General features: G+C 41.4%; 3 protein-coding genes across 10 annotated transcripts; 1 reads left to right on the forward strand and 2 right to left on the reverse strand.

The window, feature by feature from the left end:
* Positions 1-10,913: 10,913 nt before the first annotated feature.
* On the reverse strand, positions 10,914-20,781 carry PRPH2 (peripherin 2). Its single transcript, XM_030945899.1, has 3 exons — positions 19,585-20,781; positions 16,469-16,715; positions 10,914-11,150 (listed from the first exon to the last, which is right to left on the reverse strand). Exons 1-3 carry the CDS (start codon positions 20,163-20,165, stop codon positions 10,914-10,916), a joined length of 1,065 nt encoding a protein of 354 aa, XP_030801759.1. The 5' UTR covers positions 20,166-20,781.
* A 5,840-nt stretch (positions 20,782-26,621) lies between these two features.
* Positions 26,622-29,212, reverse strand: TBCC (tubulin folding cofactor C). Its single transcript, XM_030945324.1, has one exon. It carries the CDS (start codon positions 29,194-29,196, stop codon positions 28,189-28,191), a length of 1,008 nt encoding a protein of 335 aa, XP_030801184.1. The 5' UTR covers positions 29,197-29,212; the 3' UTR covers positions 26,622-28,188.
* A 116-nt stretch (positions 29,213-29,328) lies between these two features.
* On the forward strand, positions 29,329-74,558 carry BICRAL (BRD4 interacting chromatin remodeling complex associated protein like). Of its 8 annotated transcripts, none has more exons than XM_030944902.1 (13): positions 29,361-29,374; positions 46,648-46,743; positions 54,216-54,264; positions 57,098-57,146; positions 57,236-57,304; positions 61,330-63,033; positions 64,820-64,919; positions 66,171-66,268; positions 68,112-68,173; positions 68,283-68,428; positions 68,581-68,675; positions 69,878-69,980; positions 70,782-74,558. In XM_030944902.1, exons 3-13 carry the CDS (start codon positions 54,221-54,223, stop codon positions 71,579-71,581), a joined length of 3,270 nt encoding a protein of 1,089 aa, XP_030800762.1. In that variant the 5' UTR covers positions 29,361-29,374; positions 46,648-46,743; positions 54,216-54,220; the 3' UTR covers positions 71,582-74,558. The 8 variants fall into 8 exon arrangements, with proteins under 8 accessions (XP_030800766.1, XP_030800762.1, XP_030800767.1 ...); XM_030944900.1 differs by lacking the exon at positions 29,361-29,374 and adding an exon at positions 39,117-39,176; XM_030944903.1 differs by lacking the exon at positions 29,361-29,374 and adding an exon at positions 39,729-40,365.
* The last annotated feature ends 69,621 nt before the right edge of the window (positions 74,559-144,179 follow it).

Genomic DNA, 144,179 nt, shown 5'->3' on the forward strand with positions numbered 1-144,179 from the left:
GTCATTCTTTACTCAAGACTTCTGTTTTCTGATTTGTTTTGCATGTGTTTATATTAATGTAGAAATATTTATATATAACATTGTTTCAGTATCAGGGAAATAATATCTGTAATAAATTGGCTATAACGTTAATATTTATGGATTATGTGTACAATCTGGAATATATTATGTGTGTGGGGGAAGGAAAAAAAACCAACAAAAAGTCCCAGATACAAAACTGTCATAACAAAATACAAAACAAAGCTGAAGGCATAAAGTATGAGCTTTTCATGTCAACGTTCAATAAGTACTTTCTAAATGTTGTTTCTAGAATTTTGCTGAGCTTGTTCCTTCAAGTGTGCCCCTTGTTAATCACAAGCTGACAGAAATACCTGGATGTGCAACATCTGCAATTCCCTGGCTATAAGTGTAAGATGATTATATTATTAGTGTCACTTGCTTCAGTCAGCTAAACCTTTCTTGACCTCTACCAAAAAGTCTAATCATCTTTTTAAGGGATTGTAAGTTACATTTTATAAAGGACGCACATCAGTAATGTTACTTACTCTGTTCATACTAGAAGGTAACACTTTTTGCTCCCCCCAGTCTGCAACAGGAGGCTCACTTTTACTCTGCTGAAAGTCTATAACCAAGATAACAAACCCCTGATGCTTTCTGACTGGTGCCAAGAGCCAGTGCTGCCACAGCTCTCCAACCACTTCATGTGCTGTTACAGGGAATTTGGCTGAGATGAAGTGCTCATGGGTTCTCAAGACTATTTCCATTTTCAGCTCTGCTCTGGTTCTCTGCAGCTTCCTCCCATGTCCCTCAAATCAGTCTTCAGTGCTGATCACTAAGCAAATAAATTTCATGCCTTCCCACTTTATTAGCACTGGGAACAACCTGGACTTGAAGGGCTCAGTGTGTTCCTGCACTATACATTTCCCTCCTTTTCCTGGGACAGTGGACACGGGGTGAGCAGCTGCACAGACCCTTTTCTGTCCTTTCTCATTCAGTGTGAACCCTGGCCAGCTGTCTAGCTTGAGCCCTGGCTTCTCATGTTAAGTGTATTTTATTTTATGTTAAATGACAGTGTTCTGTTCAGAAGTTCTGTCATGAAAATTTTCTCTGTGGCCTGAATTTGTAGAGAAGAAACTGGATGCTCAACCCAACTTCAGCATTAAATCCCAGCTGTTTTCCTTTCTGGAAGGTTAAATTGTACAAGGGGAGTTGCACCTCAAATCTCTTCACAATAGTGTCGTGTCATGATCAACTGAGTTTTCAATCAGCCTCCCTTCTGCCCTGGACTCTCCTCTGCTCCTTTCTAGGAATTGCCTCTAGCAGGAAGTGGTGACCCTCTATTTCCAGTCTGCTGTTGGGAATATTGATTATAGAAGTCAAATATGACAGTGTTAAACAGTTTGGGCTTGAATATCAGCCCCTGTGGAATTCTGCTTGTAACTGGTTTGCTTCCAACTATTCAGTGCCACCCTCTGAGCCTGAAAATCCAGCCAAGATTCTGTCCACCTTGCAGTCTGTCTAGTTTACATTTCCCAGATTGGTTATGAGGATGTCAGAAATCATATTGAAAGTTCTTCTAAAGTAAGACATTTGCTGTGCAGAGAAAGTGTTTTACAGCAGCAGAATATATAAAAATAGGCACCTCTGGTAATAGCAAGAGATACTGGGCTCATCTTTGTGGGGTTCTGTGGGTCTTGGGACCTGAGTATTTTTGTATTGGAATCAGCTTAGCTTTTGTTGAATCAGTCCTGCATGGCAGTGGGAATGGAATAGTGCTTTTCATATCTTAACTGGCATTATAGGAACTTCCATAGGCAGACATCTCCTTCTCTGCCATTAGCTGCTCAGTTCCTCAACTCTGTATGGTGCTGATTGCCCCAGAGTTCTGGATTCTGCATGGAGAAGGTCACAGACATCATGGGAACAACACTGGATTCAGTTGTTATCCAGGCTTGCCTTTTGCAGAACTGCTTCCAGGTGCTGAAGGAGTGGTGCAAGCCAGGGAGCCTGCCAGCCACCCCTGTACATGCACAGCTAACACGTTGCAGTTTGGCTCTTCTTTGGGTAGCTGCTTCAAGCTGTGTGGAATGGCTTCCATGTCTCCTCAGGGACAGGCACACAAAGGTTGCTTAGCAGCCATGGGAAGTCTTACAGGCGAGTTGTCCTTAGGGAAATGTCTCTCTTACCATGAAATCTTGGTTTGGTTTTTTTTTCCTCTTGGGATTTGAATGTGGAGGAATTAGAGTTGGTGTTTCTTTTTGGGCTGTGCTCATGCAAATGCGGGAATGATCTCTCAGGAAGAACTTAGTACATAAGTATTGTTGGAACAAAAGCTGTCCATCTGTTAGTGACTGATGGAAGCCACATGGATGCATGGATAGCACACTTTCATCTCCAGTTGCTGATAAGCTCAAGTTATGAGTGAGCTTTACCCTGAGGGAGTGTCTTTTGTTGGTTTGGAGAACTGGCAGTGACTGATGGAAGGGCATCACTGTAAGCCTGGGATAACTGTAAAAAACTACTTGCCTGTTTGCCTGCTGGGACTGCAGGGAGAGCACACACCACAGGCAGCTCTGGAGCTTGGAGGCATGGCCAGGAGGAGCTGGAGCCTCCCTGCCTCTCCTTGCTGCCAGCCAACAGTGCCCATGGAGTCTGGGTATTGAGCTGTTGTGAAAGTTTGAGCTGTTGGGTCAGGGACAGGGAAGAACTTGGGGATACCAGTTTTGGCTGAGGCTCTCCATCTGTCAGTGCTTTCCCTCAGACCAGGTTCTGGAAATTCATCCGCTGGAAAACTCTCAGAGGCTTGACTGAAAGTCCCACAGGGCTGTGCTTTTCAGACAGTTGAGCAGCTATTTCCAGTAAGGGGAAGAAGGGCTTTAATTTTCTATTTTATTCCAAAGCTAAGGGTGAGGAGAGAGAGTGATTCTTAGTTCTGTTCTGGGAGAATCAGCTCTCTAATGGCTAATTCAGGTGTGACTTTTATGCAACAGCATTGAGCTAGTTTTGTTCATAATACTGTTTGTCACCTTATACTGGTCAACGTGTGTTAGTTAAATGTGTTACAGGCTGATAGAGGAATATAAGCTGCAGTAAAATAGTTCAGGTTTTCACAAAGCAGAGCCCTGTGATTACCACACGTTGGGCATGCCTTGTACCCCTCTGCTCGTGTCGGGAGTGTTTTGATGCTGCTCAGTGCCCCTTGTCACCAGCTGGCCCTGAGAAGTAGCTGAGTATTTATGATGTATTTATTTATGAAAGCTCAGTATGAAAACATCCTCTCACTTCAGCTTGAGACACTATGGAAGGGCTTGGTGATTTCTCTTGTTGATGTTCACTGTAGCCACCTCCACACACCACCCACACCAAGGGGTGTTTGTGTCCAAGCAGTCTGCCAGGTCTAGGTGCTACAGAGGACAGGAGGGATGGCTTTTGGAAATGTCTTCTATATTCTTTGGGATTCAGCAGGACCTGTGGGGCTGTGTTTTGCCTCAGTATCCTGCTTCACCTGTCCTAAATCTCAAGTAGGGCTGCCTGTTGTCTTTTCCTGTTTGGGGTGCCTTGGCTGGTACATAATAATGTGAAGAGGAATGGCACACAGCACACACTCTCCCTCTCATTGCCAAAGCACAGGTCTGCTGCTGAGAAGGCGACTGTACCACGGCCATTTGGAGCTCAAGCTTCCTGGGCTGGGTGGAAACAACACATTTCTCAGCATCTTCCCACTTTATTGCTGTCAGTCACATCCCTTGTTATCCATACATGCTGCTCTTTAAAGGCTTGCTCAGTTATTTCTTCTGCTGTTTCATACATGTACGTTTCTATTCATACTTCATTCGTGGCAGTTTTAACATTTCTTCTACAAATCTTTGTTCCACAGATAAAAACCACTTTGCATATTTTTATCTTGAGTCTTTTGCATATTCATCCTCTTTTTTTTTTTCCTGCTCTTCTGCCACCTTTCCCCCTCTCCTGGCATGCAAACATTAGATGCCCAAATCTTACATCTTTGATGGAGAGATTTGTCAAGCACTCCTCTCTTGGAGGAGAAAAGAAGAGGGAGAGTATGAGGAGTTTCGCAGTGCGCCAGGTGTAGGAGCTACGAAATGGCAAGTACTGATCTTCGTCTCCATGACAGCAATGATTAAATGTTACTTTTTCATCAGTTTGTGAATATATATTTTCACAGTCTCTTTTCAGACAGCGTGAGCTTGGAGGTGGTAAGTTTTCCAGCTTGTCCTTTGCGTGGGATCCTGGAAGGAAAGCCAGACTGGGTAGAGAGCCCTGGGCAGGGTGGGACAGCTGAGCTCAGGTTAGGGATGGTGTCTGTGCAGACCACTGCGGAATATTTTAGTGACTTAAAAAACCTGAGTGTTGATTTGAAATCAACCATGTATTTGAGGAACAACGTGTGAAATGTATTTCTGTACTTGCAGTACTCTTAAGTGTGGAGGATGGTAAAGTGTGTTAATGAATAGGAGAGAAGATTATATAAAAATAACGAGGGCGAGGGGATCAGCAATGTGTTCACTGATGTAATTCACTGGTGTCCTCTAACTAGAGATGCCTGCATTAGGAAGGTGCTCTTTGCTCCCCGTCAAGCTCCAAGAAGCCTTGGAGTATTTTTGCAGCGATTTTATCAGAGTCCTGGAATGAATGTGCAATTTAGCAACAAATACACTAGAAGAAGAAAAAAAATCTGCAGTAATTGCTAAGCATCTACTTAATGCTGTTGAGCTAGTCAGGCATCTCATCTGTGTGTAATAATTCCTTCCAGGTCAGGTTTTGGTAATTCATAAAGTGCTCTAATAGCTGAAAGCTTGGAGCATGGCATGAACTCTGAAACAAAGAACTTTGTGGGTTTTTTTTTCTGTGTACTACTTTGTAATGCAGTCTTGTAAGATCCAGTCTGTCAGCTTGAACAGGATGGAGCTGAAAACAAGGAATTTTGAGTTTTTTTTTTTTTTTTTCCTAATGGAGTGGTAAATGCTCTACACTAGCAACATGTGTGTCACTTGGAGCATGCAGTAGTACGGAGTGTTCAGCTGGGAGGCTGGGGGTAACTGCTTCTAATGCCAACATGTGTCAGACAAACATTTCTGTGTGGGCAGCATTTCAAATCGTTGGGCAGATGTGGAAGAGCAGTTATCCAGGCATTTTAAGGTGTTACATCCATTTAGGATGGCAAAACTAAGGTTTCTTCACTGTCCTGGAGCACAGTTGGGTGCTTAGGGTGCTCACCCTGCTCCAGGCATGGCTGCTGAGGTGCACGTGGTTTCCAAGGCTGCTGCAGCAGTGGCTGTGGTGAGACAAGGAAGGGGTTGAATCCTGCTCTCAGTGATTTGGGATCTACTTGTAAGCCTTCACCAGTGGCAGAGACCTGGACCTGGCTGAGAAGTGTTTGAGGAGGGTGTGTGGCACTGGGAATGTCTACCTGTGTAAGCAGCACTCCTGCTCGAGTGCCACCTTGCAAAGAGGGAGAGGACAGAACGTTGTTTTCTCCCACTGGAGTCAGGGATACGGTGTGGTAGTAATTATTTGAAATCTAGACATACCACTGCAAGTTTTTCCCTGAATAAAATGTTTCCTGAAGTGCATTTGAGCAATTTTTAATATTACCTAATCTCAAAAATAATCTAAAATATGCTAAAATAATAAAAACAACATGGAGAAGTAGAGAATAAATTTGAATTTTAAGTCCTAATTACGTTTAACATTCTGGGGTGAAAACAAGAAATGCTGTCAGAATTTACTTAAATTATGCCAGCAGCAACATTACAGAATCAATTTTACTTATGCTCTTGATTAATTTATGTAATTAATGAAAGATTAATTCATACAAAGTTGTGAATTCACCTTGTCCTTGTTGATATGTCCTCACTGTGTTTTTGTCATTTTTAACCTTAGCCTGTTGTTTGTGCTGGAGAAAACGTGTGTAAATGGGAAAACTCACACCCATCTGTCTAAGGCAGAGCTGTGCCACCTCTGGACTGGTTATTGGGTGGCTGGAAAGGCAGGAAGTGATTTGCAAGAGGAAAACTTTGTGTTTGGGGACTGTGTGTGCCCTGGAACTGATGAACACAGCCAGAGTCTCCTTCCAGCCTGGGTATCCTGACATTGCTGCCTGGCTGGAGTGAGGGCTCTGTGCATGTCCAGCTGGGAAGGACAGCATGTCTTTGGTGCTGCTGTTAAATTCTGCATCATCACAGACTTCAAAGTGACCTCTGTGGGGTGTTTTTTCAAGAACTAAACATTTTCACCCTATTACCAAGGGAGTCATTGTGGGGAATTGTATGCCTGAAATTTAGTGCTTTGCTCTCTTTCTTTCATCACCCTCCAGCTGCAGTTGGGCCTTTCCAAGTTCCATGTGCCCAAGTCTCCTCACTTGTGCTTTGCAATGCTCGACCCTGTTTTGCCCAGGGATGTGGTGCTTGGTTGCCTGGTGCAGAGCGTGTGCATCAGTCTGGTGGCAGGCTGCAGACCTGCCCTTTGGTCCTGGTTTCCTTATTTGACTGGTTCCTCTGATTCCTGCACCACCCTTTGCTCTGGAGAGCTTTGAGAACAAACTGGAAATGTACTTCCTCGTGGTTTATGGACTCAGCTCTTTGTAGAAACAATCAGGCAGGAGTAGTTTGCATGTGCTTTGTGGGGAGCTGGTGGGATGAGAGGTGGGAATCCTGCTCAGCCTTCCTCTGTGGAGCCCTCCCAAATGTTAAGGAGGAACTGCAAAAAGAGGCGTCCCCAGGGCAGGGTGCTGCAGAGACTGTGATGGAGAGTCTACAGAGCTGAGCTCCAGGCCAGGGTTTCCTCCGGCTGTCCCACCTCACAGCTGTGCTTTGGATTCAGATTCAGAAATACCTATGAAATTACATGGGAGGATCAAATGCAGGTGAGAGCTGTTTGAGATAGGTGTTTTACTATTTCAGTGTTTCAGTCGGTCACTGAACACTATAGGTCTGATATAAATCAGAAAATGTTCCATGTAGGCACGGCTTCAGATTTGAGATAGCTGCATTACTGTTGCCAGAAATAAATTTGCCTAAGCCTGTGCCTTCCCCACAGGGGGCTTTTATCACATGGCTCCATTCTATTTTTCTGGCCTTATCTCTTAATTAACTAATCTCTAATAATGCTCTTTCTTTTTTTTTTTTTTAATAAGCATTTGTGATCCGTCCCCTTTTTCCATTGATTATGCTAAGAACAGCGTTGGCTTCTTTCATGAAACAAGCAAATTGTGTGTAAATCAGGAACTGTTTTGCTTTGTTTTCTTTATATCAGCCTTGAAAATCTTCCCAGCCCATCAGCTAGGAGGCCCGTGGTGCCTGTGAGCCCAATATAGCATTCCCATGCTCTTTGGTAAGCTGCACACTTGTGTTTGTGGGCTATTACCAAATGCCCAAGCCCATGTAATGCATGGAGGCTAATCTTATCAATTGTATTAAGGCTACTTAGGAACTAATAGCTTTAAGGAAGCTGTTTATATTTCCTCCTTTAAAGCACTTTAGTCAATGTTCTATGTCCCTTCAAATAAATGTCATTGGTAAAATAATGTACTTTTTGTCATTCTCTTAAAACTGCTATTTCTTCAGAGTCGACACTTCAAGGCCTTGGGCTGACTCTGAGATCTGGGTACTTGGATTTAAGCTACTAATCCATATGGAGGTACCTAAAAAGAAGTGGCCTGGTTTGCATGAATTAAGTTCACATCCTTCTGAAGTTTATTAGTTTGAAAATCAGGGCACGGCTCTGGAAGTCGTCGGATTGCTGCAGGGAGATTTGACTTTGTGAGCTTTAGACTTAAATTTAAAATAAGAACAATGTTCTTTTGAATGTCCATTGCAAGTTAGATTTAAACAGAGGGAGAAAAAGGGGTTATAAACCCAGCTGATTGTCAAAGACCCTGGGGATGCCAGTGGTTTCACTGGTTCAGCATGACCAGAACATCACATTCATGGCTGTGAAGATGTTTTAATTCCTATGTACTACTAGAGGATGCTATTAAAATAGCACAGCATATTTTGTTTCTAGTAAGAAGCAGGTGATTTAGGGGTCTGCTTGCACATCCTGAGCTTAGCTGTGAAAAGAGGAAGATTTGCTTTCTCTCAGAGCATTATGTAAAGGGGGGGAAAACCTTCCCACATATAGGAACACGTAAAACAGATCCAGAAAATGGAATCAGAAGGAAAAAGTCAGCAGTAATGCAAATTAAAGAAATCTGTATTAAATTGTATATATTTAAACATTTTTTTAAAGAGATCTTTACTTGCAATAACATTTTAATACCTAAATTTACATTTGCAGTCAGCAGAAATATCTTTCTCTAGAACAGCATTTGCAGTATCACAAGTAAGTATGTGTAAGATTGGACAAGTGATATATTACATGTAATATTGTACAAAGCAGTCATATTACAATCTTGTGGTAATCATAAGATGTCACAAAGATCTTCATCAACCCAGGAGGCTTTATTTAGACAGCATTAGCCCAAATACTCTTTGTTCCCTGGTTCCAGTACTGTTCTTCATAAACCTGTCTCAGATGGTCTCTTTACCTGCCTGATACCATTGCTCTGGGAACTGGCTTCTCCAGTGTGACATTGAAAGAATGGCTTGAAAATTTGTTATGTTGTTTTAGCAATAACCTGATAAAAAACAGAGACCATGAATAATTGGAGGGTCCTGTCTAAATTAGTGGCCTAAGCCAGATTTCTAGGGCAGCAATAAATCTAGATCTCTTTGAAAAGTCAGTCTAGTCAAATAACTGGTATAGATCACAGCTCGCTGAAGCCTCCCAAGGAGAGACTGTAATTAATCCTTGTATCGCAGCTCCTATCCACATGAGACTCCTCTGAAAAGCTCTTCTGTGGTACATGTGGCCACACTGTGTGCCATCCACAATCCTGCTCTTCTCTAGTGGCCAGCTGAGAGGGGCAGCTGGCCCCAGGGGCATCCTGCTGAGCAGGGAGGAGCTGCTCTGGCTGGTTCAGTTCTGTCCCTCAGCAGAGCAAGAGACGATAGGCTGTGGTGAGTAGCAAGTTGGCCTTTTGTCAGTGCCCTTGTCCTAGTCTTATGCACAGAAGAAGAGAGTGACTTTTAAATTCATTATTGAAACTAAATTCATGACCATAACTAAAGCAGAAAGCTTTGACCAGCTTTGAGAAGGTGAAAGGACACCACAGACACCTGTCAAAATCAAGCCTTGCGTGCAGGTGGCTTGAAACAGCCTGGGCACTGAGATGGAAACTACGGCACGATGCATCCTACTTGTCCTGCCTTGAACTGATCTGTCCATCCTAGAGGGAATTGGGGCAGGAGCTGGAGGAGCTGAGTGCTGCTGGGGCAAGTGCACAAGTGATTAAGAATGAAAGCCAGGGGGCTGTGCAGTGGTGACACAGCTGCAGACGCTGCTCCCTTTGAGGGCTGGCCACCAGCCAGGGAGAAGGGACCCACCAGAAACCTCTCCCTGGTATACCCTGAGAAGTAGAGAGTTTGCACAGCCAGGGTAAAAGTAAGCCTGGTGCATGGCTTGCAGGGAGGGACTGAGGTGTCTGCAATCCTTGGTGCAGGGGGCTGGGGCTTGTTCTCTCAGGTTTCCTTCCCTTTACCTGAAATTATCTGGCAAAATAAACTCAAGATGATGCTCTGTTCCCTTGTTAGAGGCTGCATGCCACAGCAAACTCTTTCCATGGTTTATTCCAACTTGAGAACAGGATCCTCCAGCTATGACATTATGTTTGGAGAGATGCAGCATGTGCAAAATGTGCCTTCCCTCTGATTTAAAAGATATAATGAGGAGTACTCCATCATTGATAAAGTAAAATTTGCACATTGGGGATTGATTTAAACTCAGTTTTCCCTGGCCTGAAAGGCTGAGGCTTGATGTACTTGTGGATGAGTGGCATCCACTTTCTAGGCTCCTGGAAAACATTTAAAGTATGAGTTCTAACTGGCCTGGATTTGGGTCTGGGTTTGGGTTTGTCTTTTTCTTGCCTTAAAAATAGTTGGGCTTGAATATTCTGGAGCAAGTTATGAGATTACATACTCTGTAAAATGTCCAGAGTAACCATAACTGGCACATGCTCATAGCCTGGATTCCACCCACTAAAAGATGAATCTTCTAAGCTTCTGCAAAGAATTTAAATACAAGGTGAAGCATAAGTCTACAACACATACATTCATGATACACAGCCTGCAAAAACCCCTGAGAAATAACCCCCCTCAATCTTACCTCAATGTTGTTTTTATGATGCTTGGCTGCTTCATTAAATTACAATTTTTGCTTAGTACATAAATTCTCAGCATAAGTTTGCATCTTGTTCTATGTATGTCTTAAAAATACAGCAGAAAATACCATTGCTTAGCACATTAACAAAAATCACATATGAGAGGTTTGTCAAAATACCTGTATGCTAAGTTATATACAATTCTGGAAATCCTTCTTTCTTTGAATTCTATCGTGTTACTCTCCAGAAACCCAATCTGTTTGTCCTTAGAAGCTGAAGTACAGAAAGTATGCTGATAAAACAACTTGAGCAAAAAAAAAAAAAAAAATTTAACTTTTCAAATTCCACTTTTAATTTCAAAATAAGATGGAATGGATCGCCGTGTGATGCCAGCAATCTTTTTTTTAATTTTTTTTTTTTTCTTAAACTAACTGTCTCTGATAAGGGAACATGTGAATATTACAAGTCCTAGTTGGGGTCATATTCCCAAAAGGATATGGATATGGTGTACTCACTTTGTGGATAAGTGTTTTACCCCAAGGTGCACTATGTTGTATGCTCCCATGTACAAAAGCGAACGTACGTAGAAATGTGTATTCTGGTGGTTGATACATAGCTTTTAAAATGTAGATATATTCACAATTCTCAGTTTGTGTTATTTTTCTCTGAGAAAAAGTCCAACTCAGTGAGCAGCTCAGCTGACTGTTGTGATGGCTGGCGTCTTCCCGCCTTCCTCTCCTTCGGCCCCTTCGGCTCCTGCTTCCACCTGGTTGAACTTACCCAGCTTTTTCAAGTTCTCCAGCGCTGATTTGAAAGTGTCCTTCAGGCTGTTCTCCAGGACCCACCCTTCACTCTCGCATTCGGGGTCTTCAGGATTGGCAATGCTTTCCAGGGAGGTGTGCAGGAGGCGCAGGCCAACCATCACCGACATCTGTGCCGGGCAACGGGAGAGGCAGAGAGCGTCAGCCAGACCTGGACACTCCATCCCACCCTGTGCCCCGTGCCTGCTCTGGGCACCCTGGGCTGCTGCCATCCCACCCTGTGCCCTGTGCCTGCTCTGGGCACCCTGGGCTGCTGCCATCCCACCCTCCCTGTGCCCTGTGCTGTAGGCAGCCTGGGCTGCTGCTCCCAGGGGCCGTGTGCCCAAGGGGCCTCTCCACGAGCCCAATCAGTGTTGGTGCCTTCCCAGGAGGCTTTAATGCATCCCTGGCTGCTGTGCACTGGGTGTCCACAAGGCAGTTTGGATGTGCAGCACTGTCCTTGGCCACCACCCACTCAGTTTTAGCTAAATATTTTGGCTTTGCATTGACCTTAATATGTTTGGTGAGTATATTAAGCTGATCAAGGAGATATTAATGAATTAGTGTCTCTGCAGAATGGAGCAGAGTTAGGATTTGAGCCATTAGTTTGTCTCTTGTTTTAACATAGGTATGTGCAAATAAGGAAACCAAGGCAGTGGGTGATCCTTCCCTGGTTCCACCTGAAACAAACTTTATATTTCTGATTAAATATTATCTAGTCCCAGCAGTCCTGACTGAGACATTTTCTACTGAACTGTGTAACCCTGCTGACGCTGGCAACACCCTGCACCTGCCTCCAGAGAGAAAGTGTGTTTTTAGCCAGTCTCCTGCCTTCTAACACCGTTCAGAACAATCTGACCTCTCCCCTGTGGTGCTTGTGAAGAAAGTGATTGATGAGTGAAGTAGAGAAGGACAGAAGAGCAGCTCCCAGAAGAGGCAGCCTGCTGACATGGTGGGGCTGGTGGTTGGGATGGGGCAGCAGTAGGATTGGTTTGGTCCTTCATGTGCTGGGTAAAGCTCAGATGGAGAACACCTACTGCTGTCAGGACCTCACAGGACTTGTTCCCTAAGGGAAGTACAATGCCTCTGTCACACTATCCAATTTCCCAAGGAACTGATTACTTCTGATCCTCCTCAGCCCTGATGGCTGAAGAGGCTGGCAGATTTGGGGTTGGGATTCAGCCACATGGCAAGACCAGTGGCAGAATTCACATCTGGCTTTTGGGCTCAAGGCACTGCCCAAGCGTGTGCTTCCATGGACCATCCATCAGCCTGTCTGCTGTGGTCATCCTACTTGTATATGATCAGTGTCTCCAAGCTCTTGGAAGACTAAAGCTACACTTGTCTACTCTCAGCCTTTGCAGATGTTTGCATTTCTCTGCCTTCACTCAAAATCAGAAAGGGAAAAACATTGGTCAAACAAACAAATTTCATCCAATGCTTCCATATCCAAAGGCAAATGTTCATATTGCTTAACACGGGAATGTATGACTAGCCACACTTTGGTCACTAAGGAAGTTTCTAGTGGCTCTGAGTCTGGCAATAGTCTCATCTAGCCCATAATATGACGACTTAAATCAGTTAGAGCACTATTCTATAAAAGTCACAACAAGTGACAAATCCCATCATGTCAGTCTTGGGATTTAAAGCCTTTGACATCTTCCTTCCACTCTGAGTCCCAGTTTTGCTGCTCTCACTCATGGGGCTGATATCTTTGAAATCAAAGGCTGTTGCAAGTGCAGATTAACAGGGTTGGGTGCAGGAAATGGCCTCCACGTTGCTCTCTACTTGTGCTGCCTTGTTGCATGTCAACAGGAGCTTTGTTTTGTGATTGACTTGCCAAGTGCCACTATTTGACAGCCAAAGTAGATGGACTGGCTTCCTGGATGGCCGTAGGTCACTAAATATTATCATGCTTTTAAAAAGGAAGGTGCTTGTGCAGCACTGATCATCTGACCTGTCCTTGGAAGAGATTTTGTGACATTTTCTCTCAGTTTAAGACTTTGTTTTCTTAAAAACCTTTCTAAGCAAGATTTCGAGTCCCTGAAGCTGAGATTCCTTAAAAGCAATGCAAAATCTCTGTCTACTTGTCACCTCCACTGATCTGAGCCTGCCCTCTCTGCCAGATGAGAAGAGAGCCCAGGAAGTTTGAGACAAGTGTCTGGTAAATTAGCCTCTCTCCTATTTGATTGCAGAGAGTCTGGGAACCCCAGTTTAGCTGAAGTCTTGCACCAGGGAAGGCATAACCCCATGCACCAGTATGTGCTGGGGGTGACTGGCTGACAGCAGCTTGGCAGCAAAGGGCCCTGGGGCTCTGGGTGCCACCAAGCTGTCCCTGAGCCAACAATGTGTGCCCTGGTGGCAAAGTGGGAAAATGGTAACCTTGGCTGCATTAGAGGAGTAATTGCCAGCAGGCTGAGGAATGTGATCTTTCTTCCCACAGCTAAACCTCCAGCCTTAACCAGTCTGTGAGTTGTAGGTTTGAGCTTAACCACAACCCAGCACAGAAGGCTGAGGGGTCAGAGCCCTGGAGTGAGGCCTGTCTTGCTGAGGGATGATTTCCCTGTCATGGAAACTCTTGTCCCTTTACAGCAGATTTAAAGTGCCAGGAAGAACATGGCCACAGTGTTTCTCTAGGGCTAGGGCTGCAGGGGCTGGGCTGGCGGATCCCCTGCCCCTCTGCACGCTCAGCCTCTCCAGCTGGGCCAACAGAGCAAACTGTGTCCTTCTGGAGGGTCCCTTCTGCCTGTGGGCTGGTTTTGGAGATCTCCAGGGTTCACTCCTACTGTAACTGCATCAGAGTTTGCTCTCCAACACAGGACATGCAGCGTGCCTCCTCTGAATGTCTCAGTGCTCTCCTGGAGCTCAGCCTGGGCCTGGTCTGTGGCACATGGGAGGTGAATCCCAGGGTCTTGGCTGCTGTGGCGGCTGTGACCTATTGAGATCCACATGTTTGCACAAGTGGAGGACCTGAGGCATCTCAGGAACCAGCCTCAGCTCTCTATTCCTTTTGAAATGCCTTATTCAGGGCACCCTTGAACCCCTCATTTCCCCTTTGCTGGCTGAGGCAGGTCAAGAAGACATCCAGGCTTGCTCTTGTTGACCTTCTGCAGCGAAGCCCATCTGCTTGCCAGGGTTTAGCCCAAGGCGGCTTAGCCAGAGCAGGGTGTGATCTTTTTTTGTCGTCCTCATGACTGCTTGTCACACATGGGAAGCCTACAGCTTTTGTTAGGAAAAGCAGCTTCCAGATATTAGCATTCTTTTCAAACAGAAGTTTTGATGTTTCAAAATACAGGTTCATCCTTCCTTGTGCCTAGTATAGAAAGGTGAAACAGAAATGGCCTTCCCTGAGGTCCCTGAGCCTGTTTGGCATGTTGCCTTTTCCTACAGCTCAGAATAACAGCTGTGATTTGTATTTCCTCTCCATGTTCTCTCCCCCTTCCCATGCCCCAGTTCCAGCAACCCAGCTGGCAGAGTTGTCCACGGCCCCCAGAAGGGCTTTGTTGGAGAAGCCCCTGGGTTGAGTCCACGGTGGCTGCAGGAGTAAAGCAGCCCAGGATTTTGCTTTTGCACTTTCCTGTGCCTTCCCAGAAGTCAGTCAAAGGGGAAATGAGGAGCACAGAGCCAGCACAACCACTGCCCCTGGGCTCACCCTGCTCAGACCCACACTTACCTTGGCCAGGAGCTGGAACCTCTGCTGCCCTCCTACTCAGCATAAAATTGTTTCCTATCCTGACTGGAATTTAAAGGAAGTTGTTATATTTCAAGGGAGACTAAATTAATGTCAGTTTCCTGCTTTGCTTCCTCCCTTCAAAGGGAATTTCAAACCCAAATCTGGTCCCTTTACGGTAGAATATCATGCAAGTAATAAATACTCAGGAGGGCAAGTTATTGTAACCCCGGATCGTGTTGTTTCAAGTTTTGCCCTAAAAGTCCTCGGATTGCCTGAAAAAAAGTCTCAACTTCAATTTTGAAAAAGACAAAGAAAAGAAGAGAAGATCTTATTTCTCATTATGCCACAGGCTGAAAAAATACCCAGGTGTACTTTGAAGAGTTAGGCATAAAATACTGCATTTTTATCGCTGCTATTAATGTTAACACATCACTGTCATTAATCTCTTGCAAGTTAGCAGAGGTTTGTTACAGATTCCCAGTCATGATTTTTTGCAGCTGGCATTGGTATTTTTGTGCATTTTTCCCCTGAGTTTTTGAATTTCTTTGACTTTTGAACACAGTTGAAATTCCCCTCTCTTCAAGAGCTCTGCACTTGAATCTGGGCTAAAATAAAGACCTTCTCTTTCTTTTCTTAGCAGGATAACAGTGCAAAGAGGTAATACATTTCTTTGCAGTTTGGAGCAGTTATTTTTAAAACAACGCAACATGGAGTAACTTCATGATTTTTTTTCAGTTCACAGATTTAGGTAGGTGTTTATTTTCTAAAAAGCATCTTCATTCCTGGAAGGCTGTAGGCCAGTGCTTGTATCAAAATGTAACTCATCTTTTTTTAATTTGCATGTATCTAAATTTTTAAAAAGGCAGCTGAATCATTTAAAATAGGCAATGCCATGTGCAGCAGCCATTCCAAGGACAGGAAAAGATCTGCTGCACCCCAGGGAGCTGCACCCTTCCCTTTACCAGCAGGTCCTGCCTGATCTCCACATCCAGCACCTCACGCTCCAGCCCTCGTGCCGCTGCCAGCCCACGCTCCCTGGGCATTAGTGTTGATTAAACACCCTGGCTAGAGAACTGGCCATCTCCCAGAGGCAGGGGATTCATTGCATTGGATGAACAGTATTTTATCAGCCAAGCTGCACTTTGGGTTATGGTGCCCACAGACACCTGGTCTAGGCAGTGCTGGCACCTGTTTGCGTTTGCGTCATGTTTTGGGAAGTAGAATAAAATGAATTTAATCCACTTGCTCCACCTAAACCACTTTTTCTGACCAAATGCTTTGGTGGAGCTGATGAAGGTCCACAAGCTGCCTTGAAATCATTCCACTGTGTGTGGCTTAAAGCCTTGTTTTGTTCAGGGTGTAAACCCTTTAACTGCATTTTCTGTCCCACTAATTACTGTCACATCTTTCTGATGTGCTGCTTTTTTTTATTTCTCGTTCCTCACAAATGGTGACACGTAAAATTAATGCACCTGGACAGCAGAGCTCTTGCACTCTCTTCCCTGCTCAGCACCTTGCCTTGGACAGAAAATCACTCCCTTTTCCCCCTTCTTGCTGTGGGATACTCGAGGCTCTGGCTCCTGCTAAGAGGGGTCTGATCCCACATCCACCTCTGTTTCCAGCCTGGGACCTTTCAGCCCTTACTCAGCTATCAGATATTTTCTCAGCCAAACAATGGGGAAATTTATTTTAACCAGATTTGATTTTCACTCAGAAAACCCCCCTGCTGCTGCAGAGCCAGCAGTTGACTACAGTGTGTCTGAGGGGAAGGGTTACCTCGAAGAGCCAGACAAGGAGGATGACGGCGCCCATGGAGCTCATCATGCTGCTGTAGTAGCTGAGCAGCGCTTCCCGGCAGCCGCGGCGCCACAGGTTGAGCTCCTCGGTTTGGTAGTCGTAGCTGTAGTGGGCAGAGTTGTTGGTAACCTGGTACTGGATGCAGGGCCTGGGGGAGCTGGGGTTGCAGCAGCTGAAGGGGACTCCGTCCACCAGGTACCTCCCGTCCACGTTGCTTTTGATCCGGCTACAGGCAAGGGCAGAACGGAGCGTGAATGCACACACACAGACACAGACATGCACACAGACACACACACAGACATACACACAGACACATACACACAGACACAGACATGCACACAGACACACACACAGACATACACACAGACACACACACACACAGACACAGACATGCACACAGACACACACACACACAGACACACAGACACACACACACAGACACAGACATACACACAGACACACACGCACAGATATCCAGGAGCAAATCTGCACGAGAACAGAAAGCAAAGGCAAGGAGGATTTTCCACCATGCCTTTTCACTGTCCCCTTATTCACATAGCAGTGTTTGTCCAGGGCGTCCTCTCTCTCTGTCCTTTCTCTCCTTTTCTATCTCAAGGCTACACTGAGTCTGTAATTAACTCCTCCTGGTGGAAATGCACGCCCTTGGGTCACTTCTTCAAAGAAATTAATTTTTAATAAAAGCCAATGGTGGAGGGAATTCAAAAGGGTCAGTCAGAAAAGAGTGAGCACAGCATAGTTAGGATGGAAGAGTGGTGCTGGAGCTGACCTGAGCTTGGAAAAGAACCCAGAACAGCCTTGGAACCCACTATATCTATTGATCCAGCAAACCTAATAGCTTCTTTTTGATGATAATATCTCCAGGGAGGGGTTGTGCATTTATTCTTGCCTTGGGAAGGTAGCCAGTATTGAAAACATGAAATGTGCTTCAGCAACAGGATGTTGCAAAATTTCCAAAGTCCTTGCAGGAGCTCCCCAACTATTGTTCATCTGACACTGTGGTTGTTCTCTGTTAACAGTCATTTAGCCTGATGTCTTAGGAGATGTTTAGATGCAAGATAACTTGGAAGGCAAATAGTTCCACTGACTCTGCAGAAAGACTATAATAAAAGGACTGCAGTTTTAAAACAGGCCATTTTGCTTAGAAAATCACAGAATGGAGAGTCCCAGTGGTGTAGAGAGGTGAAAAAAATCTGAGTGTCCATTGTAGCTTTCTATATGGATATTTTAAAATTGTGTCATAGAGAGAGAAGTGATTCCAACAACCTGGTGAAGGGAAATTCCACTTTGCAATCATGACCTAAATATATCTAAAGGGCAAATGCAGCTGAGGTTTTCTCTCTAAATGTAAAGTGTTCTCTGGATTTGGTCTAATTCCCATTCATGTGTAAATGCTCCACGAGTTTCAGGGAGATTGGATATTGGATCAGGCCCTTGCTCTACAAATAATAGAAAAATCCCACTGTGGGGGACAGACTCCCACCTTCCTAGGAACTAAGGAGAAATTTACTATTGGCTTCAAAGGGGCCAGACTATCCCACACTATCCCAGAAATGGGAGCAGAGATTGTGCACCACCACATAGTACAAACCTTGAACTCACTAAAACCCAGTTGTAGATTTTTAATGCCCTAGTTCCTGCCTCAGTAGTACAAAGAAATTACCTTGAGTCTCAGTCCCAAACAAGGCATGAGTTATTAAGGACAGTATAACCCTGTTTTCCCTCTGTGCCTTGCCCTTCTACTGCTGCTGGATTAAGCTACAGCTCTCAAATCTCCATATAATGCTGGCGAGGTTTTTTCAAGTAGTTATTTATACCCATGGGCATACCTTTGCAATGGGAACATCCCCTTATTCAATAGTGAATGTATTTGTTATAACACCCTGCAGTGCAATGGGTTAAATCTGTAACAGTTTTCACGAAAGAAAGTCCTCATTCAGAACTGCAAAAACAACCAGACCACCCAACAAGTCAAAGGAACACACAGAGAGACACACAAGATAAATATCATTTACACAGTCAGGCAGGGATCCCAAGAGATACACAAAGATTTTTTTCAAAATTACTTCAGACATTTTTAATACAGGCAGTATATTTAAAAGGCAGATTGCTTCCAGTTTACAGGACCCATTATGCAACCACAGACATAAATGTTAATGAATGATGTTCCCAAAGAACCCAGAATAACCATTTCTTTCCCTGGTGCTTAATTTTTTAAAAGGTTGTGGGTATTTATGCCTAATGCTACTTTTTTAATTTCAAAAGTTCATTTTGTTCTCATGCTTATTTTCTGCTTGAGCTTACTGCACCTAACCTGATTTTAGGATTACTGCCTCTTTGGGCACTGACATCAAAGCCATTAAGGTGTTTCTGGTCAACAACCTGATCTGGTTTGTACATAAACTAGTGCTGCTTTCATGTGAGTTTTTAAAAAATTAGGCACAGGACAGACCTGAAAATACATATGGCTACAATGACCACTGTGAAAAGCTAGGAACATCAATTGATGCTCAGTATTATCACAGCACTGAAGCAGTCCATTCAGTGAATATAAAAATAAAATTCTAAATCTTAAGGATCTAAAAGACATGAGTTATTGGCAAAGTGTTTTTCCCTCTATTTATTTCCATCCATGATTAGCTGCCAATATCTGAGTGGAGTTTTAAAAGTGGTATCAACAGTATATCTCCAGGGAATTCTTTTTTTAGGAAATTTATCAATCACATTGACATCTGCTTAAGGATTAGCAAAGTTCTGATACTTTCCTGTTGATTTTGGGAGCGTGGCTCAAGGTAATGGGTTTATAAAGCAGTAAAAGACAGCAAAAACTATTTAGCCTGTCTATATCACACTGAGTAAGAGCGGGAACTGTAGTTTGGTGCTTTTTATTTTATGTTCTGGATGACTTTGGAGGAATTTGTCAAGGGAGGAAGCAATCCAGCTGGTCATTTGGGACAATTTACTACACAAGATCCCATTTTACACAGACCCCCTTCCAGTCAGCTCCTGTTGGCGCTTGAGGCCAGCACTGACCAAACATCGATACTACGTGATACAAACCCCACCGAGTCACTTACTCTTTCACTTCTTTGGAGCTGAAGTCCAGATATCTGTTGCTGATCCACTGGATTTCGAACCAATCTTTGTAGCCGTTGTTGCCACAGCACTTGAACTCAATCTGGAGCATGTCGATGGTCTTCTTCATGAAGCACCTTCCGGGGGTGTCCGTGTCCCGGTAGAACTTCATGCCGTTCTTCAGCCCCTGGGCCAGGGTGCTCTCCAGGGAGCCCCGCATGAGAAAGCAAATCAGAGCCACGAAGAAAAGGAGCATGTTAAAGACGCAGCACAGAGCCAGGTAAGGTTTCAGCAAAGGCTTCCACTTGGCAAATTTAGCGGGATCCAGAGAATCATAACAAATTTTTCCAGCAAAACCATTGAAGGCGCAGGATAATATACCCATCAATATCAAAGAATTGGGCACAAAGTGGCTTTCAGAATTGTCCATCACTTCGCTTCGCTTCCGGAGCTCAATTTTGAGGAACAATCCCATGCTAAAAACAAGGATTCCAGCAAACACCGAAAACCAGTTCATGAGCCATAGTCCCTGCGCTAGTTTTACCCGTTTCTTCTGATTGAATTTGACTTTCAGCAGTGCCATCTTTGTAGTGGGAGATGTTGGAAGACTTCACAGCCTGGACCCCTCTTCTCAGTGTAAGCAACTCGAGGAAGAACCATTCAGGCATCGGAAGAGATCCCGAAGGGTGCGTTGGGAAGCAAGGCTCTGCACAGTCCTTCCATCTTGAAGACCCCTGGTTAGGATTCAAGTGAGTAAAATATTCAAGGGTCCAAATTAACAATTTCACATTAGTGAGAATAATGGGCAATTAGCACCTACAACTATTTCTGGTGGTTTCTTCCAAGCAAAGGAGAAACACTCTCAAGGTTTCAAATGATTTGATCTGGATCTGCAAGACGTCATTCTAATACCTTTAATCATTTGATCCAATTTGGAGAAATGTCTGTCAACAGATGAGTGGAAGTAATCCCTCATTTTACTATTTAGTAGATTTGTGCTCTCCTATGATAGGCTGCTGGGTGGAATATGAAACCCCAGAGATATAAAAAGATCTTTGTTGCCAGAAGAATATGGAACCTGTGAGGAAAAAGGAAGAAGGCTCTGGATTGAAAAAGGCTGCTTGTATACAAACATACACTTCCCCACTGTGATCCCAATATATTCATATCTACAGCCAGACCTACATTTGAGTCCTCATCCTTCTGTGCTGACTTGAGATGACATCCTGTGGCTTATGTATTCTGAAAGCAGATAAGCACGTAGTTTACGGTGACCTAAAAACGGAGCTTGCCATTTTCTATTTACTTCCAGGGCTTGTACCATCTCTGGGTCTTGGCGGGAGAGCAGGAGAAAGGAAAAGTGCAGACAAACTCAACAAATAAACCCTGGGCTGAAATCTGGAGGTGCTTTCATAAAAAGTGAGCTGGCATGAGCAGCTTACTGGATAATCGCCGGGCCGGGGAGGGAAGCAGGGCTGCCCAAGGAGACGCACCCGGGAGCTTACATCGGGGAGGAATTCAACTCAGCGGCTGGAGAGGGACCCTGGGGATGTTGTATCTGAGTGCAGGGGAGGCATCCCGGGGATCCTCTGGCTCTGCAGAAGGACCGGCAGCCGGCTGTGCTGTCAGGCTGGGGCGGGCAGACAGGAGGGTCCGACTCCTCCTGCGGCTGCCGCCTCCTCCGTGCGGCGCTCGGCGGTGCCGGGCAAGCAGCGGTGCCGCCTTCCACCCGCTCCACTGCTCGAGGAGCGCTGCTTGCTTTGAAACATCATCTCCCACTCGCCACACAGGGCTTTGGAGCCGCTGGGAAATTCCTGCGCTGCCTCAGCCCTGCCACCACAACGCAAAAGTAACCTCAGGCTACCCCCAGCAATGGAAAATATCCCTGCAGGCGTGTGAGGGCACGGGTGCTAATGCTGCAGGGGAGAAAGGAGCAGCCCCAGAAGAGGGACTGGGAGGATTCTCTCCTGCCTGTCAACCAGACCTGCTGCTGCCACCACCCAAGTCCCTGGGGACATCCTCTAGTGGCTGCCAACAGCATGGCCACCAGCCCCCGGGGACAGAGGGGAAGGAACGTGCCAGGATGAAGGCAAGTGTGGAAAATAATAACACAAATAATTAAAAAGCCCAAGCACTGAAAAATAATGGTCTGCAGCTCTGTGGTACCGTGGATGCTTCTCAGCTACCATTTGAGATCCTGGAATGCTGAAGGTTCCTTCAGGAAGGACGAAGGCTGGCAACTCACGACTTCTTCCTGTCCTAAGAGAGGATTTTTGTGGTGGACCTTTCCCAGCCCACCCTGGTGCTATTGCACTGAGCTGGAGAGCAGCTGGTAACTGGGATTTTTCTAAAGCAAGCCTGGTGGTTTGCATTGCTGCTGCCCTTGCTGGTAAAGAGTGAGTGTGTAAGATGGGAGGGAAGGTGATTATCCATCAGGGACTATCCTCTCCTCTTGCCGTGGAGAGGATGAGAAGTGCTGTTTCTTGAGAGAGCCTATTCATGTTATTGTGCAATAAGTAATGGCTCTGAAACAGCATCTCTCCTGGCAAAATATCCCACAACCATTGTAGCACATGTCGTGTTTCACTGACTCTTTTGGGGCTCAGCTAAGAGACTTGAGTTTGGAGAATGTATTTATCTGACACCCTGGAGTTAATTCTAGATAAAGGAACTTGAAACCATTTCCTTTCTTGTCAGTGATGACAGTGAAACTGTAATTAAAGTGGAAAAGAATTCTGCACCAGGTCTGCAGGTCATGAGGATATACAGTGAAATACTTCCTGCCCACAGCAGATGTAAGCCTGGTGCTGCTCTGGATATGAGTAATTTTGTATTCAGGAGCACAGGTGAATCGGAATACCTGTCAGCTTAATAATTTAACATTTAGATACCCATGATAAATCTGATGCAGCAAAATCACATAAGTGTATACACTATGGTGTTTCCTGTAATTCAGGAATCAAAGTAGTGAAGTAGAACATGCAGGACATGCTTCAGGGCTCACAGATCCCTCCAGATTTACTCTTCTGCCTATAAACAAAGGAAACAGGAGAAGTCAATAATAAATCCCTGCTGGGAGATGGTCAGTAAAAATCCCGGGCCTGGTGTTCAGGAAGGGACACTCACCTACTAATTAGACCTTTGAGGCTTCGGGTGGTCCCTCTAAAGTCATCAGGGACAGCAATCAGCACCCCCAGAACAACCCGGATTAGGAAAAGCGCTGTTTATTTAAGTAGCTTTCAATAGCTCGATACCAGCTGGAGACTTCAAGGAGCAAAAAGTACCCCACCCATCAACTTGACTTGCCCTGCTTGAGGGTTTTAAAGGGGATTGGGTAACACTTTTTAAGTGGGAATGAATATTTCCCCATTGTCCCAGGCCTGGAGGAGACAAACCCTGCGCAAGCATTGGCACAAACCCGGCAGCCAAGGGCTGTCTCTGGCAGAGCAGCCTGGAGGAGAGGAAGGTGATGGGGGATCATCGAGAAGCATTTTGGGGTGGGGATAGTTTAAAAAAGAAAGCTTTTTTTGCCTGGCATCTGTTTTTCTTAAAAAGCTTTTTCTTGGCTGCTATTCGTCTTTAGCTTGGCACTTACTACTTCTTCAAATAGAAAATGCTGAAATTGATCCATAGCAGATAAAAGCTAATTGCTGCAAGAATGTTGGAGTTAATGGTCTCCTCAGAGGTTGTCTATTAAATTCAACTCTATAATTCATATGCCAATATTGGAGAAAAAATGGTAGAATGAAATATTCAAATTATTATTGATCTCACCATGAATCTGTTAAAATTCAAAATCTAGTTTAAAATTATAATGTGTATGTATAACAATACAATATTGATACCTTTCCAAAAAGCTATGCCTGCTAACCTACATATAAAGTACAAATTTATCAGTTAAGAGAGAGGAACATAAACAATTTAATCTGGTGTTTGTTAAACAGTCTGGTGCTCAGCCCTGGACCAATCTTAATCTTTCCATCTTCAGGGGTGTAACATATAAAATACAAACATGCCCAAACTTTGGAAGTGCCCTTGGTAAAAAGAATAATTTCCTGGCCCAGTCTTTCTGTCACACTCCTCTGTGATATGAAATGTGTGCCTTTCTGAGGCTTTTTTTTCCCTTTCCCTAGGAGTGGCTATATTTCACTGCAGGAATAATGATGTCTAGCTTTACCTTTGATGGGAAGCTATTGTGTAGAGAGGTTTGCTCATGTACCCTCACCTATGGTTTTGCTTTCAATTGTAACTCGGTGGTGTGAACAGGGACACTCTCGAGGAACAATGTGATAAAAATGCTGTACCTCACTGTACGATTATCAGGGGAAGAAAAGTCTGATTTATGACTTTTTTTTTACCTCCTTACACAGGTAACTTGGTAGGCTACTATTTTTGTGGCATATGAGGTGACTGCAGGTTCTGAGGCTGGAAATGGAGACAAGTTCTACATTCACTGCTGGGATAGTTGTAAATCCTGGGAAGAGTGATTTGACCTGCTGTACTCTGTGACTCCTGCGCTTTGCTGGGGCACACTGTGGGGGTTTTGGTGTGGTTTTGCTCTGGGTAATTCCCAGAATTTCAGCCATCATTCATATGGTGGTGTGTAACATATTCAGAGAACACAGCTTTTTTTTGACCTCCAAGATGGTCATTATTAGTATTTGTTTGTATTATTGTGATGCTTGGGGTGTAGCATTCACTGCTGAAAAAATAAGAGTTAGAAATAAAAATTTGTATTTGCAGAAACAGGAAAGAAATATGCTGGGAATTAAAAGAAGCTTACAAAAAGCTCATTATAGTCATTACTGCTGGAAAACATCTCAGAACAACATGTGGATCCCCCAGTCAGTCAGATAAATCAGATCATGATGTGAATGGAAATGCCGAAATTTCCCCAAGTTGCATAGATTTTTCTTCTTGCTATTCCTGTCTTTCCTTGTATGTGATGAAATTGGCTGTTTAGTAAAACCTGAAGCAATTCCAGGTAAAATCACTGAGATCTGAACCTTGTCTACTATTGCAGCTATTGCTTAATAAAGGAACTTCAAAAAAAAAAATCAAATCCAAGCCTTCAAAAATGTAATGCATAAAAGTGTGTAAGAAATTGTCTTATGCATGTATTTCTTATCATTTTTTTTATGAAACAATTCTACTACAGCCCACATCAGAATCCATTTAAATGAAAGAGAGCTGGCTAAAGAGAAAATGGAAGTAACTCCATTTCTGTTCTGATACTCAGAGAAGCAGGGGCAGACAGAGGGAAAAGCCTGGACTCCAAAGGGAACCCAGGGTGGGTTGATCCCTCTCAGGACAGACCTCGGGGTGAGGGGATGGCCCCATGGAAGCAGCAGCAAAGCTCCTGGCTGCTTCTCTGGGTGCAAGTTTTGGTCTATGCCACTCCTCAGTGCCCCAACAAATGGCAACACTCAAAGCTCTGTGTGGCCTGGAAAACAGCCTCAGTTTTCTCCCATGGGTTCAGCATTGTGTGTCTTTGCATAGAACTGTTTTATTCCCTCCACAGACACACACAGGAGCTTTACAACGCTGAGTAATAGCCCTGTGGTGGGCTAAGGAACTTTCACTGGCCTTAAAGATTTTGGTGAGGCCACGTAGCTGGAGGAGGCCTGTGCAACTAGGCTGTCTTTCAAAAATGTTTGACACAGGACTGCTTTCCTGACTCCCTGTGGAAAATGGTTCTGCAGCTCAGTGCCCCCCACTATTTTGATAAACTTTCTGCCTGTAGCTTCTCTTCAGGGCAAATTTGCACAGGGTTTGTGGTGCTGATGTCCTGTTATCCCATGCCTCCAGCAGGCATTTGTTTTTCAGCCCCTTGTGATGTCTAGCATCATTAATTTCTTTAAAGTACATGATTTTTAAAGAAGCTCCTGGTGGAACTGGTGGCACTGTGATGCAAACCAGAGCTAGAGTTCTTGAAGAGACTTTGTTCACTTCAGTTGTACATTATGCAGGGTGATTGCTAGCTGATTAGAAATTCTTAGGGGTTTGCCTTCTCTTCCTTAGAGACCCAAAAAAGTTGCAATTTCTATACTGAATAGCCCATGAGCATGCTAGTAAACCTTTACTACTGCTTAAATTCCCATACAGCATTAACAGACTGTTGTTTCAAAACAGTCTTGAATTTGTTACGATTCTACATCAGGAAAGTACAATTCAAAAAAAGTGTATGGAAACGTGCTACTCTGTGTGTGTGTGTATATATATATATATCCGAGATTGTATGTTTAGAACTATAAATCACATTTAGGTATTTGCCTGACCAAATTTTTCTGGACTTACTGTTCTCAGATTGAATTTCCTTGTTTCACACCATGCCTGAGACCAAAAGCCAGTTATGTGTTTTGTGTTACAAAGGTAATCCTAAATCTTTAGGGTAATTGTCTGGCACCAAGTTCCTGAAAAGTATTGCCTGCTAACTGTGGTTTGACCAAAGTCAAGTATTTGGAGGAAAAAGAACAGTAGGAGCTGGGATGTCAATAACTGGTTTGTGAAAAACATCCCCAAGGAAGTAATTTCAGAGAGAAACTGAAGTTCAAACTTCCGTGTTTTGACTCCTGCTCTGTTTATTCAGGCAGTATTGTATGCCATGGGCCAGGAGCTGGAACAAGACATGACACTTCCATGTGAGGAAGGCTGGGAAGCCTCAGTGCACCCCTGTAACTGCCTGGGGTCTCTTTTCTGTCTGGATCTGTGGGAATCCATTGCCACAGGAAGGAGGTGTAAATGTTTAGAGCTTGGGGCAAGCAGAACAAAGGCATTACTGTAGTTCTTACAGGCTCAACATTTTGCAATCTCAAGGCTAGAGGATGCTAACAGGATTGATCTAGAGAACAATTAACTACAAAATCAGGTTCTGTACCAAGATGGATGTGTTAAAATAACTTGACAGCCACAACTGATCACATCCCTCTAACAAAGGATATAAATGATTACACTGAAGTACGACTGAGGGTGTATTCTTTAAATCATTTTATGATGCTGTCAGTGCAAACAAGACTCACTAGTAAAGGAACAACTAAAATAATTCAAAACGAGTATATTTGAAATGCAAAATCCAATTCAGTCAAAAAATACACATTAATGGAAGTAAACAAAACTGAAAATTGTCAGGAATATTAAAAAAAATCCCTTTTGCTCTCCCCCTTTAAATTAAATATGCTGAAAACAACTTATATAAAAACATTTTCTGCTCAAGACCAGACAAGCACCTAAGTGAAGTTTCAGGTACTTCTCTGGTGAGTAATGCAGTTTTTGATGGTTTAGCTAGGATTTAGTGTCTGTTAGAGGCACACAGATGATGGCTGCACAGCATAAAGAATTTTAAGTTTTACAATAAAGCTTTATGCTAAGGCAAGATAAACAATTATTTATTGAAAAATGTCACAAGTTATGGAAGGGTTTTAGAAACCTAAAACTGCAATGTATACTTTATATATGGACAGTTGTCACTTCAGCACCACTAACAGGGCACTGTAAAAACATTGCATTCCACAGTGCTGCTACTTTTTTATTATTATTTAGCAGGAGTGAAGAGACTTAAATTATTCTGCACTTTATCCAAGGTAACACGCAAATCTGGAATTGGAATATAGCACCTCATCTTTCTGTTTTGCTGACTGTCTCTGCCAACACTGCACGTATGCAGCAGCAGAATGCTGCAAATTAGGATCACAGCACACAAAGCCTGTTGTCTGGAAAACTAGTGGGACATCCCAGAACATCTCTGCCCTGAAGCTTCAGCTTGCAGAGGAACAGTTAACCCAGCTTCTGTGATGTTCATCAGCACTTGCTGGATGCCTCTGAGCTGCTTACAGAAGCAGCATCCTTTCACACGGCATTTACAGATTCTGAAGCTTCAGTATTTATACAGACTCCATAGGTTTCTGAATTTCGAGTAATCAGTATATTAGGAGAGCATTGGATGTTTATTGGAACACCTTTTTCGTTTAGACTTCTCTCACTTGAAATAAAAGCCTAAAGCCAACTTAGAGATTTAATCTGAATCAACAGAAACTGGCTCATCATTGTACAACAGCCTATGATGCATCTCAGTCTGCTACACCGCGCAGTTACAAACTCTCCCTTTAAATGAACCTTTTTTCACCCCATTACCTCACAGCAGCACTGCTCTGCACTCCCCCAAGAGACACTGTGCTGCCATCAGAACATGAGAGCCACACAAACATGGGAAATGTGGTATTTGGTCTTTTCATTCCAGTACAGTTTGCACTACTTGCAGCTACTTCAGAGTCTGCCTAGGTGAGTGAAAGCAGCACAACAGCTCTAACAGAGGCTCATTGTGGTTTGTGTATCAGTGGCCTTTGTCCCACCTTAATAACTCACAATGAGGTACTTCAGAAACTGGTAAATCCCACAGTGATACATACAGATTACAGCAGCAACTTGTGCAAGAACAGTAAACTCTATTTGACTGGTATGCTTCAACTAAGAAACCCAGCCATATATTGTAATTCGAAATTTGAATACAGAATGGAATAATTTAATGGCATATCGGGGATTAAGTCCCACAGTTTGTGGATCAGTGCGTTTACACGAGGATCTCTTGCACGGCAGATGTGCCTCCTCAGTCAGTCCCAGCAAGTGATTCTCTCCTGCTCGGGGATCAGGCTCCAGTTGGGCGAAGGCCTGTCAGTGGCCAGCCAGTCAAAGTCATCCACCAGGTTCCAGTTGTTACTGTTTCTGTCCAGCCCAGACGACTCGAAATCTCGCTCGATACCGGGGTAGCTCCAGGAGTAGGGGGCGAAGGAGACCTCCGAGCAGGCCTCGATCACGGCGCGGCTGGTCACCTGCACGTAGACCCGGCAGTCGCGGGTGCGGTGGGTGCGGAGCTGCTGGCAGGCCAGCGCCAGCAGGCAGTCGCTGCAGCCGTCCACCAGCACGGAGGTGGACACGGGCCCGCAGAGCACGGTGCAGCCGCTGCAGTCGCGCACCCGCAGCGTGTTGGGGTTGCCGCGGAGCCGCACCCGGCAGCCGCGCAGCTCCGACAGCAGCACGTCCCGCTGCAGCAGCTCCGCGGGGCCGAGCTCCAGCTCCGCGTCCTGGGCGCCGCTGAACCCGCACAGCGGCGGCCCGCCCGATTCGCCCTCGGCGAGGCCGTGGCCGGGGTCGGGCGCGGCGGGGTCCGGCGGGGCGGGCTCGGCGGGGCGCGGGGCGCTGCCCGGGGCCGCTTCTTTCTTGAGGGCGCGGAAGGCGAATTTCTTCTTGGGCTGCAGCTGCTGCCGCCGCGCCGTCAGGTCCCCCTGCAGCCGCGCCACGGTCTCCTGCCCCTGCCGCACCTCGTAGGGCGCCAGGAACCGCACGCTGCCCGTCAGCAGCTTCTGCAGCGCCTGCAGGCGGGCGGCCGCCTCCTCCAGCGTCCCCGCCGCCAGCAGCGCCTCCACGGCCTCCCGCTCCCGGGCAAAGGCGGCCAGGAAGAACTCACTCTGCTCCTCCTTCACTACCTGCGCCTCCTTCTTCTGCCGCTGCCGCTCTACGCCTTGCTGCCGCTCCGCTTCCCGCCGCTGCAGCCGCTCCGGCAGCATCACGGCGGAGGCGGCCGAGCCTGCGGCCACCTCGGGCTGTGAGGGAGCCGCCATCTTGCCGCTCGCCTCCCCTGCGGTCACCAAGCGGCGCGCGGATTGGCTGCCCGCAGCCCTGGCTGCGTCGCCGCCGCCGATTGGCGGCCCGGGAGGCGCGCGGCGGGGGAGGGCGGGGGGGCCGGAGGGAGGGGTCCCCCGCGGTCTTAAAGGGGCCGCCGCCTCTCCGCGGGATGGGGTGAGTGCTGGCGGCAGGTGCCGTGCGGGGCGGGTTATCCCGCTTCCCAAATTAGCTCCCGGGATATAAATGAGCCCCCGCCCCATTCCCCCGCTGTGCCCGCGCGGAGCTGTCTGCTTCTCTCCGCTGCTGTGCTTACACCCACACCTCCCCTCCCGGGCCGCGCCCGTCGCCGCCGGCCCTGGGCGCGGGGGCTCCCGCGAGCGGCGGGCCCGGGCGGGCTCGGGAAGGGGCGGCCCGGGTCGGCTCGGTGCGGGCTCGGGCGGGAGGCGGAGGGGCCGCAGCCCAGAGCTCCACCTGCCCTCCCGGGCGGGCTCGGGGCCGCCCCGAGGCGCCCCGTGCTGCCCCGTGCTCCGGAGGCGCCGGGCGGTCGCGGCCCCGTGCCCGGGTGGGGTCCCCCGGCAGCCTCACACGGCCGGCGCCTTCGGGAGGCTCCGTGCTCTAATAAACCTTCCCTGCTGCCTCCCTCTCCCCAGTGAACTGGCCGAGGAAAAGGCTGCTGAGCCTTGCAGGTAACTGCAAAGGTGCTGCCAGGTGGATCGATTTCTTCCTCGCTGCTTATTTGGTTTCTGGAGTGTTTTGTTCCAGAAGAGAGTTCGGTTCTTGAGGGAAAAGTGGGAGCAGTGCCAGTGGATTACTGTGCCCCTGCGGGAGGGCTGTATGAGCAATCCACACAGGCCTATATGGAAACATGGGAAGGAAGGCTTTTATAATTAGGAGATGTGTATTAAAGTAAATTTGCAGCAGGAACCAGAAATTAAGTACACTGTCTGCAAAGTAAAAAAGTGACCATTGTTTTGCTGTATTCGAGATTTTTTTCCTATTATTTGGATTTTAATTTGTGCAAAGAAAGTTAACACTAAGCACTCTTCTAGTAACATGGAAACAAATCTAACTCCTGTCTATTTCTACAAATACCATCTCCTTCCCCTTGTCATTTTGAAGTTACTTGTAACAAATTGACACAGGACCTAAGACTGTCCATTGAAACAAAAAGGTGGTAAACCCAAAGTAGATAATCTGATTTTTCTGTCTTCTGTTTGGCAATAGCATGAGTTTTTTACCTTATGTTCCTGTTTGGAAGTATAGGTTGTTCCTTATGTCCCTTAAGGTTAGCATTTAAAAGTACCTTTAGCTTCAAAGTAGCTGTTGTTTTCTGTTTCCTGAGAATGTGGTTTAATTTCTGTGTTAGAAATGATATAATGCTGTTAGAATGTACAGAGTACCTGAACCTTATATGCAATAATGTCAGTCCAGTTTGGATGACAGAGGAAAGGCAGTGAAATGCCTTTAATCCTTGCGAGAGACTCACACTAAAATAGAGAATATTTTTTTTCCTTAACAGTGTTAGCATATAAACTGAGGGGATTGCCAGGGATCCTTATGTAACAGTAGCGCTTTAGAGTAGGTTGGATGGACAGTGGGATAGGTGGAGTGTTTGATGCATTACAGCTCTTAATGCAGCATTACATCTGTTGCACTACTGCAGTGTCCAGAATTTTGGTTCTGAAGAATTAGATTGAATCTTAAAAAAAATAAAACCTCTTATGCTGTAGAATGGGACTGTGCTCAGACATGAAAAAGGAAGGGTATTGAAATAGTCTCACTTGATAGTTTTTCCTAGCAATGTGTTTAAATGATACATTTAGTAGTATCATTAGGTATTTTTTCCCAATAAATAGTCAAATCCACTCCTGTAGTTATTGCAGCAATGTTCCATTAGGTGGGAATATGGTGCAATTAATTTTCCATAAGAAAAAAAGTCCTTATTTCCATGTTGTAGAAAGATGTGGAAGTTTCATTTCAGCTAGGAGGCTCTGTTTGCCTTATGCTCCCATGAGTCTAGCTAATACAGGTGGTCACAGTGATGGAAGTGCTTATCCTGTACATGAGGATATTGACAGAAAAAGGTTTTTGCGGTTTTTCATGTGCACAAATATTCCTGGAGTATGGCTTTGTTATTGTTAATGGAGATGTGAGCCAGTAGATGAACTGCACTGGGTAAAAGAACTTCATGTTGGAAGGATTGCAAGCAAATGTTAGTGTGCACAGCACAGAATAATGTTAAGTATTTTGTGCTGTACTATAATTACTAATTACTCCTTATTGTATCTGGGCACTTAGGATGCTAGGTATTCTGAATTGTTTTTTCTATAGGTGATTGGAGGTCTGAATTAATGAGGACCAAATACCCTTGTGAATAGGAGCTTCTGGGAGAGACTGGAAACTTTTCACCTTGCTAATGTGCACAATTGTTATTTTGGTCAAAAGCACAAGTATACCCAGAGACAAGAAGGTAAAATGTATGACCATAATGAAAAATTCAAAAGGGAGCTGTAAAATTCTTCCAACTGTTTCATCCCGATGTTCCAAAATTATTTTCCACACTTACAATTTTAGGTTTTGTAGAATTTATATTGGCATGTGCATTTTTTTTTTTTTGGTGGTCATACAAAGACTGACAATTTTCCTCCTGACTTTGCTGGCAGCAACTTCTATGTTTTGAGGCTGCTGCGTGTGCCAGACAGTAACCACCTGAATAAAATGTAAGCTTTCTAGCTCAGGCTTGGAGTCACTTGGGTAAGCTGTAACAAGTAGTTTGGCTGTTTGAGGATATGAGAAAAAGTAAGGTACATAATTCTCTGTGTTTTATTTTTCCTATTTTTTCCCTCTTGCTTGTGCTTTTGTTCCTTTCTGGTTTGAAAGTAGATATCAGTCATTTCAGTAAGACCTTGTGCCATTGTTTGAACTCTACAGTGTCATTTATTTTATGTGAAGGTGCAGGTTGCTCTTGTTTACTTTGATCTAGTGCTGTGAAACTCTGGAAACATGAGCTCCGTGCGTGCTTCCAGGTTTAAGTCTGTGTCCCATGGTTATCAGTCATGAATGCTATCTGCCTGAAATATTTCCTACTGATTTGCTATAGCTCAGCAGCATTACCTCATAGCCTTTTAAGTGAGATGTATTGTGTAGTTCAGCTGAAGGTTCAAGATCCTGTCTCGTTCCATCATTATTTTAAGAAGAGTGGGGAATAAAAGGGAGGTCCACAGAGGCAACTGTGTGCTCAGCCTCATGATAATGGATTCTTACACCTGAGGTTCCTGTGCTTGTAAAAGTCAGGGACCTCATAGATGTGGCGTGATCTCAAGATGTAGATTTGCAGTCTTGTAAGCAGAGGAAGGAAGGAAGTAGAGTTATTCCTTCTCATCAGTATGTATTCCCAGCACTGACAATTTTTATTCCAAAGGGTGTTATGCATGTATGTTGCACCATCACACACACAAAAATGCTGTGTTTTCAAGAAAAGCAGCAGCCTCTGTGCCTTGCATGGAGCCCTTATCTGATAGATGTGATCTCTGTCTGCTGGATTGAGTTTCTGCAGCAGAGATTAGCAGAGCAGCGTAATTACTTCTGGCTACAAAGTAAGTACTTCAGTGGCTTGTGCAATCAGCGTTTCTACTGATGGTTTTAGTAAGGGCTCTTTGAACTCCTCTGGCTCTGTGATCAGGCATTAAAGATGTAAGCCATGTTATGATTCATTTAAGATACTGTAGGCTGCGCATTTGTCACGGTGCAATGGGGCTTCATTAAAAGTGAATGTTGAGTTACTGTATCTCGGTTCATTTGGAAAAAAGAAATTCTTTGAACCTTATGTTTGGCATACTGATTTTTTTTAAAAGCTTTTTTTGCACTAAAATGTTGTGCTTTATATATATCTGGCCATATGGAAAGCCAGGACAATGTAAAATACATGCCTTTTAAAATCACTTATTGAGTGTTAAAGCTAAAACTATGAGACTTACTTGGTGCAACTTAATTGCTGTGAGTAATGCCAAAGCTCTGAATGTAATCCTTGGGAATGCTTAAGATACTAATTATATTCCAACCAGTCAAGGTGCACTTGTTTTGAAACTAGTCTGAGCTGGTCCCTTCTGAGAACATGGTGTTTCCAATGCCAAAGGTGGAGAAACAGATTAATTACTACAAAAATGAGTTATCCTTCAAAACCAGGGACAGGCTTCAAAGCATAGCACTTTATGACAAAAGGTACTTTCAGATTAACAAAGCAAGGCCCAAATATGCTAAACACAAGAGCAGGAAATGACTTAGGTTTGGTCCAGGTCTAGCTGCTGACTGCTATATAGAATCCTAAATTGCTAATTGACTGTAGGTAAATTCTGGAGACTGGGTATGTAAGCCACAGTTACTGCTTTATGGACTCTCCCTTTGAGGCAATTATTCTATTAGTTATGGAGTTTCTGAGAGTTTTTTTCATTGCCTTGCTTTACATTTCAGATACTTTTACAATTATTTTTTAAATGCATTTCAGAAAACTATGTTATTGGACTAGCCAGTTCAATGGACCACCTAGGTTCAATAGCATATCAAAGTTTTTTATTTTAGAATTATGACTCTTACTTGCAAACATATTCCATTTATCTTTCTGAGTGATTTAAATAAAATTAACTTCAAGTCATATCCAAGTTTTCCTATTAGCTCTCCTGCAGTATATTCCCTAGTGGATAAAACTATACTTGTATTCTTTTTGCCATTTATTCATCTTAGGAAAAAGTCTGTCAGCTATAATTTTGAATGAGGGCTTCCTCCTCCTATTATTAGCATTTGTTCTCCAGTCTAAATCTGAGAATAAATTCCATTCATATTGATACCCTTTCTAGTCATAATATAAAGACTTCTTTTACAGCAATCTTCATTCATATCCAAATCTTACCCAGTTGATTTCATAGCAGGAACTCAGAAATGTCCAAGTAAAACTATTCTGTCTCAAAAGTTCTGACTTAGGTGGTGCTTTATTAATAATGTGCCTGTCCCTTCTGTTTGTCCATTTTGTCTTGTCCTTATGCAAGTGTAGCCTAGCAGGTCTGTGTTTCTTTCAAGAACACAAATGGCTTTGGTATAATTTACTATTCCACTGTATTTCTGTATCCCTATATCACACCTCATATTATGTTTTAGGCCTCCTTTTTTGCTTAAATTCCTCCAATTTTTTTTTTTTTTTTTAAACAACATCCACAACACCTCAGTTGTATCAGGAATGCTTCTCTTGTTAGTTTCATTGCCAGGCTGCTGTTTTTAATTAGTACTATGTTTAAAAAAAACCCAAACCAACACCTAAATCCTTGTGTCCAACTATTGGTTAATATACTCATCTGTATTTCTGTATCCTTACTTATCTGATTTTTTTCCCATTAATTTGTGCTAGCCAAATTAACTATGAATATGATAGAACATTGTCCCAATTTCTGCCATCAATTTAGTTTAAATTCTTCCATCAGTTTTGGCAGTGTTAGGTGGACAAGATTACTTCTCCATTATTTCTGTAATAAAGCTCTGTCTCCAGACATGAGGGTATTTTTATTTTTTTCTTATACATTTCAGTGGCTGAATATCTTAAGATTATTCTAACCTGGAAGTGAGAGCTATTAATCTTTAAAACTTAATTCTCCTTTTTAGGGTACTTTAAGCTGAAGAATATGAGACTATATTTAAATAACCTAGATAATGATATAGTAATTCTTGATCTGTTCCAGTAATAATTTTGAATTGCAATTTGTTTAAATGGAACCTCCAGTCACCATGTTTTCTTTGGCTTTACTTAATTGTCTGCTGTATGTCAGGTCTGCTGTATGTCAGATCCCCATCTCAGAGAAGCACAGTTCTCCAAAATCTGCTTTTTAGATTCATCCTAGACCAGCCCTGTCGGCCTTCACACAATCTCCAGTCACAGAAACCTGTCTGTCTTCTGGTATTGGTGGAAATCTCTTGTTCTGAGGTTCACTCTTCATTACCCCCTCTTACTGCCTATGTCCTTACCAATCACCCCTTAAGATACCTTTGGTTAAGTAGTCCTGCCTTTGGTGTGATGATTGATACTGGAGTCATGCAGCTTTATAAATTACATCATGCAATTATGACCCAGGTTTTGTAAGTACTGTTTTGGGTAAGGAAGGCATGGTATCAAGCTGAACATTGTAATGTTTAGGTAACTTTTATGGGTGAGTCATCAAAATAGTGGTGGTAATTGTTCAGAATTTGGTGGCTATTGAACTGAATTTTTCATGTTGTATGTTACATTTATATTCCAAGTTAAAGTCCTTGTCTGCTTTCATGCCGCTGTATTTGGGCGCCCTACTTTTCAAGTGACCTCTACCTCTCTATTGCCTGTGCCCTTTAATGATGACCTATTTGTTGCTGTGCCTTCAAGCTTAGTTATTTTTTAAAATTTAAATAATTAATTAAGCCCTATGTAGATAGGTAAAAGGTGTGACTGGAGATGAGCTGACATAAGAAACACATTAATGAATGGAAAGAAAAAGCATGGGAGGAAGAAGTGTCATCAACAGAGTTGAAGGATTCAGTCTGAGGAAGCAAGGCTGCAGTGAAGCAAATGGCATTCTTTTCCATGCAATGTATCTCTGAAAGGATGCAGTGAGTTGAGGTTACAAACCATCTATTCATGCAAAAGCCTTGGGATGGCTGTGGAATTAATTCCTTTAGTGCACTAGTTTAGTCCCTATATTCTTCATAATGAATCTATTGCTGCCTTACCTTCTTTTGGGGTACTAATTTATGATTGTACAAGAATTGGAGTGCATGTGATGCACACCTGAAAAAATGGGCTGAATATCAGCAAAGTGACTTGATGTAGGAGAAACCTGAAGACAGAAAGAATGAGGGTGTTTTGTACCTCCTTATTTTCTCCCTCTCAATATCTAAGCGTAGTTTTCAGTTCTTCACAGTCTGTCATTTCAGGGCAATGTATTGGATCACTCCAAATGTCATTTGGTGTCTTTGCACACCTATGAGAGTGGTATTTGTTAAACAGCATGGTCACAGTTTGACAGCTGGTGTCAAAATACAGCCAAGTAGTTTGTTGTGTGATGAGTGCACATGACATTCCCAGTAGCTGTTTTTACACCAACGTCTCTCAGTCTTCCAGAGATTTCTCTTCTTCCTTTTGTCACTGGTCTTTCCTTTCTCGTGCTTATTTCCCCTTGCTCCTTATAAAGCTTCTACAGGAAAGAAAATGTATTGGGAAAGAAAATGTATTAATGTGATGGTGAAAGCTAAAGAAAGGCAGCAACCGACTGTGCATTGTACATAGGACTCTGGTTGAAGATGACAGCTCTGAGCAGGTGACCTTGAGGTAGAAGAATGTTGACATACAAGGGTCTGAATGTTGAATACAAGGATATTCAGGCAGTAAGGCAGTGAGAAGAGGGGCGACCTCTTGGGGCAGTGACACCCAGTTCTGAAGCACCACGTGATGCTCTTAAAACAGCATTGAGTACCTGCCAGGAAAAAGCAGTAGTTCTTTACAAACATGGTCCGAGAAATTCTGTACTACACCTGAAAGTGGTAACATTACAGCTGATGGCTGCATTCAGACCTCTTAGTATTGAAGGTAACATTAAATGCGTACTTCAATAGGACCTATAAAGTTACATCCAACCCTTGATTTTTTTTTTGCTAACCATTTCTACCTGTGAACAAATATAGCACATGTGTGTAGATATGGAGAAATCTAGTTACTGCAGGGTGCTTCATTGTATAGATGATGTTAGTTCTCCTTCCCTTTTTGTACTGTACCTGCTTAGTAATGCTATTGTCAATGCTGCCTTGAAACATCCTTTAGGGAAAGTAAGTTATGGTACCATCATGGAAAACTTATGTAGGATTCCTTGTGTCTCTTATGGTAACAGAATCCATTCAAAATCACTTGCCTTCCTTTCTCCAGTTCCTTCTTTGAATTGTATTGCTTGCTTCCTATTTGTGGTTTCTGTAGGACTGGGAGAGTAATAATAACAACAACATACTGATCAGATGCTCAGCCTTGTAACCTCTGAAGCAAAGTTCCTTCCTGTTAACCAAATGAGAATGCTGGTGGTGTTCTTCCATACAAGTTCTCACTTGGGCAATATTCTCCAAAGCCAGTGAAGCTGAGCAGGTTTGAATTCAGGGCAGAGGTTGGCCTTGAAGCATTTACTGAAGTTCGGAACCTTGAAGTGTTGGCCTTTTGGATTTTCTAATGCTGGTGTCAGGAGTATAGGCTTACAGCTCTTGCAGAGCTCTTTGGCATGTGGTGTTTGTGTCCATACTGTGGCTGTTGGGGTCCTTGCTGCATTCATGAAAAGTGCAGTTAATAATCTGGCTGATGGCCAAGGCACAGCCACGTGCAGGTGTGGTCTGGGCTGCACAAAGGATCTGCTGGACTCGTGCTAAGGTTTCTTTGCTTGGGCCCAACCCTTCCACTTTGGGAGTGATCTGAAACTTCCCCTCACTTTTCTACTGGGGGTGTGCATGTAAACAAGGTTTGTAGGCGAGTCTTGGCTTTGGCAAAAGTTTGGAATTGGTTGATTATTTCAAAAAATAATATAACCAGATTCTAATTGGAAAACAATGCTGAGGTGGTGAGATTTTTTTTTTTAAGATAAGCAATCTGGCCAAGTTCTTTGAGAAGGTCCACTTAGTACACTGCCGTTAACCATTTTTGATATAGTTGCTCAAAAAATCTAAAGCATTGTGAGGTTTTTTTGAGCTGTGTGAAGCTAATAAAGAAGGATGTGCTACTAAATAAAGTCTTCAAATCCTTGTCTCTAAGGAGTTTTAACAAAGTTACTTAGGAATAAAATGGTAAAGTCCTTGGGAATTACCATAACTAGCAGAAAAAGTGTCTTAAAGAGATTTTTTGTTGTTCTTTTAAAAGCATTACCACACATATATTTGCATGCTAAAAATCTGCTTTCAATCAAAATAGTTTTTTTAATAGACCAGACTTCTCTGAATTATCTGCAAAAATAATTAATTTTTTAGAATTAAATTGTTTTCAATGAATGAATGAAGTGAATGGTGGAAATTGGAATAGTTTTCTATAACAAAAAAGCTTTGAACAAAGTTATTAATGCTTTTAGCTGAAGTAAACTGTAGAATAGCATTAAGGAACTCTCAGTGCTATAACCTTTGACTTCAAATTAACATTTTTAGGTTACCCAAAACTTTTTAAAGTAGTTGAAGTTCATGTAATTTGTTTCCAGGAAGGCTGATAAGAACATATCTGAAAATACTTAAAATAGTATAGCTTGCCAGGGGATCAAATCATATATTTTTCAAGGTGACCTGGCATTTATTTTTCTGGGGAGCCCCCTGGACTTGCATTTATTTTTCTGGGGACCCCCGCCCACCCACCAAGCTTATAGTGATTTACAGCTTTAATATGAAGGAAATCAGCCAAATTGTTAACGTTAATTTTAATAGGATAAAAACTTTGTTTTATTTCCCTGTAACCCCAAACAAACCCCAACTTTTAACCTAAAGCCAGCAGCCTAGGCTAGGTCTCCAGACCTACGGGTTTCTGAAAAACACCCCCCGCACACCCCCCCAAAAAAAAAGGAGCCGAAGTTTTTAAAGGGCCTGGCTTTAAACGCGGAGCGAGGATCGCGCCGGGGCTGGGGACTCATCATGCCAGGGCGGCGGTGCGTGTGCCCGGGCGCCGGTCTGCGGCGTTGTGTCCCGGCGGAGCTGCGCGGCCGTGCCGTGCCGGGCCCGGCGGTGCGGTGCGGTGCCGGTGGCGGCGGCGGTGCGGGCGCGGAGCGGAGCCGAGCGGAGCCGCGCTCTCCTCCCGCTCGCTTTCTCTTTCCCCCTCTCTCGCTCGCTCCCTCTCCCGCTCGCTCTCCCCCCTCCCTCCCTCGCTCTCTCGCTCTCCCTCTCTCTCTCCTACACTGCCAGCCCCTGATGTGATGGCGAAGAAACCCCGTTGACAAGGCACTGCTTTTTCATGACGGTGAGTTTCCCTTTGAGTGTATTATAATTTTGTGATAAAAATTTCAAGGAAAAAAAAAACACACAACCTCCTTCCTCCCTTCCTTCGGGGAGGGAAAAGAGAGGGGGGAAATCTATCTCCAGACAGACAGAAAAGAAAGAGGAGCAAATTAACGACCAGGAGTTGCCAAAACCAGGATATTAGGTTTCAGCCCAGAGAGCTATTGGCTCTGGGGCTATGTATATAAATATATATCTAGAGAGAGAGCGAGCGAGAGGGGAGACGAGGAGGAAGAAGAGGGATATTTTGTGGGTGGCTGTTGTTTGGGCAGATGTGGATTCACATGGAAATGAACTATATATATTAATTTTTTTTTTCCGCGAGGATGGTGGTGGTGGCTGCTGAGGGCACTTAAAAAAAAAGTTGTTTCTTAAAATAAAGGCGCGGGGGGTTGAAGGGAGAGATAAGGTTTCAGGTCCAGGCTGATAGCTGCAGAGAGGGGAGAGGTTTGGGGTGGGTTTTTTTTTTTTCTTGCTGATGCCATGCAAATTCAGGAGAGGAGGGAAGAAAAATCTCTTTTAATGACTCATTGATTGAGCCGGTTTAAAATTAGTTGTTGTTGTTGTTTTTTTTTTTTTTCCGCCCCCTTGATGGCCATCAAGAGAGGGATGGAAAGAGGAGAGGAGGGAGAGAGAGTGTGTGTGTATGTGTGAGTGTGAGAGAGTGAGAGGGAGAGAGGGGGATAGAGAGAGTGTGTGAGGGAGAAAGAAAAATAATCTTTTCAAATCTCCTCCCTCTTTTTTTTCCCCCCTCGTTTCTTTGCTTTTCTCTAAAGCTCTGTGGTCTGTGAAACAGTCTTTTCTTCCTCCTCGTCGGGAAAATGGAGACACTTCGTCTCTCTCCTGGCTGTGCAGCTGGGAAGGATTTTTCTTTTCTTTTTTCCTTTTTCGCTCATGGCTTGATTTTTTTCTTTCCCCGTTCCACTCGCCACCACCCTAATCTTGTCTTTTCTTTGAGCTTGTGTCTCAGAGTTGTACCTGCTGGGGATTTATTTTTCACTCATTTCCTCGTTTTCGGTGTCGCCAGTAGATTTGATTTGATTTGTTTGGTTTTTTATTTGCAATTTCCTCCGAATCGCTCCGTGCCTCCTGCTTTTAACCGAGGAATGGAAACGGTGCCGCTTTTTGTGGGTGCGCGAAATGCTCGGGCGGTAGGTTTGGGCTAATGCGATTTTTTTTTCGCCTTTTCGGGATCAAGTTTTTCGATGTGTCTGTTATTTTATTTATTTAATTTTTTATTTTTCTTTTGGAGAGAGAAAATATTTAATTGTAACGTCTCTTTAAAACACAATAAAGCGTCTCTTTCTGGAGTGACCCCTTTGGCTTTGCTATAGAGTGGATGTGAACCCGATCCTTTGTGTTGCTGGGATTATTTTGCGTAAAAAAAGCAATATTTTGTAAATAGATTTTTTTACTTGTGGTTTAAGAGAGTAGTCGGTTGTGAAGGGGGTTTTCTAAAATGGTCACTGTTCACATTTATTGAATCATGGGCGGTATTCAGTATGTAAATTATATTTTGTTTTTTGGTATTAATTACAAAATTCAGTTACAGATGATGGCAGAAAACAGGTATAGAGACGTTAAAAGCCGGGCAAAATCGAACGACGTGTAGAGGGCACGTTTATATTTCCTTAGTGCTGTTCCTAATCAGTGTGGGGAGGAATGAGATGTGGAGGCCTCTGCCTTTCGCCATTCCGTGCTCGCCGCTTCTCTCCTTCCTCGGGCTCGGCAGCGCGGAGTGGCCGAGGGGCTGCCGGACAGAGAGGACAGCGGCTCCGGCGGCGGTCCCGGCCGTGCCCGGGCTCGGCGGGCAGGCAGCCCGGGCTGCGCGGGTGAGCGGGAAGATGGCGCTGCCTGGCTCCCTGCCAGCGTTTGTTGCGCAGTTTCACCCGCTCTCCTCCCCCACGGGCGCCATTTTAAGGTCCTTTCTGCTGTCGCCGCGCCGTGTGGGGCGGTGCCGTCGCGCCCAGCTCGGGCCATATTTCTGTGTCGTGTCTGGGAAGCGTTTCTGCTTTGGGAGCCGAGATCTCCCCGAAGTTCTCAAAGCCTTGCTTCCCTCCCGTACCCCCCACTCCTTTCCTAATCCTTGGCCACCGTCTTGAGGAGCGGTTAAACAGCCTTGGCTCGCACGGGCCCGTACGCGCAGCTTCAATCCCGCCAACAGCCCTTACAAGCTTGTTGTCTTTACCTCTGAAATACGCGTTTCTTGTCATTCAGCGTATAGGAATTAAAAAAAGATTTGAAAGAACATTTTTTCTGACCGATGGCCGAAAAATAAAACATGACATTAAAAAAGAAATCCACCTTCAAAAATGACCCGGTGTAGTGCATAGGGCAAGGTATTCTTCATTGAAGAGGTTTCAGTAGTGCTTGCAAAAATAAAAGCACAGGTAATTTTTTGGTGGGTAGGTTGCTTGTTTTGTTGCTGTTACTGTCTTAGTAATATCTTGATGTGGGGAGGGGACTAGCATATTTTCAAGTTTTTATTGCTCCTTTATGTCTAAGGGGAAGCTGCTTTTTCCAAATTACTTAATTTGACAGCTCCACCTTAATATATTTTTAAAGTTTTGTTTTGGTGCTGTTTTCAGGAAGAGCACTCCAAATACCTTTTTATTTCAAAACCACTTTTTTTTTTTTAACATTTGTGTATGATCTGCTCAGAGCTCATGAGGCTTCAGCTTAATACCCACATCACCTGTACCTGGGAAGAGCAAAGTGTGCTGCCAAACCAGCTTATGCTGTGCCTGCTAAGGAGTGTGGAATGCTTATGTAGTTCTTGGATTTATGTTTTTTTGACACATCAGAGGAGGGCTTCCCCATTCTTATTGCTCATTCCTGATAGAAGTGTGAGATTTTTTAAAATTCAGGAATAATCTTAAGATTTTTTAATTATTTAAATGTTTAAATTTTTTTGTCTGTTGAAGGGTTTTAACCAACATTTCTGTGAAATACACTCATTGCTTGGAATATACAAAAAATTGTCTGGCTATAAACTATCTTTTTGAAAGACTTTCCTGGGGACCTGTTAGCATTTTAGCTTTGAATAAAACACCAGCTATGAAACTTAAATTGCTTACAGAGATTTTGAATGTAGAATACAGTATTTGTTCACATATTTCAGAAATCTTACGTCATTAAACTCACTGCTTCTTGAAGTGATTATTTTCATTCACAGGGATCTTGGGATTAAGGTGGTGAATTCTTTTTTTTTTAATGGTAGCATACTTTTAAATAATAAAATTTCTCTCTTATGCCTGAATGTCTGGAAGAGTGTGTGTGATTTTCTTCATTAATTTGTGAAAATAGTGAAGAAATGGCAGAAACAGGATAAAAATGAGCAGTTTATATTCCCTCAGGGCCTAGCACTTGCCAAATGACTATATATAATCTGCACAGTGGCCTGCTTGCATTAAAGCACAGTATATTCTCATCTTGCATTGAAATCTTTGTTGGCTACTACTTAAATATTCCAAACCTGTTTTTTTTAAATGTGTTTTTGTCTGTCTGAGTTTAAAAGTTTTTGGCTGATGCTGCAAGTAGCACTTTGCATTGGGTGTCGCTTGTTTACACTGCTGGAGGAATGCAGAGCTCACCATGTTGATAGAGTAGCCTGGTTGTCCTTCCATTGACACCCCTTGGCTTACTCACTGGTGTGATACCTGGGTGTTAAGGTGTGTGCTTGTTTTGGGCGTACTGGGAGTGTTTGCTTTGTGTGTGATACCTGGATCCTGGGATTGAAAATGCTAAATGTGTGGGCTCAGTTGAGGTCAGTGCTACAGGGATGGTTGCACTGTAGCTAAGTATTTACATTACTTTATGGATGTGCAGCTTTCCTGCCCCAGCTCCTTCACATGTCCTTTTCCAGTACAGTTTATGTATTTATTTTAGTTCTACTGAGAGGAAAGCCCCAAAGTTGTGCTAGTATAAGCTGCATATCCACTTTCCTCCAAGGTCCCTTTCTGTATTGATGGAGTTTTCCAGCAGAGGAAAGCCCATGGCTAGAGCTGAAGAGCTCTAGGATGCCTGGGTGTGCTGCCTGCTGCCTTTGCAGAGTTTTGCTGGTATACTTCCACATGGTTTCCAGAGAAGTTGTATCTGTTTAACTGCAGTTGGGTTTCACACCGAGGCTCTAATGGTCAATGATCGTGCCTCTTCATGCTGCATTAGGCTTGTGGTAAATCTAATGGCTGCTGCTTTTTAGGGTAGATGTAGCAGCCAGTGTGAAAGTGTGTCATTGCTGTCTAAGTAGTGGCTGCAGAGCAGGCATAAGAGCTTCTTTGATAATGTAGTCACTGTTCAGAGAGTTGGCAGAATTCCTTACAGCGGTTCTCCTGGAATAAGCTGCATCTGTACTTGAAAGGTTTTTTATTGCCATATAGACATGGGGATTGTCTACAAAAACAAGTGTGTTTTCCTTTCTTATGGTGGAGGAAAAGCAGTGACAATAATAAACTGTTCTAACATTCATTGTGACCTGCCACTGTTTTAATTTGAAAGAGTGAGCAGTTTTGGGAGGGCCCTTGTTACGCCACCATAAATGCATAAGCATCGATCTGAACTGAGGTTTTTTTTCAGGTCATCACATAGTTAAATGAATATGTGTATTTTTTTTCCAAGTGTTAATTTGTTCCTGCTTTCATAGTTGAAAAAAACCCCAACTACTCTGTCTGTAATATTTTGCTTTATTTGAGAATTGTTGAGGTTTTAGACAAAATAAAGATTACCATCATTAACGAGCACAGAGAGACTATCAAGTTTTTTTAAAATTATTCATTTATTTTCTTGCGCTAGTTTAAAAATGTTCTAGGGCTAAGGGAATCCTTACCAAAAGAATTAGAAAGCAGGCAAAATCCCTGTAAAAACCTAGCACAGTTACCTTTTTCTCATTGAAGGTATTGAGAAGGTGTGGTGAAATGGAGAGGGAAGGTCTGGAGAGGAGGATTTAACTTCATTGCAAGAGACTGATTATTTTTGTAAAGTCTGATCTTATGCCTTGTCTCAGGTGGATCTTGCAGTAGTTTTACTGTGAACTTGATCCAAGCATAGAATTTCAAGATCTGGTGTTGGAGCTTGAATTTATTGAGATAAGTCAACTCCAGAAGTTATCTTGGCCCCACTGAAATAGGTGGTGAAATTTCCACTGGCAGTCAGCAAGGCATTGTCTTCAAGAAGGACAGCATGGAGGATTTTCAGCTTGGATTTGGGGTGTTGATATGGACTGCACTGCTGAAGTAGTTACACATCTGTCAGTTAATCCTATTCAGTTTTCAGTAGACTTCCCAAACATTATAACTGAAAGGAATATAAATGGCTGTTCAGCTAATTATTGGCAGTTGGTAGCAGATACTAACTAGCTCATCTGAACCATGCTTGTTTCAAAGTTTGGTTTTTAAACTAGTATGGACTAGAGTGGCAATAAAAAGGTATTAATTGGGCATTGGTTTATAAATGAACTGAGAAACGTTCAGTTCATAAAGAAATTATGAGCCTGCAGAATATTTTTTCAAAATCTCTAAAAACTATATGCTCACAATGAGAAGTATGAGGCTTGAGTATTCTTGAGTAGAAACAAGGTAAAAACCATCTGCGGGACTGACTGAACATTTCTTGGAGTATTATTTTGCACAAAGAACATTTGCTAACAGTCTGTACTATAGCATACAGTAGTTTGTAAACATGCTTAAGACCATCTCATATCTTCTGGGCAGGTGAATGTTTCCTTCCTAAGGAACTGCTGAGATTCTGCCTCCTGCACCTCTTGTGGGATGAAACCAGGACCTTTCAAAATGTTTTGTGAATATTGAAATTCCTGAGGAATTGTGTATGTGGTGGAGCAGCTTGGAGGACAGAGCCTGAAACAGGCCATAGGATAGTGATGAGCATAGTCACTGCCAGAGGAATGGTCTGAGCCCAGCCTTTAGCCTGGGAGATCCCATGGGATAAGGAAGCATCCTGACCTTCAGGCTGAGGTTACTCTAGATTTTCTCCATGTGGTTTAAAAAAATCTGTTTCCTGATAAAAGTCTTGTTAAGATTTTGATATTGTCAAGAGCAGCTGTGGATGCAGTAGAAAAAAAATTGTATTGAATAAATCAGAAATTGTGTGCTGAACATGTGTATCTCAGGGAAACCGACTGTAGACAGCCACACAGGGTGTTCACTTGTGTACCTGGTGTGTTGACTGTAGCTGGATTAGCCATTCCTGTCATACATACTGTTAATTGAACTGCACATTTCCTTTTTTCCCCCTAACATACTAAAATATAACTGTAGTTTTTGGACGTTTGGTAAGTTGCCTCATTTGGCAAACTCAAATCAGTATTTTTTAATGGTGTACTAAAGGGAAATGTAGGAGTTGGATAAACAGCCTGTTGTAGGTTGTCTCTGTTTTTTATTTACCCTTCTGTGTGTGGAGCTGGATGTGTAAGCACCTCTTAAGTGTTTGTCTGCCAGATCTTAAAAACCATGAAGAGGTATAATGTTGTGCCTAGCAATTCCTGAGAGGAAGCACTTTTGTGTTTCTTTTCTTGTTCCTGTTTTTCTGATTCGTGAATTGTTTCTATTTTTTAAAGTAATTTTTCTTAGAAAGGTTTTTCATAGTTCTTTTGAATGTTTAAAATTACAAATTTCTTCTCATACTTTGTTGCATACAGATGTCTGGAATATTGATGATTAAATTCAGTGCTACAGCTAATTTCAAGCATTGCAAATTTATCTTAGAAGTACCATTCAGATTTAGATTCTTGGAATGAAAACTTATTTTTGAATATTAAGAAGGTAGTGCTTGCATAATGCACTGTGTTACTAGATTAGAATTCCAAATTTCTTAGTTTTTTAGCTGTATTTTAGAGCACAGTTCCTGGTAGATTTTGCAATAGTGTAGTAACTTTTGATTACTCTGGAAAAGAAAATATTCATAAGGAGTAATTCCATATTGTAGGATATAAGTACGGCATAGTTAGTTTATGAGTGAATAGTAAGTCTTTGTGTTTCACAAAGTGCATTTTAAAATGATTATTTTTCCTTACTCCTGTTGTCTTGAAATGACCATTTTTGGATAATTACAACTTCCAAGTGAGGTCTTAATTTGCAATTAATTTTTCAATATTTACCTCTTTTCCATTGAGTACTTGTCATTGTTCTGCAGCATATAATATTTTTACAGTAATGGGAGGGGGAAGTGGAAATACCTCTTAATATAAATTTTTGTGTTCCATCCATGTAAAAATCAATTTCTTAAAAACACAGGGCTTGACGTGATAAAAGCAGTTCTTAAGTTGATTATAAGATAGTCTTGGTTACTTACAAGAATCTGAAATTCACTTTGCAAGATACTAGATTGCTCAAAAGTAGTATTGACTTTAAATTTTAGAATAAACTATATGATAATAAGGGTTTGAGTTTACACTCTTTTCTCACACTTCTGTGTTGCAGAGAATGCAAATGAGGTCTGGTTGTTCCTGTCTAGGAGTTTCCTTCGCTGAATCCAAGGCTGCCTGTTGGATAGGAACCTGAGAGAGAACTGACAGGGTAAGGCAGGCAGTGGTTACAGCACCTTAGCAATCAGAAGTGCACACTAGGATGATACATTACCCAGGAAATGATGAAACAGCTTGGGGTTTTTGTCCCTAGTTCAGAAGCACACAGAGCAAAATATTAGCACTGTGGAAGTTAATGAGAGTTTTAGTGGAGTTTTGTGTGAGGGAAGGACATAATTTCTGGGTGTTTAATCTCTGCAGTCAGTGTGGAGTCACTTAATGCTGCTGCAATCCTTTTATGTAATTTAGCAAGGGATGGATTGGGTTAAATAGAGTTATCTTACTCTGTGCTCAGAAAGGTTGTGAGGGATGCAAATGCCACGAATTTGATGTGGCACGCTCAGTTCACAGCAGTACCATTCCCTGCAGTGACTGTTGCAGTAACTGATTTGTTCTGGTTTTGTTTTGTGGTGATTGTTTTTCCAGTGGCAATGCATTTCTTCAGATATTCCATACTGCTGTTGGGATTGTAGATTAAAATTCTGAATGGAAAATGATAGAGCAACAGAACAATTTAGAAGATTTTATAGGACAGGTTCATTATAAAGCATGAGAGAGATCTTGTCAGAATTCCTGCTGACAGGGTGTGTACAAAGGCACACTGAAGTTGTGAGGATCAGTGGGTGTATGTCATAACTCCAACAGTAATTGCTTCAGGTGCTGGGGATGTTACTGTGTGCAAGTTTGATTATCTCCCATTATAAAGGTTTAGCTACAGCAGTCATTACCTTGCTCTAAAACATCGATTTCCAAAGGTCAGTGTTCACTCTCAGGAGTCATGCTGCCAATCAGGAATTGATCTCATGTATTTACACAAAACTAGATTTTTCCAACAGTTTTGCAGACAGATTTATTTATGTATGACTTATCATATTTTGATGTTGATTATATCACACTTTTTTGGAAATTATTGTTCTAGATTAGCTTGTGCTTTTTACAGGAAGTGAAAATAGGTTTATTGCTTTGTATCTGAAACGATCTGTTAAGGCTGTATGAAATTATAAGTGACTTTGAGAAAGAAGAGTAATTCTGTTGTTACAAGCTGGAATAAGACTTGAGTAAATTTAAAATCTAGTGTTTGCAGCTCTTAGAATATGGATAGTATCTGAAGTGTGTGTGAATAGTTGGACTGCTTTTGGTCAAATCTGGTTTTTATGGCACTGCAGGTTGTAGGCCCTGCATGTGTTACATGATACTGTGGATTGTGTAGCATATTGGTTAAAAATTTAGGGTGGTAAGGACCACCTGGCCCTGGCCCTGGCCCTGCCCCCTGCTGTAAGCAGAACAAGCTTCATAGTTAGAACAGGTTGGTCAGGGCCATTTGTGTTTTGAAAATTTCCAAAGAGGATAATTACAACCCCTTGCTTGAACATTCTTGTTTGTGAATGTTTTTCCTTGCATCTGGTTGGGATTTTTTGTGTTACATGTTTTGGCTCTTGCTTTGTGTCTTGCTGTGTGCTGATGAGAGGCGACCTGCTTGGCTCATCTTTGTCCCCCTTTTAGCAGACTGCAGGTAGCACCTGGGTTTGCCTTCTGTTGTCCAGGCCTAAGAAAGGCAGTTCTTTCACATGACCACATGATTTTACTTGCACTCTGTTGGACTCCTTCACGTTGTTTTGTATTTCTTTTAAGAGCAGTGTCTGTGTGTAAAAGCCAAACAGATTTCAGCTGGGAGCTCAGAGTGCTGGTAGAAAGGGAATAATCGCTCCCCTGGCCCGCTGCCTGCACTGTGGTGATTTGTGTATTCACGTGTGCTACAGCCCCGCATGTGCTTTAAGCTGACTGAAGCACTGCTGCCTTCCCCTGTGTTTAACTATCCACCTACCTCATCCCCTCTGTTGTGCTGGCACTAGGGCTGCTGTAGCCCTGTGGCAAGCCAAAACCAATCAAGAAGCTCATCCTAAGTTGAAACAGATCAATGTATTTTATCAGATCAGTTTTTGTTCCAGATGACTCTTCAAAGCCTTGAGCTGACCCAGGAAAAGTGGATGAGAGGAGGGCAGGACTGCTCTATTCATCTTCTGTTGCTCTTTGCTCTGTAGTAGGTCAGAGTGTTGAAATGAAGGCAGAGGCTTTAAGGCCAAGTAATAAGAGTCTCCCAGAGGATTGGCTTGCATAGCTGGGATTTCCTTGTCAGTTTTATTACTTTCAACTTCTCTTATGTTCCGTTCAGGAACGTGTGATAAAGGGCGCTCTGGTTATTTCCCAGAAGGGATAGGCAGGGCTTCTTGCACAAGTACAGTTATCCTGTATGTACTGTATTCACCAGTGTGGTAGCAGAGATACAAAATAAAATAGTAGGGGCTTTGCTAATAAGCTACAGGGAATATCTGTGCTGGTTTGTAACTAATTAATGAGGATTGCCCTTTTAAATTAGTTGGATGCACCAACAGGGCTGAATTTGGCCTACTTCTTGTAAGCGGATTTTTTTTGTGTCTTTTTTTTTTTTTTAAGACACTGTAGATCAGTATTGATAATTAGATATTTGCTAGGCTACATTGTAACAGTGCTCCAGCAGTTTGTGTGACTCTTCCCAGAGTGTATTTTCCACAGCTGTCTCTAGTGTGGGCTCTTGGCTGTGCCCTGGATGCATTGATGGGTCCCAGTGGCCCAGCCAAGCCTCACCTAGCGACTCCACTGGCTGAAGTGGAGGCTGATCCAAATGTAGAATTGAATCAATGTTTAAGAGTATAGGCCAGTGGTCTCCAAATGTTTTTGATTGCACACCCCTATTGGTAAGATTTTTGAGCATGCACCCCCAATATATTTGTATTAATTTGCATACACAAGTGTATGTGTGTATATTAAAGCTTCATATACTAGTGAAGTTTTAATAATTTCTTCTTGCACCCCACTGGATTTTCTTGCACACATCCTTCTTTGAAGACCACTAGTTTAGGCTTTATAACTCTTTAACTTCACTCATTGTAGCAGGTTTTATTTTTAAATTCTCATGGCTTAATATGGTTTATACCCATTTCATACATCACTCATTGCTTTGGCCCACTGTATTTTAACAAACAGTGAGGAGGACACAAAACTAGAAAAGATAGTTGGCAAGAAAAGTGACAAACTTTTCTATTATTTGTGCATAGGAATGGCTTTAGGAAAATTCCTCAGGACAGCCTTGCTTTTGTTGACACACTTTCAAATGATCATCTATGTCAAGGTCACATGTTGCTCAAATTCCTCTTTTTGAACTAGACTTTTGGGTGAGTTTGTTTTTGGGTGTGCGAGTACTCTGTCTGATTGTTTGCTGCTGCCTCTGTTGCTCTCCTGAAATTATTAACAGGGCACTAATTGTTTGGTAGTCCTTGTTGAAAATAGGCATTAGTTAAAAAGATTTAAACCTGCAGTGTCCTGGTTTTGGCTGGAGCAGAGTTGGTTTTCTTCCTAGTGGCTGGAACAGTGCTGTGTTTTGGCTTTAGGATGAGAATAACACACTGATATTTTAGTTGTTGCAAAGCAGTGCTTGCACCAAGCCAAGGCCTTTCCAGCTTCCCATACTGCCCTGCCAGTGTGGGGGCTGATTTGTATTTGTAATAATAAATACTGTGACCAGGACTAGAGGGGCCCTGCCTCCAGCTGGGTGAAGGAAGGGGACTACAAGGTTTGACTACCAGGTTTATTGGACTGTGGATTTGGCATATGGAACCCACAGGACATACAGGACTCATTTCCACAACAACCTCATGGACTACTAGATGAAAAAGTTGGACATATCTTGTTTCCTATCATGCATCAGTCTCTGGGAAAATCCAGCAATACAAAGGACTGTTCAAGGCCACTCTGAGAGTAAGGGGTACTGGGACGTACAGACATTGGGATAGGGGATCTGCTAAAAGGGCTGGCCTTGCCCAGTCAGAACTTTCACATACTGTAGAAGTGGATAAAGTTCCTATAGGGCACACAGAAAATTGTGTTGTGGAAGGCAATCTGGGTTGTTCCTGTCTCAGGCAAAGGCAGACCCATTCATGGGATTGGATTTGTTCTAGGACCTGAGGGCACTTAGTGGGTAATGCAGAGGGATGAGGAAGTCTGGTGTGTACTCAAGGGGATTTGATTTTAGGTTAGAACAACCAATGAGGAGATTAATTGCTGTATAATACTGTATTTCATCATTACTCTGGTTGCTTTATGCCATGTCAATGGTATTGCTGTAAGATTAATGAAGAATGAGTGCTGGTGAAACTGAGCAAAGTGCAGCGATGATAGAACCAGGCAAGCACAGCAGTGATGGAACCAGACTTCAGCTGGTAATAATCCCAACAGCATTTACCATCTCTGTCACTTTGGGCTCCGTCTGTCATATCATTCCTTCAAAGTCCTGGACTAAATGAACTCAATGGACATCTTAGAGGGGTGGCCCATAAGATTATGGGCCTGTATGGCTGCATATATGGCAAAAGACAGGAAAGGTGGTTGTGATTATGTGGGATGCATTGGAAAGTGTGGGATATGGGCATGATGAGGTTGGTATAGAATAAAGGGTGGATATTGTCTTGGTTTTGACTGGGGTAGAGTTACTTTTCTTTCTAGTAGCTGTGTTTTGGGTTTAGGATGAGAATAAAGTTGATAACACACTGATGTTTTAGTTGTTGCCAAGCAGTGTTTGCACCAAGTCAGGGACTTTTCAGCTTCTCACAGCACCCCACCAGTGAGGAGATTGGAGGTGTGAAAAAAGCTGGGAGGGGAAGTAGTCAGCAGATCAGACCCCAACTGACCAAAGGGATGTCCCACACCATATGGCATCATGTGGAACAATAAAACTTTATTATCTGGGGTAAACTCATAGGAGTTTGCAGTATGTTGGGTAGATTTTTCATGTACCATGTTTGGCTAGTAAAGCCAAGTGTATGTTCAGTAGTGGGTGTAATAGTGAAGATTATGTATTGCTATTAAGATTTTCTCACACCAGTATTTACATGCATTTTATTTTCCTTCTGATCATTTATGCAAATTTTGAAGAATTCAGTGAATTTAACAAATTTATATTAATTTGTGTCAATTGTTTTAATACCTCCAGAGTATTAATTGAAGAAAGTTCTGTGGTATCACTTCAGCTAATCATGAGCCCTTATTATGATAAAATCACGGAGAATATTTGGTTATGTAAAGGAAAGACATTTTATGATGTTTAGATAATGCTGTCAGTATTTCCACAGACACGTGGGTTGGGATATACAAAAGTAGGTTTGCAGTATGAAAACAAGGATAATTTTGACTTTGTATAAATTTTTGCTTTTGGTTAGCTAGGAGACTTTGGAACCTTGTTCTTGAGACATGGGTATGCTTTCAGCAGTTAGAGGAAATAACAGCTTTCTGTAAGTAGTACTATTAGTACAGTTAAAGCAGAATGCTAAATGCTTATTAATTTATTCTTAGTAGTACACATTTATATTTAAATTTCATGACATCATGCTATGTCATGCCATTTGCTTAGCATTGAATTGCAGTATCAGTGCTCAAGCTGGTGGCTCTATGCAAGAGTAAGCAGCTGGATCGCTGAATCATGGGAGAAATTGCTTTTCTTAATGTGCATAATCACCTCCTGAATGCTGATTTTTGTTAACATTGAGGTAGTTCTCTGTAACTGTGCTTTGTTTTTCTGTCTTCCCTGAGAGGTGGTACTGAATAATCCTCACACTGACATGTGCTCCATTTCTGCTTTACCATCGCTGTAAGCTAAAGCGCAGAGACCAACAAAATCCATATAAGGCTCTGCAGTATAGAGGACACAGTACCCTCTGCTAGTCTACAACATAAGCTATTTTCAGAACCAGTATAGAAAAGTTTCAGGAAAGAGGTTACAGAATCACGGGACAGCCGAGGTGGGAATGAATATCTGGAGATCCCGTTATCCCCTGTCCTGCTCAGAGCCGACTCAGTCAGAGCAGGCTGCTCAGGGTCAGAGCAGGCAGGTCAAGGCTGTGGTCCAGCTGTGTCCTGGGTATCTCCAAGGATGGAGACTTTGCTGAAAAAAATGTGCCAGTATTTGGCTACCCTCAGAGTTTTAAAAGAGGAAAGTTTTTTCTTTTGTCTGCATAGACTTTTTGGTTTATTGTGTTTTGATTTGTGCCCTTTGCCTCTTGTTCATTCCCTGGGTATCACTGAGAAACATTTGTCTCAGTATTCTTAACACTCTCCCACCAGGTATTTATATACAAGATAAGTATTCCCCTATGGTTTTCTGTTCCTCAGGCAGAACAGTCCTGGTGCTCTCAGTCTCTTGTATAGCAGGTGCTTCAGTCCCTTCACTGTTTTAATCATTATGGAGATCAGGATGAGGAATGATTCATGTGGATCTCTGATCAGGACAGTAAATTTCTATTTGTCAAGAAGTAAGAGAGCAGAATGAATTAAAGCCAAAACTGTGCTATAACATTTGAGTGATAAATATGACAGCACCATTTTTAAGGGAAGTTGAGAAAGAAACAAGCAAGAAGAAGAATGCAGTGATCAACTTGATGCGAGTAGAAAGTATGGTAAAGATGAGATTGGATAACTTAAAGGAAGCCAGGGTACCAAGAAGTTTTGGAAACACTAACATCAGTTGATAATTGAACTGGTGGATTAGATGGGATCCTCACAGTTATGGACAAGGGGATGATATTCTGAGATGAATAGGAGAGCCCAGAATATGCAAACAGAAGCTTTGAAGGAGCAGCAGTTGGAGGGGTGAGTGAGTGTGAGACTTTTTGGTGCAGCAGTCCCTGATGGAGTAGGCAGTGTGCGAGGAGTTGGTGGTTGTGACACTGTGAGGCTTAAAGTGCTCTGCATTTGATAGTTGCCCTCAGGTTGGGCAGTGCGCATAAATTCCCTCCCTACCCATTGTTAAAGGGGCTGTCAGAACTCTGTAGCTATCGCTAAGAGAAAGGTCTGTGAGAAAACTAACATTTTAATGCTCAGTCATGTTTTGGCTGTAGTTTTGATTCTAGGCTGTAGCAGCATCCTTGTGACATTGACCTAAGTTTATTTACCTTTTTGTCTGCTCAAATTAGTGGCTATAGCCACTAATTCATAGCAGTCTTTGTAGGCTCTGTAGTGTTTAGTTATTCCCTCTCTGGGATTAGCTGGGAATAAATTCCTATAGAAGCATTTTAATTGGAGTCTTAGATTGCATTCAGTGTTGATATTTTTACTACTTTAAGCTGTAGAAGCTCTTTTTAATCAGTTTGGTTAATCATTTGTCTTTCTCTGATTTCAAATTCTAAAAACCCCCTGGATGGTAAAACATTGCATGGGATTTTGTAAATCTTTGCATGTGACTGAATTTGATTTTGAGATAAATCAGCAGACATCTGTAGAAGGTGCAGGTCTACTTAAAAACTTTGTCAACAGTAGATAACTGTCAACTTCTTAAATTGTTTAATAAAAATACTGAGATATTCTAAATTGGTTTTGTTGTTGAAAACAAACTTTTGTGTGATACATGTCAAATACCCACCTTGTCCTTTGTTCTAGTTGTCATGGATGATGACGATGATGAATCCTGTCTCCTTGATCTTATTGGGTAAGTTTTCCACAAGAATTATTGCAGAAAAGTTGGGAATCATCATTTTGCAAAATCATCTTTTAGAAGGTGATTCTATCTTGTTATTGTCTAAAGATGAGGTGACGTGCAGTGAAAAAAGCAGACATGCTTCATGTCTTCCACGTGGAGATGTGTGGAGTGCAAAGCCTTTAATCCCAATGGATGCTAGCTGACAGTCCACTTGCTGAAATTCTCGTCAGGATAGGCTAAGGAATGGGTGTTCACAGAGAATGGATTCTCTTCTCAGGCAGTGCTAATACCACATTGGTGTTGATGCATGTTACTAGGGATGCTACTACAAACTTCATAGCAAATAACTTTTTTTTAATCAAATCCCCAAAGATGTCAATTTTTTTGAGTAATGAAACTAGATAAATTTTTAGTACTAGGCTTGTATTTTAAGGGAAGAATAAAACTATTTTTTTCTTAATTCGAAATACTTAAATATTTCATTTCTACCAGTCATACACATTTGCATCTAAGTGTTAGAAAAAAAGAATAGCTGTCTGTACTTTTTCCTATTCACAACAAAGAATTTACTAGCATTTTGGTCTAAGATACTTGATTTTAATAAAATCAGGGACTTTGAATGGACATGGGAGGTGGTGTTTTTTATTTTTTTTGTGGCCCCCTCCCCTTATTTCCATAAGAGATTTATATGGAGTTACATAATTCTATGTGGCAATCTCCAAAAATAATTAGGATAGCTGAAGCTTGAACAAGTTTTGTGTGGATTGTATACGTGAAAAGTTGCCTTCCTTTGGCTGTCATTTGTGTCAGTATTCAAGAACAGATAATATGCTAGAAATGCATGTAAAACACAAGAAGAGAATTGAGCTTTTCATGCCCAATGCTTTGTTCAAACTGTGCTAGAAATTAAGCTGACATCAGTCTCATAGCAGCTGCTAAAAGATCATTCCCAGTTCATACAAGAATTTTTTGCTGTCTTAAGTGTAGGAAATAATTAGGCTTTTTACCTTTCTCACATACCTGAAAACTTCCAGTGAATCCAGTGAGAGCTGTAACTTCAGAAAGACCAAAACAGCCCCAGAGTGGCGGCTGTAGTTTGAGGGTTGCTCTGGATGCTGTAGCAGAAGCAGTACCAGTGAAGGCTCAGTTACGTTCTGTGGAGTAACTGTTGTGCGAGGTTACTGATCGTGGCTGTGTGAAAACACTTCCTGCTTGGAACGTGAACATAAAGATGATCATGGGACAATTAAGTGCTCTGTCATGAGCATGAATCATGAGGATCCTGCTACAAGATCACAGGTGGTCCAGAAAATGAAGTGCTCTCTATACAGATGAGTGTTTGTGTGAAAAATTACAATGTTCTTGCTGCTGCTGGCAGCAATTATTGTCTTAAGCATCTAGAAGAATGGAAAACATTTTTTTTTATCTGATCTGTGATTTGGTAAGTGCCATTTAAAATTCCTTCCTTACTAAAGACAATATTTAAGGTTATGAAGTGTTCTTAATTTTAATTGCATTTTGCATGATTGGAAGACAGGGAGGGCGATTAGTATTAAATGGCCTGGTTATTTTACTGATAAAATTCATGAGCATAATAGAACCCTGTATGAGATCATGAGTTCTATGCTCCTTAATTTTGGAAATTTTGTGAAATCTACTATGAAAATGACGTTTGTTTTAAAATACATGTAGCCACTTCAATATTGTAAGCATAATAGTACAATAAAGTCCCTGCCAAGTACTGTCATGTCTTTTGTAAACCCATGAAGACAGGGCTTTTTTTTTTCAAGAAAAAAAAAAAAGGGAGTAGAGGTGTGTTTGTCATTTTAGAAGAATAGTTGTGAGCTTGAAGGATCTTTGACTTTATGCCTCTTTATTTTCTAGGACCATCAAGCAAGGAGGAGACATTTTTAGTTACTGCTTTTTTACATTACAATCTCCTGCTTCTAAAAAATGTTTCATTATTACTTGTTAATCAATAAACATGTTTTAAAAATCAAAGAAACCCCATGTCAGTTTATTCCTTATGCTAAGGAAAATGCTGTATAATTGTTGCATTATAATAATCCCATGTAACACAGCCTTTTATTCTTTTTACTTGGTCTATACATACAGCTAAATTAATGTATTTGTATTTGTTTGAATTTCTGACACTCATTCAATCCAACTACATGTTTAATATGAGTTTTGTTTAGTGCTAGTGCTAAGTTAATTAAATACACTGAAATTCATAATATTTAGTCAATTATTTCTGTGGTTGGTTTCACTTGGAAAAGGTGCCACTTTTTCTTCATGAGGGGACTGTTACTCTGGCAATCATAAATTTTTATTAACTTGTGTCAAAGGTGACTGAAAACCCGTCAAAGAATCAGGTTTGTAAATACCCTATTAGATGCTAGCTAAACAAGGCATTACAGTTTAGCTGTAGAAGAGGTGGTACCTGTTTTAATTCTCACATTAATTGGTGGTAGTATATTCCTTAGGTTTTGTACTGTATGCTGTCATAAAATACCATGCCTTTCAAGAGAATATGAGTATCACCCTCATAAAGGGAAATACAGTAGAGTGCAGCTAAACTTTTGTGATCAACATAGTTTGTTTGCTTGAAATGCTCTGTTAAAATGGCAGCAGATATGATCAGCATCTGGAAGTTGTGCTGATACAGAAACACAGAGCCCCAGATGACACAGACTTTCAGCTTTGCATTGGATTCAACGAAAGATGTGTTTTTACTAGAAACCTGATTTACATGAGTGCAGTATGTGGCTTAATTAAATTAGCCTCTTCAGTTAAAAAAGGACTTCCAAAAAGTGTTAATGTCTTTATTTTTTTTCCCCTTCAGGGACCCACAAGCGCTGAATTATTTTCTACATGGACCTAGTAGTAAATCTGTAAGTACATTGCTGTGTATTAGACTTAGATAAGCTTCATTGAGTGTATTAGTTCATTAGTTCTAATCATTATTTTTGTCTTTTACCAGAGCAATGAAGACTTGACTAATGCAGAATACTCTGTAGCCAACTCAAATTCAATTTTCGCCAACTCCAATGTAAGTGGTCAGGAGATAAATGACATTAGTATTGAGATTGCATGCTTCCATTTGGCTTTACTTGGCTTCATGAAACTGAATGAAGTAGATGTGGGTTTCAGCTTTTTCATGTGAAAGCTCTGAATACTAACATAGAACCTATCTTGTGCTGTTAGTATTTTAAGTATTTCAGTGGGGAATTAATTGAAAAATACTGCGCTGTTGGGATATGTTTTGTAAATATGTAAAGCAGCTTGCTGAGCAGTGAAAATGCTCTCTAGTGTAATTCTTCAGTAAAATGCATTTGTGGCTTTAGTGACTGTAGGAGTAGTAGTGCTCAAAGACAGACCTTGAAAGTTGGTCATTCATATGCTCTCTGTGTATGTTAGAATCCCTTTTGTTTCTTAGTTTATGCAGATTCTGAGCTGACAGGATTTTTTTTAATTAATGAATGAGTTGGTTTTTGTTTTTTTGCTTTTTTTTTTTTTTTTTTTTTAGACTCGGGAGGTAATTTTGGATGCATCCTTCCTGTAACTTCAGTGTTAGGGAAGTTGCTTTAAATTCATTAGGTGTTGCCAGAAGTCTTCAGTGTTCCTTCTTGCCAGGAGTGTTTTGCAGCCCTGGACCACGTTTCACACAATGAGGTTGTGGAATCCCAATCCTCGGTGTTAAATTCAAGGCTCTAGTGTAGGTGGTAGTCATGCTTTGAATCAAACATTGGACTGGATGACTTAAGAGATGCCTTCAGATCTACATTTCTTTGGTTTCATTTGTGTGTTTTTTAAAACAACTGAATTGTTAATCCCACAATTATAAGTTATTTGAATACATAGAATAGGATTTTCTTGGTAATTCCTCTTTCTGTTGTACTGTTACCTTATCTGTTTGCCTCATTTTCATAACAGATACATGGATGCACTTGCAGACTTAAATAATTGGCATGCAGAAATTCTGAAAACTATTAATCTGTGTGTGGAGAACTGATGACTTCCCTGTAGGCACAGTAGTGTAAGACAAGCTGGTTGAGATAATGGTGAGGGAGTAGGGTACCAAGAGTAACAGGGCATGCCCAGTTTTCAGCTGATGGGGAACAGTGGCTTTGACTTGGTACCAGGCTGTGGCCATTAGCAGACTGTCTGTATGCAGCACTGGCAGACGTGGGGTTTGAGGACTTACCCTAAGAAAAAAACAGGTTTGGGGAAAAAAGGGTGACATACGACATGCATTTGTCATAGCCTAGACTTCCTAGTTGTTCTTTGTAGGCATCATTCTGATGAGCATGACTAGGTAGGCAGGAGTCAGGTGTTTCAGGTGTATTTTCAGAAAGTGAGTTTCCTTGAGTAATTTTGAGGGGCAGTGGGAGATTCTGGACAAGGTGGGATTAGCAGTTGGAAGAAATAAAATACTTGGTGGAAGCTAAGAGCTTTCTGGTGTGTGAAATTTGGGGTAAGTAATCCAGAAGGCAGGTGATCAGAGGAGCAGGGATTCCTAGTACATGTTCTTTGGATGGCATACTACAGTTTAATTCTCAGCATGCTCTGTCCTCGTCCTTTTATGTCTCACAAGGACCACCAATGCCATCTTCTCTTCCCTCCTCCCTCCTGTGAGAGCCCTGTGCTGACGTAGGTGAAGAATGACTTGATTACAAATACAGATTCTTACAGTTCTTTGGGAAGGAACAAGTGTTACCATAAACAGATGGTTTCATAGTCCCTGCTTATAAAATGGGATACCTGAAAAGTTAAACGCTTCTGAGGCTTTTGCCATTAAAGTTTTGCAGATACTGAAAGTTCTGTCTTTGTATATATTCAGAATTGCCACCACGAAGTTGGATTGACTGTCTTGCTGCCTGTCTCAGCCTTTCAGTGGCAGAGTTTACAAATTCAGTGTTGAGGTTTCAGTGCCTCGGCTGGTAAGCATGCTCAGCCAACACCTAACACAAGCAAGATGAAGTTCCTACTGACTGAAGGAATAAAAAGCACTCTTCCCACTCCCTTAAACTGCCCCCCTTGCTCCATCCCAATCGTCCCTGAGTTGAGTCTGTACCACCTCTGCTGATTCCTGGTTGGTTTCTTGTGGCAGTTGTCATGAGAGGCTTCCCCAGCCGTTGCCCTGTTACCTGGCTTGTACTGGGTGGCTGCTTCCATTCTCCTGTATAGTAGGACAGCATAAGAGCAGAATATCCATGGAGCCAGTGAGAATAAGACTCTTCTTGTTGGGAAGCAGATTCATGAAGCTGCAGATGCTTTGGTTTCTTATTGAAATTAGCGTGGCATTCTGCATGGCTCTTTTGAATCTGGACAGTAATGATTCAGATGTTAACTTGGAAGGTTACAGTTTCTGCATATGAAGTTATTTTTTAATGTTAAATAGTCCTGGGAGCAGGGAATGGAACTTGGGATTCTCTTTTCCAGTGGGAGAGTTTTAAGCTATTAATCTTGATTGCATGTAATGTTATATATTAGTGTTATTATTGGTAGTAGTAATAGTTGTATTGTTTGTACTAACTGGAATAGCATTACTGGAACTGTTCAGGTTACACAGTTGTAAAAGATTTCAGTTTGGTCATTTACTTGGGGACAACTGAGAGATGCAATAGGGAATCCCCCTGAGCCTGACAGTGAGTCCTAATTGTGGCCTAATTAGTGATTCCTTTTTACTTTGCCCAGTGGTAGCTAGGTACAGTTGAGAGCCTGATTTGTTGCTTTAGGTGTTCCTGAGGTTCAGACACTGAGACATTTAAACAGTGGTTTAATTCCTCTATTAACATAAATGTTAAAAGCTTGCTGTAGTTTAATAGTTGTAACTTGAAAATATTTTATTTAATCTTAAGAGAAATCTTTTAATATTTTAAAACATGACTGAAGTTTCAGAAAATACAGGTTTTTTTCAGAAACAGATTGGGGTAAAATTCTGAATAAATATGCTTGGGGAACTGAAGTTAGGGTGGGGACATCATTGCATGTGATAATTATGGCTTGCAGCATCTTCACACTGTTTACATGAGGTGAAAACAAGCGTCTATGACCTTCAAGGAGTAAAGGCTCAGAGTATGAGTGTGACTGATAATTGCACACCCACAGTTTCCATTTATCCTGACCTAAAAAGAAACTGGTTGTTGCCTCTGAATAGCTGAGATGTGATCATGCAATTTAGAAAGTTGTACTTTGCCTAACTTAAAACTATCATGAGTATTATTATGCATCTACATTTGTCATTCTATCTTCAGAAACATGATGCTTGTGTTATCTAGAGTTTCTGGACAGAACTTTGTTTTAGGAAAATCTTGACAGTAGGCCAGAGTAAATAGGTTTTGATTTTCCTTATCACGGTGTTAATGGATGTGGATTTGACGGATTTTTTCTTTAAAGGTGCCGCTTAATATTTGTGGTAGTTCCAATGTTTATAGTTCCCAGTAATCTTTTAATAAGCATAAACTACAGTCTGTAACACTTTTTCTTTTACTCCCTTGTTTCTAAAATTTTTTTAAACAAGGAGTTACCATAATGCCTTAACTTTATGAAATGGTCACTAGTTTACACTAAGTGATTATAGAAATGCTGGTAGGATTTTGGAGGCAAATCTTGTTTGATAGAAGTCAGTGGAAGAAATGATTTCTTCTGCCTTTTCTTTTCTACTCCTGCGACTGAAGCCTTGCCCCAAACTGAATTAGAGTGGAGGTGTTTTTCCTCCTCGTTTCTTTTATCCTTTTGTCAGTGGAGTGCTCAGCTTGAGGAATGGAAAATGGCACTTAGAGAGTGTTTCATATCCTCTTGAAACAGTGCAGCTGTAGAGCTAAGTGCTGTGTATTGAGAGATTTGAGAAGGGAAAGGAGAGAAGCCTCTCCAGCAGTCAGAGGGTGTGAGTGGGCTATCCATGACCTGTTTGTGCTGGCTCACTGTATGGGGTCAACATCACCCTGCACATGCTATGGGAAGAGTATAATTTTGTGTAGAAAGTTTGCTTGCATGGAAAAATAACTAATGAGGAAACAAAGCAGATACTGGAGTTTCTGAAAGTGATTTACTTCTTGTTTTGCATTTCAGAACACTGATCCTAAGTCGTCTGTAAAAGGTGTAAGTGGTCAGCTTGGAGAGGGGCCTAGTGATGGACTGCAGCTGTCCAGTAGCCTTCAGTTTCTTGAAGATGAACTTGTGTCTTCTCCTTTACCTGATCTTACTGAGGATCAGCCTTTTGATATTCTTCAGAAGTCCTTGCAGGAGGCCAATATTACTGAACAGACTTTGGCGGAAGAGGCATATTTGGATGCCAGTGTAGGTTCTAGCCAACAGTTTGCACAAGCTCAGCTTCATCCTTCTTCATCAGCATCCTTTACTCAGGCTTCTAATGTTTCTAATTACTCAGGTCAGACGTTGCAACCTATAGGAGTTACTCAAGTGGTACAGCAACCTGTTGGAGCATCTTTTGCAAGCAATACAGTTGGTGTGCAACATGGCTTTATGCAACACGTCGGAATTAGTGTTCCCGGCCAGCATTTGTCTAATAGCAGCCAGATTAGTGGTTCTGGGCAGATACAGCTGATTGGTTCATTTAGTAATCAACCTTCCATGATGACCATCAATAACCTCGATGGATCTCAGATAATACTGAAAGGCAATGGTCAGCAAACACCTGCGAACATGAGCAGTGGCCTCTTGGTTCATAGACAAACTCCAAATGGGAACTCGCTGTTCAGTAACTCAAATTCAAGTCCCGTAGCACAACCTGTAACTGTTCCATTTAACAGCACAAATTTTCAGACTTCATTGCCTGTCCATAATATCATCATTCAAAGGGGTTTGGCGCCAAACTCTAACAAAGTTCCTATTAATATCCAACCAAAGCCTATTCAGATGGGTCAGCAGACTGCTTACAATGTGAATAACTTGGGAATACAGCAACATCATGTACAGCAAGGGATTCCATTTGCTTCTGCAAACTCACCTCAAAGTTCAGTAGTTGGTCCTCATATGTCTGTTAATATTGTTAATCAACAACAAAATACAAGAAAATCAGTTACACCTCAGACAGCTAGCAATGCTGGAGGTAGTATTGTTATCCATTCTCCTATGGGACAGCCTCACGCACCTCAAAACCAGTTTCTCATACCTACAAGTTTGTCTGTTAATTCTAATTCAGTTCATCATGTCCAGGCCATAAATGGACAACTTCTTCAGACTCAGCCTTCCCAGCTGGTTCCTGGCCAAGTGTCTGCTGAGCACGTAATGCTCAACAGGAACTCTACAAACATGCTAAGAGCCAACCAGTCGTATTCAGGACAGATGCTGAATAATCAGAACACAGCTGTTCAGCTTGTTTCAGGCCAGACATTCACAGCTCCTGGAAACCAAGTTATAGTAAATCATGGAACATCGCAAATTGTTGGTGGACAAGTGCCACTGCAGCAGGCTTCGCCAACGGTGTTGCATTTGTCACCCAGCCAAGCTAACGTTTCCCAAGGCAGATCGAGTTTTACCACCATGTCACCTGGGCAGTCCACAGCCTCAAGTATGTCAGCTTCTAGTCGATTTGCTGCTGCAAGTTCTTCTGGTTCAGTGCACCCCAGCCTGGGAGCATCGGTTCAGTCTGTCGCGTCGGGAGGGAACTTCACAGGAGATCAGCTGGGCCAGAGCAGAGCTCAAGTTGCTGTCAGTGCATCGCATCGTCTTCCAGCATCCTCCTCCAAGTCTGTCAGCACCTTTAGTCACACGTCTGTGGGAGTAACACAACAACAGTTTGCCTTTGGTCAGGTATGAAAGCTGCTTGAGAATGTAGCCAAAGAAAGGCTTCTGAGCTGTGCTACAATTGGCTAATATGCAGAATGTTAATTTTGCTGGTTTGTATTGTTACAAATGTGGAACGGCTAAAAATTACTGTAACCCAGAGTTGTCATTTCACATGGTATTTTCTGAATCTGTCACTCAGTGAACAACTCTGCCACTTTGATTAATCCCAAAGATTTTGTTGGTGATTTATAGTATTATTTTCAGAAGTGCTTAGCATTGATTTATGTCTGCTCCTGTTTAAAGGAATGGGCATTGTAAGTTTATACAATTGCAAGCTCTCCTGTAAACCTTACCATAGGCTAGATGTGGAGGCTCAGGTTCATTCTTAGCACTTAAAAAGTCTTTTGACCTCACTAAAATTTACCTATGCATTTTCAAGGTTTGACTTAATGAAATTAGAGATGAAAAGGCTTCTTGGGCTTTCTTTTGTTATTTATCATATTGGTGCTTTTGTTATGTGTTTCTGGAGAAGTTCGAAGCTTTCATATTTGATGCAAAGACAAGAAATGCTTCTTAGAATCCTTAAAAAGAAATAACTTTTAAAGCAGTTTGTAAAAGCATAACATTGAAAATAATCCTCTAAGAAGTCAAGGTAGTACTTAAAAAAATAATTTGGACTTCACTTTTAAGGTTTGATGTTGTTTATTTTGTCCAGTAGATACACTTGCAGTATATATTCAACTCAACTTTTTCTGTTTTCATAAGCAAACTTGTAAGCAGTCAAAAGTTTAAAAGAAAAAAATTCATAAAGTTATAGAGTGAATTGCTAATTTTAACTCAGTGACTTTTCACACAATTAACAACAAGCTATTAAATTTGTCATTTTTTAAACTTTTTTTATTGGTCATTTTGAAATACTGGTCAGTCTCTCAGAATGCATTTGCACTAATTAGATCTTTCTCTTTTCTCCTTTATTTCTTTTACTTAGATCTTTCTTTTTCCAAAGGCCTAATGGATTTTTTTTAACCAAACCCAAAATCTGCAGTGAAATAATAATGTCTTAGAAAATGATGTGCATTTAAAAAATTGGTATGAACATGCTGTAGAAACACATTTGTAATCTTTGCCAAGACTTCTGGTGTAGGTTGTAACATTTTGTTTGCAGATGAGTAATTTGAGACCTGTCTGACTTTCTCTTCATGTGTCTACGTCTTCTATTTGCAGGTCATGTGCTGGGTCAGTGAGTTTCAGCAGTTATAAAAGCAGATTATTTCTTATTGCTGTAAAAGATCATTTTGTTCTTGTGCTGGAATTTCAGAGTTGTAAATGGCAACTTAGAACAAATGGCATTATTTGCCAGAATCTTTGTAGTTTGTTTGTACTTGCATTTTAAACATTGTACTTTATACTAAACCATGTATCGTCCCGTTGCTAAGCAGTGGAGGGTTTGTTCCACCGTGGGTTTTTTTTTGTTGGGAAAGCAACTTGATCATCTTGCAGTTTTGGAACTCTGAGAAGCTGTGTTTTCTGAGGGCCACTTGTAGTGGAAAATGAGTGGTCTTGTAGAATGCAACTGGTATGTATTTGTGCTGTTAGTGTAATTTCTGTTCCCCTCTGATTTACTTTATTAAATTCTTGAACTTGGAGGGATTGAGGTGTGTGAAATTTCACCACTGATGAGTTTGAAGTTAAAAAAGTAATATGGAGATGAATTTTAGATGCCTTTTCCTTGTTTTTCTTAAAGCTTTCAGTAAATATTTCACTGTGATTTTAAAAAAAATTTGTTCTTTATTTTATGCATGTGCCACAGAAAAAGGCTGTGAACCAGACATCACCAGTTTCTGCATCGAAGACACAGGACAATTTGAGACAGCCTCAGCTAACAAATCTTCTGAGCAACACACTATCAGGTCAACTAAGGTCTTTTTAACATAATTTTCTTAATTTTCTGCAGCAACAGAGACTCGTTCTACTTCAGTGTGTCAGACTTACATAGATGCCTCATGCTCATAGGGTTCTAAAGGTTGTTGGAATTTTATTTTTAGAAGAATTGAAGCAATATTTCTTCAGTATTGAATGTGTGCTTTCATTTTTCTCAACCGTGGCACTTCATTTTCTAGAAAGAAAAGCTGAATCTTCGCAATTAGCAATTATTTTTCTCCTCTATAAAATCCAAAATTATACTTTCTTTCATTTTTCTTTTTTTTCAGCTTAGGAAAATAGAAATACTTAATTTTAAAAATACTGACATCTGCTAAAATTCCATGAACGTTCTAGAATGTTGAATGTGGTGGCTGCTTCAGTTACAGAGGGAAGAGAAATAGGTATTACAAGGTTACGTGCAGGCTGTCATCACTCACTTTGTTCTTGAAAGAGTCCCTTTCAGTTAGAATAGTTCATGCATTGTTCATGGCAAAACAGCAGCTTTTCAAGCAGCACAGCGCTACTGAAAGAACAAAACCAGTACATTCAAGGCAAGCAGAAAAATGCAGTAACCTTCCTGTTCTCTTTGTACATGAGTAACCTTTTGAATAAGTCCTATACTCTGCCTTGCTTTTTTTTCCCCCTGTGTGCTGTTATGTATAAGCTGTGCAGGCAATACTATACAATCTGCACTGTATGCTGGGTGTCTTAGGGGGAAAAAAAAACCCTAATATATTCTTACTTGTTTAGGTTGTAAGGTAGCATGACTGATAAGATGCTGTTTGGATTATGAAGCAAGGCAATAGGAGGAAGTCTGCCTATCTAAAAAAATCTAGGGGAAGAAATATGCTTGCTGTCCTGGAAGAGTGCTTCCAGGAGCTCTAGAAAAAATTGGGTAATTCACTTAAGGGAGGATTGGTATTGAAAAGTTTGATAGAATTTACTGTATGATTTTAGGCAAATTGTTGGGACACTAAACTTACAGCATTTGAATTTCTTCTTATGTTGCAGTGCTATGGTGTGATGTGATTTATATCTGAGGATTTTTATTGTTTTCAGGCAAAATATCAGTTCTGTGTAATTTTTATGAGCTGGTTTCTTCACAGGATAGTTGCACTAATGCTTTTAAGCATAAGATGTAGCTTTCCTAAAAACTCAAGTGAAATTACCAGGATAGGGATGCAAAATTATTCCCCTCTTGCTTAGGATGACAAGAATCTTCTAAACTTTTTTTATAGGACAGGACTCTGGAGGAAAAATCATACAACAATCTCTAGGAACAGCACAGCCACAAGAAAAAGTGATAGGATCATCATCAGTTCAGCAGAGTATACAGGTAGAGAACACCTCTATTTATGTGTTTTCCTGTCTATCCTGTTTTTTTCTGGGATAGAGCTAATTTTCTTCTTAGTAGGTGGTACAGTGCTGTGTTTTGGATTTGGGCTGTGGATAACGTTGATAACACACCAGTGTTTTCGTTACTGGGCAGTGCTTACTCTGCAAGTCCCAGCCTTTCCAGTGCCCCATGCTGTGCCAGGGCACACAGGACAGCTGTGTCCTGACACACACAGGACAGCTGGCCCAAACTACCAGAGGAGTATCCCATTCAGTGAAACATCCCATAGTGTTCTGGGTGGAAATGTAGGAATTAATTGCCTGTGAGGCACTGATCGCTGCTCAGGAATGGGGTGGGCATTGTTCAGAGGGTGCTGAGCAATTGCTTTGGGCATCACTTATTTCTCCTGGGTTTAATTCCCCCTCTTTCTCTTCTTCATTACAACTTTATAATAACTATCATTACTATATTGTTTTATTTTATTTCTGTTTATAAACTGTTCTTTTCAACCCATGAGGTTTACTTTTTTCCTAATTCTCTTCTCCACTGGGGTGAGGAGAGGTAATGAGTAAACCAATAAGGAATCATTGTAGGTTTTTTTGTAGAGTATATGAGCTCCCTCAAACTTGACAAATTCTACCTTGACATAATAAATGTTGATTATTTTGCAAATTGATACACTGAATGCTGCTTTGAGATTCAGTTCATTAAGTGGAGTCTGACTGTACTGTTCCCTGAAGATAATTTTGTATGACATAGCAATTCTTCATTGAGTTGGCCAATAGTTCAACCAACTCTTCTCATTATTTCTTACAAACTGTTCTCTAGCTGACTGGGAGACAGTGGTTTGTGAGAAGCAGCAGAACAGTTCCACTGGTCTTTGTCTGTTTTATTCTTTGCTGCAGTCTTCTTTTACCATCAAAAGTTCTCCCACATAATGCAAGTATGTACAAAAACACTGTCCAGGATGAGTGTTTTTTTGAAGAGCATCTGACTTAAAATTTTTGTTTGTAAATGTATTTGTCAATGAAGTAGGACAGAGATGTTTTTCTGTGTCTTACTGATGTACAGGTAGAGCAGAAGGTACAGTAGTGCTCAGTTAGGAGGTCAGCCTGGTTGTGTAATAGTTGGTCAGATGTTCATTCTGCTTGGTGGTGACTGCTTTTTGTGATCTGAAGTTGGAGGCTTTTTGAGGCAAATACTCTTCCAGTGTGCCTGCCATGAATCTTTACCCCTTCAGAGAGCCTCAGGTCCTAGGAGAGTGTTCCCAGGAAAATCTTGATTTCATTAAATGTCTAAGCAAAGGAGAAAATGACTCGGATCTCTACCTGATGGGCATATCTGTAGCATTGACACTGAAATAGAATTCCTAAAATGACTTTTACAATCCCCCCCCATCCACTGTGGCTTTTGAGAATTTAGGTGCACAACCTTAGCCTGCTTTCCTCATAGATACTCTAATCCATCAATGTCAGGCAAGATGAGGTCTTCTGAGAAATGCAGGGAGGGTTTGTATGAGCAGATTTATTTGTAAAAGTCTTTAGTTGTACCGCTCCTTCTTTGCACCTGCTAACTTTGATCTTCTCTTTCTTAGTGAAATATGTATAATGAGCAACAGTGGAATTTGTGTGCAAACAACTTTTCAGACCTTTGGTTTATGTCACTTCCCTGTTTTGTGGATACACAGTGCCCTGTGAAAACAGGAGATAGTTGAAAGTGTTTATACTTATGTGATAGTTACAGTTAGTGTTGGTGATGTACCTCATTGACAGAAACAACTCCTGAAACTTAGGCTTTGCAAATGAGGGGCTATATTGTAATTTGTCTTTTATTTTGAACTTAGGTTGATGGTCATTTAGTTGGACAGAAAAGGCCTGCTGCTAAGCAGTTAACTAAAGGAGCTTTGTAAGTCATTATTTCATTTTAATTTTGTTTCAGAAACCTTAATTTTTACTTTTGTCAATGTAAAAACTCTGTACAGTACATTAAGTATTTACCATTAATTTTTTTGTAGTATTCTGCAGCAATTACAGAAGGATCAGGTACATGCTGTGACACCAGATAAAAGTCGGTTCAGATCATTAAATGATGCAGTTCAGAGACTCCTTTCTTACCATGTGTGCCAGGGATCACTGCCAACAGAAGAAGATTTAAGAAAAGGTAATCTTCTTTTTCAAATTTGGCAGTAAGTTTGTAATCAGTTTGTATTGAGAGAATTCTTTATGTAAATTAGAGCAATAAGAAAAGGATCATTTTAAAATTTGTGCAGGTTATTGAAGAACAGTGTTTGAAAGTGTACTTTGTCTTTCTAGTGGACAGTGAATTTGAATCTGTAGCTACACAACTTCTGAAGAGGACACAGGCTATGCTGAACAAATACAGATGTTTGCTTATAGAAGATGCAATGGTAAGGTGTAGAACCCAGGTACACTTTGTTTAAGGGGTGGGATTAAATTTGTTGAAACAAAACCTACAGAACAGGTGCATGAACTTCTGTTCTCTGCTTCTGCTTTGCTCTGACACCGAACAGGCTGTGATAGTCAGGAGGGTGATTTCTGTGTATTTCTGTGGCTGATGTAGCCTGAAATAGTGTTGATGTTGTCTATTCAGAGGCCTCCAGCCATATTATAATTAGAGCCAAATCATATTACAATTTAGGAAATCATTGTCCTTAAAAGCTAGGTGGAACTTCATCAGAAGTGCTTTTGATTTAAGTGTTTTCACAATCCCAGGTATGAGGTAAAATAAAACTGACAAAGTTAAAGAATGTGTTTTACAAGGATTGGGAAATGCCATTGTGACCTCAGATATGCTAGTTTTCAAATTCAAAGCTGGAAAAGCTTTGAATTGGAGTGTAATAGGCATTTAGATATTTAGAGACAGGAATACGTAATATAACTGTTAGAATTAATATGGTTCTACAACTAGCAGTTGCATTGTAATAGATCCTAGCCATTAAATACTTGCAAGTATTTGCAGATGCAAAGAGAGGATGGAGGTTGAGATTTGTTGTTTTAGCATCTGGTATGTTGTATGGCAAATCCCATTTAATAATTTTGAAAGGTTTATTTCACATGGCATTCATATTTGAAACTAGTTGTCTATGTTTATGGCCTAGTGCAGTGACCATTTTCTGTGATGGATGATTTAAACTGGCTTGAAGGCATTGTCAGTAAAATGCAGCTCTGACCAGCTAGTTACAAGGATAGGAGAGAAGTGCAGGGAAGATGATAGGATGGTCCCAGTTCAAGATTTTTGCTGGTTGATCCCCTAAAAGAGAATAATACTGTATGAAGTAAAAAAATTGTGATTTACGTTAGTAAGCATACTCAGTCCTGAAAAAGTACAACTCATCCAACTGGAATAGCAATTCTCTGTTTTAAAGTCTTTCTCAAATAAAATTTGCAGTACAATGTGAGTAATATTTCATGACTGAGTTTCAGTAGTGGTTGGGTCAGAGACAGGGCTGTTGAATTGTGAATGTTCTTTGCAAATACATAATAAAAGAAGTTTCTTTTAGCTGAAATTTAACTAAGCTGTCAATGTTTTGATTTGATACCAACATATGAGTCACTCCAGAGATGGGTTGTTTTTTTCCTTTTCCTCCAGCGGATAAATCCCTCTGCAGAAATGGTTATGATTGATAGGATGTTTAACCAGGAGGAAAGAGCATCTCTGACCCGGGAAAAGCGTCTTGCACTTGTGGATCCTGGTAAGGAACGCTTAACTTCGAAATTAAGTGTGGAGTGTTTAAAAATAGTTGTGGCCACAGTGAGGCACTGATTGCTATGGATTCCAGTTAGTGAAATACTGAATTAGCATTTGCAAGATAACTTTTTATAACTCCAGAATTCAGCAATCCAGAGACACTGTAGGGTTGAAGCAGTTATTTGTGGGGAAAAAAAATGTTACCTGTTTGGCAGAGAAATGTTCAAGTTTCTTTTGACAAGAGTCATGACTCCTGCAGTGCCTCCATCCTAGCAGGAAAGAATCTCTGAGTTTACATACAGCCAGAAAGACCAGCACTGTTTGAAGCATGAATACTCTTGTTCATCTTAATGAAGTGTTGCTGTTGGAGTGTCATGGCCATTTAAATGGCAGTTTTTTAAACTGGGATGTTGTTAAACATAGCACCTGGAAGCACGTTAATTGTGTAAGATTACAGCTACGATTTGTTTAAAGGTTCTGCACGATCTGCATATTTCAAAAGATATTCACAGGTTGTGTTGTAGAAAGTATTAATCTTCAGAGACCATATTTGCATATTTAGAATGCTGGGAAGTGCCCTTAATCTGGTTTTACAGTGCACATGCGTGAGCAGTGTACTGATTAATTTAGTGCTAATCTCCTGTACTGTGCGCAGCAGAACACTTAAGCGTATGAACATCTCTTAAAGACCCAGAGCTGTAACCTGTAGATGTTATTTGAATTTCAGTACACAGAAACTGTGTTGGAGTGTCAGTTATTTGGATGTGTAGGTGATTTTAGTAAAATGTTGCTACTTAATTTTCAGATGGTTATCAGGCCGATTTTTGTTGTTCTGCCAAACAATTTGAGAAAACAGCTGAAGAAGCACAGTCCAGCAAAAGTGACCATCAGTCTAGCAAAACATTATCTTCTCGAAGTCAGCCTACCAAAACCCAAGCCAGAGACCGACCAAAATCCAGCTCAGCAGAGTCCACAAACCACAGTAAACTTCCTATAGTGCCTAACAACATTCTGACACAAGAAGGAAAAGCTTCTACTAAAAAATCCGAGAGCCTCACTAAAGCTTTAAAGTTTGAAAAAGCTAATTGTTCTTCTGAGAGCCAATACGTGGCCCTTTCTGAAGAAAGGATGAGTGGGAAAGATCTTGCCAAGTCCACTGAGAATTCTTCGAGTTCTGAAGACTTGTCAAAAATAGTGTCAAGAGGCAGTCATGGAACACACAATAAAATATCAAGGAATGCAGTTCAGTCTTTCTCAAAGGTAACGTGTAATAATTCACTTCAAGACAAAACTCTGAGGAGCTCTCCAAAGAATGAGGTTTTGCATCCTGATAACAGGAAAAGCTCTGGTGAACCCCAGGAAGACTTACTGCTCAGTAAGAGTTTAGAAACTACATTTAAAAACATCTTGGAACTTAAAAAAGCTGGGAGGCAGCCACAAAATGAGGCGGCAAGTAGTGGCTCGGTTGAATTAGAGTTCCCTAATTTTTCACCTATCGCTTCACAAGAGAACTGCCTGGAAAAATTTATTCCAGACCACAGTGAAAGTGTTGTAGAAACTGACTCTATTTTAGAAGCAGCTGTAAATAGTATCTTAGAGTGTTAATAGTTACAGTACCATGGACAAGTTATGTTTCTCTTAGCAGAAGCAAATGTGAATGACACCACAAGTACAGCCTGACATGCATTTAAGGTTAACCTTTCTAAACTAGATTCTGTTCTGTGTTTGAGAGCAATACTCATTGTGGTTACAGTGAGATATCCAAGTAAAGTTAATCCTTGTTAGAATGCAGTCTGTTAGGGCCTTACTGTTTCAAGTATTATTATGATAGTGCTTTTGATTATTGAGCAGTACTGCAACGTAACAGGGTTGCAGGTTGTTAGGCCCTATATAATACGGTAATATACTGACAATCACAGTCATTTGAAAGGATATATTTATTAAGAAAATGTTTTTAAAGAGTGATGGAAGCAACAATTCTCCCCTACCCTTCTCTTCCACAAATCATCAAATTTTTAGTTTTTCTGGAAAACCCACTGTACCTCTATTCAGAAGTGATTATTTGCTTTGTTAATGAATCTGTATTCTAGGATTCTTAAGTTGGAAGGAAATCATCAGTATGTTTACAAGGCTTCATAATTTAAACTTTAAGTGCTTTTCTATTGCTTTCTGAGCAGAAACTAGTACTTGATATATTTGTAGTGGGTAACTTTAGTCTGTGGGATGATATTATATGATCTTAGTCACAGTGGCATGATATGAAGTAATAAATGCTTGACTAAGGAAGGTAGAACGGAAGCCAGTAAATAGCAAAGTGTACAGGATGAGGCCATGATAGAGCCATGAATTTATATATATAATACATATATATGTTATCTCTTGAGGAAAAGATTTTGCATTTTATAATTGGATGTAGTCAGCCTTGAGTCTTTCTGAAGTGGTATAAATGTTTTTTTTCATTTGTTGGTTTTTTTTTTTAGACCAAGTGTCAAAAGCACTTTGATTTGAAAACTGTATTTGTAGCTTATATTTTAAGAGGATGTTAGCCTTACTCTGAGTAAACTTAAAGGCCAGTGTTTATTTTTGATTTTTTTTTGCTTTTTTGCTGTCAGAGAATGTTAAATCATCCACCGTAGCAGTCATTATTGTCAAGATATGTACAGACCAAAGTTGATCAGCAATCCCATTGTTTAAACATATCAAAAAATGTGTAATTATTAATTCATATTGTAAAGCCAAGTGAAACCATTGCATGGTTTGCATTTGGCTTGCTGTCATGTTGTTAAGATAGAGTCTTATTATTTTATTTATTTATTTTAATCTATGACTTTTTTTTGCTACCCATGCTGCTTTGTTCTAGTTTACTTTGGTCATGAGTGCTTTTGTGCACATAAGCGCGCTGACGTTGGTCACGTGTGTGTAGTACATATGTCTGCTCAGGAGGATACAGCTTTTGTGGTTTCTAAGGTATGCTCATGTTCTCCCCGAGAACTTCTCCACCATTTCTCAGAAACATTACCGGCCCTTTTCCAGACTTGCTGATTATGATTTTCACGATGTAAGAGGCTCATTGTGACAAGCTGTGGTTGTCTGTCAGATTGCCAGAAGAGAAACTAAAAGGTTTTGCTGGTGTGTAATTCAGTCCATCTGAATGGCATGGAAGGTAGCAGAATTAGATCCTTGGGATAGTAGAACATTACAGTGCAACTCAGTACTGAGCTGCAGACCACTGTCTGACCACTAAAGGAAACCAAATCTAGAAAGCAATGAGAGAGAGATGAACTTCCTTAAAATTCATTTCCCCTTCAACATGAATGGAAGTACTGGTTTTATATGTTACTAATTGCCATTTAAAAAAAATGTGCCAATTTTACAGTACATGTTTGTAAAAACCCAACATTCCCAAGTGTTGTATGTAATATTAATAAGTATTGCCAGTTTTAAATTTTTGGTTGGGTGTCCACAGAGTAGACTCTCAGGCAGTTAGTTGTTTTCTTATTGGCAAAACTGACAAGATAGTCTTCACCTATTGCCTTTTTAGATTTAATAATATTCTCCTGGCTGTGTATTCTGATGCATATTTTATCATTTTGGAAATTTAATTAATTTATCATTCTGAACTATTTAGGAAGGGGAGCAGTAAGTTACACAGCTGTATGTTAACTAGTTAAATTTTTCTTTTGAGGAGAAAAAAGTGAAGTTGCACATTCATCAGTCCCCTTGCTTGTTGTACCACCTTGAAATGGGTATGGGGTTTCCAGCCTCTCTACAGCAAATCCATAACTGAAGTATCAGGTTGTGTGTCTTCTATTGGGTCTCATTGGGAAGGGGGGACAATGGCATATAAAAAATGACAAATTGCAAAAAGTAATCGTGATTGATTTGGTCAGACACATTTCTCTGAACTGCCGATGAGAGGAACCCCTTGAACAATCCTAGTAAGATTGATCTTAGATTGTTAATGTTCTGTTGTTCACTCCTTTGAATTCAATTCTAAAGGAATTCTGGTACGTGGTGAAGCAGTAAATGAAATAATTGTATTTTTGTGGTGCTTAAAAAAAGTTTATTAATCATATGGGCTCAAGTCCAGCAAAGTATTGTGAATATGCGTGACTTTAAACATGTTTTCATTATTTTGCTGGATCAGCATTGTGATTTCAATGTTATTTAATACTGCCTAATATTAAAACAAATTTTAAACTGGCAATTAAGAAAACTATGTTCATTTTGAAGATTTTGGTATAATTTATCTGTTAGAGTAGGGAGGCCTTACAGACTGACTTCACTTAAAGAGGATGTGTCACTTATTGTCAGCGTGGTATGGACTTTATTTGCTTAAATACCTTCATTTGTAAAGTATGTCTCACTTGAAATTGCTTTGTATACATTTTGTAAAAATATTTATAAAATGTTTTGTAAAAAAAAAAGTATAACAAATTGCAGTTTATTTTGTTATGTTGGATAAATACTGTTAAAAGACACAAGTCAGTAAATATATTGTTAATCCATGGATAGGAAATGTTTAGTTGGAGATTACAAATTGAAACAACCATTGCAATACAGCCAAAGATTTGGGAAAAAATGTCTATCTGTGATTGTCTTGATTTAACCAAGTTGGATATTCACATTTCCAAAAGATGATTGGTATCAGTTTTAAGTCTTACTCCTCTGCTTTTCATGGTGCAGGTCTGTTGTAATATACTTAGTAGACCAACTTTCCACACTCCTTATGCATCATTCTGAGCATGCACTACTAGGATTTGGTTCATGTGGCATTATAACTACATTCAGTAATGTTAATCTCCAAATTACAAGAGAGCCAATGGTCCTGCCTTATTGGTATTAGAAGTTTTGCCACAGCAAGGTTCTTGAGACATCTTGCTCTCCTTCTCTGGTGTATTTTCACAAGGTAGAGGCATCATCTTCCTGGCGCCTCAGGGAGATGGAAGATGAGAAGGCTTTTGGATGAAGTGGTCGCTGCATCCATGCTGCAGGTTTGACTCATGTCAGCTGCATTTGGTTATAGATACCTGTGTTTGGGTATTTTGTGAGAAGATGCTGCAATTGCAGGTGGTACAGGGAATCTTCCTACTTTTATTAGAGGAGTGATGAACCTTTTCTTACTGTAATTGAATTTTTCAGAGAATATGCTGAGACTCTGATCTCGTAAAGCTCTTATGCCTGGAACTTCCTCACTTTATTTTTGGAGGCTGTGGAAGTGGAACATTGGTGAAGGGCACTGCCTCTCATCTTGGAGTAGGGCCTGCACTGTTGAAAGGTAGAGATCTTCATGGTTAGTATTTGTTATTTTGTCAATGAGACAAAATAAGTATGCCTTTTGAGTGCTTCCCACATGGATTCAGACAGCAACAAAATGAATAAAACCAGTTGTATGCTATTTTAATATCTTTTTGGGTTAGGATGGCTAAGCATCTTGGGCTTGGTTTTTTTTTTTTTTTCTTTTTGCCTGTAGAATCACCGGGCAAACCGCCTTTTGTATTCCTAAACATTTTATGTGGAGTCTACTGTGCAGGTGTCTTCACCTGAGAATATCTTTCTTATAAGAACTTATGGCGTATTTTTATTGCTTTTCAATAACATTTTTATACTGGGGCTTGTTATGTTTATTCTAACTTACGGGGCGGAATTTCTGAAAATTTGGGTGTGTGTGTTAATGCATAGCTGATTTAAGAAAGTCAAAACACCGTTCATTTTGGGGATCTGAATGAAGGAATAAAAAGCCAGGTTCAGATTGGTACAAGGAAAGGTAAGTGTAAACAATTTTAAAACTTAGAGGAATTCCTCTCTTCTTTTTTTAATAAGCCTTTGAATTTTTCCTTTCAAATCATACACGTTTCCTTGGAGTTTTCACAACAATGCATTTGTCAGACAGCTTCAAGAAATGGGAGAAATTGTCTTTGTGACCAGAGGTCAGCTCTCTTTTGACTGAAGAAAATCACTGGAGAAAAGAAGAAGGTTTGGTGAAGATCTGCTCATAGCAGCTCTGGTGCAGAGATGCAATGCATGCACAGATTTCAGATGAGTAGTGGTGGATGTACTGATTTATTTGTGATTTAAGGGTTGGCATTTGTGAGTGCTGCTAATCTTGCAACTGGTCATCGTATTGGACATGGAAAAAAGTGTGCATAATAATGAGTTAAAATAGGTAAACAACAGGTAAGCTTGAGGGAGCCTCCTCTGCTAGGTCAGAAAACCTGCAAAGGACACAGAGTGTCCAGCTGAACCAATATTTTTGGTGTAAAGAAAAAACCTTTAAAGTTGCCCTGATGTGTGCTGAGGATAAACCCCATTTTATTTTTTTCTAGAGTTTATATCTTACCTTGTGGAGAGAAAGTGTTCTATAAATGGAGGAACTAGCTGCATCAGAATTTTAAGGCTCTTCTGTATTTTCACACACACACACACACACACACACACACACACACACACACACACACTATATGTATATATATATAAGGAGGATGGGGATTGACCTCTTCTCCCAGGCAGCTAGTTACAGAACAAAGACTCAAATGTGTGCCAGGCTGGATGTAACAGGACTTTCTTCACTGAAAGGGTTGTTTATCACTGCAATGGACTGCCCAGGGAGTGCAGTAGCCATCACTGGAAACCTGATATAGGTCATGTCGCAGCGAGGCATTGCTGGGTGTATCTGGGGCTGATAAATAGCCAACAGCATAAAAAGTCACGGAGTTAATATTGTTGAGGTTGAACAATTCCATGTTGCTTTCATGGCAAAATTAATCAGGGATTTGGAAGCCTCTGTTAACAAGGGCATATAGAGGGTCTGCTGTGCCTGTGGAAGGTTCTCTACTGAGTGCTCAGGAACAGAGACTTGGAAACCTTTGTGTCCCCAGAAGGAAATTCATGAGGCTGAAGGAGATGAGGCTCCAGGATTTGGAAGAGATGAGCAGGAAGGTGAGTAGGTGTGTGCAGGATGGATTTCTTTGCGGTCTGAGATTTAAATTACTTAAACCTTATATTAAAAACACAGGATGTATTGTAGACACAGGAAGTTTTACAGTACTGTATCTCTTTATGTATTAGATAATAATATTAAACACACTGCTCTTTTTACCTTTGCACCTGGGTGAAGAATGGATTTAGTGGATATTTTACTCAGATGAGGATTTGTGTGTCTTAACAGTTGCAAAGATGAGTTCACACACAGTTTGAAAGCTGTTTGTGAAAAAACATACCTAATATGCAAGATTTTATGTTAATTTGAGCAAGAACATTGCTAAAAACTGAGTCAGTTCCAAGTATTCTGGAATAGGGGAGGTATTTTCATGCTACTGAATGAGTGTCGTTGACAATGTAAGTCTTTATTAAGAGGTAAGGAAGGTATGGAATCTATTTGCTACTATACTGTTTTTTTTTTCCTGAGGTTAAATTTAATTAATTTTGAGTTATTAATGAAAACAACATACAATATTAAGATATCTGTAGTAATTAGAATTCCCTTTATGACAATGCATTATGTTACTCTCCTCTATTGAGAAGGGCAGTTTTATTCCTGTGACAACCAGTCTGAGAGTCAAGTCTCACTTCACAGGAAATTGAGGACTGCTGTTTTTAAAGTGAAATATTAACGCATATGATTTTGTTAAAGCTAAAAGGGAGATACCACCCCACTGATTTTGTTTTGTTTTATCCTTTGGCAATCACATTTTAATCTCCTGAGTAATAAAGCATTCTTGGATGCTTCTAGTCTTAAGTCACTTTGGCCTGTTTGTTCAGCAGTGTTCTGTCAAAAGCTGCATGGTTTGTTTCAGAGCCATTTTGATGAAGCAGGATCCCACAAAAAATCATCATATTTTACCTGTGCTCCCATTTTCCATAAATTTTCTGTAACTTTTGGAGGAATTAATGTTTATGTCTTCAATTTGTAAACTCTCTAGCTAAGAGACCCCCTCTGCTATTTGCATGCAGATGTGTTTAGCATTTACCCCAGTCACAGTGAAGGTATTTTCTTCCTTACCTGGCTGGGTGGTAGAAATAAATACCAGGGCAAGATTATTGATGGCAGGGAAAAATGGATTTATTTATTGTTTTTTTCATCTGCCATGCTTTTTTAGACTTGAAGGTCTTAGTAGTAGTTTTATGGCTCTTATACCAGGGTCCAGGCATTGAAAGAATTTGAGACGGAAGACTGGATTAAACCATGCCACAAATGGTGTGACCAGGAGCCTTAGAACCTTGCAGTCAAATACAGAGCTGCTTGTTTGTACTGCTATCCAAAAACAAGATTTGTCTTGAAATCCAGTATTGTTGTGTGTATGGAGAGGAAGAGGAGAAGGAGCAGATGTAAATTGTTAAAGGTCTATTGATTTTAAGAACAGAAAAAAGAGTATTTTCATTTGCTTCCTTTGTCCCCTTACTTAAGAAGATTGCAGGAGCTTTGACATGGGTGAGTTGACAATGTTCTGTAAGAGGTTTAAAAATGAGAAGCAGAGTGGAAAGCAGAATATTCAGCTTTATTTGTCCATTCCAGAGGTAGCTCAGTAGCTTCAGGTTCTGTACAAATAAACAGTAGGTTTCAATTATCTGCTGCTAATTATCACCCAAATTTGATTTGCACTGTCTTCAAAGGGACTCATATCTTTCCATTTAGTTATTTGTTTCAGTGCAATGAGAGAGTTTAATTCAAACCAAACGTGGGTCAATTTCCTACTGGAAAAAATATTGCAAGGAATGTATTTATCCACAGTCATATCAGTTTAATGTTAGTTTAATGTATGTGGTGATTCACAGCTTCAGTGGGGAGGTGAATTTGCTTTTCTTGCTTGGCAAGTTTGTAAAGGGCTTGGTCAGCTGTAGAAGGTCTTAAATAATTGTGCCAAATGGGGTGGGCTGTGAGTAATGAGAGGAAGTTTTAACGTTATACAGATGTAACCAAGAATCGTTGTGAAGAATTTTCTCCCCAGATATTTCTCTTACACAGCATCGAGCCGGTTGGTCTTTCACACAGACTTTTTTTGTGCTGCAGTAATTATCCTTTTAATCTTTATAGGTGGACTGTATTTATTCCTCTGTCTGTAGTGGTGCAGCCAACAGTCTCTGAGGGCATTGAAAAAATCCTTATCCCTTTCCTTCACCAAAAGCAGCTACTAGACACTATAAGCCTAGGGAAGAAATGAGGCAATTTAAGACATGTCTGATGGAGTGGTTGACTAAGGAGATCAAGCAGTGCTGTGGATATCCTGCAGTACTGTGTCATGTGGACACTGTCCTGGGAAACATGCTCCAGGTGACCCTGCTTGAGCAGGGGTCCTAGACAAGGTGACCTCCAGTCATCCTATTCATTCTTAACAACTCTATGCTAATAATATTCAGTTAACATTGTGGAGAAATGTTATTTAAGTGTGCAGTACTGGCTGCAGTTTTCAGTTGAACTTTATGGGATCACACAAGTGATGGTACTTGAAATCCAGTATTGTTGTATGTATGGAGAGGAAGAGGAGAAGGAGCAGATGTAAATTGTTAAAGGTCTATTGATTTTAAGAACAGAAAAAAGAGTATTTTCACTTGCTTCCTTTGTCCCCTTGTTTACTTTACAAGATTGCAGGAGCTTTGACAGTGTTCTATAAGAGGCTTAAAAATGAGAAGCAGGGTGGAAAGCAGAATATGCAGCTCTATTTGTCCATCCCAGAGGTAGCTCAGTAACTTCTGGTTCTGTGCAAATAAACAAGTGATGGTATGTATTGGAAAATGCATTAATTTTTGCTTTTTACGACCTAGAAAGAGGATTTACTATGAGAAAGATGTTAAAAGATTGCTACCAGTCAAATGGTTAGTATTTTACAGAAAATAACAACTGTCAGAAAAATAGGCATCATCTTCAGCAGAGCTGTCTTGTGACTGAACATGCACCAAATGCCAGCAGCTACTGATGCTCTGCTGGGGTGTCTCCTACATGCTGTAGCTCTAACTCCAGGCAGTCATTCAGAAAGTGTTCACTGCATGCAGTGAATGCTCTTCATTTTAACATGTCTTGTCTCTTTTCACCATTAAAAATGTTCTGTGTCCATCCTCATCCACAATCTCTTTTGCCTGGTCTGTTACCCACTGCAGCAGTTGCTGCCAGCTCCCCCCTCCAGTCTCAATCTCTCCCTTCAGCTCATGGTGAAAGCAGAGCTGGCAGCTGCTCTCTGAGCACAGATGGCAAACTTAGCCAGTCCTTGTGCAGACACTTGAGCCTCTGCTTCTTCTGTCCTTTGGAATCTGTCCCTTGTGATAAAACCATGATTGCTTATTTAGTGCCTTTGTGGTGTGATGGATGCAGCCAGGAGGCAATCTGCCATGCAGCTGGCTGGGCAGGGAACAGCCACAGCAGGGAAAAGGGTAAATCCAGCTGGGAGCTGCTGCCTGGAAAGGTGGCAGGGAAAGTGCTGCTGGCCCTGGTAATTGGTAACAGCCATTTACAGGAGCAGGGGATTTGGGTACGTGTACTTGCTAAAAATTGTATTCAGTGTTGTGCACTCTTGTATCCTCTCCTGCGTGAGGGAATGGATGGACCCTCCAGGACAGAACTCTCACAAACCAGGGACATGCAGCACTGGCTGGGTGTGGATGTCAGAGCCTGCCCTGGCTGCACTGAGCCTAACACAGGGCTCTGACCTCCTTTGCCCTCAGCCAGGTGAGTGGGTTTAGGCTGAAATCACTGGTATCCCTGGATAAAGAGCTTTAGGAGTGTGGGGTTTGCTTTGTTTTGTTGAGGTTTTTTCAACTTTCCTTTTTTTTTCTCAGGAGAAGGAAGAAGGAATGGAGGGCTGGTAAACACTAAAATCTGCATAAAAGCTGAAATTTGCCCTGCAGAGCATTTTTATTCTACATTTTGACTACCTTTCAGAAAGAATAGTATGTATAGATTCTGTAGGCAGACCGACACAATAGCACTGCAAAGTGTGAATTTCTTCCAGCTGTCTTAATGGAGTGTTGATTTTAAAACCTAATTTCACTGCTGCTTGCTATGCAATTAGCACACAGTGAATATATTGGCTTAGTTCCGCTGTGTGGTCCTGTACTTTATGTTAGGATGGGTGTCACTGTGGATCCTTCAATCAAAACGTCTTTGTTAGGTAAGTGAGCAGTCAAAGAGTAAACAAAATCTGAGGCAATGAAAGCAAGAATATGCCAGGAAAACTGGTGATATTTAAATTCTATCAAAATATATTTGAATGAAGTGTTAATTACTCTTATACAAAAATAAAAACTCCCCAAAAAAGGCCCATCAAACCCCCCTAAGCCCCGCCCCCAAAACCACCCAAACAAACAAACAAAAAATCCAGCAAAAATAGAGTTGAGATACAGGAAATTTTAAATCCTCAAAAGCATTTTTTAAAGGTATCAAGTAAAGTAGAACCTGACAAATGGGCTGATCAGGAGAAGATGACTCTGATACTGTCACGTAAACTTGAAATAAAGGCAAATAAGACAGCTGATGAAACAAAGATAAGCACCAGTGAAATAAACCCACTTTTTATTAAGAATATAACAGTTCCAGAATAGTAGTAACAGAATTGTTGTCTTATTGTTACTGTTGCAGTAACAATAATACTTACTGGTACAAACTTTTGAGCATGGTGAGATGAAGAAACTCACCCTGATTGAAGAGATTCTCCCCACTTTCTAATGATGGAGCAATTAATGAATCTTATAATTTTCCAAGTAGCTTAAGATCTGACCACTCCTTCTCAGTAGTGATCTCTAAGTTGCTTCTCTGAATCTCTTGTTTATTTAATGATGTTCTTCACTAATAAGAAAAAAGGAAGACTTTAAGCACTTACGATAGATCAGATGGAACAAGAAACTATTTCTAAAAATTCTGGAACACTCAGGGCCCGGGAAAGATTTTTTTGTTTTGTTTTGTTTAAATACTGTGTATTTTATCAATTTTTGGTGTCTGTGGTTTGCAGATCATTCTCACGATTCTCCACGAGGTGGAGGAAGCGGCTTGTGCTTCGCGCTGCGGCGCGGGGCCGCGGGGGCTGTGCCGGGCTCTGGCTGCGCTCCTTTCCCTGCGCCAGCCGCACAGCCCCGCTCCAGGAGGGAGCACGCAGGGAAGAGCTCGGAAGCGTTCCTTCCTGGCTTCCTCCTTCTAAAAACCGTAACGGGGACTTCAGTGTTGTGGCTCACCAGGAGGTCTTGAAGGGCTGCACAGAATCACAGAATATGCTGAGCTGGAACGGATGCACAGGATCTGTGAAATCCAACTCATGGCCCTGCACAGGGCATCCCCAGGGATGTGCCTGAGAGCCCTGTCCGAGCATGGAGGATGCTGAGTGTGATGGGAGAAGCTGGTGCCACAGCTGTGTGCTGCCTGTCCATAGTCATACAGCCAGGGCTGGTAGATAAAGCAGCTTCTCTGAGATTTGCTCTGCTGCCTGTCCGTGGTCAGACAGCCAGGGCTGGTGGATGAACACAGTTCTCTGAGATTTGCTCTGCTGCTTGTCCATAGTCATTCAGCCAGGGCTGCTGGATAAACCAGCTCCTCTGAGATTTGCAGTGCTGCCTGTCCCTGGTCATTCAGCCAGGGCTGCTGGATAAACCAGCTCCTCTGAGATTTGGTGGATAAACCAGCTTCTCTGAGATTTGCTGTGCTGCAGGGTGTTCAGTGCTACAGGGTTGCTTCACTGAAAAATTGCTCTTCTTTATGAATAAAGTACAAGTAGGGAAAATAACAGCGGGTGTCTGCAATTAAAAATGTTGTAACTTACACTAGATTTCTGCTAAGTGCTCAGATTGTGAGCACTGTTTCAGGTTTTCTGTTGACTGTGGTGAGATTTGGAAAGACTTACCTTGCACAGTTATCCACAGAGTCCTGGGTTTTCAGTCTTTGCAGCTCCTAAACATCAAACTCCATTCAATTTGTAATTTCCTTTCTCTGTCTAAAGCCCTCAGCCAACTGATTTTTATTCTTGCCTGTGATGAAGCATGTCAAGGCCAAAATAGAAAATACTAGTTTTAAAATTTGATTCAGTGGATTTCTGTTGAAAAAAATACCTGTTGATACTCTTATGTGAATGACACAGTAATGCCTGTGTTTACCTGATCATCTTATGGCAGATCACTTGACTCAGTTTTCAAGGCATTAAAATGTGTTTGCAGCTGTGCTAAGGTTGTTTCTGCATTTCAGGCCTAACTCAGTTGTATCCAGATAAAAAGCCACTGGAAAGGGGTGTTATCAAGGTGATGTGCAGTTAGTGAGCACAAGAGCAGAACTGCAGACTGAGATAGTGAATTGCTTGGAAAGAAGGCTGGAAAGGGGTGCTGAGGGGCCATTTCATCCCCCACACCTGATCCTCTGGGCCTATCCTGTTCTTGGCAGAGGCCTGTTGAAGATTGCTCTTGTGAGCTTGCACAAAAGCTCCTTTTGCTTCCTTTTAACCCAAACATTTTCTACCAGTTGCTTGCCTCTGTGTTCCCACAAGCACTGTGTTGCCATAGATGAAGCATCTGAAAGCTGCAGTGTGAGGTTAAAAAGAACTGGGATGTGAGGAAGGTGTGGACTTCAGAAATAGTGTTGTATCAGGGGAAATATCCATGAAGATGTTATTAAATATGGGAAGGAGTGTATTCTATTATGTCCCAAAGCTTTTATTTTCCATAGAGAAGGGCAAATTGTGGGTTGGTTGAGTTGATGCTTGGTTTTTCTTTTATATTTTTTTCTTTTTCCTTTACTGGTATTATTTGTGCCCCTTCCTTAAATGAAAAAACAGAATTTATTTTTTTTCTTTTGGCCAAAATGCATGGGGGCTTCTTCTGGCATAGCCTTGCCAGTTAGAACTATAATTTCTTCTTGCTGCTGACTGATGCACCTATGATAGTAACTCATCTAGCTCACAGGCAGGACTTTGAAATTTCTAAAATTTGGATGTATGATCTGTACTTCAGGTGAAGTTTGGTCCCTCTTCCTTCATATATGTTACCTTATGACAAGCCAAATAATCTTAACATAAACTTCTGAAAAAGGTTTATAGGATCAAGCTTTGCCAGATTCTGTTACAGCTAAAAGAATGTTTTTTGTTACTAAGGACTTGATTTAGCGGCAATCTTTTAGTGTGGTAAAGCAGTCAGATGACCAGGCCCCAATTCCTCTTGAGAAGCTTAAAATTCAGGTGACCATATTTATGATGAGGAGAATCTTAGCTATAATAGAAATAATTCTGCTTTGGTAATGTGGAAATTTAATGGTAATATGCTTTCTCTGGGTGGAGGAGTACGTGTATGGGAGCACCCTCTAAATTACTTGAAGAAAACCCACATTAATTCTGAAGGACGTAAACTTGGCCAGAGACAGCTGATCTCTCGTGCTAAATTATGTGAGCTATGTGTCCCCAAAGAGGCAAAACTTATCTCCTGAGTCCTAAAGGCATGTTGGCTTTGCTATTTTATTTTTGATACAGGAATCAAGTTGGGCAATACCTCTATGGGAAGCAGGGTGGGACAGCAGACTCCTTAAAGCTTCACTCTTACGGTGAAGAGTTTTCTCTCTGAGTGATGAGGAGAGGGACTGCCTTAAAATCTCTAACAGCAGCAGATTCCAAGCAAAACCCAGCCAGGACCTGCAGAGAAATCTCTGTGGCTTCCTTTCTGGTGCAGGCTGGAGCAAGGACCAACCCAAGGGGCTCTCCCTGGTGAGGAATGGCCCCTTGCTGATCCATGCTCAGGGCTGGAAACAGCAGTACAGCCTCTCAGGAGGTGCCCTTGCTGCTTCCTGAAGTGACCCAGCAGCCTGCTCAGCCTGGGGTGCTGCTCTTGCTCCCTTGCTGGTGGGCCTGCGCGGGAGAGGGGTTCCCTTCTCTGCCCACTCATGGGCATCCCTGCACCTCTGTTGTCATGGAGAATTGCTCTAAAGGAGGTAATAACAATCTATAGGAATCAAATTTTACTGTCACAGGTCTTGCCTCCAGCAGGTACAAGTGAGTGTGTGATGAATACTGTCTCTTCCTTTTGGAATGAAGGCTTTAGTAGCTCAAACTGGGACCAGTTTCCTGATACAGGGAGATCTCTGTCTTGAGGATTGCAGGTTTTTTCCTCTGGAATTCATTAATCTGATAACTGTTTCCCTTTATCACAAAATTTATATTATTTCTAATATTCTAAAATTTTTTATCATCCTCCTTCTATTTGGTGGTAGCTCAGGCTGACTGAAAAAAAAAAAAACAAACCAATCTATAAAACATGTGGTGAAGTGAAAAATGCACCAAAATTTCACTTCAGTGCTCTGGCCAAATCTATCTTATGGGAGTTGCTACTCTAGCCTGCTCTGTGCTGGAGAGACATTTTTCTCTTCTTCACTTGTGCTGCAAAACTGTGCTTCCTCTTAGGCCAAGCACATCCTGAGAAAAAACTGCTTGGTTTGCCAAACATGCTGCTGATGACACGTATATTTATGCTCCCTGGCAAACTAAGTTAAACAAGCAAGGACTAAGTTGGGCAGACATTATAGGAGGTAATACTTCATTATAACTCAGCTATGAGCTGCTTATTCTTCTTCCCAATTATGGCATCCCCATGCACGGCTTTCCCAAGAGGAGGAGAAGTATTCTGGGGAAAAACAAATTACAGCATATAAAACCTTGGAAGAACAGTAACTGTACAGGAAGGGACAGTAGCTGGAGTGAGGGGTCTGAGCACATGTCATTTTGTCTCTTTTTGTTCAAAGCATGGTTGTTTCTACCTCAGCCACAAAACTGTTAAATTAATTCCTGAAAACTCAGTCTCTTGGTTCACAGTGTGCCTGAATTCAAGCCGTGTTTCAGTAACATCAGGTTCTGTGCAAATAAACAGTAGGTTTCAATTGTCTGCTGCTAATTATCACCTAAATTTGATTTGCACGCTCTTCAAAGGGACTCATATCTTTCCATTTAGTTATTTGTTTCAGCGCGATGAATCTTTAATTCAAACCAAACGTGGGTCAATTTCCTACTGGAAAAAAAAATGCCAGGAATGTGTTTATCCGTGGTCATATCAGTGTCTCTCTTTAGTTTAATATATGTGGTGATTCATGGCCTCAGTGGGGAGGTGAATTTGTGTCAATCCGTGAATTGGCTTTGCCTGTTTGGCAAGTTTGTAAAGTCAGTTGTAGAAGGTCTTAAATAATTGTTCCTAATGGGATGGTTCTGGTGGGCTTTAGAATAAGGAGTGCGAGCCCTGAAGTTACACAGGCACAGAAAAATCTTGTTAGGCTTCAATTCCCATCCTACCTATAAAGAGCTGTCTGTGTGAGGATGAAATGGAGAGATGGGGTAACAGGATCTAGACTCTTTCCTACTGCTTTGAATCTCAACTTAAAAAGGTGTGTGTTACATTTTACACAAGCTCCTTGGTTGTCACTGTGACCCTCTGGCTTGTACACCACCACAAAATTTCAGTCACAGAACTGAAGGATTGCTGGACATTTTTCTTTTTAGAATAAACAGAGAGCACTAAATGCAAGCAAGAGGGCTACAGCAACAAGAAAATTTCATTGTAATAAATACCACATGTGATCACGATTTACGAAGCAGACAATAAAGAGTAATTTAAAAAGAGAAATCCTTCTATTCTCTTTCATGTGGCTAAAGGCAGCATAATTTCTGGCTGTCTTTACTGGAGATTTATTCAAAGGTTTAACACCCCCTTCTGTTTTTCTTCTCCTGGAAGCTCAGAGGAGGACACTTTATTAACTTGCTATTCTTTAGATTCACATCTGACCTCTGATTTGTTTTAACATGGAGATAGTTGGTAGGAGTTTTGAATTTTTTTTTTTTAATTTAAAGAATATTTTCAAGATATTTCAGTAGTATGATGTTGTGTTTCCTGCAGTTTTTAAAGATTTTTTTCTAGTGTCTGGAGTAAATAGTATTTTTGAAAAGTCCATGAATACTGAAAGCACCTTCTCAAATTCTGTATGTTGTCTTTTGATACTTTAAAGATAGGTTATCTAACACCTCTGCAAAAGAAAAACCTGTTTTGATTTGGTGCTCAAACAGTCTGAAGTGGTGACCTAATATAAAATATTTGCTGTTGGAGTGGAGGAAACATTTCAACTTCATAGCAAGTATTTCTTACTCCTCCCTGTTCTGGGCTTCTCTCAGTCCCAGTTAAAATCAGGGTCTGTCTGAAGTGGAGCTGTAATTACAAAATTAGCATCCATGTGCATTTTTACTGTGACTGTATCTGTAAGGTAGATCTCAACAGGGTTCGATACAGGGAATTCTTCTTTGCCAAATGGGAACTTTTCTGTTTCTGGATTCCAGTGCTGTGTGACTGGTTAATCTCTGTAGTATTTTTATGGTTTATTTTCAGTCCTGCCAAATCCAATCCAAATAGCTGTATGTTTTCTTCCTATAATGGAGGTAGAGTATTTTCTGGTACAATTGGGGCAGCATACAAGACACATTACAATTTACAGGATAGAGGATTTATATTTAGGTTGTCTCAACATTTGTTGACAAAGATGAGGGGTCCTATGGTTTAGGAAACCCCAAAGTAAAAATAAACTCTGGAAAGTTATTTCCTGTCACAATAGAAGTGGAATAAGTCTTAAGGACATTCAGATTCATAGATGTATTTAAATTAAATTCTGTGTGTGTTTTGTAAGATTTGGTTGTGATGCTCGTAGGCACCTCTTGTTTCCCAATATCTGTGTGAATTCTGCCTTGGTAATGAACAGCAACATGAGTAAATCTTTGCTTTTCTATATTCATAGAGTTTTCGGGTGATGTATTAAAATTGTCTCAGAGTGAAGACCTAAATAAATGGTTACCTCTGTGCAGAGATTTTAAGAGTGGATAGTGGTGAGCTTTTTAAAGTTCTTCAGTACTCTGAAGAACTTTCATAGAGCTGGAGCTCACTTTAGTAGAATCTGAGCATTCACCTTTTTAAGGATGATCTGTCTGCAGATTTTCTGCCTGGAATAATGTTCATACCACATGAAGCATGATACCTTTGCTAAAATATCTTTGAATGATGCTATTTTGTGGCAGTTTCTCTGTTCTCATCCTCAGGCCTCCAAAGCCTCTGAGTTGAGACTCTGGAAACTTGTGAATATGATTGATACTGTTTGAAATTAACAGTTCTAAATGAACATATTGGCTTTTTCTTTTGCCTTGCACAGCCTCATTTCACAGTTCTCCTTGTCCAGAATTTCTCTTCGGATTGAAAACTCAGAGAGAACAAGGGCTTGAAGATGGGCTCCAACTTATATTGCTTTCCAGGCAAGGGAAAAATCATGGGAGAACCCCCTAATCACACATTTTCCTGGCATTCAGGTCATCTCCTTGTTGTGTATCTAGCTCTAAATACAACCATTTCTGTGGGAACAGTTCAGAACTTTAATTCATTTTTCTTCTTTCCAAGAAAAGGAGAGTGACCTGAAGTTCTCTTCTAGCCAAGTAGTGTGGAGTAAATGGCTTTTAGAGATATATTTTTGAAGACATGGTTACTTTAAAATTCTTTTGCTTCAGCAACAAGTTGGTTTGCTGTTTATTTAAAGGTACCAGAATCCTTGAATTTTCCTTAATACTTGGTTTTCATAATATTGTAAAGAAAGAGTGAGTGAAAGATTAGGGAGTGGGAAAGATTCTTTCTGTCAGTGTGTCTCCCTAGATAGCTTCTGTGACCCCTTTCTCCTAGAAAGCTTTTTAACTGAAGTGCTCTTTTGATGTCTACTTTTCAGCCAGCTTTGTTACTTGGCCCAGGAGCCTTGTGTTGTTGACTCATCACTTATGAGGACAATAATTAACTGCAAATACCCTGATGCATCCTTGGTAATTCTGCACAGAGCCTGTGCCTATAAGGTGCTGTTCCAGCTCAATCATAGAGGAAATTGTTATATATCTGGAGATATATATACATCTCCAGACTGGGCAAGAAACTAAAATAATTCTTTGCTTTGCATGTCTAGTAATTTTATTTAATTGACTGATTTGCTCCAGAGTAATTTGCACCCCTGCTTTGTGTTATTGCTATTAAAATGGTGACAGAGAAAATCTGTGCTTTTTTCTCCAGTCTTCTGCTGAATATTTGTAGCTGTACTATTTGAAATCCAAATTGCCATTATGTGTGTAGGAATCCACTCAGCAGTATTTGTTTATTTCTGCTTTTGGTCCAGCAAGTCTGTTAGAACCAAGGGAAATATTTAGATTTTCCTCCAGTCCTAAAGTACTTTGAATTATTTGTGTAATTACAGTCATAAAGCAAGTAACAAAATAAGGAATGTGGAGAAAATCAGCTCAGCTATACATGACTTTAAATAGATTTTAAAACCCCACCAAACCCAAAAAGCTGGTTGGTACAGCTCAGCCCTGAATTGAGAATGTGAAGAAATGAACTGACTAAACCTTCAGTGGGGCATGGCAGAAACAAGCTCTTGGAGAACAGAGACATTTCATCCACTAAAATTTCCCAAGTATATCCTAGTTAATCTTCACACCTGAGGAGTTTTGGGGCTGCTGTGGCCCCCAATGCTGCTTTCACACATAGGTAACTTCATTAACTTTGCCAGGGTGAGGTCAGGAAATTCTCAAAGCACAGACCAGGTCGATAATCAATCTTTTATAAAGGCTCCAAGATTAGTGATGTCCAGGGCATAAAAACACTCTGAGCAAAGTCTTTGACAAAATATCCATGTCTTTACTCCCCTTATGCTACTATTAAGAAAAATGGGTCTTTTATGTCCAGTGTAGAAGCCTTGTCCCAGCTCTCCATGCCTTTGACGCCTTGACGCTGGATTATGTTATCGCCGTGCACCCCATATGGAGCCATGTGCTGAGATCCTGGAAACTGGAGCTGGTGCATAGTGTGGAGCTCCATGCCAGGAACACCTGAGATCAGCCTTGCTTGCTGTTAATAGGTTCCTGGGAAGAATTCAAGGTGTTAGTTGGAGCCTATAAAGCCCCAAATGGTTACCCAGGAGGCTGCTTCCCTTCCTGCGGCACAGCACTCGTACCTGGAATCAGCCAGAGACACCCGAGCTGGGCTTTGGAATTCACTTCCCACATCCACCCTCCTGGGCTGGGGTCTGTCCAAATTTAGTGTGTGCTGCAAGCTCAGCCTGTTGTGCCTGATGACCTGGTAGGGGATGGTGTGAGGTACTGGGGATTTGTTTTCTCTGGTGGTGGTGTGTAATTTTACCTACTGGTGAGTACTTTGTTCTGGTTTTTTGTTTCCTTTCTCTTCTGCCAAAAAACCCCGGTATATTGCTTTTTGAAATGAAACCAGAGCTACATTTTATGCCTGCAACCCTAAGGCTGGAACCAAGGCACTGCCAGCTGCCTTTCAATTAATTACATTTCTGGTTCCATCAAAATCAGTGGGTGTATCCAACCTATCCCTGGTATAGTAGGATTTATTCCCCTGAGCAAAACATTTGAGGTCATATAGATATGAATCTATAAAGATTCATATAGATATGAATCATTCATATAGATAAGAATCTATAAAGAAATTTGACATCAAGGTGGATGAGATGAGATGAGATGAGGAAACTCTGATAATAGGGCTTCTCTTTAAGACTGAGAGCAGTGATGAGCCATTATGAAGCAGAAATATCAGCTGGAGAACGCAAAGCAAAGGCAAGCAACAGTGTAAGGAGAGGCAAAATCCTTGTTGGTGTTTGTTATGGGATCTGCTTTACTCTGAGCTGGTGAAACCAGGTGCAGAAGAGGGGAAGCTGCAAGAGGGTGGGATGTGCTTGACCTTGATTTCTGATGAAGAGAGGCAGGATGTGCAGTTGTTTCAGCTCTGCAGTACCGAAAGCACCGCGTGCAAGCTTAGCTGACTCTTCCTCAATGCAGATTGTATGAGGTGCCATGATAGGGTCTCAGAGAGTGCATTAAGGGAATTAAAATGGAAAACCAAACCTGGGATATTTGGGTATCTGAGTGATTTTGCATGGCTGTGCTGTGCCCTCTGAGAAAGTGTCTGTAACAAGATTTTTGTGTCTGTAATGATGTAGTTCATGGACAGGAAGAAATTATGACCATTTTTTGTTTAGCTGTATAAATAATTATACAAATAATAACATATACTAATAATATATAACTGTTCTAAGTGGGGAATCCAATGACTTAATGAGAGAAAGATCTGTTGCTTTTCCATTTCACCAGGAACTGTCAGGAGAGGGAGGATAAAGTGTTAGAAAGCTGAGAGTATATATAAATCCAGAGGCTGCAGTGTTTTATTCACCAGTGGCTCATCCCTAATATTGCTTGGCTATAGACCAAAGTTCCTATCTGACAAGACAGGATGTAAAACTCTGAGTAATTCATCCACCAAACAGCACAGGCCAGATTTTTCTGGTTTTGTATGTAAACAGTTTGTCCCTGGATTTATATTCCCATTTGTTTAGACAGACCCCAAATTTAGGTGTAGCACTATGTGGTTATCCACGGGTGAGAGGTTCTGTATCCCCAGTGAACCCCATGGGCCCCCCACCCACAGACCCCTGAAAGCACCAGGTCCCAGTGTAGCCCATTCCTTCATACAGAAAATATTCCAGCTGCTTGATCAGCCCAAACTTCACCTTTTTCTGCTTTCAGCCTCCCAGCTATGGGGATATAGCTCTTTCAGGCAGCCTGGAAACCTGCCTCTCCTTAAAGCCCTAAATATTTGCACAGTGAACAAGCCCCACACGTCTGTCATGGCAAAAGGCTTTTCTTCAGCTGTTGAGCCATCCCGATGTAATTGTGATTTTTCTAAACTGTTCATTCATTGCCAATAAAGATTTCTTTTTTTTCCCTAGGAAAATGCTATGTCCCAGCTCTAGTAAGTTTATTTGTAAGTCTGATTGACATATGATGGGACGAAGCTAGCCTGACAGTGAGTGTTTCATTGATGTGAAATTTTACACCATATCTGGACATAGTATATACTTGGTTTATGATCCAGCTGGGCATGCTTGTTAGTTATTGTTGGGGTCAATCAAAGTGTAATTGTAACATAGGGAAAGACGGTCCCAGGGCTGCAAAGGTTTGCTTCCAACAGCTGCTATTCATTATTCATTAAACTCTACCTTCTGTTTTTGAAATTAATAACCCTTGGCTTTCTAACAAGGTATCAGACGTGCAGAATATAGATTTAAAAATCAAAGATGCACTGGTTTCATCCCCAAACAAGAGAGAGCACAAAGCACTTTAGCTAGCAATAGTAGTTGGCAGCAGAACATAGTGTTTCTGTTTGTGGAAAACCAGATGTGAGTTAATTAACCTGAAATTTTCGGGCACTGTATGCTGTGTGTGTGAGAACTGACTGGTGCACAATAAACCCCAAACTTATGGAAGTCAGGGGGAACACTCAAAACTTTAGTTAAACAAAATTTCATAAAAATTAGGGCAAAGTATATCGCAGGTCTGCAGTGGGGGAATATCGAATGAAACAGAGTTCATTCAAATTGGCACTTGCACCTCCTTTAAGGCAGTGATTTTACAGCATCCATTCACCAGTTTGTTTGAAGCGTAGCCCAAGCTTTAGCTCAGGACGATGGCCAAAGCAGGCACATTATGTTTCTGTCCCATGAATCCCATTCCTGTGTCCCTGTGAATGGTGTCTGACCGAGATGGCACATGGAAAAGTGTCAGGAGAACTTTGGAGCATGACTGGGGACAGGGTCATTCCCAGCCGGGCCCAGGCACATTTTGTCATCACAGAGGGCTAACACACTGTGGCAAAAAATACGTACAAGACACTGTTCTGAGTCTGAGTGTCTCAGTGCAGCTCATCTGTGGGAAATATGATTAACTATGATGCATGATCACAAGACCAATAACTATGGTAGTATATCCATAAGGTTAATTAACATTGGTCTAAGAGTGTTAACACAGCTGTCTTCCTACTCTCTGAATCAGGTCTTTGTTGTCCTTTCTTTTCCTGAGTAAATTCCGCTACTTATTCATGTGGGATGCTTTAAACCATCGCTAAGTGTTACATTTATGACATGTTTCTAAGCAAACATTGGGATATCCATTGCACATGAGCATGTTTCCTCAGCTCTGCTGGCCTTGTTGGGCAGCTTATCTGCTGTTCTCCCTAAGTCTGACCTTTCATGTTTAGTTACTTTAAAGACACTAGAAAACCAACTATCTACTCAATTTCCTTGTAGCTTGGGGGTAAGGTTAAAATATCATGTAGCTACAGCACATTTGACATTATACAGCAACAACTGATAAGCAAATATTTTCTTTTTAAATACACAGTACATTTTGCAAGAGTACATAATGAGTGTTCTCGTTCTTAGTCTTTGTCCTGGAGAAGGCCTGATGTTGTTAAATATAAAAAGTTGCCACTGGTGTTTGCCCTGCTGAATCTGCTCACATCAATTGGTTCTGCCTACCCCATATTTCAAAGTGAAATGATGGGGAAAGGTCATATAGATTGCCCTTCTCTTCACTTCTCAGCTTAAAGGTGTCCTGGTTGTAATTAAGGAACAATTTCTTTTGTGGTGGTAGTCAAGAAATTTTTCTTTCACTTCCCTCTTTCTCATTTTTTCACATAATGTTTGGAAAGGCATGTGAAAGCCAGAGAACAGATAATGCAGTTGGAAGATTTGTCATTACAGAGGTAATTTGTTTTTTTCCCCAAAAAAAAAAAATCTGGAACAGCTTCTGTGTATTTGTATTCAAATTCAAGTCCATAGGCTATCAGCGGTGGGTTTGGAGGTGACAGGCTGAAGGCAAAGGTTTTGATTGCAAGGCCATCTGGCATTGTTATGAGAAAAGTTCTTGAATGCTTAAAAGAAACCAAAACCACATTGCTCAGTAGGTGCTGACTCCAATGAAATTGAACCATCTTAGTGCAGGTTTGCTGTCTGACTTGTTTGAGAGACTGTGGGAAAATCAGCTATTTCTATACTGATGAAGTGGCTGTGGCTGAGAATTGTGATTTTACGGGAAAAAATGTGAAATGGAATGTTTGGCATGTTGAAGCAAAATGTTTTAAAATTGTAACTATTTTTTTTTAGCTTCCTGCAAGATTCATGCAAGATGTACCTTTATGGAAGGCCAGGAAGAGGTAATCAATATTGTGTCGCTTCAGTCTGGTCTTAGAGAGGCTGAAGAAACATAAAATCTGTTTACTGTCACAGAATGGTCTGACAGTGAGCAATACAGAGAAATACTATTCTGCAGAATATGGAGAGTTTTACTGAGTTGATTTCCTGAAGTCTGGGTTTTTAGATTCCTGTGAAACTTGATTGCCTGCATTTCTTAAAGTTCATGTGCTGTGTTAGCTTATAGGCCTCAGTGCTTGGATGGAACTGAAGGGATTAGAGGTGGGATGTAAGAGCTTTTCAATCTAGGTCAGATTGGATTTAGCACTGACTGAAAATGACACCAGTTGTTCAGTGTTCTGGATCAAATGTACAGTGGCCAGATCCACAGCAGGCTGGGTCATCTGAGGTCATAGTGCAGTGAAAGTTGAGAAAACATAGCCCCAGCTGAAGCAGGGCATTTTCAGCCTGCTAAGCAGGGCAGAACAGCACTGACTGTTTCCACACGAGGTTTCATTCCTGTGTATTTCCCCTTCCTTTTTGAGGCTGAACACTTTATTCCTAGATGCCACATGTAATGCATTTACAAGCTAGGAAAGCGTGCATCAGGCCAGCATGAATCTGATATGGTTTTTTTTAGTTCTACCTTTTCCTTTGCTCAGCAGAGAAAGGAATAGGAATGGGAAAGAAAAAGGAACTCGTTTCTGTGTTGGCACTGAGGACCTGCCTAGGCAGCAATCTGGTGAAAGGCAAATGCTGTTTGTCTGGGTCTCCTTTGATCCAAGTTGGGTTATTTGTGTCATGCCTGTGGAAGAAGGTTCAAGCTGGAATGCATTGAGTAACAGCTAACAGCCAAAATCAAAAGAATGGGGATTTAAATTTTGTTACCTGCCTTCTACATAGCAAGCCAGGTGTTGTTGCTGTGGTATCTAAGAACTACAATTAATTAATTGTTTGCAATAGTGAAGCCCCAGTTCAACACCTTAGTTTTGTGCAGGTGAAGAAGCTCAGCCATGCAAAAATTACACTTCTAAGGTTTATAAATTTGGCCAAGTGTGGAACCCCCTCTGTAACCAAGATCTCCTGCCTGTGGACAGTGAGCTCCAGTGACTTTGCAGCTGCAGACATGCTGAGCTGCACTGGTAGACTGCTTCAAGTTTCAGGCAGAAAAGATGTAAATCTTCATCCTCTCTGTGATAAATTGTGTGTTAACAAAGATAGACCTTGCTTTGATATGGAACCAGGTTAAAAGAAGAATTCTTCTGATGAGGCAAATCCAGAGATAGTGAAAACAGCAAATTAGGATCCAGGAGTACTTATGGATTATGAAGAGGAATTTTTTTGCGTGGACAATGTCACGTTCTGTGCAGCTGTACTCACATATTTTTAAGATTTGAGCCAAGATTTAAAGGGTGCATTCACAAGCTACTAGTACAGATGATTACTGAAAAATCTGGCGCTGTGTTTTGGGCACAAGATGTGTTTCACTAGGAGCACACCTCCTCTGTTCCATAAAACACAGCTTGTCTCTGTATGTATAAATGGTCTTGCCTTATTCTGCAAAAAGGGTCTGCAAACGAGTAACTAAATGAGAGAAGGGACAGTTCACCCAAAATGCTGCCTAGAGGGTTTGCTTTGAAGCTCCCCCATATCTCACATGCAGCGTGTCAGGAAATGAGCCCTCAAATTGGTTGATAGGCATGTCCTTGGTTTGACTCACTGCTGCATTATTCCAGTTTTATATTGATGTATCACCATGGGAGTGACCTCTGAGCTTTTTATCTCTGTGTCTCATCAAGGCATTTATTAAGCATCCAGTCTCCTTATAAACTGAGTGCCTTTGGTCCTGTGCATAAGGCTGGAAACACTAACAAGGACTCTTCAGGACTGAATCATTCAGAGCTTGGTGGAATACAGATTATCTGATATCTGCAGGTTGGTCACATATGTCCTAGCACAAAGCATGCTGAAGTTACTGGGGACTTACTACAGACTGAAAGGTCACCTTCAATGATGATTATTCCCTTTTTACAGCTCACCTGCCATCACAATCAGGCTGCACATTCTGGTGTTGCTTTTGTTTCTCCCATTGATATTGCATGTTTTAAGGAAGGAAACAACTCTGGTCTCATCCTTTGTTCTGTCAAAAGCTGGACATCAGACTGGTACTTGAATTCTCAGTTTCATGTGGATTATGTTACCTGTCTGTGTTGTGATCCCTTTCTGTTTTCCATATGATACAGTTGGTGTAGGGTTTTTAATCATATAAATGCTATAACCTGGAAGAACCAACATTAATTTCCTCTGGAGACTTATGAAAAGTATCAAGGGTGCGCCTGACTTGTGGTGACAGAGCTTTTCAGCATCCCCTGAGAAAGAGGGGCTTCTGGGCACACATGGCAGCCAGATATGGCTCATACTCACAACAGTGCACACAGAGCACCAGTTATTAACTTTCCATCCATGGATGTGCTAACCAGATACTTTAATTGCACTTCTAATGTACCATCACGTGGCTGGGGTCAGACACTGGCTGCACCCAGCTGCAGATCAGGCTGAGGTTCCATATGACCACAAACAGTAGAGATAAGGTGAAAGCCAAATACCTTTAGTCTTATGAACCCTCTGTCTAAGATATTACATCAGACATTCATGAAAGGACAGACAGAATAAATTAGTCAATGTAAAATGTATCTGAAAGACTGAGATAATCCTATAATTCCCAGTATTATCCCTAATAACATGACTGTAGAACCAGTGATGAAATGGAGCAAAGAGGTCATTGCATGTCAGGGTTCAGATAAGATCTTCTGTGGATTCTTTCCTGTAAGATCTAACCAAAGAAGCTGAAAGTAATTTGAAAAGAACTTTTTAAAGCAGTCTTTACTCTGAAGGGATTAGGAGCCCACAGATGAATATGATGTTCCTCAATCTCCCTGGAAAAAAAAGGCCTTGGAGGGACAGCCTCAAATCGCTGCAAAGAAAAATTAGAATTCAGAATACAATTCCCAGGCACAATGCAGCACATATTTGGCATGATTAATGAATGGTAAAAGGGAACTTTAAAGGCACCCTACATGGGGAGCTGATTGAAAAAGCTTTGGGAAGGGTTTTGCATCAGGGTCAGGTTTCTGGGAGAAGGAGAGCAGCTTTTAGGAGTTACCTGTATCTTATTCCCAGAGTTGCAGCAGAGGTGGTGAAGGTGTGCTGTGGCTCTCAGAGAAGGGATCTCAGCGTGGTCCTTGGCTGGAGTGTGCCCTGGTGGCCTGGGGAGCCACCTACTTGTGGCTCCTGTGTCCTCTGGCCCATGTGGTGGCCTCTGCAGTGGTGGCCTTTTGACAACTATTGTTTTCATTTTTGTGTTGGGACAGGTCCCACCAGTAGGATCTGATGGATGAAAGGAGGCTGAAGGAAGTGGTTGATGTGCAGGTTCAGCTGATGTTCAACTGGTTCTGTACCCACAGCTGTATGTTGAGGATATGGGTGCCTGTAACAGAGGGGACACAGCTGGAACAAGAGCATCAGATGGACAGGTCACCAAAAGTGTGGTGGTGAATGTCCTGAGCTGAGACCATAGTCCAAAACCAAGAAAAACTTTTGTTTTCTTTTCTTTTTGCAGCGAGAAGGCAGCAGAGTGTAACCAATTCCAAGGCATCTGTTTATAAATTAGTGGTGCTGGTGATGTCTGGATCTTAGTACCACAAAGTCCTCCTTGAAACCACTCCTTGTTCATTCTTCCCAGAGCATCCCAGGAGAAAGGGTAAGCAATGCTTTCTGGTTCCCACTGGAGAGGACTATAAATGCAGGACGACTTTCTATGATTTTCCCTGGAAAGGAACTGTGGTTGGGACATATGTTCTTCTAATTTGGAAAAATCTTATATTTTCCAGGGTGCTTGCCATAAGTCAGGGAGAGTTTGGGCTCACAGGAAAGATGGGTGGGCGGAAAAGCTTTTTATTTTTTTGCTTGGTTTGGTTTTATTTTTCCAGTTTGGCCTCTGACACACACTGTTTCATTCTGTTGTTTGAGATTTTACCACTAAAACCTTGGGAAGAAAGGAACCTTCTTCCCCGTTGCAAAGCTGGTATTGTTTGGGATACCCTGCTGGGCTTTTGAAGAGAAGTGATGACAGACACCCTGTGACAGACGTAAAATCCAGCTCTGGAATCCCACCAGCAAATCCAGCGTGTGAGCAAAGGCTGCTCTGACTTGTGTGGGTCTTCATGGTCGCCTGCCAGTTTCATACCAGGCTGTGTCAGTGGAGAACTGTAAATGCTTCTTGGGAGAACTGGCTGCTCTGAAGAACTGAAATGGGGAACATGACTTACAACTCTGAAATGTGTAGTGCAGTTCCTGGAGAAACAATGATTGCAACACAGGGATATGGAGATCTCAGCTGTAAAAGCCTGAAAGGCAGATAAGCCGCCAGGGATTCTCTTGTACCATACTGGGAAGATTCCTAGTCCTCAGTACGGATGTGAGACATGCAGTGAGAAAGAGCTGAGCCCCTCAGACAATTATAATTAGGTCATTAAAGTTAAATGCCAGACTGTATCTTTATATTGCAGTAATAAAAGGGTAGTGAGAACCTCCAGTAAAAGTGTCAGATGATGTGCTATTCCCAATCTGTGATTCCTATGGTTTATGGGTGAAGTCACAGCCAGCACACAGCATATTTCCCATGTGAACAGGTCTAGTTTCACAATCACCACTATGAAACACACAGGACTCTCCAACAGGCAAGCTCTAGTCAGGTTTGGTTTGACAACAAGAGATTGTTCCTGCATGGAATCCTTTGCTGTGTGCTGACCTCACCCCACTGAGAGCAAAAGGATGGAGAAGAATGAGTAGCTGGACTCAAGGCAACAGAAGAGGGGAAAAGCCAGCCTAGACCTGATGTGGTTAACCAGGCTGGCTTAGCCAAGGGCTGTCTGGGGAATAGAGACAGCCTCAGGTGGCAATAACAACTTTCACTCCCCATAGCAATTATGGCTTTGTCCACTGACTTTGTCCTCATCCTGAAGGAAGAGGAACCATAGGCTAATACATGTCTTCAGATCAAACAGCAAAATCAGTCACTTGGCACACCTGAAATTGCTTGTTGAAATCTTTTCTTCCTGTTTCTCCTTCTATCTTGATAACCATATATCCTTGCATACTTACAAGTTTTACAGGGGTTAACTCATTGGGACTACCTTGGGGACAGAAATATTTGGAAGCACTGGAATTCCTGTTTCCCCAAGTGTGAGTGGATGTTATCTGTTCATGTCCAACTGTGTCTTTGATATTTTCAGATAGAAGGTGATGGTGACGCCCCATCCCCTTCATGCCAGCCATATATCACCCTTCTGGCACCACAGCTCCTCTGACATCTGACCTGAGTACTATCAGTTGCAGCACATCCAGTTGTCTACAAAAGCCAGCTTTTTGCTGTAGGGAATACCGTTTCCTGTAGCTCCTGGCAGACCTGAGGGGCCAGAAAAATCACTGTGCAGCACTCTCCCCTCAGGAGTGTCCCAAATGCCTTTTTTCACTGCAGAAGATTTCCTCTCTACCTGTACATAGCTTGTACCTTAGGAACTGCTCAGCCTTGCACAGGGGACAGGATGGACAGCACTTCATGAATGAACAATTATTCAGAATCATTATTCTTTGTTTTTTGCTGGCTTTTTTAGGTCCTATAGGTTTCCAAAGCATCTTTTACTTATAAAGCTTTCTTTTTTGTGGACTTTTAATGGTGCTGATTGTGAAGTTACCTGAGACTTTCGTATCAATGAATTAATTTTTACTCTGCCCCTGTGAGGGGTGAAAATGGCCCAAACCAGTGGTAGACAGGATTTTAGACTGCAGGAGGGACTTCGAGAGTCTCCAAAAATTTCTGCTGGTTTTGTGAGAGATTAGCACTGTAAACAAATCTGGTTTAGACTCTCACCTCCAGGTGAGACTCCCAGAGCTGGTGACATGTGTGGGGAGCTGGCACTGCCTGAACTGCCTGGAGCCCCCTCGAAGTGTTGTCCTCTGCAAGAGTAAACCTGAATTGCTGAGAAGAGCATTCATGTGGGAGCCATGGAAGTGGCTCTCTCTGTACTTACTCTTTGCCTTTCTTCCCAGAAAAAAAGGCAGAATGAGGAAAAAAGCAACAGAGGTGTAAATATCTGTGAATGGGAAATAGGTAGTTGATCTCTGTGAGTTTTGCTTACTTCTTCGTCTAAATTTCACCCCCCAGCAGTGTTGATGTTCAACAGAGATTGTATTCTGCCCCACTGGTAGTTAAAGTATTTTTTCCCCCCCAGTATCTTCAGCTGCAGCTTTATCAAACCTACTGGCCAAATCCAAATGGTCCTGTACACCAACACACTCCAAGTGCCCCAGTTGAGAGCCTTAATGCTCCAACTTTAGCGATTGTATCTGTTGGGGAAGATGAAACAGGAAGGCCTTGTAAATATGATTACCTGGCAAAAGATTTTGAGAATATAGAAACTATAAGCGAGATTGAAATGAAAGCAAGGTTTGAGATACCTTAGTTACTGTACAACTGAAAACAATGGTGTAGCTGGCTGAAGGTAATCTCCTTTTGATGAAACAAGACTCTCTGCTTGCAGACAAGTCCAAAAGTCCGAGCAGACCCTGCCAGCTTGGCAGAAGAGGTCCAAAGAGTAGTTTTTAGAGTTTAAAATGTAGCACAGTATAGTAATGTGTATAAGCTATATAGAAATGCTATACGATTTGTATATTGTACTAGATTAGTTAGTGAGAATCAGAATGTTCAACACAGAAGATGATTTATTGTATTGTAATGAGAACTTCACTCTCTTAGCTCTTGCCTTTTACTCTCTTACGCCTTTTACTCTCTTATGCTTTTATGCTCTTTCTCTCTCATCCTCTCCCCCCCTCTCTTCTCTCAGGCCTGCTCTGAGCTGTGGCTGGCAGCTCTCAGCAGGGCCCTGCACCCAGGCCCTTTGCAATAAACCTCCAGTTCCACGACCTGGCTGCAGAGATCTCTCGTCTCCGTCCATCCCAACCGTGCTACCCCCCGACGCTCCGACATGTACCTTTTGGTGTGATTCCTGGGAAGTTTTGCACAAAGCCCTTTTCCCTAAGCATTTGAGTGTGAGACTTGCCTGTGATCAGTGAAAGCTCTGAAGTGCTGGAGCCCAGCACAAGCCTGTCTAATGTGAGACAGTGTGCTCCATGACAAAAGATGCTGCAGTCTTTGTGAGAACTTGGGGGAGACTCCCTAAGGGCACCAAGCTGGGAGAAAAGCCAGCACAGGAGATTCCATCAATAGCTGTAGATGAAAATTTCCTTTTGCCAATGGGCTTCCCAGTTAAATGGAAACAAAGGAGGGCTTGTGGCTCCTGACTGAGGGTTAGTGGCATAGGACATTTCTTTCAATATGATCCTGACAGTAAAATCTACTAAGCCCCACTTGGAAAGGCTCACAAAATGACCTCTGACAGTCGATACCACCTGGACCACTGAATTTTTCCCCCGTACATTTTAAAATTAAATATTCACAGTATTTTTTTATTTTTGAAGGTTGTAGAATTATTTTAAATTTGTTAATACTAAAGAATTTAATGACATAAGAAAAAACTTTGCTTTTTTCCCAACACCCCTTATTTGATAAAAACAATTTGTCCATTTGAGAACAACACTTTCACCAAGGTCTAGTAACTGAATACTGACTTTGTTTTTAAGCCATATTTCATCTGATGCTGGGAGGGAGTGTACTCCATTGCTCCTCTGTAAGTTAAAACTCATAAAAAAGAAAGACCAAGCTTTTCTCGCTGACAGAGTACTTTGGAAATTTAGGTTTGGAGGTTTATATTTTTAATATTACCATAACTTGAAAGTAAATAGATGATTAGGAGTTTTTTTTTTCCTCAGGGGGGAGAAATGGCAAGGAAAGATGAGAGAGAGTTCCAGATCTCAGCCTGACAACATTAGTCTCTTGAAACTGGCACTTTGAAGGGCAGTTTCAATCTGGTGATTTGTTTGATGTATTATAAAATCCTCTCTACCAGTGTGTAGCTACCACCCACTTATATTTATTATGGAGTTTTATTTTTGCTTGGTAATATTTTTCTTGTGTTTATTTTAAAAGGTCTACATTTTGTGGTGACAGTCTCCCATTTTCCAAATTAACTGCTAGCAGATGTTGCTGTGTGGTGTGAAGCACACACAGCAGCTGAAACCAGCAAGGTCTGGATACAGGCTTAGGAAGCCCCAAAAAAATCTTTGTGTTGTTCAAGCAAGTTTCAGGAGTGTCTATAAAGTGCTTATGTAGAATCTTATTCAGAAAATAAATTACTGTTGTTTTTATAACTTTTAGCTGGTTTTAGTGTTTGGAATTACTGCTGAAACCTCACAAGTCTGTACCATGTTTTAAGAAATGAAATATCATTCAGGCAGCGTTATTTAGGAAGGGATTGGCTGCTGATACATTATATACAGGCAAATGCAGGTAAGTCCTACTTAAGCTACAGCTGCCTGGTTTTGTCCCTTCTAAAATCCCTGCTGCTGTTGCATATGTTCTAAACGCTAGCTTGTGGACCCAAAATCTTCAGTGTGAGCACAGCACTTTGAGTAGGCTAGTTTTGAAACTATTGCTGAAAATGAGAAATGAGGGGTTGTGCTTTTCCTTTTGGAATGAAGTATTGCAATTTGATTGGGTCATTAGGTATGCCCTTGTTTGTTTGTTTGTTTGTTTGTTGCATCTGTGAAATTTCACCCAGTTTTGGACAAGCCACAATGCATTTGTGAGAAAGTGAGGATGTGTGTGTTGCAGAGTTGACTGGCTAGGCACGTGACTAACCTGTCTGGGCATTTATATATCCTGCTACTGCAATTGCTCATCCAGGTAAATAGGTGAGTGATAGGCGCTTCCCATTCTTCATGTCTGTCATGAGTAGGGCAAGAGGGGAAGGAAAGAGTGTCATAGTGCAGAAAGTGATTCACTGCCCAGCTTGTTGCTGGAGTGCTCAGGAGGAAATGTGGTCATTGTGACTGTTGCTACATCACAGAAAAGTTTTAAGGCCTGTTTGTGTGAGATTTTGTTAAGACCAAAGCAAGTATTAGAGAATCACAGAATAGCCTGGGTTGAAAGGGACCTTAAAGATTTAGTTTCAACCCCCTGCCATGGGCAGGGACATCTTCCACTAGACCAGGTTGCTCAAAGCCCCATCCAACCTGGCCTTGAACATGTCCAGGGATGGGCAACCTGTTCCAGTGTCTTGCTACCCTCATAATGATGAGCTTCTTCCTAATCTCTAATCTAAACCTACCCTCTTTCAGTGTAAGGCTCCTTGACTTATCCCTATCCCATGCTGTAGTTGGTTCTGCATGAGAGCAGGGAAATGGAGTAGGAAAACTTTGAAGTTTCCTCTAAAATTTACCATTCTCAGTCTGAGCCTTGCTCTGTAGCCTCCCTCAAAGAAATTGGAGAAGTAACTGGATTTGTCCCATTAGATGTGCGACTGCAGAAGAGCTGCCCACTAGATGTCACTGGTACTTCGCTGAAATAAGATTTAAACAGCCTTTTCTGGTAGGTTGCTAAAAAGGGATGAAGTGCAAGCGGGCATCATCCCTGTGCTTGTGCCCTTCTCAGCTCCACTCCTGTGCAAGGGCTGTGATGCCTCCCACTCCACGGGGCATCCTGTGCTGACCCAAGGAACAGAGCCATCCTGGGCTTATGGTGTGCTGGCTAATTCCTCCCACAAGCTTAAGGCTTGAAAACTGGACTGTGTTACATGCTGAGGTTTTGAAGAGCCTGTGGACAGGTACAGGAATGCTTTTGGGATGAGCACCGTGCATGCACATTTGGACAAAGTGTGCACATTTCTCTCGTTTCTCTTTGTGACAGTATTTCAACACTCCTCTATTCACCAGGACTGCTAAGGATTTTATTTTCCTTATCTTTCAAAGGCAACAGCTAATTCTGCATTTGTTTCTGAGGCAAAACTCCATGCTGAATAGCTTATGCAGAATTTTGTTTGTAAAGAGGATCTGAATGTCCAATAATCTTGTTAAAAAAAGGGATGTCACAAAGATGGCAGATACACAGAAGCTGGCCTTCAGCAGTATTTTTAATGCAGAAGTTGGACAAATTATATCTGCTTTATTTCACTTGACCTACCAGAGGTCCCTCCAGTTAAATCACCTGCAGTTGGCCTGTAGTTGACCCTTTGTTGACTTATTTAATCATCTGCTGGCTTTCAGAGCAGGGTAGGAGCATTCAGACTGAAATCAGTCCTTGAAAGGGTCCTGTCACTGGGCAGTGAGCCTCATACCTGATCGTCTGCCCGTCACATAATATGAGCACAGATGACAATCACTTACCTCTTTTATGTCATGATATAAGGCTAAAATTGTCTGAAATGAGGAAGAAAGCCATTATTTAATCAATGGAATTGCGTCAATTGAGTAAAATTTGTCTCCAGTGTAAACAAATGGAATGTCTTTGCGCTTTGTGAAAACAAGTCTAAATTACTTGCAGATCTTGCAGATAGAAAAACATAGGAAGTGGACTTGTAGGCTGACACATTAGGGGGTTTAGAGTATGCATTTAAAATAATTATCCAGATTACTCTGGATTACTTAATATAGTTTTTGCATCATGTGTATGCATGTTTAATTTTAAAGCAATAAAAGCAATGTTAGTCTTTTTTTCAGTCATGTTTGATTATTTGAGATATTCCTCAGAACAATGCAGGACTATTACCACTGAATGCCCTAGTTAAATACAAAAATGCTAAAACCCAGTTTTAACTTTTGCAGGTGAGTTGAAGAACAGTCCTCAGTGTCCTCCCAGATAGAGAAAGTTTTGGGACATGCACATATAAGGGACTTGATGTGAGAAAATGATCTTTCTTATAAAAAAATAAAGTAAACCTAAGAGTCCTCTCTGTAGCCCCGTATCTATACAAATAACAGAACACAGTAAATAATCTAACAATTTTTAGATTCATGCTTTTAACCAATTACCTAGGTTTTGTTATATGAACACAAAATTATTAGTGATTACAGCCTGAAGACCAATCTGAACATGGAAAAACCAGGAGCTGTGTGACCTATTGGGATATCAGCCTACAGGTATTTTACATATCCTTAAGTTTTCCTCAGGTTCAACAGAAGAGAATGTGAGTGTGTTAAAGATGTGTGCTTCTAATCTGTAGAAGTTCTTACTTGTTAAAGTAAACTTTGCTGGTGCTTTTGTAACTGGTCTGAAGTGACCAGCTGGAGTAAGATCAGTCATGTGCTTGACCTGATGCCTCTAGAAGGCAAGATGTGCCTGTATAAATCTTCCTTGCTGATTCAAAAGCTGGGTTTGCTCTGCAGAAAAGCTTGTAGGAAGAAGCTAGTCTGGGAACCAGGTATTTGGTATTTTCTTTTTTAAATCTTCTGTTGTGGCCTTTAGGAGACAATATCAGATGATTCAAATAAACGCTGTGGAAAAGGCAATAAACTGTATGTTTAGATCTTGAGTCAAGAGGCTTCCAGGACAGTCCCTCTACTCAATGAATGCTTGACGAACCCAGCTGAACTGTGACAGGTGGTAACTGAGAGGCATAAGGTGGGCAAAATTTGCAGTAAAGATCACAGGAGTGATATAGTAAATATGCAATATGTTACTCCTCCCATCCCTCTTCGAAGAGTTGTCTGGAGTTGTAGTTCTGCAGGGATTTTGAAGGGGGGGTCGCTGCAGGTGGGAAGGAGCTATCACTTGAAGTCTGTACCTCACTGCTGTATCTGCCTTGTGTGTCCAGGCTCTGGCTGAGGGAGCTGCTTGCCTGCTCTGACATCAGCTGTGTGCAGGACATCCCATCAGCATGGGCCAGCAGGGCAGGACTGGTCCATGCACAGGCAGTGCTGTCTGTGTCCTTATCATTTGTCAAGCTAGACCCCATGGAAGAGGTTTGAAGGATGCTGTGCTCCAACTTTTCCCCAGCTGTGCTTAGGGAACAGTGGTTGGGGTGGTGTTGCATTGTCAGACTGATGATCAGGAAGATAAATGTAGAAAGAAAAGGCATCATTGTGAAGCAGGAGATTTGGAGTCAGGGCTTTTGGCTCTGTCCTTGATCCTGCCAATACAGAAGTACAATTATGAACCAAAGTTACAGAAAAAATGGGGTCTCCTTGCTGCCCTGAGGTGTTTGGTCTGGATTTCTGACAACACTCAGGAAGGGAGCTCAGCACCATGTAATCCTAGAGATCCTCTGCTCCATGGCAGCTCTCACACTCACTCGCTGTGCCATGAAAGTTATCCCACCGAGGGATATGAAATCGGAGCTCCTTTGGTTTATTTGAACCTAAGACATCCACAGCTCTGTCTTCACCACCAGCCCTAAAGTCCCAACCTGACTGAACACCAGTGGGATGTTGCCAGTGGGGTTCCTGTTCAGCGTTTCCATGATGGCAACTTTAACTGGACCAGGCCTCAGACTCCGCAGGTGCCCTCTTGCAATGGGGTGTGCTTCCCATTTTGGGGTGCTGGTCCTTTCTACAGGCAAAGTCTTTGGGAAAGAGTGTGAGTAGGAAGGCTTTGGAGGGGGGAAGGGTCTGTACATTCTGTAGGTTCATATTTTGGATTTTGAGAAATTAGTAGGAAGGCAACTTCCAGCTCCAGTTTCATTAGGGTGAACACCCTTGGCATTTGGCTTTGTTTACAGGTCAGTGTAATGAGAAAGTTCACTTCCTTTCATTGCAGGTGTTGCTTTGGATATCTGAATATATTTATTCAGAAATGCCTGACATAGCTGATAAAGAAAACACTATGATAGATTTTAGTAAAATAAATGAGTCTAATAGCCAATAAGCAAAGTGACATCTCTGTGTGAGAATCTGATTCCTACAGCTTCTAATTTCAGGTTTAGGGTCTTGTTTCTCTTCTTTTGTCATTTAAGATAATTTGTTACCTTTTAACTGAATTTTAAAATAGCTCTTTATTGTTGTGCTCTGCATAGTAAAGCATACTTAAGCAGCAAGGTAGAGAAATCTGCACCTTGAGAGAGTATCATGTTGTGCTGAGACTTCTGAGAGATTAGCTTTTGAAGAACCTCTTTGTTTTTATTCTGAATATGATCCAGTCCTGGGAATTTAATTTGCTTTTCTAGATCATTATGTTTGCATGTTTTCTAATCAAAGGAGGCATAAGTTTAGGGCATGAGCCTGTAAATCTGTTTTCACATAATTTATTAAAAGTCACATAGTACTGGTACCGTTGAAGGGAAGGATTCTGTTTATCTTTTAACTCTACAGTGATATTTAGTCCTTTCAACATAGCTTTCATTCTTAAAGGTCAGTGCATATTCTATACTATTGATTTTCCAAGGATTGGTGGGATTGTGAATAGAACTCACCTAAATTTTGGTTTCTTTCTGCTTATTTTTTTCTCTGTTCTGCATCTCCTTACAATGCTCATCATCCAATGAAGTCAAGTTGCCTGTTGTTATTGCAGGATTGGCTTTTTGCAGGATAGTCTTGGCTGGACAGAGAAGAAGTTTAGCAGCCTCTTTAAGCTGCCTGGTTTTTCTCTGAAGTCAGCCAGCCTCCCATGTTCAGAGGCCAAATTATTATGCTTTTGTTCAAAAGACTCTTCTCATCCATGTTCCACAAAGAACTCTGAAGAGTTTATTGTTTTTGTGTTGTGATTCTTTAACAGTTGATGAGGTTTGTGAGTGACTTTTTCTATCATTTCTGAAAATCCTATAGAATACTTTGAGGGATTTGCAGAGGCAAGTTTCCAATTTCCTTCTCCTTCCTTCCTTCCATTAACACTGAATATCCCAGGGAGTGAGTACAGCTCTGTTCAGAACAACAGCCTGTAAGAAATGATCACATGCTGGTGACTTGTGGCAGCCAGGGGACACTACTCATATTTAGGGCTGATCCTCTCCTTGTAAAGATGGACAAACAGCCTGATTCTCCTTGCACAAGCGGAAGCCAATTTTGACTTTAAAGGGGGTGGAGGGAACAGGACCAGTGAGTTTTGAAAGTGGATTTGAAAGCTGTGTCTAGATAATTTGGATGCCCTTTTGTTTTACAGCTTGTAGCCTTAAGAGATGAGAAGTAGAGTGATTCCTTAAGGTCTTCAGCTTCCCTATTCCTGGGCTGGTGAGTTTTGTTTCCCAGGGAAAAAGGCTGTGTTGTTGTTCGGGGGCCTGTGGCCCGGAGCGGCCGGCTGGCTGCTGAAATTCCGCATTGCGCAGGATGCCTCCCAGACCCCATCTGGCACCAGTGCCAACTCTTGATGGTTTGGCTCCTGCAATCTGGCATCAGGAACCTGGGCTGGTGAGTTTTGTTTGCCAGGGAAAAGGGTCGGCATTTGCTTTTTAGGGGTCCAGTGGCTGGAGTGGCCCTCAGGCATATGAAATTCTGTATTTTGCCCTATGCCTCCCAGTCCCAAGCTGGCACTACTTCCGACTCGGGCTTGTCTGACAGTGCCAAGTGACTCCTGCAATCTGCCATCAGGAACCTGGGCTGGTGAGGTTTTTTTCGCAATGGAAAAGGGCCAGCATTTGTTTTTGGTTCCTGTGGCCCAGAGTGGTCGTCTGGCTCCTGAAATTCCGCATTGCACAGGATGCCTCCCAGACCCAAGCTGGCACCAGTGCCAACTCAGGCTGGTGTGACAGTGCCAAGTGGCTTCTGCAATCTGCCATCAGGAACCTGGGCTGGTATGTTTTGTTTCCCAGGGAAAAGGGCCAGCGTTGGTGTTCAGGTGGCTGAGGGCAGAGTGACTGCCTGGCTCTTGAAAGTCCAGATTACTCAGAATGCCGCCCAAAGCTAAGCTGGCACCTCTGCCAACTCAGTATGGTTTGACAGTGCTAAGTGGCTACTGCAATCTGCCATCAGCAACTGGGCTGATGTTTTTTTTTTTCCAGGGAAAAGGGCCAGCGTTTATGTTCTGGGGTCTGTGGCCCCAAGTGGCCGTCTGGCTCTTTAAATTCTGCATTGCGCAGGATGCCTCCCAGACCCAAGCTGGCACCAGTCCTAAGTCAGGCTTTTTTGACAGTGTCAAGTGGCTCCTGCAATCTGCCATCTGATCCCTGGACTGGTGAGTTTTGCTTGCCAGGGAAAAGGGCTGGCGTTGGTCTTTGGGGGCCTGTGGCCCAGTGTGGCCGGCTGGCTGCTGAAATTCCGCATTGCACAGGATGCCTCCCAGACCCAAGCTGGCACTAGTGCCAACTCAGGCTGGTTGGACAGTGCCAAGTGGCTCCTGCAATCTGGCATCAGGAACCTGAACTGCTGAATTTTGCTTGCCAGGGAAAGGGGCTGATTTTGGTGTTTTGGGGGTTTAGGGCCAGAGTGGCTGCCTCACTCCTGAAATTCTGCATTACACAGGATGCCTCCCAGAGCCAAGCTGGCACCAGTGCCAACTCGGGCTTGTTTGTTAGTGCTAAGTGGCTCCTGCAATCTGCCATCAGGAACCTGAATGGTGAATTTTGTTTCCCAAGGAAAAGCGCCGGCGTTTGTATTCAGGGGCTTCCAAATTTAGTTTTGACTATCTCTGCTGGCCTCTTTCCCAAAGCTATGCCTATAGGAAAAATTTCCATTTTCTTCTCTTGGTCTAGATGCTACCATGACACACAATTTCTTTTTCGTCTTCTCTAGAAATGCCTACCATGACACTCTTCCTCTGGACTAGAGCTTGTCTCATACAAGGACATTTGCAGAATAACCTCGCTCATTTGAAGTCTGTCCAGATTTACACTATGAATCCTAAGAGCAGTTTATGGGTCTACAAACCTAGCTCCACAAATCAGCAATTAAATCCAAAAATTTTTCAGGGAGGGCGAATTTTATGCAGATTTGATGAAGGTTTTTATAACTTGTCTGCCCAGCAGTGAATATAGAAGAGTGAACAAAGGGGACTCTCACCCTACAGACAGTTCAGTGAAGTGTATACAGGTTTTCCTAGGCCACTTTTTAACATATTGCTAAGAACATTGATATTCCCAATCTTGCTCCAGAAAAGTTAACCACTTATTTTCTGATATTGTCTCTGCAGTATTTTTCTACAATGCTAAATCCCCGGCTTCTTCACTTAGATAAGCAACCTACTGAAATGATTTTTCAGAACTTTCCTCCAAAAATGAAGGAAAATCTGAATGTCATGAAACAGAAAGGTGGTTGTTACATCACTCTATGAAAAAATATTTATATTGGCTCTGGCTTTAAGGCTACATTTCTCAGTTCATGCAAGTGACAGGAAACACACAGAATCTAATTAAGAGATAGTCCACAAGGCTTCTTAAATGAAATGTTAAATAAAGAGCTCTTATGAAAACAAAAAGATGCAGCTCAGGAAATGAGCTTGGTCATCTCACTATTGTTCCACAGCCAAGCATTGGCTAAACATTAGATTATCATTATAAACAATCCACAGGGAAAAAAAATACTAGTAAGATTTACCCTAAAAGTAAGTCTGAAGAGCACCTACGTGCCTTATGAGGCTCAGCTTTATTTTTGAATCTGACTTAAGAGACTAATTCAGATCTTAATGAAAATGAGGGAATGTACATTTTCAAGTAATGCACTTTTAAAGAATTTACTTAAAATGTAAAATACAGTTTTATGCACAAGGCAGAAAAAACGGTGAGAAAATATATTTGCAAAATGTGAGCTGAAGAAAAATCCTTTCACGTAGGAGAGTCCTTCAGTGCAGAAGGTCGGTGTTACTAGAAAATAAATAACATGAAAGAGGCGGAAGAGGACAGGGGAAATTGCTCAGCAGAAGAAAAACAAAGAACAGCAGTCACAAACTTCTCATGAACTCCTGAACTACCAAGTTAACCAAGGTAATCTATTGCTCCTCCATATTCCAGTCCAGCCCTTCTTTCATCTCTTTGGCCTCGATGCCATAACTTGTGTGCATTTGTAAGGGTGAGCTATGAATTAGCATAGGGAATGTGATCTCTGAGTTTCCAGTGGGGTTCTCAAACTGGTACACATCAGCCTCAGACAAAGCATTTTTTCCAGATTTTGCAAGTGTGACAGCAGTGTCTTGTATTAATATCATTGCCTCTGTTTTTATTTGATAGCATGACTGCATTTACATTTCAGAGAAAGCCCATACAAAGGGATGGCTTTGGAGCTTGGCTCCCGTATGTGCTCCTAGCTCATAACACAGTGAAATTAATAGCTGTTTTTATTTCATCTGGCAGGGAGTTTTGCAGTCAATGTAGGATTGCATCTCCTGTGACCACAGGGTTTCTCAGATTTCCCAACAATTTAATTGCTCCATGCTATGTGAGGTTGCCTTTTCTGAGAGGGAAGGAGCTATCTCATACAGCTAGGGCTCTGCAAAGCAGTCAGTATTCCTGAAACAGTCATTGTTCAGTGACTACTAGGAAAAGAAAATTAGTAAAATTTCAGTGGATAAAGAACCACAATCAAATAAAGGGCTTATGCTTAACAATTATTAGCAGATGAATGAAGGACAAGAATTTAAAGCAAAATCTTGAGTATGGAATGATTTAATTATCTTCATTTCTGATATTAAAATTCTATAACCCCTTTATTTCTAGAAGGGGAAAAGAGGGGAAGGAGCAAAAGAAAGAGACAACCAAGTGAGCTGGATGTCTGGACAAACTATGAAACACGGACAATCAATGAAAATACATGTTTTTGCCTTACTCTCTTCCTGAAGGAATTAACAAAACTCTTGAACTTTGGCCTCTTTTTTTTAGGCTAGAGCAGCAAAGAGACTGCCTGACAACCCACAGCAATGCCGACGGAAGATTTTAGTGTGAGAATGCTGTGTGCTCACTTGGCACTGCATTCCCTAGAGGGATTATTGTAGACAGCATATAGATTAAATTTAGCTAGATTTGGACATTAAGACACATACTTGGTGCCTTGATAGAAAAGATCAAGTGAGGTCATTCTACATGTGGTTTTCTTTGTAGGTTTATAATGCTTTTGCCTTTCTCATTCCTTTTTCTGGCATTATTGTTGCATAGCATATATTCATTCCATCTTTCTTAGTGATGCTGGTTAGACAGTATAGGAAGCTTGTGTCAGGAAAATAATCATGATTCTCTGAAGAACACAAAGGTCTTTCAGCATGCTTCAAAATTGATTTCAAGTGTCTGATGAAAAGTCCCTGTGACACAACAAATTCCTGCCATAGGAAAACCAAAACTTCAAGTCTGAAATGAGAGTTTTCTGGGATTTTCTAGTTTTACATGAAATGACATTATTCAGTAGGAATCCTCAGCACTGCACCAGATAATAACAGCACAGCTATAGTAGTCTGTAGCCACTGCCTTGGAGACAATAAAAAGACTCACTTTTAAAGAATGGTGCAAAAACAAATTCAGATAATTTCCCTGCAGGCTTTTCCAGTCTGGAATGCCTTTCAGAGTTTTGGCTCTGTTGACACTGCAGGTTAAATGAAATAAAAAATCCAAATAGAAGCCACAAAGCTCAACAACTCAGTCTTTTCGATCTAAGTGTTTTTATGTCTGCTCATCACCATGGGATCCAAGTGCCCCTTTTCACATTTCAGTGTTTCCAAAAGGATCAAGTCATAGTAAGACCATAATACTTGAGTGGCTGCTGCAATGAAAGATTGCTTTAGAGAAGAAACAAGTCCTCTTCCCTAGAAATAACTCTGAACAAGACAAAATAGAGGTAGAATAGGAAAGAAAGCAACAGTACAAAAAGATTTCCTTGGCAAAAAGGTTAGTGGAGTTGGCAACATATAGAAGAGGAGTTGTAAAGAGTTGGAAGAAAATGCTCTCCTCTAACCTTCAAGTGCAAAGAGATCACAGTTGTTTCAAAGAGCTTCCCTTGGGATAATGTGAATATGGATTGTCCCATACTTCAAGGATTGAATAACCATCTGAAAGGAGAATAATTTGAGATAAACTGAAATTAGTTCCCTGCATCAACATCTGCTTGGAAAATCTAGTGCAAGGGTCATTTGGCTTGCTATGTTAATGATAATACTGCCAACAACAAGTATCAAAACACTGAGAAATTTGTAAAGATCTGGCACATTACATTCTGCTTAATAAATTCAGAGATTTGAACATGACAGCATATTGTAATGTAGTAATATAATACAGTAAATGTGCAGAACCAGATTCAACCCATAAGGAGACCCAACACTGACTTCAATACACATGCTTATTGCAATCTGAATGAATTATTTGAATACATACTAACAACACTACTTATGGAATGAAGAAAAATTGTTCTCCTTTTTTTTCTTTAATTTGTGCAATTGGAGGAAAAATTTATCTTTTCATACATATTTGTATCAATATTTTTGCAATAAGAAAAGCATACTTTTAAATTCAGGGCAAGATTAAGACCTGGCTGGCATGCTTTAGTTAATGTAGGTTAACAAAAGCACAGCTATTTCAAAAGAGCTACAGTGAGCTTTTTGATGAGGGGAAAGCAGTGAATCAAAAAGATCTGCTTGAGTCACCCAACACAGACAAACCAGTCAGGGGACAATGAAGAAAAGGACGGGATAACCACCAAACATCAGCCTGGGAGAGGCAAGTTACTACTGGTGTCTTGATTCCCCCTGTCCCCCAGCAAACGGTGAGACAGATCACACACTGGAGTGCCTGAAATACAGCTCCCTGACTGTCTTGCACTGTTACCTGGGGTGTCAAAATGGACATCCAGGATAAAAATCCTCATTCTGGAAGCTCCATTGGGAAAGTTTCATCATACGTCTTCCCAGAAAGAAGAAAGTTTTCAATTAGCAGAGATTAGTCATGGTATTTCCGCTGGGATGGGCTAACTACCACGATCATGTTTTCACTCCTACAGAATACCTGAGGAGACAACTGGACAGAGCAGGAGTGCATCTGGAAGGGCCATAACATTGGACAATTCGTATGCTTCCACAAGATAGAAATGGCGAGGCATAAAAGAAATGGACATAGACTAACAGTTCCTGTTCTTGTTCAAAAATGGAGCTGTGTGTGAAGAGTGAAAGTTTTCTCTAAGTTCCTCTGTCAGTAGCGTATGTGGGACAAGTGACCCAAAGCTATCCAAGACACAAGCATACCTCTTTGGCCACATGGAGAGAGCTGGTGGAGGCGGAGGGGGAGCTGGGCAGTGTGGAGAGATGGCTTGCTAATCCTGTCGGGAGAAAAAGTGTTTCGTGTCACTCAACAGCATCTCCACAGGGCAGTCACAGGAGGAGCGCTGACAGCCCCTGAAAGGAATCGCCTCAGCCGTCCTCCGGCAGGAAGAGGTCGGCTTTGACATGAAGCTTATAGGGTGGGGGAGATGAAAGTGTGGGGGAGGGACATCTGGGGTCCATGTAGGATTTCATCTTCCTCTGCCCCACCAGCAGTCCCGACTGCTTCCAGAAAGCCTGTCCTTTCTGACCCCTTCACGAATCAGTTCCATCGCTCTCTCATTCCCCGACTCTCAAAATTTAAACTTGCCAGCCCTGCTGCCAGAAGTAAAGACAGAAATAACATTGGATTTGAAAGCAATTTCAACATAAGGAAGAGCTGCAGGGACAGAGCAGGGATTCTTGCCACACGTGATACAGAGTACCTACCATACCACAGCACATGCTGATAAGTACATTTTGTAGCCAGTGTTACAGATTTATCCTGCTTTTCTTTAGAAAATGTTTAGTCAGGCACTTTCAGTCAGTGGTGTATTTGAATGATTTTCAGCAGAGGAAGCAGTAAATAAGTGTAGACAAAGAGGTGAAACAGCTACAGAACGGATGAAGTCACCCAATAGGGTTAAATGAGAAGGCACCTTAATCACATCATAAATGCCTATATTGGCGCAGAGTTACCACCTCCAATGTACAAATCAGAAATCGTACAAAATAAATGTAATCTACATTCTACCTGAGGGCCACAAATCCTCCCTGAGTTCATGGGATTCATCATCCCCACAGATGCACTCCAAGGGACAGGGCATTCAGCTGTGGCCAAGGACCTAAGCCTTCCTCCCAGAAGACACTTCATGTTTTAAAAACACAAAGGTATCTGGGTTACAGCTGGGCATTTGGGTTTTTACACAAGATATTCCTTACCATCTAGGAGGCTTATAGAGCATTTTTACTGCAGCACACTGCCTACTATGTGCCGCTGTCTCAGTGGCAGCAGCCACACATCCCTCTCAGGGACCCTTGTCCTTCTCTCCTACGCCCTCAGAACCCCTTGAAAAAGAGACAATAATTCTTGCCTCAAAAAGCAAGTGAAAACTGCTTTTTCTGATAGATGACACCATATAGGGCAGCTGCTTATCCAACAGTAGGAAATAAAATTCAGAGGTCTGGCTGCTCCTTTGCCTCAGTTGCACTTCAACATCACATTTTCCCTGCTTTGGTGGATTAAAGCTGAAAGGCTTTACGGGAGATATGTCTGTTACAGGGATGTAAACAATAAATAATTATAGCAAAGAGAAAGAAAGACTGATTTATTGAAGACTATTCACTTCTAGAAAGTAAATAACTGAACTTTCAATTTAAATGGACATTTTTACTGCCAAATAAATCTGCTTCCACAGATATGAGAAGAGACTTCATGTAGTACACAGAAAAGGAAAAGTTAGAGAAATTCAGAGTGCCAGTGAGCAGACAGGCCCAGACTCTTGATAGATGTTGTTGGTTTAGACCAACCTAGGATTGTTTATATACTCATCTGCCATTGAATGACTGTAGTGAGATAGAGCAGACATAAACAAATTGCTGTTGAGTAAGGGAAAAGGAGCCACATGCCTATCCAACAGCCTTCACATCACCAAAACTGCAAAGACCTTGATACTTGCTTTGCCCAAATATGGACCACCAGGACTTTTGAGATAAGCTCCTAAAGTTAGGTACTGCATCTATTTTTATGTTTTTAAATGTCTTCCTTTCAAAAACATTTGAGTACCCAGCAGTCTTCCTGGACCACAAAGAGAAGTGGCAACTTTTAGCACTACATCACTGATGTACCTTTGTGGATTCTGATGGAGACGGGTCTGCAGACTGATACGCATATCCAGAACCAGAGTTCAGGAATGTTCAGTATTGGCCACTACCTGCCTTGTTGTGAAAGTTCTCCCAAAGCACCAGAGGTCAAATTATGGTTATTAGCCAGAGAAGCCCTGGAAATGAGAATGGACTGATAGATCTGATGGGCCACCACAAGAACAATAATTGCACCTGGCTTATTACCTCAATCAAGTGCTACGTCTGACACATCAGGAGCTACATTTGGACACATCCAGTTTCTCATGAAGATGAATGTGACCTGAGTTTCTTATCACCTCTGAGAAGTGTTCAGGCCAAAACCTGAGGTCTTAATATCCTTTGCCGATTTCTGCTCTGCAGTTTCTATGCAGTGCAATGCTAGAAATAACACAAATTTCTTGGTCTACATGGATTATTTTAACAGCCTAGAGAGTTTAAAACCCACCCTCCTTAATTTTCACCAGCTACTCCCTCTAACTGTCCTTTTCCAATGAACCAAAGTTTATTTCTTTTTGATCTAATTTCCCACAAAGTCAAAGTACAGTTGACACTCCCCAAAGTAACATAACAGATACGGGTATATCTAAAACATGCGAACTCAGGAGAGATTTGGAAAGTTTTATGTATGTGAAATAATTGAATTCACACACCACTGACTTTTATCTCAAAGGATGGCCACACAAAATGCTGAGTGTGACCCCTAAGCGGTGAGATATTAGATTTCCATCTGATCTGATGGACAGTTTTAACAATTTTATGGAATGTGATCTATCCCTCAGGCTTAGAATGAACTCTGACAGGTCATAATTTTAAAGCTCCAAAACTTGAATTTTCGGGTGAGATTTGCAAATCTAAAAAGTTTTTGTATGAATAAAACCACAGAATAAGACAAAATATGAGAGAAAGGCAGGGAGAAGAAAGAAATACATCCTGCATGGTTTTTTATATTTGTGTTGCTGTTATACTTCACTTTATTTTCAATTAGTCTATCTCTGAGGCTTCTTCTATTTGTTTCCTTAAAAATTAGTAATCCTAACTTCAACAGTAAAGAGCTGGGTAAGATTATTCTTCATCCAGGTGCAAATACAATGGATCTTCCCAAACAGATTTTAGAATATTTTTAGTCATGGCTGGTGAATTTCAAGAGCTCCCCCTGTTTTGTAACCACATACAAGAAATCCACATTTCTACGGCCAAATCAAGCAGATTGCAAACTTTTCTCTAGACTTGGAGCAGACTTTGAAGTCAGAGACTCAGAGTGATGAAATTAAAATGCAATAGGACATCAGTTCACTGAGTTCATGTACCAGCAAAAATCTGTTTTAAGATTTGAAACTGAAGTTAAAAGCACAATAAAGATACAAATTCCTGCTAATCTGAAACTTTCTCTTTCTCACCCTGTCATAAAAGCCCTTTGTGCCTGTAGCCACAGTCCCTTATCTATCCTGCAGACTCTGCCAAAAGGAAGCTGACACCTCATCAGAAGATATCTGGGGAGAATGGTACTGCTTGAATCCTGCCTCTATCTTCAGAATGATATTTTAGTCTATAAGGCATGGCAAAGAATTTCCACAGGAGATGAATCATCAGAAAATGTAAGTGAACAGCTCGTAAAGAACATGTCCTCCTCATAACCAGACAGTTGGTTTTCAGTTTCATGTTTCAACTTTTAAAAATTAAAAATTCAACTGGGACTGCATCTTTGCCTAATGCCTCTGAATTCCATTTCCCCAACAGCTACCCTGGAATTAGAACCACAATCATTATAAATGCAAATAGGTTTTTTTTCATTCACTGCCAATACTGCTCTGGAAGTTGCATAACTTTATAGTATTAAATGTTAGCCATCCCCCTTAGCAGAAGCTGGGCACTACAGTTTTTCTAAGAGATCAGAGTGGACAAAGGCAGCCAGGGCTGTGTGTGAGAGACTTGAGCCTACTCAGCTACCATGGGGTGTCTGCAGTGCCCTTAGGACCTTGCAGGGCAAGACTTAGCAGGCACCAGTTCAGCTGCAGTAAAAAGATACCCTTTAGCAGTAAAAATATGCACAGAGCCACTTCGTTCCTCCTTTCTTATTCATTAGCAATATTTCCTTCTTTTTTTTTTTCCCCATGTAATTACATAGCATTTCTGCAAAAGAAATCTTGGATGCCTAAGATTTTTTGCTCAGCCATTGTTTCTGACCACTTGTATATCAGAGTGCAACTCTTCACAGATGCCCCTTTACTGCAATATTTGATTCCAGATAAACAATTCAGCAGAAACATAGATAATGCTGACTATAGAATAATGGAAAATGAATGACAGGTAATACTGATCTTTATTCAGGACCTTCTTTTATTGTGCAGAGCACAGTCACTAAAAATATTGTTCTCCTAAATACTCAGGAAAAACAAAACTTGCAGTTAGCAAACTCTTTAATTGTGTGCTTACCTTTAATCCTGCAGAAAGTCTTCCAAATATTTGCTGGAGTAGTCATGTGCCTGGAGTTAAGCATGCTTAGAAATACTTCACTGGACTTGGAGCCAAAATCTGTTTGCATTATGGTTTGGGAATAGCAAAGGACAGAGAACAAAAGGAACAGTTATTCAGAATTTGGACAAATAGCTGTAAATACATTTTTTGGTGTTATTAAGTCAATATTGGCTCTGCTCAGCATGCACTGACTGAATACACAACCCTAACAATCAGAGCTGAAAAACACAGACTATGGACGTTTATTGATTTAGACAAGATCACTCCTCACAGGAGAGCGAGCCTCTAGTTTTACAGACCTTTTAATTCCCTGTACACCATTCCTTTCCCTTTTACAAATCTCCTGCTGCGAAACTCTAAAGCACTCTTGAGACACTAGAAATCATGGAACTAGCTCTGCAAATTGTCCATCAGCCAAAAGAGGAAGCAACTCCCAAGACCAAGGAGTTTAGCTGTTGCTATCCATGCTGGTTTTGTCCAAAAATAAAGCAACAGCCACCACATACCAAAAACTGAAATGTTGCAAAAGATATAATAGTGGCATATAGTTGGGGTTTTTTAGTGTTACCCTCTAGCCACCCCCCAACACCCCAAAAAATGTACCAAATGTCTGGGATGTCTATTGGGAAAAACCATAATTTCTTACTTTAGGCAAATCCAACATTCCATGCAAATGGAAGTAATTTCTGCAATACAAAAAGTCCTTTCAGAAAATGCTGAACTGATTAGTATTATGGAAAAGTGGAACTATTTTTTCCAGTGATATAACAAAAAGAAAAGATGAAGTTAAAAATTAAAACCATTCAATTCTTGCAAAAAATAATGGCGTATTTCCCACATATGCAGGCTCTGTGGAACTCAGTTAAAGGTATGAGCAAGACACCCACGAATCTCCCTAACCCATAAATGCAGGTCACTGTAAATCCTGAAGGACCAGGAGTGTATCAAAAGCCCACACAAAATGTTCATGCCTAGGCTCAATTACTCTTCAGGAACTCCCCAAAAGAGCCAGTTTGCTCTATAGAAATGAAGTTCACCAGCACAAACCTTATCTGTTCTTCCAATCCCATGTGAGCTCAAGGCAGAGACCTTTCGCTGGCCCTTCACTCCATGGTAAATTTCACTTTTGGAAAACAGAGGCTTGTCTGAACAACACGTGCCCCTTTTTTTTTTGAAAGAAGACTGTCAAGGCTACAGAGCCAACTCATTAACCTATCCCCCAGCAGTTCCATCTGGATGGTCTTATCTGTAGGAATCTGGCCTTTCATTTATTTTTTCAACCACCATTTGTGACAGAGTTTCTTAAAAAACAGACTCATGACTTATTATTAGCACATGGGCAGGTCAGCGCACAGGTTTATTTGCTGTTAACCAACATCCTAACATGCTGTGTTTAAAACTTCCAAAGGGACTATGAATAGGCTGTAAAAGTAGGAGGTTGAATTCCTGAAGATAAGAGCTTGCGATGGGACCACTGTCGAAGCAACTCATATTTTCCTCTGATAACCCCTGAAAATCACTATGCAAAGGCATATAGTTCAAACATTTGTGAGTCCTGACAATTCCCTTTTTAAAGGCACTCTGATGACTGGCCTGTAACACTTCAGCCGTGCCACTTAGGGAATAACAGGAAAAAAATAAAGTGTTAAACTTTGAAAATGTACAGCCCATCCAGAAAAGGTAAAAGAAGGGGAGAAGCCAGGATCAAGAGAGAAAGGAAGGGAAAGTGGTAAGAGAAAAAGAAAATATTCCCACTAAAGCAACTGCAACGCAATGCCTGCAGGCTATTATGGAGAATAAATACTCCCATTTCTCTTGTTAGGGGCAAGCCCTAAGAACAGGGGTGTGACGAGAAGGACACTGGGGACAATGCCTGGAAGGCAAGATCCCATTTTCTACCTGGGATTTCTATCAGATCTCAGGCCATTCAGAGCTTCAGCACTGGAAACTCTCTCCAAAGTAGCCGTGTCCCTTATTTTCAGTATATCATGCATACACACAGCTGGACACCACATCCCAGGAAATTATTCCTAGTGGAAGAAAAAAATACAGCATCACCTCCAGAAAAAATTATCTACTCACTGGCTTTCATCTTGTGCAGAGCACTGAAAAGTCTGGAGAGAGATAAATGTCTGTTTTACAGGGATTTACACATTTCATCCAGACAATTGACTTAAATTTCAAGCATGAGGCCAGAATTGATCATTTATCAAGTTAATCTTTGTGATATATTTAGTGTCTAACCATAATACCTTCAATTCCTTTCACAGTCAGCAGAGACTGGGCAGGAGGAGAGCACCTGTTAAGAATCAAGAACTGAAAAAGAGCTATGCAGTAGATTGGAGTTATGAATACTGGCCTCGATCCTGCAAACTCTTGGCATCCACGGAGAACCAGTGTGAATGAAGCTACAACTGGCTGCCTTAGTGGTCTGATAATTGTCTATCTATTTTAAGCAGGGACCACCTTCTTAATTCATTGTGGGGCAGGGAAAAGGATTAAAATGTTCAGCTGCGCTCCACTGTTCCTAGCCTCATGAAATGAAGCAGCAAAAGAAGGTAAATCGATTACAGCAGTGACTTAAATCATTAGGATATCCAGTAGCTTCCTTTCATCACTGGTCTCGATGCTTAATCATCACTGAGAAACTTTGGGTTTGATTCTCACTTAATGAATTGCTCCTGCCAAAAGCAAGTATTAAAATATATTCATATAACTCTTGATTATCCATTAATCATTGATTAATCCCTCCACTCTCATTTACAAGATAGTTTCTAAACATGAGGTCTTTCAGCCTATTAAGGGTCAGAAACTTCTTTTCCTTCGTGAAGGAATGAAAGCATAGTTTTGCAAGTAACATCTGAAGACCACCAGCTAAAACTGTGAAACCTCTGATCAAAACTGAAGATTTGGTAAGTAAACATCTTTAAAACGAAATTGGTAATTTCCTAAAGTTCTGCATCTTAAAATTCAAAACTAAACATTTTAAATTATTTTTATCTTTGCTAAACTGAAGCATAAATACCAGAGAAAATACTACAAATGCTATATGGGGCTTAGAATTTAAATCCTGCTGACTTTTGATAAAATCTATGCTCCTGAATCTCTTTGATTTATTTTCAACAAAGCTTTGTCCTTTTTGTAAATAACCACTGCCAATTTTTAACATTTGCTTTGTTTTTCAGGCTATCCCTCCTGTATGTGTCATCTAATTTTATTTTCATTGAATTTTTCCTCTAGATCAGTTTAACTGTAAGAAAAGAGGGTAAACTATTCATTCTTGAAATCAAAGGGTCCTGTGTCTGCCATCATAAGTCTAGGAGAGTGTGTGTAGGCCAGTTTCTTGGCTGTCTGTAATCATCACACATCAATAAGTGCTGAGTTACAACAATACTACATGCTGGGGGGAAAAAATGACCCCTTAGATCCCTAATTAAATCACCCTCTTCCCTCCCTCTAGCTCTACCCTTTCATTTGATGACCACTTCCAGAACCAGTGGGAGGGGGAAAGCAGCTACTGGGGATTGAGCAGAGGAATGGAGGAGGCTTCGTGGGTTGTTTTCCAACCCACACATCATAAAAGGTGTTTTTTCATTCTGATTTTGTACAACACCTCAACACCACAGAACCCCAGATAAAGACAGGGTTTTCAGCACTCCTGTAATTCTATTAATGGACTTGGAGGCTACTGAAGTCATTATTTGGCATCACCAAGAGAAGAGCTGGGGGGCTGTAGCTCTACAGTCAGGATGCAGAGTAATATAATTACTTCCAGTCCAAACTTAAATATTGGCATTCATATAGTGACCAATTTTAAGGGAATGTTTTAACTACCCAGATGAATGAGAAGATCACATTCAAAATCATTGTTGCATGGATTGTCTAAACTGTACTTTTATATTACATTTGGCCTTCAGTTCAGTAAGCCCAAGCACAGATCACTAACATGTGAAAGTCAGACACTGCAGAGAGACTAAACCTGTGAATTTGCATTTGCACATTTTTTAACTCTCTGGGGTTAGTTCTGGATTACCTCTGATATGCAAAAAAACCCCCAAAAAAACCCAACAACAAAAAAAATTATGTCAGGTGAAAATTCACACATGTGGGTAGCAGTGAAACAATGCTTTTTTGTTCATTTATATTCAAGAATGGACTTAATTTCAAAATGGGGGAAAAATACAGGATCTGCATTAATTACGAGCAATTTGAAAAACAGCAAGAAGTAAAAGCGAGGCTATCCAAGGTAGATGAAAGCTACTTTAGTCTGACTTTTGCTTTCTTTTGTGAACTGCTGCTTCCCTAAGTGGCAAGCAGTGGAGGTCAGAGGCCAAACGAGAAGGATAAGCGTCAATGGGAGGCCCTGTGGTGTGACACAAGTGCATAGTGGTATATTGTCCACAGCCCATGAAGAACTTGTCAACAGCTCAGTGAGAATCCCTCAAAGGAGCGTCTACAGTTTCATTGCATCCTGCTCCCTGGAGGCAGTGGCAGATGCCCAGGGAAGCTGCAGCTATATAAGCAAGATGGCTCTCTAGGAGCTCTGCTGTCTTCCAGTATTTGTTTTTATATATTGGCAGAAAAGATTATTAGCAGTAAAGGCTTCCAAGTAACTGGGAAGTTCTACACAAGCAAGAGAGGCTAGCTTAAAAATTAATTATGCCTTAGAAAGCTAGGTGTCAAAAGTACAAATAATATTTACTAAATTGGGTCCTGTTTAAGCCCCTTCAAAATCTTCTTGTGATGCCCCAATGCTCAGACTTTCAGTCTCCTGAGAATGATGAACTTACATAAGTGGGACATCAGGCTTTGATGAACCCAGATTTGCTACAAGGGAAATAACTAAGACATGAAAATTGTCCTTTTAATGAAAAAATGAATATCAAGTTATCCTCTGAAGTGCAACCTCTTGCAACAGGCAAGCTCTCATTCCCTCCCACTACAGTTATCAAGGACAGCAGAAGGAGCATCTATGATTAAATGATAATGATCAGATTTTTCCATCCTGCTATACAGCTAATGGAGTTGAGCAAAAGAGAATTTATCTCATAGTTAAGGAGAAATTCTGCCTTTCTATAAGAATCAGTTTAAAATCATGCAATAGCACATACATTGCCTTGTTCTGGTTTTATACAGCTCCTGGAACAACTGAGTAAGAGCCCAGGAAAGGGCTTTTAGGGCCTAACATGATACAAGTAATAAATCATCATCCTGATTCTATTTTGAAAAGAAACCAGGAAATAAGCTTGAACTGAATTGTCTGTAACAATACAGACAACAAAGAAGTTCACCAGGAAAAGAAATCAGAAGAAATTAAACAGTATTGTTTGGTAGATGAGGCCCAAAAGTGTTGAGGATGGATATATAGTCAGGTTTGTTCATAAAGAAATAACAGGACTAATCAGAGAGTGAAAGTATGGGGTGGGGGTAAAAAGTGAAAGAAAACAACATTTTGTCATCTTGGCAGTGGATTTTAAAGAAACTGCAGCTTGTGTTTCTGTGGAATGGGTAAGAAATGGGTTTGGGACTACAAAGCACATTTTAATGAATCTCTTCTGTCTCTTAATGAGTCAAGCATTCTGTATTTTCTACCTTACTCTCCACCTCTCCCTTAATCATAATTTTAAACACAATAAAATATGCAAGAAATGAAGACAGATCCCAGTATCCCAGTCATGCAACTTTAATGCAGTGAAGGAGATTTTGCCATCTGAGAGGCTGAGTCACATTTCTGTATTGCTTTTTACCATTTGTAGTGGCCTACAGGCATTTTGGCCAGCTTCTTTGACTTTCAACTATGTTGAAATAAATGGGGTTATGGCAGCATAACCTGAAAAACAGAGATGAATCAGACCCTGGCACTGTAAAAATGATGCCATTTGTAAGACAAAATGTCACATGTTTACATCCACTGCTTCCAGAGCCAGAAGAGCTCAGACTGTCTCACTGAACAAAGATTGAGAGCAACTAGTTTTTGGAAAAGTGACTGGCAAGGAACCAAACCATAACTCATAAATATTAGAAGATGAGTTGAGCTTCTCTGAATGAAATACTGCCCAAGTCATAATAAAACAAATACCTTATGATTGTTAATAACAACAGTAATGTACAGTTGTTTAAACTTCTGAGGGGTCTTGAAAATGCTGGAAAATATCAGCCAGCCAAGCCTGACAGCACCCCACACCTTCAAGAGACACTGAGAGACAATAGAAGCACCATTTTCAACTGCAAGTAGAAACCAAGAGTATCCAACTTGGATTGTCTTGCTATTCACAATACTGGCACCTGCATCTCCTGTTGATCCTAGCAGGAGCTGGGGCTTCTTCAAATCTATGAAAATTTGGGTTTCAGACCCAGGCCAAAAGCTGCCATTAGAGCACAGCCCCTCTTGCTCCAAGCAAGATATTTGCATGCTTATGTCAGAGCTCAGTAGATGATGTCCAACAGGAGTCCCAGCCCCTGGACTGATGGGTCAGACTTTCTGCCTTTGGAGCCGGCTACAAATTAATTTACAACTTAGCATTACAAGCACTCAAAGAAACCTTGGCACTTCATTCCACATAGCTATAATGCAATCCCACTCTTAACGCTAAGCTTCCCTAAAAGCAGCCTGGCCAGAGAGCAGCTGAGAGCTGCTTGTTCAGGGAAGAGGAGCGGGAAGCACCAGCTTGCACTCAGCCACGCTGCTGCCACAGGGGAGCAACTGCCTTTGGGCACAAGTGAAGTGCATTGTGCTCTCTGCACAATGCCATGGTTTGATCAGCTGCCTTTAGGAACCTGGACGAAGCCCCTTTTAAATACAGTATTTGAACCTTTGGCGATAGGAAGATTTTTAGGGTTTTTTTGTCCGAAAGTTTCCCAGTAGGATATAAATGCTTAGGAAATCACAGCTATACTCACCCTCAGAGGCCACATTTACTGGTTTTGTCTCATGAGCTCATTCCCCAATTATATCAACAGGAGATGGCAGATTGTAGGAGCCACTTGGCGCTGTCAAACCAGCCTGAGTTGACACTGGTGCCAGCTTGGGTCTGGGAGGCATCCTGTGCAATGCGGAATTTCAGGAGTGAGAACGCCACTCTGGGCCACAGGCCCCGGCAGAACAACACCGGCCCTTTTTTCTGGGAAACAAAATGTACCAGTCCAGGTTCCTGATGTCAGATAGCAGGAGCCACATGACACTCTCAAACCAGCCCCAGCTGCAAGTGGTGCCAGCTTGGGTCTGGGAGGCATCCAGCACAATGCGGAATTTCAGCAGCCAGCTGACCACTCCAGGCCACAGCCCCTGAACACCAATGCCACCCCTTTTCCCGGGCAAAGAAAACTCAGCAGTCCAGGTTCCTGATGACAGATTGTAGGAGCCACTTGGCACTGTCAGAGATTGTCACCATGGGATATGCCCCTGAGAGGTTCAGCCAAAGGACTTGAATGTTTGAAGTTTTTCAGGTTTTTTCCCTTCAACCATTTTAAGAATAATTTATAGTATTTGGGCAGGGGGGAAGTTGGGAGATGGGGTCAAATTGATGGCAAGCTGCCAAAATCTGCTTAACTTCTTTATCAAAAGAAAAATAAACTTTAATCTGCTTTTCTGATGTCTTTGAGTGTGAAAATGGGTGTGTTGCAAAAACGAATGTATAAGCTGCTCTGTAGCAATGAATTTGAAATTCTTAAAGTTTATGGGACATTATTAACCTGTAGTTATAGAGGTATGTTAACAATTGCTAAGTTTTACTAGCTTTGCTTGAGTTGACTTTAAAAAAAAAAGGAAAACTCTTGGACAATTGCCGCTGCTTTTAGTTTCCAATGGTCAATGTCCAAATGCTGCTTGGATTTCTCTGCTGATTGTTTTCATTTGCTTCTCAAAGGCCAACATGTAATTCACTCAGTCTGGTTCCTGAGTCTGATTATGATTTTTATAGTGCCATCTCCCTGTGTCAGTCTTTGTAGGTTTTCTTGATTGCTGTAGGGCTATTGCAGCTTGGTTTTCTCTTGTGAGCTTTCAGTGAGATGAGCCAGGTCTGCAGGATGGTAATACTTTTTTCCCTTTCTGTCTGATTGTTGTGTAACTGCATTTTGGGAGCAAGTATCCAAAGCTCCCAAAATATCCTAATTTACTCTTTGGTAATCATGGGCCTTGTAAGTTCCCCAGTTACTGAATTTGCCTGTCTCTTCTCTCCACTTCCATAAAACTATTTTTATAAGACACTGTTAAATAAGACCCCCTTTTTAGTCACTTTGGCTTTGCCAGACTTTAAATGGTAGCTTTAAATTTTGTCAGGTTTCTGCATCAAGCAGAATATGTTTGCTTGGTCAAAAAAATACAGCACCACATTCTAACATTTTCCAGAGTAATGAAAAGGAGAAAAAGTACCCCGTTTCATTTACATTTTAATTCTTTAGCATTAAAAAGATAAAAAAAGTATTTATAGCCACACATTTTGAATCAGATACCTGAAAAAGCCGGAGATTTGAGCAATTGGGCCAGAAATATGTCTTTTGACAACTACCTTGAGGAATCTTACCTTATTTGATGAAATTATCACCTTTTTGAGAAATCTGAATTGAATTATTAAAAAAATATTTTAGCCTATAAAGTCTGTATTACATGAAGCATTGAAATTTTCTGGGTGCTGAAAATGTCTGCTTTGCTCAGCTGTTACCAAGGTGATGTCTTTGATACTATGTTTTAAAATGCTTTTGGATATCATCTTTTGAAGCTACCAGTACTGTTGAATACTAAGAAGTCAACTCCCAATTCTGATATTTGAAAGATTTTAAGGAAGGATGGTAAAAAAGAAAGGAAAATAAAAGAAAACCCGTGTCACATGAACATGAAGACACTTTCCCTTCACTCATGGTTAGATGACTCATGGTGGATGTGGCAGGGTCCAGTGGTGAAAGATGCCAGAAGCCATGCAGTTGATGGTCCTGTCAGGTAACAAGCACACTGGAAAGACTGAATGAAAACACTGGGAAAGGACAGATAAGGATTTTGTTAATGAGTTTTTCATGGGTAAACCAGCTCGACATGGGGAATTTTGGTTGTATTGATTTATTGCAAATTAACACAAAATTTTAATTACTGGTTCAATTGTGCTGCTCTACCAATAAGCTTCAGTTTTGAGGTGCTCAACAATGATGCTGGAGTAAGCAGGACCTTGTGGAGACCAGCCCTGGACAGAGTCCCTGCATTCCCGGGCTACCCATACCCTGCCATTTAGGTCCAGCAGAAATTTAGGAGCATTTCCCAACTTTCAGTGTAGGTGAGCACAGCCTGAAATCTGAGTCTTGCAGAGCTCATTCAGATTTGGTCCACTGGGTAGAGAGCTGACTCTTGTGTTTCCCTGCTCCAGAGAATTTTGCTTTACTGAATTTTTAATGCTTTTCTGCAAAAGCTACAATTAAAGTTTTGAGGAGAAAAAGAGACATCAGATATATTTTCCAATATTTTCTGGTTCTGGGACTGAAAAGCTGCTGCAGCTAATTTATCCCTCTAAACATTACACACTGCTATTGAAAACAGGCGGAGAGAAGTGGAATGGAAGTGTCCAATAAAAACATGAGTTTAATGGAAGGTTTAAGAATACAAAACTTGCAGAAACAATGTTGAATATCATAATGTTTTCATCCTACAACATTGTTATGTTGATTTTTAAATGCAGTTCTAATGAAAATAGTATCCCAGCTTACAATTGAACTGCAGTCAGCTCCCTTTGTGCAAAACACCAATTGATATGGATGAGTTATGCCAGCAAGAAATAAAGATAGAATATGTTATTTGAAAACCATGCTTTGTCAGATAAAAGGGGGAATAAATTATTATGTACCTTTGAAAAAAAATACATTAAAGATACAAACAGTGAAGAGAAAAGCATTGGGTGAAGAAATACAGTTAAAAGAGCACATCTGTTTCAAATTCTTATTTGGGGCAAAAGATCCCCACATATGTTTTTATTTTACATTTCATGTGTGTTGTTATCCTTGTGTTAACTATTAGGTAAATAAACGTATTGAGAATCCATTTTTCAGTGAAGCTTGGTTAGGAGTATTTGTACACACTGTGTGAGAGATAATTTGAAAGCTAATTGAAGCTTTGCGAGGAACCAATTTCCCACATGTCCCTTAACTTTTAATACCTGCCTTTCATGTATTAGTACTGACCAAAGGCATTTATTTATTTTGGAAATGAAATAATTTTCCCCTTTGGTTTGTGTTTTAGACATGCCTTACTAGAGAACAGCATAACACAGAACCACGTCACAGCTACAGCTGCAGCAAGAGCTGAACTGCAGTGGAAACTCATTTGGTTTTGGTTAATGAGAATCATCACATTCAGCTGTGATTGGTTTAGATAGTGATTTTAGACACACTAAAAGTGAAGTTAATAAATGTTCTATTTAATAGATGTGGGGATCTCATGCTAATAAACCTAGCTGTCTGGGCACAAGTAGCAGAAATTCCAGTGCCATTGAAATCTTTGGTAAAAACTATCAGTTCTCTTCAGTGGAACTTGAGTTTTACCCTGCAGCCTTTGTGAGAGTCTCTCAGTCTCAGTCTGCATCTTTATAAAGATTCATGGTGAAAAAGTATTCCCTTTATGTTGTAAAGTCCATGTCATTAGAAAAACTACTGCATGAGCAGAACATCCTCTCCTGCTTTTGTCATCAAATCAAAGCACCTAACTCAGGAGCCTTAACCCTTTCCAAGGCCAGTGAAGAGAGAGGCGGCAATTAATCCTACCTGGGATCTGATTTATCCTCTGGATGTGGTTCAGGAGGGAGCTGCCTTGTACTTGCCCAGGTGGGAGAAGCAGGGCTGTGGAGCTGCCCATTAATGCTGTGGTTCCCTGGGGAGCATGAGATCCTGGGGTGGTCCAGAGAACACTGCTGGGCTCTGTCCCAGGCCCTCTGAGGAGCAGTTGCAGGAACATCACAAAATAGAAGTCAAGGGGATATTTCAAATTACTCCTAAAGTATCTGGGCAACATAAGTTCACCTTCTGATGTTGGCTAGGGGAGCACACAGGTGAGAAAGAATTTTTACTGTGTTTTGAGGGAGTTAGAAATGCATTTGCTCTTTGAATGAAAATGACTTCACGGACTAATTATGCTCTCTTCTTCACTGTAGAAAAGTTAGTCATTCAATATCATTGCCTCTGCCACTTTATTGCTCCAAGAAATAGTCATAAAAAGTAGCAATAGAGTCATTACAGAACTCTATTAAAACCATCACTGTGCCTCTAACTGCTGCAAGTAAAGAAAAAGGCTTCTGGGCCAAAGTTTTCTGTCCAAGATTTTTGCCCTCTGTAGAGACGAAGGAGACTAAAAAAGAAATCCCTGTCTGTAGTTCTTGCCAAATAGGCATGGCTTCAGTGTTTGGAAAGTCCCTCTTGGGGGATCAGGAATGGTTCAATGTAGAGAGATTTACAGAGACTTAAAACTTATAATGAAACTATTATCTTTGCTCTCTCTCCTCTTCCTAAATCATATAAAGTCAGGTGGTGTGTTCTCACAGTAGTATTAGTAACTGTCAAGTCAGATACAAAGCAAAAAATATTCCTGACTTGGGTAGAAGTTAGAGCTGAGGATGAAAACTGCCAGTGGAGAAGTGATTTTTGTGTTGTCCCCAGTAGTAAGTAAGGTGTTGCCCTTGCAAATAATTCTCTATAAGACGATCTGGTGCCAAGTCTCATTAATTTCAGCAGGAGCTTCGTGAGAGCCTGGGGATTCTGCCTTTCAGAGCAATTTATGTGACTGAGGCTGAGATGGAGAAACAGCTTTGTGTGTTGGAGGACAAGGTGGGGAGCTGCTGGCAGGGGCAACTAAGCAGGGAGGGAGCAAGGGGGAGGCCAGAAAGGTAGTAATGCCATTACAATCAGAGAGTTTTCTTGAGTTAAAATCCAGCTGAAATACATTCCCTGCTTGAAAAAATACATCACTAATAATCCTGGATTGCCAGGGATCAATCCTGCCTCCGCTGAGAGCACTGAAGTCTGTTGGTTGGTTTTACAAGCCTGGGGTTTCAGCCCCTGTCAGATCATTCACAGACATACGCTTCTGACTTGCACAAGGTTGCCAGAGCACTGCAGGGCTGGTTTATACCCTCCCCTGTTTTCATGCTAAGATGGAAACATTTTGAAACCCAACCCGGCAAAAGTGAAATTCTCAAAGAAAACACAGAAGTCCCTGTTGAATACTCTGGAGCTCATCTTGCATTACAAAATTCTCTAAAGTTGGCTTGATAAACGTGGGAGATTGAGGATGCATCTCCCTATCTGTTTTTAGACTTTCCTCCCCTTTAGCGATCAACAAATTGCTGCTGTGATAATCACTGCTGCTGATGCTCTTAGGAGGGGAAACTCAGATTGTCAGACTGAGGCATGTGGATAAAGAGAGAAAATACATTGAAATACACATTTTCCTTTGCACCATGTATTTTCCTGTAGAGGAAAAATTGTTATTGGGTTTTTGTTTGTTTGATTTTTATTTTTCTTGCCCTGTTTAAGATCCTCAATTAAAAAGTTTGTTTGTTTACTGTAGGAACTGGCCTGTTAACCTCCTCCTCAGACCAATCCTACCTTCACAGAGGTCAGCACCATCCATGCCAGAAAAGGTTTTGGGGGTGACTGAGATATGTGTTGCTGAAAAATCTGTCTTTATGGTAAGTTTCTCCTTTCCTCTTACCCTCTTTAATAAAAGTTTTGCTATTGTGGTGCAGTCTGAGCACTTGTCATTAATAATAATTTAAAAATAGTTTTTACATGTTTGAAAAGACTGATTGAAAACAGGACTATATGTGATTTGTGTGCATTCAGAGTTAATACATAATCTATTTGTGCTGTGTTAATATAAAATTGCTTCAAATAACTTTGTTACTTTGAAAGACTTGCTGTTAAAACTTTTCCCCAAGTCTCTAAACACTTTTAACCTTACTTTTCTAAATCTTATGCTATGCTCCATATGTATGAGATCTCATTTTGAACACTTATTGTTAATTTTTATGATTGGTGTAGAAGAGAAGCATGGAATCCAGGTCACTTGGATTGAATCCATGGGAAAATGCCCCTGAAAATTAATTTATGATGGATGAGATTGATACTGAAAAGGCTGACTTAATTTGTTTCATTACGTTTGGGAAATGAATCTGAAGGCTTGACAGCAGCAAACTGAGGTGGGCACAGCAAAGCCCATTTCTTGGCAATCTTCACTCGTAGCTTTGTCTGTGCATCTCTCTAATGGTAAGTAATGTGCTGATCTTTGGCAGCTCCTGAACAAAATCCTGAATTAATTTTGCACCCAGGGGAGAGTACAAATCATCAGCATGTTGTTGTTCATGGTGTTTATTTCTCAGAACCTTCAGTAGTGCAAAGAAATGGTTCTGAAACAGAGACTGGTGAAGGGAGGAATGGGAAAAATAGGGTAATCAGAGTAGGAAAAGAGGGTATTTCCTACCACTGTGTTCACGGCAAAATGGAGATGGAAGCTTGAAGACTGGGTGCTGCTTAACCTGTGGAAAGCACAGGTCCTTAGCAGGGATTTGTGCTTCAATGTACGCCATAACTGTTTAGTGCTTCGTGAGCAGTGGTCTGCTGGTGACATAAGGATGTCACACATTAACTTCTGTTCGGGAACGCAACCATCTTAAAGCTTCTGGGATGACAGCATTTCTCTTCTCTGCCTTTATTGAATCAGATTAAATGCAGAGCACATTTTTTAACTTTAATGTCAGAATAGCTCTCAAATATGTTGTTGTGAGAACTTCTGTCGTGACCAGAAACATGAACTGCTGCCCCTTCTCATTTGACTAATGAAAGGGATGACTAATGAAGCAAAAGGGCAAGGGTTCACGTATAATTTCATTCTATTTGAATTTGAAAATGCTGGATTACAAGAGTGTTATGAATTTCCATTTATGGAAGAAAGATAACTGTTAGAACAGAGCTCCTACTTCAAACTTCCTGCAGGGATTTTCTCTAGTGTTTCTTCTTTCGTTGTAGTGAAATATAGAGATTCTGAAAATATTTTTCTGTTTTAAACAAAGGGAGCTGTTTTTCTCAGTTAGCCAATGCTGGTGCTGTCTGTGTCTTTCAGATGTGGTCTTGACACTCTGGATCTATCACAAGAAAAGCTGAGGGTCTGGAATCTGAGTAACAATGATGGGAACCTACCTTGTTTGTCATCAAGTCTTAGTCTGGGGAAAATTAAATTTTCCTTTAAAATAATATGTTTAACCTCATTTTTAGATTAGGCCGAATTAGAGAAATAAAGGCATGAGCACCTTCTGGCACCTTGTGGGGCACCCAGCAGTGATGCTGTAAGCTGCTGTTACCCATGAAAATGGGGTTTCCACATGCAAACACAGGGAAACTTATGGACACTTGGGTGTTTACAAGCACACAATGTCTGCATGTTTATGGCCGTGCAACGGTACACGGACTTTGGCCACAGAAATGTTGTCCATGAAGTGCAAAACCATGGCTGTATGCATAATGGCATTCCCTGCTGATTAATCAGGATGCTGATTAGCAACCTGCCATAAACCCCTGTTGACACAGCTATTGGTTGTGTGTAATCATGGTGCGCGATTTTTGGCCATTGCGTTAAGATTCCCAGTTTCTTGTAAAAATCAGTCACTGCAGCTTTTTTTTTTTTTTTTTTTTATTAATACCTGTATGTATGAGGTGTCTGACAGAGTTATTATCCACTTTGGTGATGAAAAACTCCTGCTGAGGACCAGGGGATCAGGATTGCAAAGACCAGCACGATGTCTGTCTTATAAAGCGCTCATTCTTCGGAGTGACCGTCTGTGTGTGAAAAAGGACGGCTCTTACGCAGCAGTAGTTTTGTTGAGTTTGGCCTTGATTTCTTTTTTCCAGATTCTGCCAAGCAAAAAGGGAGGGAGAGAAGGGAAAAAGCAAATTTCATTGGGGAATGGAGGAGGTGGGGGTGGAGGGAAGGAGAGCTGAAAGCTTAAAAAATGAGCGACTGGTGGAAGAGTACAGTAAAGTCAGTGAATAATTTTACTGTCCTGGTCTAGCAGCTTGGGAATGTGCCATGTTAAACAATAACATCTTCCAAGTGAGAAAGGCAGAGGGGGAGGGAAAAGTTGGGGTGAAGTGAGAGGAGGGGACTGGAGGTAAAAGAGGGATTGGATCCTTGAGTACAGTCACTGCCAGTCCTTGGATCAGCTACTTTTTATTTTTATTGGGTTTTTTTTCATTAAATATTTGATACTGAGTCAATGCCCAGGATATAAAAATCTGTACTACTCTGTAACCATTGCTTAACACATAAAATTGCAGATAGGCTGCTGGCTTCAGGTTTTACCCAGATAAATTAAATCATTATTGCTTCTTTGGGGCCTTATGGACCTCCCTTCCCTAAAATTATTGTTTTGCATTGAAGGCAATCCAGAGGCAAAGAGGTAGGGCTGACATGCAGCTTGGCCTGGGTCTCTTTTCATTTCTGTCCATTCACTACTGAAAATGCTATCCAGAGGTTTTGAAGGCTTCACAGATTTATCCATGTTTTCCAAAGGCCTAGCAAGGTTATCCATTGTGACACCTGCTGCCAGTTTGCTCTTAGCCCGGTGCACCTCTGGGATTCCAGCACATAGGTTATCTTGGTCAGCGTGATGATCTACTAGGAAAAATTAATGTAGCTGGGTGCTTTGGGAGGCTTTGAGTAAACCCTACAGACAATTTCCTGCTCTGCTTCAGGCTGTTTTCTATACCTGCTTAGCAACAGTGCTGTGCCGCAGGAGTGTTGGTTTCAGGTTTGCCATGGAGGAGAGAGGGGGCTTTCAGGGCATGATGACCCAGAACAAAGGAGCTGTCAGTTTGCTGCTGGAGAAAACTTATCCTGATGGAGATGGTACGTGAGGCCTGGGCAGTGGCCACCCTCAGCCTGGGCTTGGGCTTGCACTGAATGCAATTTTTGTGGTGTCTTGCCGACATCTGTTTGGGAGGAAACTGATGCTGTGACTGAGTGGGGCCCTTAGTTCTTAGTTTAATTAAGAGTTGAGCTCCAGCAGGTCTGATGCACCATCTGGTGAGAAGATGTCCCGTGTGTGCCTGGCTATTCATGTGTGGTGTGCCCCTCCTCCTCCCCAGCATCAGCACACCGGGACAGCCACTCCCACCTGCTGCCACAGCCACAGGGGATTTCATGCCTAAACCTGCTGCCTTTCATCAGGGGCTGCACTCACCCCGTGAGACACATTGCTCTGGAGTGGCGCAGCAAACAGCAGCTTCGGCTGCCTGATTGACTGGGAGGTCTTTTCAGGAGGGTGTGAAATTTTAGCAGCCCCAAGGTTTATTGTTCATGAGGAGAGACAGGACCAAAAACCCAAGAACATTTTTGGGAAGCTGGATAATTTTAGGCATTTGAGCTAATGCTGGTAGGAGGCAAGCCTGAAATCAACACTGAACTTGTCTGGAAAAAAAAATCCAAAACCAAACCCAAACACAAATAAACAACCAAGAAAAACAAAATATATATAGGAAGCTGAGCTTCCTATAACAGGTCCTTTTTTTAAGAGCTAATTTATCATAGCATTGATGGACATCCAGCAAGAGGTAAGAAGGAGAAAGGTGTTGCTTTTCTAACTCAAAACTCATGTCAGTTAACAGGTATTTCATGCTTTCATGGGGATGGATGTGGAAAGCCTCCAATAAATGGTTGAAAACAGTGTAGAAAACCCTTCCCCAGTTATCTAGAACATCACAATGATGCAATAGAAGGAATGGCAACCCTGCGGTTGGTTAGTGACAAAAATCTGTTCCATGTTATTAAAATTATTTCTGATCTAAAAATGGGGACAAGCAGTAAAAAGAAAAGATTTGCAAATGATACATAACTATTCAGGAAAACATAAACTCAAACCAGCCCTGGAGAACTGTAGATACTACTAGAATGCTGAATGACTGAATCTCTTTTCTCTGCTTATTTTCTAATATTAATAATGAAGAGTGATGAAACAAGCATAAACTACACATATGCCATGACTAGCAGGAAATAGCTACTCCCACCTGGGGGGGAAACACCTCACATGTCATTATGGCTGTCTCTGAGAATGTCACCTCAAAATGCTGGCAGCGTCATCTAGGATGCTGGGATTTGGTAGAAGGGGAATGGAAATCAAAGTATAGAACAAGAGCATCCTGCCACAGACCATTCACACCTGATCTTCTGTGTGAAACTTTGAAAACATTTAATTTAAAAATCCTAAGCATTTTCAGAAAAAAGCCCCAAAGATATGGATCATAAGGATGATATGGAATGACTTCTACCTGATAAAGGGCTTGATGGATTTTCTAGGCTGGAAAAGAGTGACTGTGGGGGAAGGATGATAGTTATTTTTAAAAGCCATAACAGTGAATGAAGGATAGAGAAATTAAATAAGGAACTATTTCTATATTCATTGTTCCTCACTAAACAAGGACTGTGAACAAGCAAAAAGAAGTGCAATGAGGTTGTGGACCTTGTTGGCGCATCTTGTCCTGGACAAAAGCATCAGCAGGTTCAGAAAGGGATCAGGCAAATTACAGGAGGATGGGTTTGTGAGTTCCTACCAAACATGATGGTGCAGGTGCCAACTCTCAGTTCGGGAAGTTTCTAAGCGGGTACCTTCCTGGGAGCTGGATGGATACAGCAGTGAAAGAATTGCTCTGCACATACCCCTTTTTCTTACAGGCATTTTTAGACTGAACTCTGTAGGCCTTTGATTGGCTCAGATGGTAGTGCCAAATGATGAGATATGTTTTTTCCCCACTAGGTAGGATAAGAAATTGCTTCATGTTGGGCTGGTACAAGTGATACAACACATCACTGAGTGAATGGGGAGAGTGTTTGGTGAGGAGGAAGGCTCTGCACAGCCTGCCAGGGGAACCAGGCATGTGGCAAGGGTGCCCATGTTCCTCTCTGGCTGTCCCAGTGGAGAGGATGATGGAAAGTGCTGCCAAGGAATGTGCTCTTTGTTTGATACAGACCATCTCTCTTAAGTGATTCAAACCACATCTTTACACCAGAGAAAATGACTGGCCACAGCTAATTTGGGTGATGGAAGTCTGCTCTGGGAAAGTGCACAGCAGCTGATCAGAGGGTCATGTTCTTGCTGATAGTGGGGCTGCTGCTGATGTTTTTTCCATATCAGTGTCACAGAGGGAAACCAGCAGCTCATGTGCCAATGGGAGGGATATCTGTTACCAATGTCAGTACTTTGTAAACTGCTTCACTATACTCCTTGTCTCTTCTTAGTATCACTTCTTTAGTGGTATCTTAGACCTCTTAGTCACTGCTTTAATAAATATTTCAGATGGAGAGATATTCTCTGAAATGTGCTGTGTAGATATACCACAAATGTGTAGGAGAACAGAACCTCCCGTTACCACTTGCTCTGGGTTCCGCTCACAAAAATCTGATGGTAAAAATGAGTAGAATAGACTGGGAGAAGTCAGGTGAAAAGGTAAATATGCTCTGATTTAGCCATAAAAGCTGATATTTGAAAAAATCATCAAAATGCTTAATAGATCTATGTGATTTTCGCAATGATTTTCAAAGTGTAGCCTGAGTTTTGCTGAGATTCTGCAATATTTGGTTCACACTGTGGTTTTTTTCCATTTCTGATTTTTGTCCAAAACTGGAAGTGCAGGAAATCCCTCAAGAAAGGCAGTTCTGGAGATTTCCAGCTTATTTCAGGGCTCTGGAGATTCAGATAGTTTGGGTAAACCTGTGAACTTTTGGATGTTTATCTGAACTGAACCTGAACTCTAAATCTTCTAGGGTTCACCCAGCTAAGTCACAGGGAGGAAGGCCCATAATGATAATTTTAAATGATTATTTTCTCATTCAGCCATGGATATGACCCTTCTCATCCTCCTGAGAATTTCCTTGTGCTGCATGGAACAATGAGAAAGCTAAATAGTGTGTATCACATATGCACAATTAAACGCGGTATGCACCATTAGGGTTTCAGCTGCTACGCACCCCAGTTGCTGGTTGCTGTCTTTGTAGGAGGATTTAGCTAGAAAACAGATGACTACTTCCAGCCTGGCATTGTCTTTAGTGATATCTTTCATGCCACATGAAGATAACTTAGGGAAAATGTGCTAGAAACAAAATTACTGAAATAAAATAGGGAAAGCCATAAAAAGAAAAAAAAAAATTAACAAACCGCGTAGGTGAATGTGTAGTGTTCATTCTGTCAAGTTTTAAGAAGTGTCTATAGTTACATTTTCCTTGTCTGACTGTATAATCACAGTATCTGAGTTCTGGATGTTTATCTATGGAGACCTCTGGGAAACAGAGGAGCGCTTTATAATAATCTCTATTCTACAGAAAAGAATTTTCTGTAATACCGAAGATAACACCATACCTTTCCTGATGTCAAAGGCAAGACACCAGCTGATTTTTCTTGCTGCAGGATTTTTCTAGTAGAAGTTAATGTAGGAAACCCACAGCAGAGTGAGGAATGGAGTCAGGATTCCTCTCCACTTTGTCAAACTATCCACACATATCCCATCATCCTCAACAATTACCACTGGGTCAAATTTGTACACTTGTATTATGTGTCCAGTCTGAAAAGACACAGAAGTGCTGCAGTGGTCTAACTCTCATGTTTTCTGTCCTTGTGAGACTGTATCAGGAATAAGTGCTCTTGCACACACTGACACACAGGTGTGGTGAAAACAGGGTGTATATAGTATTACAGTGTCCTTCCAGATGCAAGAAAATGAATTGCTAGAAAAGTGCAGAACTCCATTTCATTTGGGGAGCTGGCAGACAGGTGCTCTGATCGGAAGTCTGGAGAGGCAGAGTGCTTTATGCTGAAGCTTGCTTCCCAAATGCCTTCCCAAGCCATGCTTCTAATGTTTGTGAAATCACTGTGACTTTCTTACCACATCAGCAATCATTTATGGCTCTGGAGCTGTCTGTCACTGCAGGGGAAATTCAGAAGAGCTCATTTTATTTTTCAAGGGAATTTGGAAACCATCAGTGCTGTGTTTGAGCTCCTGGGGTTTCCACAGGACTTGGCGTTCAGCAGGGCTATGCTGCTCTCATCAGCTTCTCTCCATGGAGCAGCTGCATGCTGACACATTTTCCAAGCTTCAAGGATTGCTGTTAGGTCCTTCAGGCACAGGAAGTATCTCTTGTTAAGTTTAGACTAGACTTGTTCACAGATTTTGACAGGACTCTCAAACAAATTGCAGTAACTTTGTACTTTTGAACAGAAGCTGTGCAGGATTCAGTGATTTTATGGGATTTCCAGATTTTTGAAATTTTGCTGTTTTTCTGGTTTTTTTCTGAGGATGAAGGCATGAGGTTCACAGATATAAAGTTCTGAAAGCTGTACGTAAGGACTGATTTTCACCAGTCCTCGTGAATGGAGTCTTCCAGCCTGGCTTACCTTGGTTCACATTGCACTCAATCTTTCTAAAACAATGCCTTCTGGAGAGTATGCTTGAAAAAAACCACTGTCTAAACCTCATTCAGCTTCTAGGAACATCCTATTGGGAACAATTGGGATTTTTTTCCTCCTATTGAAGCCAATGCAGTGGAACCCGAAGTGAGAGAAATGTGTTAATGAACAAATCCTCTGTAGGGAATGGCTTAGAAATGTCCATGCCAGCAGGGTGCAGGAATACCTCCTATATGTATTTAACCCCAAATGTGCAACTGTGTTTATACAGCAGATCAAAGAAAATGGGCTTCTATACACGAGGTCCGAGGAGATCTGAACCAGGGGAATTATACTTACTTGAAGGATATAGCACAGTGAATTTTTATGATCAAAGACTGCTTTGGGGCTTTTCCCACAGATTGAATTCTTAGTCTTAGCTCAAGCTGTAGGTATAAAATTGATTCAAATGTTTGCTGTCTGAAACCTTTCTGGTTTTTCTAAATATGTATTGTTCCTCTGCTTCTGTCTTAATATTGATATTTATTTTGTCGTCCAAAAAATGGTTATGACTTTCTTTTGAAACCAGAACATTGGCTGCAAGTTTAAAAACTTGAATCCTTGCAAAAGATACTTAGATGTGAGTCTTGCAACATCTTTTACTCTGAAAATGTTGTAAAGAGAAGTCCAGCTGAAAGCAGGACACCATCATCAGTAAGATTCTAGTGCTGATGCAGATTTCTCTCAGAGGGAGAGAAAAGCCAGGGAATAAAATGGTGTTATGAATGGAAATGAAAACATTCAAAGGAGTGAAGCATAAGAATAAGCAGTTTCTTTAACATGCCCTTAAAAGACATCTTTCAGCTGGGGCTTCAGACAAGGAAACATTTCCAGTAGAGGTGCAATTAGGAGAAATAATTGCGTTGGTTGAACTTGGAGTGAGTTGACCCTGAGCCTCATTGTGACTTAGGTCTGATCCTCTCTCTGGAGAACAGATTCTGCCCCGAGTCCCAGTGCCACAGGTTGAAGCACTGACTCTAAAAATGCCAACCAGTGGGGCAGCTCAGATCCTGATGATCCTGGTCTGGATGGGGATCTGTGCAGCATGGTTTGGATCCCCTTTATCCCCAGGGCACTTTAGCATGCTGTGACACTTGATGTCTTTTGTTGCACTTATTTATTTTGAGTTGTACAATTCTGACAGTCCACAGCCCAGCTCCTTCTCTCCTGATGAAATCTGAGTATGGTGCTTAATGTCTTGCACTTTGTTGTGCCATGAGTTGCCATGGAAATGAGCTTGAGGTTCCAAATCTAATGAAGCCTCCTATATTGTGGAACAAAGAGGAGCAGGAAGTGGTGACACTGTGGGCAAGAAGCCTCATGTGAAAGACTCTTGTCTGAGATCAGTATAGGTCAGCCTGGTGCTGCTTATCTTTGTCTTTCAGCACATCAGGGAATCTTACTAGGACTTCCTCTGATTAGGAGTCATTCACTACATAAATGTGGATTTTAGAGCCTCATTTCCTGTATGTGTTTTAAAATAATGACTGTAAAACTCTTGTTGCTTGCCTGCTTAAAATTTTTTACTTGCTGAAAAAGGAAGAAAATACGACTAAAAAGCAAAAATATGTATGGGTCAAAAATTCAAGAATGACTGAGACAAACACCAATGCCCTTTATTTTGGTCCAGGATGCAGTGGTCCATTGTGGATGTGCTGAGAAGATGTGTAAAATCAGAGTACTGTTGGAGTTATGCTTTAATTGTTAAACTGTCAAAACAGCTGTTAATCTGCAGCGGAGGGGCTTCCCGGGGCAGGGGTTGTGTCTTGACCTTTGTGTTTTATAGTCAGTGGTCCTCATATCCTTCACCTCTAATAGGCTTCAAAATTATACAGAATCATGCAGACTGAAAGAAACACAGAGTTATTAGGAGGGGTGGTGCAATCTCTGAACAGCTACTATTATTGTTTCCTGGTCAGTCATATTTCCAATTGTGCAGGAAGCTGAATTCTTCTTGTACAAGTATTCCCTATAATTTGTATCTCACTTCCTTTCCTGGGATGGGCTTTTTTCTCTTTGGGCATGTGAAAAGGCTGGAAAACTGTATGGATAATGCAGTTCCAGTGCTGTCCTTTTCCAGAGCTGTGGTGTGTGCAGTGTGCAGGATTGTGCTGGGAATTTCCCCCCTCATGCTTGAGCCCTGACTGCGATTTATAGAAGGATGGAAGTCTTGACATTTGGAACACAGCAATGCCTATTGCTTATTTCCCAGTAGAACTTTCAACTTAGAAGATTTAGATGCTTTTCTTTATTAAATGGAGCAAATACTTCAGTGTTTTCAGCTCAAAGCCCATCGGCATATCTCCATATTTTGTCAGGGGGCCCAGCTGCCAATTCTCAGTGGAAGTGCTGTTAGCAGTGGTGGTAATCCAGCATGGTGGTCCAAGAAAAGGATAGGAGCCAGAAATTTGTGCTCAGGCTCCAGTTTTCTCTCTTGTTATTTGGCTACTGTCACCAAAACTAAAGCTTTGAAAAAAAAAGTGTCTGGTTTGTGATAAACTAGATGGTCACCCCAGAGACAGGACCTGCCCCCCTTGCTTTTGAAAATGTTATCCCATACCTCCCTTTGTACCTCTGTTTCTTGGTCCATCAGCTCTCAGTGATGCTATATTTCTTAAAACAGACTGGGCTGCTTGCAGTGCAGTGGTTAAATCTAAAGAAATAAATGTGCAGATGGTAAAGTAGGTTGCTAATTTTGGTCTGTAATTGCGAACTGAGACTAGAGTAGGAAAAGTCATGCAGAACAGGAGTATATGTTTGAGACTTTAATGTCTGCCTTTGAATTTCCATCTCTGTGTGTCTCTTTCTCTCCCTCTCTTGTGTGCACATGTCCCCAGACCTCATACTCTGGCTTCAGCTCATCCCTGCTGTCACCACAGTGGCATTTGGCAGTCCCTGAGGTGAGAGAGTGAGCTGAAAGTGTGCTGTATGGTGTCCTGCAGCTCTGTCCTGATGCAAAACACATTTCCCACCTCTAGGATGCTTTCCAATGTCTCCCCTTTCTGAGTGTTCCCTCTTCCCTTACTCCCACAGGACAGCACTCCCTATCCTTCAAGCAAAGTTTTACATCCAGATGACTAATTTTAACCTGATTATTGTTTGTGAAACCAGTAATTGGAAGAAGTCAGTCATTGCTTAACAGCTTTAGTGGTAAATCAGTTCCAGCAGCTTGCTGGGCTGCTGCTAGCATGAATCCACGTGCTTCTCAGCTAGACGCTCTCGTCTCTCTCTCCTCCCTTCTCTGTCTCTCTCTGAGATCCTTCGCTGGGTCCATATGGGTTTGGGGATGTAAGCACTTCAGAGGAGTGTTTCACTATATGGTTATGATTCTAATTTCTGGCATCAGCTTTTTATTACAAGTTGTTGACTGGCTGGAGGCGTGAGAGAGTGGGAGCAGGGAGGATTCTCGACCATGTGTGAAGCGAGGAGACAGCAGTAGCAGAAATAGTACAATAACTCCTCTCTGGAGCATGAACATGGGGTCTGGAGCAATCCCCTTGGCCCCTAATCTCTTGCTAGCTCTGGGGTTTATAGCATGGACCATGACAGTTTTGCTGCAAGGAGGGGTCAGGATTTCAACCACAATAAAAGTTGTAGCTCAAGTTAGTAGCATGTAAAGTATTTTGGTCTGGCAAAAAAAAAAAAAAAAGGCACTTAAATTATGAAATCCAAACCTCTGTTTTAAAATAGTATCTATGCTATGTACTGGCATTCATTTTTGGTATTGTTTTGAGTTTGATTTTCTTGTGGGCCCAAAAATGTAATAAAAATGTAAGCAGATGTGTTTATATGATAATATATTTAAAAAAAAAAAAAAAAAAAGAAAAGCTCCTGAAATGCAAAAACTTGGTTTTGTATTTTATATTATGCAGAAGTTGGTACTTTATAAATCAATTAGTAAATGCAACCATATTTCCAAAAAAACCCCCAGTAATAATTGTAAGAGATTGTACAAAATTTTTAGTAAATGGCAAGACACAGAGTAATATCCTCTGATTATCAATTACAGAACCTGGAGATCAAAAGCTAAAACTAAACTCAAAAAGGAATGAAAATACTTCAGGGGCAGAATGCTCACATTCAGGCTGTATGCTGGAGTGATCTTGTGTAGCTGCCTTGCAACACCAGACATATTTCTGTGAGTGCAGCACCACACACAGCTCTCCCTAACAAAGCACTGATGTGCCAGGGTTGATGGGAAAACCAGAATAACAGAGATTCCCTAGGGCACGAGGGGAGCAAAAGTATTGGACTGACTTAGCGTGGAGCTGGGTCTGACACAGCTGAAGCTCTTAACTCTTGTCCAACACAAGCCCTGCTGAGCAAAACCTGGTCACTTTGAGGTTATGAGGTCCCTCATACCATGTTTTCTGTTACTCTGCCTTGTGCTGGTCTTATAAAATAATAATAACCCGAGCAGGCTTTTTGAGCACCCGAGGGCTGGATTTGCTGGGCTGTATCATGCTGAAGCAGTGGGATGAAAACCCCAGGGGATAATGCTGGAGATCAGAGGATTCCAGCTAGGTGCAGGTACTAGGCATTTGTATCCTATTCCTGGGTGCTTTTACCTCCTCACAAACTACATGGGTAGCTGAGGTACCTAAAAAAAGAGGGTTAGAGATGCCACTTGAGAGTGAGCAGTGAGGCGGACCCTGTGATCTCATGTAAAATGCTTGCCTAGAAGAGAAAGTTTTGTGGTCTGTGAAATTTTGGATAAGTTTTGGGCCTTACTGAAAATAGTTAGGGAACAAATGAGTGTGCAGTCCTTCTGAAGGAGAAAAGGATGAGAGTATTCCATGGAGACATATTAATGTCAATCCAAAGTGAACTGATGACTTTACAACCCTCAAGCAAATTACCCCAGATCATTTGTTTTGTGCAACAGGATCGTGTATGAAATATGAAAATGTGTACATGACCTTCTTTTAAACTGCTGTGATTTATTACTGCCAGAACCATGAGGGAATCAAAATGAGTTTATGAAGAAATCAATGTTATGGGGGATTGCAAAATGATGCCGGGTCTGACGAATCCTTTCTGAAACCCTTTAACCACAAGAAATCTGCTTCTTTACTCAGATGTTGCAGAGTGGATAAGTCATCCACTCTGATTCCAAAAAGTCTTAGGTCTCTAAATGATTTTCAGGATGGTGGTGTTTGCCTTTTTTTATTGTCCTGTGCAATCTTCTGCATGCACTTATGTGTTGTCGTCATGTCTCTTAATTGATGAGAAATCTGAATGATTCTGGGTTGGTTTTTTTGGCTGCATAAAACAACCCAAATCACATTTTTCAGATTTTTCAGCAACCTTTATTTTACTTGCTTT

Source organism: Camarhynchus parvulus, chromosome 3 (genome assembly GCF_901933205.1).
Source record: "Camarhynchus parvulus chromosome 3, STF_HiC, whole genome shotgun sequence".
Classification (NCBI taxonomy): Eukaryota; Metazoa; Chordata; class Aves; order Passeriformes; family Thraupidae; genus Camarhynchus; species Camarhynchus parvulus.

Bases quoted from the DNA above. Each gene is read 5' to 3' on its own strand.
- BICRAL (XM_030944906.1), top strand. From the start codon at position 54,221: ATGGATGATGACGATGATGAATCCTGTCTCCTTGATCTTATTGG. The intron at 64,920-66,170 runs GTCAACTAAGGT...CTTTTTTTATAG, and splicing joins TCTGAGCAACACACTATCAG to GACAGGACTCTGGAGGAAAA. The intron at 69,981-70,781 runs GTAAGGAACGCT...CTTAATTTTCAG, and splicing joins TCTTGCACTTGTGGATCCTG to ATGGTTATCAGGCCGATTTT.
- PRPH2 (XM_030945899.1), bottom strand. From the start codon at position 20,165: ATGGCACTGCTGAAAGTCAAATTCAATCAGAAGAAACGGGTAAAACTA. The intron at 16,716-19,584 runs GTAAGTGACTCG...CCTTGCCTGTAG, and splicing joins AGCTCCAAAGAAGTGAAAGA to CCGGATCAAAAGCAACGTGG. The intron at 11,151-16,468 runs GTAACCCTTCCC...TGCCCGGCACAG, and splicing joins TCCTTGTCTGGCTCTTCGAG to ATGTCGGTGATGGTTGGCCT.
- TBCC (XM_030945324.1), bottom strand. From the start codon at position 29,196: ATGGCGGCTCCCTCACAGCCCGAGGTGGCCGCAGGCTCGGCCGCCTCC.